We start from the raw sequence: 122,131 nt of genomic DNA on the forward strand, positions 1-122,131 counted from the left end.
GAAAGCAAAATGTGAAGGTGCAAGCGATTGCCTACTAGGGACCTTTGGGGGTTGTGTAAAAAACTCGCCAAGTTTTTCGGAGAATTATTTTCTTTACATAAAGCTATTTTTCACCAATGAAAATCTTGTAGAATGATAAAAAACCAGTAATAACTAATCCAACATTTTCCTAGAAAAAGAGCTATTTCCATACGTGGAAAGTAGATATGCCAGCTTGGTTAGCATTCATCCGCAGTATCCCAACCCAAAGAGAAGAGAGGAGCATTTGTCCTACATGCTCCAAATCGCAAGCGGCCTTAGTTAAAGCGAAATTCTTTTTTAAGTGGGTTATCAAATAGAGTTGATCGGAATGCATCGTGAGCGCCTCAAAGGAAAATAATACTTTACAATAAATGTTGAGCACAATACTTTTGAACTCAGAGTTTAAATAGAGATTTTAAATTCAAGGTGGATTCTATACATCAGAAACATTTTTTGCCTTCTTCACCCATTTCATGTGAACATCTATTATGCTTATATTAGCCAGGTTGTCGGGTGTTATTATTAGGTAAGCTTATATTACCCAGGTTTCCGGGTGTTATGATTGCAAATGCTTATATCATCCAGGTTACTGGGTGTAATGATTACGTGTGCTTATATAGTACTATTTTTAGTAAAAAGTATCAAAATATGTAATTAGTATTTGTCGCCACGAATAAAATAAATGTTTACAAGAAGTTGACATTTCGGTCAATGTTTACAACTTAAGAGAACTTGTAGACAGGTTTTTATAGTAAATTACAGGTCAAACTGTCAAAGTGGCAGTTTAAAAGTTACAAAACAGTTTTTTTGTTTACGCTACCCTGTTACGCTGCCCTGTTTTTCTGCACAAATTTTACATGCTTAATGAAACGTAGCTTATAATTAAAACTATGAAAACCCGAAGGAAAAAACTTAAACATATAAAAAACCAATTTCAGAAATGTTGAAATGGGAAATACGAAAGGCATAAACGCTTACGTATTGGGGTAATGGGGAACACTCCCCCCTCCCGATATTTCGGAGATTTTATTTTAATAAAAGCTTTTTTCTACTAATAAAAATCGTACAGAATAATACAAAATTAGCACTAAATAACTTCATACGCCATACTTACGTCAGTAAAAAGTGCTTTAAATTAAATGTAGGGTATTTCTCATTTTACTTAGAGAGTTTGATCATTACTGTCTTAACAAGAAGAGTTACAGAAGTTTTTGCTCTTACAGAGTTTTTTTGTTCTGCATTTAATTTTTGTTTTTGTATTTTCAACCAACTTCCTATATGGTGGGCTATACGGTGAACTACAAAGTGAACTATACGAACTATACGATACTATATGAATCATTCAGTACTCATCAATGGATGCTAAATAAATATAGAAAAATCAATGGCAACGAACCCCGTTGATGATGATGCACCGTTTGTATTAAAAGCATTATGGCTTTTTAACTTTTTCAAAATATTAGTTTCCCCAATGTTTCCTTTGATGAGCTTTTGCCAGCATTTTGGTTATTTCACTTTAGTCGTGTAAAAATCTCCCTCAGCCAAATCATTTGGTACATGAAACCTACTATTACGTAATACTTTTCATTTAATTCTCATTTTTAGATTTAAATAAATATGTCTCTTGGTGTTAAGCAATCAAAATGAGCAGTAGAATCAGCTAGAAAAAAAATGGACGTACAGTTTAACAACAACTACTAAACGCCTTCCCATAATGTCAGAAATTAAAAAGGACATTCATGAGAGTATGTGGAGAATGCCCTAAAAAGAGACATTGTCGATAGGTTTTTGGGACTGTCCGATGAACTCAAAGGACGAGCTGACAAAATAAAGTAGATTTCTAAGGAGTTGCTGAAGCTTCGGAAAAAGCTGACCTTTCCTTTTCTTTTTAAGCAACAAGTTATTGTTTGACAAACTTGTCAAGTTTAGCTTAGACAAGTTCATAAAAATGTTTGAAAAACATAGAAAGCGACCAAATGAAGAATTAAAAAAAAAATCTACCTCATCTTTTTTCACATTACAAAATCAATTGAAAACTGACTTTGCAGTGAAGACAAAGAACTTTACAAAAAACAAATTGAATCAGGAGGGATACACTACTGAGAAAGTGGCTTGCATGTCAACGATACCTTCCTTTAAAACAGAAAAGAAGCCTATCAGAACCGTCAACAAACCAAGTGCAAGAGCTCAGTAATGGTACTAATACTGAAGACAAGAGCAACACAAATTCAGATGTTGCAGAAGAGTCTTCTCCTCGGAAGAAAATCAAACAATAAAATCTGGAAAAGAAGGAAAGCATCAACTGTTCTTCAAAACTCAGTCACAAAATTGGTGTTGTTGCCAGACTCCAGAGATAGTTTAGACAAAAAGGGTCTAGACAAAACTCAGTTTATTGGTTGTCAACAGCACGTTCCTGACTTAGTTCTTAGCTACTTGTTGGATTCCTTGTTCCCAATATATTCACAGTCACCTAACATCAACTATAAGTTCATTCATCAAGGCGTTTTGTCACAACACTTATCAAAACGTCTTTATTCAATATCTTTTCAAATGAAACATCAATTTAGTTCTTTACAATTTAGTTCAATTATGAATTATTTAATTTATTTTGAAACGTTTTTCTGCTGAGAAATAATTCTCGAGTTATGCAGAGGCGTAAGGCTAAATCTTATGATACGATAATACGTCATCATGAGAAAATAAACGAAAAGTTATGTAAACACTTTTGAACTATTATCAAACATTTCGCAGTATCAAGTGCTTGAAATAATTCAAAGAATAATAAAACATTTGAGAGGTAAAAGATAGGGGTTTGGGGTGGGCAGCAATATCTTGTGTTTATCTATATTCTCAACAAATTAAAATTAAAGAAAAATAAAAAAAAAAATTTTAATTTTTTTAAAACAAAAAAAATTAAAGCCTTCTCTTGTACAATTAAAAATTGGTAACAGTTTGGCGGAGTAATTTTTTAGTTATCTTCTATTTTTAAAGTTCCATTCAAGGAATGCAAAAGGCAGTACAGATTACAGAAGATCTTCTTAGATCTGAAATCTTAGATTTGAGTTTTAAGGAGAATCTGTAAGCTTGCATTATCCCAACTTTACTCAAAATCTTTTGTCAAATTTTAACTACTGAACTTTAGCTCCAAAAAAACTACAAGCCAGTAAATGAACAAGAAAAAACAAGATGCCAAAGAGGCCAAAGTAAACCTTGTTAAATAGTGTTAATTGAATGCTCTATCCAATATAGCGCCTATTAAAGTTTATTTAGTAGCTGAAAAATCTTAAGTGACCACATCAGGGACTGAGAATTTAATTTACAATTTGTACTGCTAGAAAAAAAAAGCTTAAAACTCATTGAAACTAGAAAATAACTTTATAGACGGAGACTTTATAGATTGGTTGGAAACTTGATGAAGAGAAAAGAGTGCGGACCATGCGGACAGTTAATGTCTCATTAACCCAATAATACCCAAGAATTTAAACTTCCGGAAAACAGAGGAGAAAAGTTGAAATGGAAAAAGATCTTAAAAAAAAAAAAAAAAAAGGTGATGAGAAACTGGAAACTCCAAAGTAGCCAGAGGAAACCCTTAAAATAGCTATGTGATTAAGTGCTCTCAACTAGAAAGACTCTCCGTCTCATAGTAAATAGCGGTCTTCCATGAACTGAAGAGGATAAACCTAATTTACAAAAATCTGTTTGTGTTATTGTTCTTTATGAAAAAAGAAGACAAAAAATCAGAATTACAAAAAAAAATTACAAAAATCAGAAGTACAAAAAAGTTAAGTGACCAAAAAGTTGCAAGAGTTGCAAAAGTTAATATAAAAATACAATAGTTTTAAATCATATAGTTTTATATATCGAAGGTCTAGTCCTACCATAGGTGTGTTTACGAATACGCTAACTGTAACTATAACTTCAGGGTATCGGCCAAAATGGAGCGTTTAAAATACATTTTTTTGGTTGCTACCAATGCCAGCAATTTGGTGATTTGTTACATTGATTAGCGCGCACCCCTTCTCTCAAATCCTGCCACATTTGTGCCCCCCCTAACACTAACTCCTACATTTGTGCCCCCCCCCCCCCAACACGAAATCCTACATTTGCACTTGAAGAACATACAGTCGTTATTATTTCTAATACGCAAAATGCTAACTGACGATTTACTCAAAATTCCAAAATGACTTTCCATATATTGGTTTTATACATATATTTATTATTCTTTATTAGTTTTACTTTTCCTATTTATTATTCTTCTTTATTGCTTTATTGCCCAGTTATCAAATAACATGAAGTGGAACATATCTTCGTTTAAATCCTAAAAACAGTACAGCGCTTGAAGTCAAAAGACTTATAAAAACTGTCCTAATTTGATTGATTCGATCACAAAACGAGATTCAATCTCTTTAAGACGTGGTATGGCTTCTGTAAAAAATTTTCCATTAATATCCCATTCATGGGATATTAATGGAAAATTTTGTGCAGAAGCCATACCACGTCTTAAAGAGATTGTATTACTCCAAGGTCCAAATGAAGATTTTTTCCTTCGTCAGAATGACAAGCCCAGGGTGTTAAAAAAATTTTTATATATAATTATTTTTATAAAACGAGAAAAGATATCTTTTCATCTTTAAATGGATTGTTTCAGGTGCCGATTGGTCTGATGGCTAAAAACAAGCAGGCACCTTTGCTTGTAAATACGGAGTTTCAAGTGATTGTACGGCCTAAATTTTAATAAGTTTCTTAGTTAAACTTAAGAGAACTTGCTAAAAAAAAAGTGCATTTGTTAAACTAATTGTCATTGTGATTGTAGATGGTGGTCAGTAGGTTCTCTCAATGAAATGTAAACATATGCCATATTTAAATGTCTAACCTACGTAAATCTTTGATTTTAAAAAGTTAATTGTGGTAGTAATTCATCATTTCCTGAAGCATGATAATTTATTTTTGGCTGCAAATGTACCTGAAACAAGTATATTTAATTTGGTTGAAAGAAGAATGGACACCTTTAAGTCGTCAACTTTATGGAGCCATCCTTCCTCACGAACAATATGGAAGTCATCTCAACAAAGCTGATGTGACAACAGATGGTGATCTAGAAAAAGAAATTTTAAGCGTTAGAGTAAAAAACTGTCTGAAGTTTGGTCAAAATGTGTCAATCAAACAAATGTGTCAATCAAACAAATGTGTCAATCAACAAATGTGTCAATCAAACAAATGTGTCAATCAACAAATTTGTCAATTAAACAAATGTGTCAATCAACAAGTTTCCTGTTGTTGCAGAATATGCAGACTCAGAGAAGTTGGAAACTTTCTGTAGTTTTTTAGAAAACAAGGGCAGCAAATGGTGTGCATATCACGTGCGAACAAGTCAGTATTTCTTCTAATCGTAAAGTGTTAAAATTGGGGATGCTGTAAACCGAGAGGATCCTACATCACTGTCATTACTGTGATCGTTTTTTACCAACACTGATGCCTCTCTCAAAACTATCCCATCTCTTTTTGTTGGACAAGCTGTAAAGTTTGATGATATTGTCTCACTCCTGACAGTAGTATATAAGGTCCTATCCAATGACTTCTTCTGCCCATATGAGCAATCTCCTCTTCTGAATCACTGTTGCAAGAACTGATGCATGTCTTTTGTATCTAATGTGTTCGCTTAGTGTTGCATTGTGAGTCTGAGTTTATGGCAATCTGTTTGATTGAAGAAAATGGGGAACAACTTGGTTGGACTGAGGAGGTACCGTAAAAAAAAGTTAAATGTTTTCTATATTTAAGGCAGAAGTCACTAGGCTAGAAACACATTAAGATAAGTCATTATTAAAACGATTATTGACACTTGGCTAGAACTAAGAGAATCGGGCTAGAGATACACTGAGAATTGTCAATATATACCAATAAGAGAAAATATTATGTTTAATGCTGTTTACATACTAAGTTCAGCCAACAAATTAAAACTTTAACGTTAAATGTATGTTTAAACGGAAATTTGATGGGGTTGAGAGTAAAAAATTTGTGCCATTCTTTTAGGGGGGGGGGGGGGGTCGGAAAAAATGCCAAGGCATGTTACAAGGAAAGGAGGGAGGGAGAAGTCAGAAATGGTCAAAAATTGCTTAACGCAAAATATGGACAACCCCTAACTGCTAACGGTCGGATGACTGCTGAGGATCTAAATATATAACTATAAAAGCTGAGACTCTGGATTATACAAACCTAATTCGTGCATTTTTACCATTGTTTGTTAATTGTTGTTGAGGCTGTTGCTCAAATAATTTTTTTTCACCAAACATGGTCTCTGATGATTTTAGCCGTCTGATGCTGTAATTACCCAATATAATAGTTGCTGTTAATCACACGTTAAAGGTAGTTGACATAAATTACAGTGGTGGAAAAAATGATAAATACACTATCTAAACATTTTGAAAAATGCTTTTTATTCACAGCAATTGATGTTAACTGATATTAATTTTTATACTTTTGTAAACTTTATTGTTAAAAATCATATTCTTAAAAAAATTAAGAAGTTTTTTTCAATTTTTCTAAATGTTGTAAACAATTTTGTTTAAAGTAGGCGGAAATTTACTGGAAAAAAATAATAAATACAGAAATGGTTAATTTGATCGTATATTTGAAAAAGTCAAGAAAATTCAATGCTCAATGTTATAAAACAAATATTTAATAAAAATAATTAAAAACAATTAAGAACAAAAACAAACTTTTCTTTTTTTCTAAAAAAGGTTTATCAATCACTTAATATAATATTTTCAAAAATTGCCTAATATTTTGTTGCATGTTGATAAGTTTAGGGTGTCAGCTAATTCTTGTAACTTCACTTTGCACTTGCACCCGTAAAGACTTTTAGGCCTTTTTTGATGCTTTCAGGATTAACTGCCTCATTTGGATGTCCAGAACGTCCAACATCATCGGTGTCTCATTATTTTCATACACCCTCTGATTAAAAAATCCCTTTACAAATTAATTAACGTCACCACTTCGCGAAATCAGCTTTTATTAAAAACAACTTTAATATTTGAAACAAGTAGCGCCATCTTTTTAAAACCATGTTCTTGCATTGAAGCCATGAAACTGCTGTAAAGATGGAGCTAAAAATTTGAAACCAACTTTCAGTATCGCTATTCACAGTTAGTGCTCAGACTTGTTACTAGTTATTAAATCAATTGTATTTTTATTTTATTATATATACACGTTTGATATATTTTATATGGTTCTGGCGACAAGATCTTTTGAATCTTCTTTTAGATACCAAGTTTATATATTGTTATATTGTTATATTACGATTAATAATTGTAAACTAAAAATAAAAAAAAATTAAAAAAAAAAATTATCTTCAAAGTAGTGATGGCCGATTGTTCCTTTAGCATACATCGCAGCCAAAACTATAACTTTAAGGCTAATTTCAAAAAGAAATAACACCAACCCTTTCTAGGACCTTGCATAAATTATGAAACAAAATTTTATGATTATATATCCCTTTTATACCGTCAGTCGGATGATAACACATCTAAATTTTTGTATGATATTTATATCGCGTTTGTGTTTAGAAAACATTACATTTAAATTCTCATTATGTATACAAGTGAAACGCTTGTAATGTAATAATAATTATATAATAACTATAATAATTTAATAATTATTATATAAGAAAAATAATAATTATGATTCGATCTCAACTAATAACCTCATTATTAGTTGAGATCAAATTATTTACTGAGAGAACATTCTTAATTGAAGGTGGATTCGGTTCAATCATCTATGGAAAGAAAAACTGATAAAAAAATCTATACACTGTCATACTGATTATATTTCAGTAACTGGATCATCAGTAATTGAATCCTAATTCATTGTCAAGTGCATTTTTTGGAATATCAATCTTTTAAAAACTTCAACGGTGTGAATCCATAAGTCGAAATCCTTTGATCGAAATCGAAAAATTTCGATCGACCCGCCCATAGTGTCGAGGATTAGATTTCATACTAAATCATAATAAAAAACATGGTCAAAAAATAATTTTATACCATCTATATCACCATTGTATTCAACTCATTCTCCCCCCCCCCTCCCTCAGCGTAATAATCGATCTATAACTCTTACTTGTATATGTACGATGTTAGTATTATACAATCTAAGCATCAACGCGCTAACATTTAATGTTTAGGTGATTTAATTACTGTATATATATATAAGAATTACATCTACTGTTTGAATAACCTCCTTAACATCATGCAATGTGATTTTATATTTAAACGATAAACATTATTTACCTCCTTATTTAGTGTATGTATGTTGTTTTTAAGTTTTCAGAAAATAAAAAAAAAGATTTGGCATAGTCTATTACCCTCATCTATTGTGAGTGTCTCAAAATTTAAAGTAAATATCTCAAAATTTAACATAAATATCTTATTTAATTTAATGTTTTTTCTAAAACAAAAATACTTTAGAAAACGATGTAAGTAGTTTATCTAAAAATGTAAATATTTCAATTATATAATCTTTTTTTGTAATATTATTATAATATTATATTTATTGCAATAAATAAATTTTAGCTGTAAAAAATTGGTGTTTTTATCGACCTTGCCATATCACAAAAAATTTAATTTACCAAAAACATTTATAAATAAAAATAAATTTACATAGAAATAAAGAAATTTTTTTAATGTAAGGTTTGAAAAAGTCTGGGATTTGAAAGAAATTTTCACTGGAATTCCTACTAGTTTATTAGTAGGCCAGTGAAGCATACCATGTGCTGCATAGTTTGCCAGGGTTTTTCTCAAGAGCCGCAGCTCAACGTGAGAATAATAAAAATAGTAGAATTTCATTCCGCAAATCGTCGCTCGAAGTTGCTGCAAGGGTAAGAATTTTCTTATTTGTTAAAATATGTTCAGTAAGATTAAAGCTTTGTAATAGTTGTTTTTTGAGCAACATCAATTTCTAAATATTAAAGACTTTGTAATATTTCTTAAATCTCTTCTTATGTTTATCTGCTTTCATGTGTTTGCTGGAAGTTTTCTTCTTTTTTGACGCAGCTTGGAACAAAAAAAAAACAACAAAAGATATGCAAAGTTTACGAGGATCCTGATGTTAACCTGTTACAGATTATGACAAAGCAACTGAAAACATTGTTTAATGGAACATTTACAAATAACTTGCATAGGATATGAATGTAAAGAAAAATTTTCAACTGGCAAATCAACAAAATAGCAAAGTAAATAAAAAAAAAGCCGATTTGAAAACAGATTTGGGATTTTTTGAGATTAAAAAGAACTTCGATAATTATTCGCATTTTTTGCTTAAATTTAAACTGATGGGGATCTGTCAGAAAAGTTACACGTGTTTTCAAATAAACAAAACTGTTCTTTCTCCCCAGAAAGTAAGTCGCGTTTGCTCGAGCATGCTTTCTTATCAAAAAAAAAGCCGCGTTTGCTCGAGCATGCTTTCTTATCAAAAACAAAAGAAATTGATTACCTCTGTTGTACTCTTAATCGTGTGTTTATTTGCTGCAGTTTTTAGTGGAGCTTTGATGGTACACAGAGATCTGAGCACCTTCAATGTGGTTTCTAATAAAACGAGTCGCGTAAAAACCTCCCAAATTATTTCTAACTCGCACTTAAAAAACTTGTTTCAAAAAAAGAAGGTATCAAGTTTAGGAAATCCTTTTAATCCGGAAACTTGGGATAATAAAACAGCAAATTTAAAAAAGAAATACGTCATACTGTATTGGTCAAAAATACGCGGTCATGTTGCGAGGCTGCAGACAAAAAAAGAATACGAAAAAGATAAACATGTTTGGCCATATACTTACGTCGGGGAAAACTGTCCAGTGAAATGTGAGCTAACAAACAATCGAGAGCGTGCAAAAGAAGCAGATGCTTTTGTCGTTCATTCCCGACTCACGGATGTTTGGGACTTTCCGCCTTTTGAATATCTTGCTCCGTGGATTCTTCAGAATAATGAAAACCCCGTCTATACACCAGCAATAAGTGACCCGCGGATCATGAGCAAGTTTAATCTTCTCATTTCGTATAGACTCGATTCAGATTTTCCTTCGCCAATTTATCCGATGCCTACGCTAGCTGAGGCAATTCCCTTTAAACAAAGACTTGGAAACGTTTTAGCTGTTTTTTCAAAGTGCGAAGTAGTTCGAACTGAATACATGCGACAGCTAATGCAGTATACAGAGGTGCATTCATACGGCTCATGCTTAAAAAATAGAGACGGGCTAATCGGCTTATACGGTCAAGTGAACGGAAAGTATGTTTTTAAAGATTATAAACTTGTACTGACCAGGTTTTATAAGTTTTCTTTGGTCTTCATGAATCAAGATTGTGACTATTTTGTTGATGATCGTTTATACCACGCTTTGGATACGGGATCAGTGCCTGTATACATGGGTACAAATAAAATTGATGAATTTTTGCCCGGAAATCTTAAAAACTCCATTATAAAACTTTCTGATTTTAATTCACCAAGAGAACTTGCAGAATATTTAAACTTTCTGAGCAAAAACGAAACCGCGTATAATAAATACTTATTATGGAAGACAACAGGTATTGGAGATATCAGTAATACAACTATCGGCCGCTGGTGGAAACCTAAATACCCTTTGTTTTGTCAAGTGTGTATGCGTCTTGCACAAAGTGGGTTGCATTCCGGACTCGATCCAGATGTTTGCAAACCAAGAACTTATTTGGATTGGAAACTATACCCACCATATGAAAGCAGCCCTTTGTCAAAAACCACTTTTGCAACTAAAATATTTGGAAAATCACTGCTTTATTTTTGTATTGTTGGAGGAACGGTACTTTTTGTTTTAGTTTCATTTAAAGCCTTGAAATTTTCACGTAAAATGTTTCCCAAAAGATTATAGTTTATAGGCTGGATTTGGTTACTCCTATTCCATGTGTGCTAAATTTTCCTTAAAAAGTGAGACGTCTTCCGATTTCTCCAGCGTCAGCTAAAATTTTCTTAACACCGGAGTCTTTTGGTTGTATTGCATAAGTTTAGTAATAGGTTTTTTTCAAATTCATTTTTGATACAAATTTGTGTATATATATATAAATGTATTTAAATATTCTACTTGGAAATAATTTTTGTAACAACAAGTTTACTAAAATAAATCTTGCGCCCAAAAAACTTTAACTCTAAAATCCACTATAATAATTACACTATATAATTAACGGTATAATTAACGGTATAACTAACGGTATAATTAACGGTATAATTAACGGTAACTATCAAAGGCTTGATAATTAGAATGAGGAAAAGAAAAATTTAGTAGAACATAAAAATATCCTGAATGTGTATGCGATATACGAGTACATCTTGTCTGAGCTCTTGATGATTGAGGCATGAATTTAAAAACTTCTTATCAGAAATTTCCAAAAAAAAAAAAAAGGAAAAAAAAGAAGAGATCTGGGAAAAGAATAAGAAAAGCAATAAATCCGGGCCTGGCTTTTTTGCATATTTTAACTTATACTTGATCATGCTTTCTATTGCAAATTACTTAAAAGTGGCAATTTTATAATATGAATTGTTTTAAATAAACTATTTATTTTTAAGTATTCTGCATCCACCATGGATATAAATAATGCATTCTCGTAAAAACTTCTACTCATTTAGGAACAAACTTCGAATAGCAAAAGCTTGCGTTTTGCAGGTGTCATATTTGTGCATCGATTATTTTAAAAAAATTATATTTTTTAAAAAATTATCAATTTTAAATTATTTTAAAAAGTTGATCTAAATTAATATCATGAATGTATTTTAACAATATTTTTGTTCTAACAATTTGTTCCTAGATAAATCTAAAATTCTCAAATTTTTTTTTAGTTAAATGATTCTTTTTAAAAAAATCAATATGTAACATTAAAACGTTTACGTTTACATTTAACGCTACATTACAACGTTTCATTAAGGGTCACGAAACGAAACCGTCAAATTTACATCATCAATGCTCTTAAATTGAGTTAAACGTCACAAAGTGATTATATGCTAGAGACGTTGTTCACAATTTGCCAATTTAAATTCACGATTTAAAGTTGCTGCTTTCTTCTTTGCTGCTTTCTTCTGGTGAGCATGACATAAAGTGAAGAGAGTTTATGGCTTTTATCTTAAAACAGTGATTGTCGCTCGATTACAAAACTTCACAAAGTGATAAATTTATATAACGTTTGACAGCCTTTATAGTAACGCATCAAACAATAAGACGTCTTATCAAAGAGTATCTATTAAATCTTTCTAATGATGTGCGGTAACTTAAAAAACGAACGGTTCTTGTTTTACATTACTACGAAAATTGCTGTTAGTGGCATGTTCTTGGTGATCGAGATAGGTAGCTTCCAGAGATGAGGCAAACTTTAAATTTTTTGATTCACTTATTGGTGTGAAATAAGAATTTTTTACAAAAAGTTACAATGATTGTATCCCCCCCCTTCTTTTTGGGGGTAGATATCAACTTTACATGGTCATATGGTTTGCGCGTATTTCATATGGTTTGCGCGTTAAAACACTCTTTTACTAGAGAAACTTGTTTTACTTCGAATTAAAAATACTAAGTATTTTTATTTCAAAGTAAAACAAGTTTCATTACCATATGCCGATAGTTGTAAGTAACCATGGCTTTAAGCAGGTTTTGCGGATCTTTAAGGCTGCTGGATACTCTACATCTACTTTCCCAACTTTGTTTAAACTCAAAGCGAAATAGTTTAGAGGTCTGCTTAGATCAAAGACCCAATTCTTCATTTGGATTGCAGCTGGACATAAGTGACAGAAAGAGGGACAAAAAAGGACATGTTTTGTAAAGTAATGAACATTTTTATCAAACTGTTGTACCAATTCAATAACAAACTTAAAAAATGGGTAAATTCAGTTTTAAAGTTGTGGTCCTGTATGTGAAAGCAATGGAAGAGATACAGGATTGCTCTTTATAGGTAGATAATGGAATTGGTTCCGCATCACATTAATTATAGATATTTTGCATATGTGATTAAGTCTTGCATTTCTTATGGCCTTATTTTTTGGCCTATTTTTATGAATTTCTTAGGGCCTTATTTGTATTTGGCCTTATTTTGTGCTTCCTTAGTCTTCTCAGAATAGGCCCCAATGGGAAGATCCGAATGCTCAACTATTAGAAACCCATACTCCAAAAGCTTAGGAGGTGAGGGTGGCATGATGCACCAAGGATAGGTTTCCTTTTAATGTAACCTCTTTTTTTCTTACTTATACTGACCGTAAAAAATGATAAAAAATGTCTTCATACTTATGGCCCATAAATCCATTTCGGGCAATTTGGGGCGACTGAATAATTTTTTGGTTTCCATGACAAGATTCCCAAGGATGAGAAAATCATTTTAGATGGAAAGTGGTCGAACTCTGTGGAACTTTTGGTGGAAGATGGTGGAACTCTGTGGAACTTTTGAGCTATTATATTTTCAAAAATCATATTTATCGGAAAATTTACTTTTTCACCTGATTATTTAATTACTTATTTGACAAAAGCTTCAAAATTTTAAGCTTTTTGCTTTTGAAACAGATAAAAGAATGCCCAAATAAGGATTTATGATAAAAAAAAAAAATTGAATAAATCATCTAAATTAAAAAAATTGCAATGCTAAAAAGTATAAAAGTGCGCAAATTTTCGCACACTTTTTTTACTTTCTACCCTCTGGTAAAAATGTTTGGTCTGAAAAGAATACTAGATATGAGAGCCTCCCCAAAACTATTTTTTTTTCTCATCATTTGATATATTTGCTAATAAATAATAAAAAAAAAAAATTGATAAGAATGGTGGATTTAAAAAAAAAATACTTATGGCTGCTTTTTGAGCTTCGTAGTGCGCTCGTTAATCATATATTTAAACGGACTTCAAGTACTAAACGGGTTTTGTTCGTTGTCATAGTGAAAAGCAAGCTACGCCACGTGGTATTGAGTATAAAAGAGATTCAAAATAGTTGTCTTTTCTACATTAATGATCAACTTGCAGGCAGAAGCAATGATGAAAAATAGTAAAGAATGTATAAATTGTATTCTTGATTAAATTGGCACAGAGTTGAGTTAACATCTTCATATTTAATCCAGTTATTTATTTTACATACCAGCTATTCACGCATTTACGCACAGCTGTTTACCAAAACGTTAAGGTGGAAAACCCCTGAAAATTTTTTTTTGAGTAAATATCAATATTTTATAAATTTAACTTCATATACATAAAGTAAATAACAAAATTAAGTGAAAAAAACAAAAAAAAATTTTTTTTGGGTAAAATGGTAGCTGTAGCAGGTGCCAAATACACCAAAATATTGAAAGACCCCGGCCAATGTATCTAAAGATGTACACAACTTTAACAAAATCTTTTTTGCATACTTGTTCTAACAAGGTAGTTCTGTGATATGAACGAAGCATATTTTTCATAATAATTTTTAATAGGCTAATATATTGGACCGAAGTACATGTAAAAAATTTGACCGAATTTTATGACTTTGTTGACCTATTTAAGGACTGGATTAAATTTTTAAAAAAATCTGTCGCGTTTAAATCACAGCAAACAATCAAATAAATTCATATCTAAAATTTTAGCTTAACACCACTTTTAGTTATTAAGATATGCTGGCCGGCGTCTTAAAAACTCCTCATCTGAGAAAAACAGCTTTTAAAAATGCTGACATAAAAAATTTCAAAATAGTGTAAATAAATATGCAAATCTATATATAATGAAAAAGTTAAATCTTAAAATGCACCAGTTTGATATGGGTTTTGTTCTTTTTCAAGAGATTTGTCATATCGACTCTTCTTTTTTCCACGAATTACTTGTCTGCGTTTCTTTGCTCGTTCTGTGTTTTTGTATCTGGCTAAGTATAATCGCTTTTGATTAATTTTCCTACATCCTTCTAACAAATGCTTTCCAGGTCTTAAATTCATTTTTTCTAAAACTAAAACACTAGCTTGTCTACCAATGTTAAAATGGGCAACTGCATCAAAAGTGCCAAATTGAAGATTTGTAAGCGAGACATAATGGCCTTTAGGTATACGCTCCCATATTGTCATGTTAAAAGACTCATTGTTATTTTGGGTAAGGCCATGCAGACATTTTTTTAAAAGAATGTCACTACTTAATTCATCATAAATTGGCTTAAGTTTCCAAACAATTGATATTGGTAAGCCAGGACCAGGTCTGTATGTTGAGGTATGGTTTGCTTTGTCACGATTATACCGACACCAACTATCTGAACCTACTGGACAGTGAGGAAAATGTAAATTTTCATTTTTTGATGAAGCAACATGATAAAGTGTAGCTCTTACAGCAGATTTCATAGCATTTAAATTATTTTTGTTTTGACGAATTGCAATGCCATAAAAATTTTGAAGACGATCAATAGTTGCATCGGTCAATTTTCCATGACCACCAAGACCTTTTTCTTTTTTTTTTAAATTACGTAAACGTGTTCCTACTCTTTTTTGCACATGTCCAACACATTCAAGTTTATTTACAAGAACACCTTGATAAACATTTTTTACAGCATCATAACCTTTGCTATCTCCATCACCATAGAAATCAGTATATCGTAGATTATGTTTTTCAATAGATCTACTCCATATTCTGCGGGCTCCCTCTGGCTCCATTCCACCAGGTAGTCCTTGGTAGTTAAAAGTACATTTATGTCTATCATGCCATTTTTCATAGGCTAATGGGTTTTCTTTCTTTAGATGTTCTTTATGAAAACATGCTTTACATACCTATATTTTGAGAAAAACATATTAAAATCTGAAGTATGTAACATCAAATAGATTTTCATATTTTAGAAAATAGCAATCTTTCTAGTATGTAATATATCTATAATAATATGTAATATATATAATAATATGTAATATGTATATAATATAGTATGTAATATATATACATATATATATGTATTGTATATATATATATATATATATCAAGTTAGGTAGGCGTTTATATACACACACAAAAACGTATATATGCATATATGCAATATAATATATATGCATATATGCAAACCTAAAAACAAAAAACCAAATTGTATACTTAACTTGTTCATAGCTTCAACATCTATTACTTTGCCTGTTTCCATCGAAATAACAGAAACAACACCATTGTTTGAAGAATATCCTCGTCGCTGCCAAGTCCCATCACATGATACTGCAACATCAATAACATTGGGCACATGGTCTGGAATAGAATTTAAACTAAGATCACTCTTCAAGTCTTTTAGTTCTTTAGCAGCATCCATCATAGTGTCTTCAGCTACAGATTTTACTGCATTAGTTAGTTTAATAACAATTTTATTATAATTATTAGCAGTCATTGGTTTAGGCATGTCCATTAATGAGATAAATCTTGAGAATCCAGAATAGCCTTGACCACATGATCTCATAGCATAAACAGCCCTGGTATTATTATCAAAACTTTTTTGTATATTCAATGTTGAGGTGTAAAATTCTCTTGAATAATCACACACACAGCAGTTAACATTAAGAGAAGACGCTAGACCTTTTCTCTTGTTTTCATTTTCAGAGAGAAACAACTTAGATGACATACATTCTGGACATCTAAGGGTGGAAACTACAGAATTTAGTATTTCTAAATCTATAAAACGGTATCCAGTAGTTATATTACTAGATAACTTTGGTCTTGATGACGAAATTTTTTTTATTTTTCTAGCAGAAGCACATATTTCATCAGAATTAATAAAGTTAAAATCAACTGGTTTCTCCATATTTACATTTACATCTTCAACACTTCCAGGAACATTTATGTTCATATCTACAATATTTGATTCCATATTTACATCCATATCAACATTATTTACAACTAAGTTCTTTTTTACATTAAATATTTTTTTCCTTTTATTATTTTTCGTTCTTTGTTTAACTCTGCAAGCCTTAGCCATTGTAGAAGATTTATGATATATTTATGAGCTTTCCAGTAACTGTTTTTATACTAAAGTTGTTTTGAACAATGGAAAATACAATTTACTTGATAAGATATACTTTTCATATAAAAAAATAGGATTTTGGAATATTTTTTAGTTAAGATAAAAAATAATGCCGTTGCTATGGCGGTTGTTAAGGACGCTTAAAATACTAGGGTTCAATAAAATCTATTTTACTGAAGATCTATAGCGAATTTTCAAAAATGGTTTTCAGATTGTGAATCTCTGATAAATTTTGCACAAAACAAGAAAATAATATTTTTTTTCAAAAATTTCATATTTCTGAGGGGTTTTCCACCTTAAGTGAATAATGCATATAATTTATAGCCTTCTATAAAAGTTCTTGCTTTAAAGAGAGTATGATTGTTTTAATTCAAGTTCAATATAAAAGTTTTACTGTTAGTTTTAATAGCTCATAGCACAACTAATATGCAGTATTTGTAATATATTTTCAAATCATTAGCAAGTTGTTTTTTGTGGATAAAAACACGAAAATCTGAGAGAAGGTATTAGGAGCTAAATCTTGTTATATACTGCAATAAAATTGCTTACAGATGTGTTGTACATGTACATGTAAATCATATACGTTTATTCACATTTTAGAGACATTAAATATATGTGTGTGTATATATATATTTATATATTCTGATCACTTGTTATTAGTAGCAGAGTTAATTTAGTCTCAAAATGATTCTCTAGCGCACTGTAATTTGCTGACTCTTTGTTTGTTCTTCATGATAAAAACAAAGAGAATAACTATTGACATGTCTTTCACTTTGGCACACTAAAAGTGAAAGTGCCGTTGCCAAAGTGAAAGACATATATTAATGAATATTATCTTTGTCTCTGGCATCTTGTTCATATATGTCTTGCTTCAAATGTTTATCAAATGAGGTAATATTAATATTGCACTTGCCAGTACTGTCCTTTTGACACTTTAATAGAACGGGGATGATAATAGAAAATGGCCTGTTGGAAGAATGTTAACTAGAGATTCTTTCCAGGTTGAGCACTAAAGTAGCCGCACAGCAGTTTGAGCATAAAGTGAATATAACATCTCCTCACTTTCTAGCAGCTTCCAGCATGTTTAACAACAGGCTAAAATTAAATTGAAAGTGTTTTAGATTTAGTTAGAAGATGTCAAAATGGTAAAATGTTTGAGCAGAAGATTTTGAATTATAAAATTAACTATTAAAACAAATATTTGAACACAAACACTAAAATAAGAAAAATTCATAATTGAAAATAATTATGTATAATTCAGATAAAGATATCAGGTTTACTTACATTCCTTTTTTCAAAGTTTGTTCTTCTTGTTGCATTAAGTTGAAAGTTTACACAACTGTCCATAATGTAAATAAAACAAAATGTGAAACAATTAACTAACTGAATAATCTCTTTTAATTTTGAATGAATCCGCTAATATTTTTGCCTGCAAGTATTCGCAATTCGAAAAAAAGGTAATGATAGTAGAGCAAATTTGGGGTCATCGGGTTTACGCTAATTTTGTCAGATCCAAAAAAACTCTCCAGTTTTACGATTTTTCTAATTCCGATCGGAATGAGTTTGATAGCAGAATCTCCAGCTGTCCTTATCTCGCTCGATTTTGGATTCTTAATAACGATGTTCATATTCAGTCCCAAACAAAAATGATTCTTTTTTTTTATTGAATACTTTTCTACTTTACGCTCGTATCTCACTTTTGATTCTTTAAACACAGAAACTCTCGTTTTCAGAAATTTTACAAACCTTTCAACCATAAGAGCACAATCAACTAACGACACGACCTCTAGGTAAAGGGTAAAAAAAAAACAAGGTCATATTGATAATTGATGATTAATCACTCATCCGAATAATTTCCCTTGGACTTCAAACTGCACAGTAAGAATATAAATTGTACACAGTTCAAGACAAAGTTCATTATCAGCACTTTCAGTATTCTTGTCCACATCGATTTTTCGGTTTTCGTCAATGTTAACAAAATTTAAATATAAACTTTTGAGCCGTTAATTCAATCTGATTCTATAAATGCTATCAGAGTTTTTGACATTTTATCTGCTAAGCTCAAAGTTTACTGTTTTTCAAATTTATTTTTATTTCCGTGATGAATGATAAAAAGATTTTTATTTGAAAACACTTTTTTTCGTTCGAAAAATCTTAAATTTTTCAAAAGTTTTTACCGTTTAATTGACACTATAGAATAAAAAAAAATAAAATATTGAAAAGTCACAGTTTATATCAATTCTTTAATTCTCCATCAAAATATTGAAATTTAGCACTTTTCCAATTGGTATTTGCTTTCAATGCTTAAAAATTGAAGTAACAATTATCTTTTTAACAAATTTTTTGATAGCCTTTTCAACGATGTATATAATGGCTATGTTAAATTGAGCTATAGCATAAAGAAATAATAATTACTGCAACCCATTAAAAGAAGTTTTATCAATTATGTATTAAAAAACCGAACTTTAAGTAGCTGCTAACGTCAAGTCTGTCACATTTAAAATCTCATAAATTGAAAAAATCTTCTTAAGGGTGTGAGTAACAAAACCCACTATCAGACATATTTATAGTAAGTCCCTTTCTTGATTTTTGGCCGTGCGATATCCCATCGTGCACTGTAAAGCACTAAAGTATTTCTAAAAAGTTGCAATTCTAAGAAATTATTTCATATATTCACGGCATAAAGTTTCATAAATTTATAAAGGTATCAATTAAACATTTTTGCAACGGACCCAGTACTTCTCTCTTCCTAGAGCCTCCCAAACCCCTAAATCGGGGTTTGGGAGACTCTAGGCAAGAGAAGCACGATTTAATTTTTGACCATCAGTAAAATAATAAAAACCAAGATGCACTTTTTTTAATCGTGTGGGAATGGCACAATATCATATAAAATAGTTACCAAAAAAATTGGATAAACTACAGGAAATTAATACGGAAGGATAATAGTTTTCTGTTAAAAATTCGAGGGAAAAGTAAGAGAACCCATTTGATATTCTGAACACTTTCTTCGATTAGGTAAAAAGAGGCGATGAATAAACTATCAATCTTCAGCAATATGCGGAATAAGGTCCTGTAAAACGTACTCCCCTTGTCCTTCGCAAAAGCCTGGACAAACGTCAACAAAACATTGAAACGCTTTTAAAACTTTATCAACATAGCTGTTCGCAGTATTCAACTTTTTCTTGAACTCGTTGATTTGATTTTTATACAAAGAATTCTCTCTTTGTAATTCTTTATTAGTTTCCATTAGTTGAAACATCTTTCTCTCCCAACTTTCATTCAAACCGTCAACTTTAGATCTTAGTATTTCTTCGTAAGAAGCTTCCACGGTTTTTCGGATGCTTAATTGCTCACATAGCATTCTTTCAGTACTTAATTTCTCTTTTTGAAGTATTTCACTCCAGTCGTAGTTTACTTGGTTTAACAAGTTGTCGTATCGTTCTTGAACTCTCTTTAATCGCATGTTAGCAGCATCGGTTTGAACTTTAACACATTCCTCGATTGCTTCTTGTTTTTCCGCTTTAAACTTTTCCGTCATGGTAACTAATTCTTTATCAAACTTCTTTTTCTCGTCAGAAATTATTTTCATAAAAAAATCCGTAACAACTGCTTTGGTGAGATTTTCAACTCGAATAGCTTCGTGTTTTAGCGCATTTTTAAGATTTTCAACGCTTTCTTTTTTAACGCGATCTATTTCTTTGTCGTGTCTCTTTTTTTGTTCTTCTATGAGAACTTGATGATCCTTACTGATCTTCTCCAACAAACTTTTCTCGTGTTGCAATAAATCATCTTTGAAGTTTGCAGCCTTGCTCCTCTCGAAATTCTCTTCGATTCTTTTGCCAACAGTTAAAATTTGTTTGTGCGTAACTGATTGCACTTCAATTTCTTTAGTTAAATATCTAAACTTGTTAGCATTTATCTTTAATGAAGCCATAGCAAAGAAAAATTGTTGCCTTTTTTGTAGTGTTCGGCAAAATCAAATATACGTCAAACCTTTAAAGATTTGAATTTGAACTGTTCTTTGAGGGGATAGATTTGAATTTGATTTGACAAATATCTGGAGGATTTGGATTTGATTTTCAAATATTCACTTTGTTCTCAATTTTTGCGTTTGAAAAAAAAACGCCAAATTTTACAGGCCCGCAAACATATATATCACTTTATTCCGGGGTCTTTGCAGTGGTTTCCGGAATGGCGGTCGCCTTTCAATAACGGAAAAAAAAAAAAAAAAGAGTTTTTAATTAAAGTTTGTTAATATTAAAGAAAAAGTAAAGAGCATAGAGAAAGAAAAAAAGAAAAGAAATGTAAACAAAGTACAAGATTAAAAGAAAAAACGTAGAAAAAAATATATGTAAAAATCAAAAGAAAAAATTGCAAATACAATTTAACCACAATAAAAATGGAAAAAGTAAAACAATAACGAATCGAAAAACATTCATTGAAGGAAACAATCATTCGAAAAAAGAAAATAATAAAAAAATATAATAATGGCTTGCTTGAAAGCAAAGAATTTTTTTTTTTAATTTTATTAATTTTCTGTGCGTTTTTGTATATTGTCTTGTATGTTTGTCTATTGTTTGTATTTTCCGTCGTGTATTCAAATTCAAATTTATTTTAATATTCGTTATTCTTATTTTCATTAATTATTTTTCATTATAATAGTTGCTATATGTCATTGTTTACTTTTACGTTTTATCAGTTTTAACTGTTTGTAACTGTCTAACTTTGTTTATGTAGCTATTGTATTTATAAAGACAAGTGACTTATATATAATTATTATTATTGTTATCATTATTATTAATATTATTTTTATTATTTAAACCATTATTATTTTAATCATTTTCATTAGGTGTTTACTTAATATTAGTATATTTACAATTTGTAAACAACCTTGAAATGTATCTATTTCAGAAATATATATTACATTCCTAATTATGTCGGATAATCCAGAACCCGAATCTTTTTCTGTTACAAAAACCACCAAACGTTCACAATCAATTGTATGGGATCATTTCACAGTTGATGAACATGACAAAACCAAGGCCATATGCTAGCATTGTCCAAAGCACAAGAACAAGTATGCTTACAATAAAGGTGGGACAACAAATCTAATGAACCATTTAAATTCTCAACACAAAAGCAAATTACTTGGGGACAGAGAACCAAAGCAACGACGTTTAGATGACATGATAATGACACCAATCGTTTATTCTCCAGATCTATTCAATGAATACTTAGTTAGCTGGATTGTCAAGAATGATCAATCATTTAATGAGGTAGAGTCCAGCCACTTTCGTAAACTACTCACTCTACTGAAACCAAATTTGTCAATCATGAGTGCGCGCCAATTAAAAAGCCAGATAATGGACACTTACAACACCAAAAAACAATTGCTAAAGACCCTTTTTTTGAATCTTGACTCAAAGGTTTCATTCACCACTGACTGCTGGACATCACCCAACAACATTGCTTTTATGGGCATAACGGCTCATTACATTGACAAAGACTGGAACCTACATGCCAAAACTCTTGATTTCAAATCCTTGCCTGATTCCCATTCAGGTTCAAATTTATCTAATGCATTCTTGTCAGTTTTGATTGAATTCGGTCTTACAAGCAAAGGAATGGGCATTACCTTAGATAATGCTTCCAATAATAATTCATTTATGGATATTTTAAATTCCAAGTACGAAATTAAAACCACCTTTGAGCATATCCGGTGTTTTGCTCATGTGCTGAATTTGGGCGCGCAAGCAGGTTTGGATGTTTTGAAAGATGATCTTGTAAAACTTAGAACAGGAATTAAAAAAATCCGATCCAGTCCTCAATCATATTCTAGGTTCAAAGGTTTCCAGCAATCAAATTGCACCTTAAAACCAATACTTGATGTCCCTACAAGATGGAACTCAACAGCTGATATGCTTAAACGAGCAATGGAATTAAAAGTTGGTTTCATTGCGTATTTTTGCGATTTTGACTCAACTGCAAACAATCCAGACAGTTGTCTATCAATTTCAGCAGATGTTTGGAACAGGTTTGAAACAATTGTTTTGTATCTTGAACCATTCAAGGAATTTACCCAGCTCATTAGTGGTGATTCATATTCCACATTGTCTTTGGTGGTTCCTCTCTTCAATATTCTTTTGGATCACATTACTGAATGGATGACCACAAAAACCAACCCTGAAGATAATCTACACCGCTCTACAGTTGCAGCGCTCGCAAAAATGTCAAAATATTATAATTTGACTAGTGACTGCTTTACTATCTGCACTGTCCTGGACCCAAGATTTGGTATTGAATATTACAAAAATGATAAGGGCGCAAACAGCGAGTCGTATACAAAGATTATGGACACAGTCAATTGTGAATATCAAATCAATTATGCCCCAAGCAATGGTACAACTGCTACAAGCATTCAAAACGTTTCAAAATATACCCCGTTCAAATCGCGTGTTTCATCAAACCCATGTAATGAGTTTGAAAACTATTGTAATGATACAAGTAAGATAGATGGCGGCAATAATAGCAACATATTACTTTGGTGGAAATCTCGATCTGACAAATATCCAAACCTATCCAGAATGGCCAGAGATTACCTGGCCATTCCTGCTACATCTGTATCATCAGAAAGGCTCTTCTCATTAGGAAAAAATCTTATTACTGACAAAAGAAATCTTCTCTCTGCAGATACCATTCAAGCTTGCCAGTGCTTGAAGTCTTGGTTGGATTAAAAATAATAAAAGAAGCTGTAATGTGTGAAAAATAGTAACAAATGCTGCAATATGAATAAAATTTATAGATTCAGATAACTAAAATTAATAAATGAAATAAGTTAAATAACGTTCAAATATACATCAAATCTTGGAAAGATTTGAATTTGATCTAAATTCAAAATAGGAAGATTTGAATTTGGCCATTTCAAACATTTGACGCATATTTGATCAAACTATTTGAATTTGTGCCGAACACTACTTTTTTGCAAGTTGCTCATCCGAGGCCCTTACAGTGTACTGTACTTTACGAACTGCTCAACGTAGTGTAAACTATTTTAGTGTAAACTATCTTAGTGTAAACTATTTTTTGATTTTAAAGAGAAAGTTTAATTTACAATTTCATTCGATACTATTCAACAGAAATTCAAGGAGAAAAAAAGCAGAAAAAAGCAGAAAAAAAGCAGAAAAAAAGCAGAAAAAAAGCAGAAAAAAAAACGAGTCAGACACTTCCCTACATTTAAAACAGAACAGCTCCGCCTACTTGCACAAGTACTAATAGTGCTCAAGAACAATCAGGCTTGTTTGAGTCGAGAGAAAAAAAGGCCATGAATTTCATAATGAGAGCCAATCAAATTGAAAGGAAGTAAGCTATTTTAGCTGTAGTTACATTTATTTTTTTTTATCTACAATTTTTCCTTTTTCTGAAATTGATGAAATTAGAAATCGCGAATTTTCATTTCAGAGTTTTTTTTGTTTTGTTTTAGTGATGCAGTATTTTGTATAAAGTTTGTATATAGTTTGTATATTTTTGTATATACTTTATTAAAAGTGAGTATATGCTTAGTATGTATTTTGTATATATTTTGCAAAATAATTTTTAAAATGATTTAAGTAATATATTTTTTGTACGAATGCAGCGTTGAGTTGCTGGTCATTGATATTCCTTATTTTTTTGTTTTCCATTGTGTACATCTTTCATTATTGACTGAGACAGAGTGAGTAATTATTTTTTACGTTTTTAGTTTGCGTGGCTAGTTGTATAGTTCTTACTTCGGTCTAGAATTTTAATCAGAGTAATTTTCCATATGAAAACCGAAATCACCCACCCAACATAAGACGACTTAAAGAAGTATGTAATTTTATCTTTAACTCGTCTGGACGTCGTTTAAGTATAAAAATCACTAAACAATATGTACAAATCCTATTTCCGCTTGGCGATGCATAGTGCGCCGTTCGTCCATGCGCTAAAAGTTAGGCTAAAAAATGTCTGTGTGCTTCAACAACCTCCATATTTGTTTAAAATTTGACCGTGTCACTATTTCCAGTTCCCGAATCTGAAATCGAAGAATTGTACTTTTTTCAAGCTATAAGATTGACCACCACCTTTAGTAACAATTTGCAAATAACACAAGGTATCATTTATTTCCACCAAATACATACATGTAAAATATATACAAAACACATGCAAAATGCATGCGAAATATATACTAAGTATATAAAAAATATAGACAAATAATATACAAGATATATACAACAAATATAAAAGATAAATATACAAAGATATATAAAATATATAAAAGTTTGATGATGATGATGATGATGATGATGATGATGATGATGATGATGATGATGATGATGATGATGATGATGATGATGATGATGATGATGATAAATAGCGGAGCTATTCTGTTTGTTTACTTCCTTCCTTTTTTTGAAACTATAGGGAATAGTCTCTCACCTTTTTCTGCTCGTTTCGTCTCTTTCATAGAAGGTACTTTTCTTAACGCTTTAGTAAAGGAAAAGCATGAAAAAAATTTACCCCTAAAGCATTTAATGCTGAATCATCTTTCAAACTCTATTACTTTTTGGTTTGCATAGGAACTTTGCTTTCATCAAATTGTTGCTATCCAGAATATTTGGATCTGGAGAGTTAACCAGTTCTTTCCTTTTACCCTTTTTCTTTGGCTTAATTTTTTAATCATAACGTCCAGGAGTTGGCTACTCTAAATTTTTTCCGGATGATACCAGTGTTTCTTTTTGTTCGACCTTGATTTCTTTTCTGATTTTTTTTTTCACTTTTCTTCCGCTTGGTAGATAAACAAAATGCTGAATCTTCATATTGAACTTGAAGTAAAACAATCTTTGAAGTATGTTAATGAATAATCTCTTTGTTTTTATCATAAAAAAACAAAGAAAGAGTCAGCAATTTACAGTGCGCTAGAGAAAATCATTTTGAGGCTAAATTAACTCTGCTACTAATAACAAGTGATCAGAATATAGTAATAAAGTAATAGAGTTTGAAAGATGATTCAGCATTATACGCTTTAGGGGCAAATTTTTTTCATGCTTTTCTTTTACTAAAGCGTTAAGAAAAGTACCTTCTATGAAAGAGATCTAATATATAAAATTAGTGATGCTTGTTTTTTTCGCGTAACTTAATAAACTGCTACTAATAACAAGTGATCATAATATATAAATATACACACACACACACACACACACACACACACACACACACACACACACACACACACACACACACACACATATATATGCATTTAAATAAGCCACATCACCTCCTTTTAAACTTGTAGCCATAGTTGTTTTGCCTGCGCCATCTAATTCAATTATCATTATTTTAATGTCTCTAAAATGTGAATAAATGTAGGTGAATTACATGTACATGTACAACACATCTGGAAGCAACTTTATTGCAGAATTTAACAAGATTTAACTCCTAAAACCTTCTCTCAGATTTCCTTGTTTTTATCCACGAAAAGTAGCTTGCTAATGATTTGAAAATATATTACAAATGCTGCATATTAGTTATACTATGAGCTATCAAAACTTACAGTAAATTTTTTATATTGAACTTGAATTAAAACAATCATGCTCTCTTTGAAGCAAGAGCTGTTATAGAGGAATATAAATTATATGCATTATTCACTTTACTTTTTGATAAACAACTGAGTAAATAGCTGCAATGCAAATTATATAGTTAGATTAAGCATGAAGATAATAAAGCAGCTTTTTGCCTAGTTTATAAAGACATACAATTACACTAAACAACCAGTTTATACCTTCTTTACCATTTTTCATCAACCGCTTTTACTGCGAGTTGATCGTTAATGTAAAAAAGACAACCATTTTGAACTCTTTTTTTTTATTCAACACCACGTGACGCAGCTTGACACACACACACACACACACACACACATCTATATATATATACACTACCGTCCGTAAGTTTGGACGCACCTTACAAAAATAAACAAACGCGTTTTAACTCATAAATAAAATTAATTAAGACTGTCTACATTGGTCTCATCATAAAGTCCTGTGAGAACATAGTTAAATGAGATGTTTTTAAAAGAAATATATTCTTAGAATATTAAATTTGTTATTATTTACAAAATAAATTGAACAGAAACATTTTTAAGCGATATCCACTTGTATCGTAAAATAAATAAGTTTTTAAATAAGATAACTCTTTATTTTGTCTATTCTCATTATTAGTTAAACTTTTAAGCTGAGTGTGTTTTAAGATATTTTTTTTTTACTGTTTCAAAAAGTTAATAAATCTATAGTTTTTGAAAATTAATAATTTAATCGATTTGAACTATCAATTTTTGGTAAGAAAATTTTTTTAACTTTATTTCTCATTTTTTCAAATTAATTATTTTATTTTAGTATTGTTATAAGATTCGTTGTTTAAAATGGCAAAAAGAGGGCAGATAAATTTAGAAAAACGTATAGAAATTCGGACCCTTCATAATTTAGGCTTTTCTAATCGAGAAATTGGTCGACGCCTCAGCATTTCAGAGAGTTGTGTCCGTAAAACGATTAAAAGAAAAGTAGAAACAGGGTCTTTCTGCGATCTTTACGAGTAGGGAGACCTCGTTCTACTACGAAAAAAGAGGATAATTACACAGTAATTAATTCTTTACAAAATTGTAGACGCACAGCGCCAGATTTAGCAGCTGATTTTAATGAACATCATACCACAAAAATAAGTACAACGACGGTAAAAAGACGACTTCTTGAGGTAGAGCTTAGAGGTCGTGTGGCTGTTAAAAAACCACGTCTTACAACCGTCCACAAACAAAAAAGATTAGTCTGGGCCAAAGAACACAAGAATTGGACGGTAGAAGAGTGGAATCGAGTACTTTGGTCAGACGAATCAAAGTTTGAGATTTTTGTGAATAAACGCCGGTCATTTGTTCGTCGTCGAGTAGGAGAAAGAATGCTGGAGTAATGTACTATGTAAACAATTAAGCATGGAGATGGGAATATAATGGTTTGGGGTTGTTTTGGTGGTAGCGAAGTGGGATCAGTTGCCAAAATTGACGGGAAAATGATAAAAGAAGTCTATTTAAAGATTTTGAAAGAGCATATTTTAGTCTGTGGAACCGAATTAATTGGAGAACGATTCGTGTTCCGACAAGATAACGATCCTAAAAACACTGCTATAGTGGTTAAGCAATATTTAAATGAAAAGTGGTTAAGCAATATTTAAATGAAAAACATGAGGAAGGATTGTTTAAGGTCATGAGTTGGCCACCGCAGAGTCCTGATTGTAACCCAATTGAGTTATTATGGGATCATTTAGATCGAGAAGTCCGAAAAACTCCACCAAGGGGTAAAAATGATTTTTGGGAGGCAATCCAAAACATATGGAAAAATATTGATGAGGAATATTTAAAAAAATTGATTGATCGCATGCCACGTATCTGCCAAGCGATAGTCAAAACTAAAGGTGGCAATTTTGACGAAAAGATGATTTAAATAAAAGCATTTTATTTTAGTAATAATTTTTGATACTATTACATTTTTTTTTTCATTAAAACTAATAAAATAACATAAAATTATCGATTTGTTTTATTAAAGTCATCAATCAAAATTATTCTGACACATTGTTCTCTTAATATCTGTAGTTGCGATAGGTGCTTCCAAACTTATGGACAGGAGTGTGTATATAGATATATGTATACAGTACCATCATCTATAAAATGCTGAGATCACCAATATAGAGAACTAAAGTTCAATTACTCGCCAAAAAAAAGGATTCATCATTATAAAATGCGGATCGCGGCACTAACCTCACATCGAACCTCACATCGAACCTCACATCAAACCTCACATCGACGATTTTGGTGAACGATTCGTGTTCCAACAAGATAACGATCCTAAACACACTGCTAAAGTGGTTAAGCAATATTTAAATGAAAAACATGAGGAAGGATTGCCAAATTGAAAGCTTTCCAACGTCACGACTTATCAGCCAAAAATGACAGTTTAATTGAGGTCGGAGAAATGATTTCAATACTATTGACAATATTCGGCAATATTAAACCAACAAGAAAAGAAGCCATTATTGTTCCTCAATGCGTTGATTTGACATTAAACTGGTTGCTAAATGTTTTCGATAGGTGTGCTTCTTACCTATTTAATTTTAGGCGTTATAACTGTGTGTTACACATAGTTCAAAATTTTGATTGAAACTTTTTTTAGTGAACGTATCGACGAGTGTCACATCGAACCTTGATTGCTTTCAGTTTATTTATCAGCTATCCACGATGCTACGCAGACTAAAATCATGCGAACTTTTATTAAACAATAATGTATTTTTGACTTAAGCATTTACAATAATACTTATAAATTACATTTGACTATATACTCTTGATGAACTGAATTCATAAACATTGCCCATACAAAAACTTTACTTTCTTATATACTAATACTAATAATATCGATAATAAAATTGACATTAGATTTCGTCAATTTCGTTATTATATTATTGTTAGGTTTCTGCTTGGTTTATTTCTTACATAGTAACTCCTTGCCTTGTGTCAATAATCGTTTTAAAGTTTATAGCCGTGTCCCTATTCATTTTTAAGTCGCCATTCCTGAATTGGAATGAGCTTTTTCTCGGTATAATCCTGGCCTAATTCTCCAAGTTCTAGCCAAGTTTCAATCTTCGTTTTTACCTTTAATACATCTAAGCTTGTCTACCTATATTAAACACTGAGGTAACCAATATAGAAAAGTAAAATTCAATTTCTCGCAAAAATAACCAATAGAAAATGCAGTTGCGGTGCAAGCCTCGCGCCGAACTATAATAATTTACGGATTAATTATTTGCTTTCCACTATGCTACGCAGACTAAAGATGTGTACATTTTTACTAACAATCAATATACATATATGGATCAAACAATTACTCTACCTATAAATTATACATGACTCTTGATGAACTGGATTGTATTTAAGTAATACTATACTCATAAAATATACGTAAAAATGTATACATAAATCATATGTATGTAAAATATATATTTAAAAAAAGTTGAGCAGTTTTCACTGAACTTTATGTTAATGCTAGCGATTAGGGGATGATGGGGTAAAAGGGAGCCATGGGCCAGATGGGGTAAAAAGAAGGAAAAAAAAACTATTGTACTTCATTCCAATTAATAGTGAAGTGGTTAAGTTGACCTCGTCAACACCATTGTGTTTTTTCTTAGTTTATTAATTGCAGATCGAAACCCTTGGTTCATAAATGCATACAGAAAAGGATTAACTGCTGAGTTTGAATACGATAGAATGTTGCTAATGTTAAACGCAGACTCATTGTAACATTTCGGACAAAACGGCAGCAATACCATTTGTAAATTATACGGAAACCAAGTTACAATAACAGCCAAAATAATGGCTGCTATCATTTTTAAAGATTTCTTGTACCTGTGAAGCTGTTTTTGTCTCAAAAAGGTTTTTTCACATTTGAAACTTGTGATGGAGCCTACCTTACCAAGGTTCTCATTAAGTTCACCACCCTTTGAAATGTCATTTTCGCGAGGCGCCACTTTAACATGATGCTTTATTAAGAAGTAAATTTTACCATTAATAAAAATCACAACAGGAATTACAGCGAAATACCCCAATCCAACTGAAGCTATCAATAAATAAATCTTTACTTTGTAAAATTTCAAATTACCTACGTTTAGAAAATAACTGTAACACTGCTTTTCAACTAATGTTCTTCCAAACACGTATTTTAATACTATCCCTGATGTCCACAACAAAATAGATACAATCCACACGGATAATATATATAGCTTTACGCGTGATTTTCTTTTTTTTCCACGATATTTCAGTGGTCGTTTTATCGAATGATATCGATCGATACTGATTACTATAATATGATAAATTGATGCTTGACAACACGAAAAATCTATCATTAAGGTAAACTCGCATAGAATGTCATTAAAGGGCCAATAACCTAAAACAGTTTCCATCGCACTCATGTTTACGGGGAACAGTCCGACAATCAAATCTGCCACTGCGAGCGAAATCAACGGAGTGTTGGTAACAGTTTGAAGACTTTTATTTTGAAAATAAAGGTAGATGATGAGAAGGTTCCCTGACACAGCGAGCACGCTCACTAAGCACGTTAGCAAAACCACATCCATTTCATGATTAAAGTTTTTTTTCACCGGATTTACGACTGTTACACTTGAGTTTAAAAGGGTAGTGTTTTTTAAAGTTACGGCTGTCGAAAAAATGAAAATCTTCATAATATTTTGACTCATATTTCGGGCTAGAAGAAAAGATAAATAATGATATTTATAAATAAATACCCAAAGTAAAAAAGTTGAAAATCAATACTAATAGAAAATAGATGAAAGCTTAACTTAATTGACAATGACAACAGAATTTATTACAATTAACGACAACAGAATTTATTATAATTAGTAATAACAGAATTTATTATAGTTAGTAACAACAGAATTTATTATAATTAGTAACAACAGAATTTATTAAAATTGATAACAACAGAATTTAGAAGCAACATTTTTTAAATATTATTGAGTTTTGACAAAGTTAGTAGTTAAAAATAGGCAAATAAAATAAATTAGTTTTAGTATAAAAGTTAACAGCCATTAAAAAAAGTAATAAGCTAACAAAATAAATTAGTTTCAGTGTTGAAAATAACGGCAATTGAAAAATAAAAAATTAAGGAAATATGCATAAAACGAAGAACAGTTAGTTGTAGACGGTGAAAATCAATATTATTCACACGGTTGCTACCGCGGATGTCACAATCAAATTGTGAACTGTTTATACTGGGCTCAACACATCAAAACACTATGAAATAATAAATACTATGACTATATATAATTACATAAGGATAAACGTTAAAAGGTTCTAAGTAAGTTTACTTTTAATTCGCCACCGAGCGAAAGGAGGCGAATATTTTTAATGTGACGTAAAAATTTCTTTTTTTTTGCTTTGTCTCAAATGGAAAAAAGCAAAACAATAATTGTTCACAAGCAATAATAATTTAATAAAAATTAAATTATTAAATTATTAAAAGTTATAACAAAAATTCAAAAGCAATAATACTAAAAATTATTCAAAAGCAATAACTTTCAAAAGCAAAATTTGAATGAAAAATTTTTTGATTTCTCATTTTCTTTTTTTAGATGTTTCTAAAATTTGAAGTTTGATGTAATGAATTGGTCAACAACCTGCATTTCGTTTTGACGAGGGCTTCCTTTTTGTCGCAAAAGTATTGCACAAACAACGGGTTAAAGATTTTTGTTAACAATTATCAATTAAAATATCAAAAATATTTTATTTATAGTGACCGCGCATTCTTTAGGTAAAATAACCACTTCTGACTTGCGGGACCTGCGGGGCCTGCGGGATTTCTGATATTCATTGGAGTGCAATGTAGCGTAAATGAAAGCCTGGCCGGCGTACTCAATTACCATCACAAGACCAGCCAAGGCCAGAAAAATTGGCTTCGAGGTATATTAAGTTCTAAACCTCTGATTAATTCTGAGAAAACATAAATAAACATGAGAAGCTAAATAAACAAATATAAGCCATTTTGTTGTAACAATAGTTTCAAAGTGGTTACTATATAAAATAAGAACACGCGTGTAAATGCTGGATGCAGAAATGTCAAATTTTTTTGCGTCTGGATGTTTCCATTTTCCAGGTCCCTTTATTTACTCAATGTACTTTCTCGTGTTAAATTTTGTCACGCTCTTTTGCGTTCAAATACAATTGTATAACGTTATACATACATACATACATACATACATACATACATACATACATACATACATACATACATACATACATACATACATACATACATACATACATACATACATACATACATACATACATACATACATACATACATACATACATACATACATACATACATACATACATACATACATACTACTTCATTAATGTTTCTTTTTTCTCATTATAGTAACCAATTGATTAATATAAATGATGCTTTTTAAAAGAAAATATTACGTAATGTTTTATGGTACTCAATTAAGGATGCAAAGAGTTTTATAAATCTGCCACCCCATAAAAAATTAAGACGCCCTATCTGCCCCCATCTATCTACACCAGTGTTTTTTACTAATTCAATTTTTTGTTAATTTTTTGCTTTGTTGTAAAAAATGATATAAATGGCCCATCTGTTTTTTTCTTTACTTTGTAATTGTGATTTCAGTTTTATTTCATTCATTCGATTTTAATTCATCTAATAGATTAACAACAGCATGTGTTATTGCAACATGCAACATGCCACCATTTTTTTTTGTTTACTCTCTTAAATTTCTTTTTGCTTCAAAAAATAAATTGTCAAGCAACATCAAAGTATACAATTATAATAACATTTGTATACGATTATAATAACATTTTTTATTCATATATTTCAACTAAATAAACTTTTAGTCGACATAGTCGATTTTAAAAACGTATTATTCGATTTTAGTCGACTTTGAAAAATACATTAATCGATTTAGGCAACAGTGGAATAATTTCAAAGTCGTAACAGCACTAACATAAACAAATATATTCAAAATATATACAAAATATATACAAAATATATACAAAATATATTCAAAATATATACAAAATATATACAAAATATATACAAAATATATACAAAATATATACAAAATATATACAAAATATATACAAAATATATACAAAATATATACAAAATATATACAAAATATATACAAAATATATACAAAATATACACAAAATGTATACAAAATATATACAAAATATGTACAAAATATATACAAAATATATACAAAATATGTACAAAATATATACAATATATATACAAAATATATACAAAATATATACAAAATATATACAAAATATATACAAGATATAAAAACGTTCTTTCTAATATAATCTTCTGCATCAAGCCTGTGCCTAAAGCGGAATGTTTGCGTTCTATTACAATAGGAAATCAAATTATTAAAAATAAAAAAAGGTTATATGATTACAATTGATAATTGATGATGATAATGATGATGATGATGATGATGATGATGATGATGATGATGATGATGATGATGATGATAATGATGATGATGATGATGGTGATGATGATGATGATGATAATGATGATACTGATGATGGTACTGATGATGATATTGATGATGGTGATGATGATGAGGATGATGATGGTAATAATGATGAGGATGATGATGATGATGATGATGATGATGAGGATGATGAGGATGATGATGATGATGATGATGATGATGATGATGATGATGATGATGATGGTGATGATGATGATGATGATAATGATGATACTGATGATGGTACTGATGATGATATTGATGATGGTGATGATGATGAAGATGATGATGGTAATAATGATGATGATGAGGATGATGATGATGATGATGATGAGGAGGATGATGATGATGAGGATGATGATGATGAGGATGAATAGTGGAGTTATTCTGTTTTTCTTCTTCCTTTTCTTTTATTGAAACTGTAAGGAATAGTCTGTCTCACCTTTTTCTGCTCTTTTCGTCTCTTTCATAGAAGATACTTTTCTTAACTATTCAGTAGAAAGAAAAAGATGAAAAAAATTTGCACCTGAAGCATTTCATGCTGAATCTTCTTTCAAACTTTGGTGCACGAACTCTTTATTACTTTTTAGGTTGCTTAGGAACTTTGCCATTTATCAAACTGTTACTATCCAAAATATTTGGATCTAGAGAGTTAACCAGTTCTTATATTCAACACCAAGTGGCGTAGCTTGCTTTCACTATGACAACGAACAAAACCCATTTAGTTCTTAATAACCCGTTTAAATGCTTGATTAATGTGCGGACGAAAAATTGATCACACACATGATATACCTAATTTCATAATGGAGCGAACTTTCTTTTCAGCAAAGTTCTATTTAAAGTTTTTAAGTTATTGTAAAGATGATTTTGTAATGAACCTGATGCCTTATAAACTTTGGAAAATATATTTAACAGTTACGAAATGAAAATAGTTTTGCAAAACATTTTCTTTTTGGCCTACTTTCTGCCACTTATTTCAAATTCCAATCCGAAATGAAGAATTGGGTCTTTGATCTAAACAGACTTCTGAACTTCTTGTTTGTTTTGATTTTAAACACTTTTGAAAGAGTAGATACAAAGTATCCAGCAACCTTTATGATTTGCATGCCTACTTATTTAACGTTGGAAACTTGTTATGTTTGAATGTTTCGTTAAATTTTTGGCAAATAAAGTTTATTAACGTAATTTTTTTTTTTTTTTTGATTTTTCTGAAATCTTGATTAAATTGGCTTACAAAATAATAATAAAATATATTTCAAAAACTTATTTTTTTTCTGAAATAACTCGCCAACGTTTATTTTTCACAATAAATTCTTTTCTGCAGAAACTTATCCCTCTAGGGGAGGAGAGTATTCATCATATGATTCTAAAAATCTATCTGGCCAATTTGATTAATATATGTTTTCACTTTGACTTCTAATGAACAGAGATGAAAGCAAACTTTATACTTTATTATAATTTTTTTTAGGTCATTCAAACAATGTCTATATTAAAAACCAATTAATTTTTTAAAAAATTTACTACAGATTTTTTCCTTTAATTTGAAGAAAAATAAAGCAAAGCCAAAGAAAAAAAAGAATTAATGCAACAAAAAAAGAAAAATCAATGAGACAAAATGTGATTTGTTTACTGAGGCTCAACGTATCCTCGGTTGTTAAAGTACGAAATTACTTTGCAATATCCTTGAGTAGATCTACAAGACAGTTCATTAAAATGTTGTGATTCTACTGTCACTGTTATTTCTGTTCAAAATATTCTTTTTTTCTTTCATCACGCTTAACATAAAGTTTTCTTTTTCTTGCAATGAAGATTTTTTTTTGGCGTAAAGCTTCCTGAATTTTTGGTGTAGAGATTTTTTTTATTTTCTGAAGTCTGCTTAGCTCTTTTCAAATAGGAGTGTCTTTGAGTATTAGGGTGTTTGTGAGTGATGATGGGTGATGATGGGTAATGATCTGATGATGACAGATGTCCTTCAACATACTTTCTTGATTCAGCCTTTGGAAATAACTTAATTTTTTTAAGACTTGCTTGTATCACTGGAAAGCTACTCCCATGGTCAGTTATTTTTAAAAACTGAATACGCAATAAACTAGAAGGTGAACCTGATAGCAGATTATTCCACGACTTAAGACTATGGTTAGAAATAGTCATTGCAAATTCATATGCCAGTTTTTGTATTGTTTTGGTTGACAAAATGTAGTAAAGTTTTGAAGCCTTTAAAAGATAATCTAATAAAAATGTTTCATTTTGATTGCTAAAGAATTGGATTGCTACAGAGTTAGATTTGCCCTGAAAAGGAATGTAGGGAAATGTTCATCAAACCAAAATACCGTCAATTTGGGTTTGATCAACATTTCCTTACATACCTTTTCTGTACCATTAAATTTATTTCCCTTTCCTCAAATACACAATAAACTGTTTGGCCAATAAGAACTGCATCAAAAGCTACTCGCATTTCATTTTCATTAACTTAACCCCTAGTCGGGTAAAGTTAATGAAAATGAAATGCGAGTAGCTGTTGTAGCGCTCAGTTTTTGTTTTTTTATGATACACTATGCTAAACTGTAACAAAATAAAAAATCTCTGTTTAATTTTGTTATATTCATAAATTGTTTGTAGACTTTCGAAGAAACAGACTGGCTTTTGCAAGGAGGCATATAAGTTGGAAAAATAATGATTGGGGACAGGTCTTATTTACAGATGAGTCAAAGTTTGGCCTTCTAAGTTCTGATCGCCGCCCTAGAGTGTACAGAAGATCAAATGAAAAATATTTCGCATGTAACATTTGAGAAACCACTTTATATGAGGCGGCATATTGATGGTATGGGGCGGAATATCTTTAACAGCTCGCACAGAGCGTTTTTATTGTTGATCTTGGAAGTCTGACTTGTCAACGATGCATAGCAGAAATTTTAGAACCTTTTGTGGTACCTAACCACAAAAGGATAATGCTAAAACACATACGGCACATATCGTTACTGAATTTTTAAGTAATGTTAATTATATCTTGTTTTGGAGTGACCAGCTTGCAGTCCATATATGAACCCAATGGAGCATATTTGGGACATAATGGGACGCCATGTTAGAAACCAATATTCACCACCTAACAGCCTAGACGACCTCATAATGTTTAGCATGAACCATTTTGTATTACTATATAAAGTCTCATATCTACCAAAACGTTCTAGCTTAGCCTAAGACATTCAAAACTTTTTGGTGCTAAAAACCAACTAATCTGCTTTTCAATATAAATATTGCTTATTTTCCTTTCGTTGTGCATCTGCTTTTCCTGGAAAAACAAGCAACCACTTGAGCGAAATAAGATCTTCATACACGGAAGACAAAATTATGTGTATGGTGAGACTGGGAAGGCATCATCCGCTGGGAATCTCTTGATTGCAACAAAACAGTTAATGCGGAACTTAATGTTCAACAGATGCAAAGATTAAACAACGCTATCAAGCAAAAACAACCTGATAGACAATGTTAACACATTTTATCTGAAATTAATTGGCCCGGAAAAGAAAAACAAATTAAGCGATAACCAATGCATTATGTGAGTTGCAATGTTTATAGAATTTCAAACAGCACATACTAAATAAGTCAAGCAGATATGGCATCCAGGTATATGCCACAGCTGACAGCAAAAACTTTTGTTCGGTTTTTTTGAAGATTTGCTCCAGGATTGCTGATTCCTAACTAATTGTTGGATCGAACAAAAGTGTTACAACAGACAATTACTACACTTTGATTCCCTTAGCTTTGGAGCTGAGAGCTCGCAGTTTCACTTTGGTTAGCGCCTTGAAGAAGTACAAAGCTTGTATAGCTCCTAGCTTTCTGGCTAAAGACGATCATAGAACAGCTCAGTATGCTTTTGATTATGCTAAGCAACTTTAGATTGCTGTCGATTGCGCCAAAGAAGATCCAGAGAGTTGCGTCTCTGTCGACCATGAATAGCAAATAAGAAAAGTCTAAGAAACCTGAAAAGAAGAAATTAAATGCCTTCTACAACAACCAAAATGAAGGCTTTGATAATCACGATCAAATGTGCAGTTTGAACAGCATTGCAAAAAAAACGAATTGATGACCATTAGAAGAATTTTTATAAAAATGATTGACAGTGCTGCGGTCAATGAGTATGTTATTTTTTTAAATTGAAAATGTAACGAATTACGCATATAAGACATTGGACAAATGCAATAAGTTTTTGAAGGAAATCACAGTTGTACTGATCATTTCAGATGCGAGTCAGCGCTAAGAAGTGCATTAAACTCCGAAGAATATCAAACAAATCATGCCCAGCTATGGAATTTTGCAGGAATCATCAGACGTGACACCTAGTAGTGTAACAGGAAAGCGCAAACGGTGCTATGTTTATCCTCAATCGAAGAACAAAAAGATGAGATTAGTTTGCAATGACTGCAAGAAGTTAATTTGTGAAGAACACGGCACTGATGTGCAGTGAATGCAAGGGATAAATTTTCAACCAGATCATTAGTTGTCATTATATTTTAACTAAAATACACACAGTTGCAGTTATTGTGTATTTTTTAAAATTGATTTTGAATACTTTTAGTTATTAGTAAAGCATTTTAAGTAAAAATTTCAGTTTTTGTTTGATGATGACAAAAAATATCACTTTAAACAACGTTTTGATTTCATAACTGTGTTCTGAAATGATGACAGAATAAAACTTGATTCTTCGGAACATTCAACATGTTGATTTAATGCAATATGACGACTTTGAGCTTGGGCTCATATAGACTAGGGTTAGGACTATTGTAATTGTAATAAAAACAATAACAGTAACAATAATTATTGTTATTGTATTAACTTAATTTAGAAACAATACCAATACTTGTGATTTACAACTATTGTAATTCTGTAATACAATAACAATAAATATTGTATTGCAATTAATCTTTATAAAACAATAACAATATCTGAAAAAAAAGTGTATTGTAATGACCCACTACAATAACAATAAATATTGTATTGTAATTCGTCTTTGTAATACAATAACACTACATTGTTATTGTAATAAAAAAAATTATTTTATTGTCAAAATTAGATAAATGTTTTAATAGTCCAGTTGCCGACTATATACCCTTGTACCCTTGAAATAGGGTACAACTAATATTTAATAATTGATTCTATTTTACTGAAACATAATGGGAGGGGGGAAGGGGTGCCAGAATGGTAAATTGGGCAACTTTAAATAGTAAGGCTATCATCAGACAGGCAATATTTTGCGGCCATTTAGAGCTTAAAAATACATAACAAGATAGGTAATGCGAAATCTTAATATGATCCGAAGGTGATCAAGATTAATACTGATTGCGTATTATATTATATTTTGAAGATCAACACCGCATTTATTACTTTTTAATCAAAAAATATAAAATAATGTTTTTACCCTATTTATACAACTTTAATCGGTTAAAAATAGACTCAGGTGATTTAAGGCCAGTCCAAATTTTTATGGTAGTTCGTCCTACCTTCTACAACTCCTTTTTAAAAAAAACTGTTTTTGAAAATTTGTTGTCTAAACTGAATATTACTTAGCAAAAGTTAGGCTAAGTTGAAAAAAATATTATTGACAAAAATATGGTGGATGACGCATATTGTCCTTAAACTTAAAGATGAGTGTTTCAAAAAATAAGCGTTTAAATTGTTAAGCACAACTTTTCTAGTTATCTACAAGCTAAAAGACATTGATATTGAATTATATTGTTTTTTCATACTTTGATTCAGAAAGTAGGGTAGAAAATCCGACATTTAATAATTTCTTTCAACGACGTACAATGAAGTGTCGAGAACTCGGTAATACTTAGCGATTTTGTTTTGAAAGGCTTTTTGATGACCGCATAAACAGAATGGTTTCTGTCGGTGGAAGTTATTCGTAATAAACAAAATAGAGCGTGTGGTCACCATATATACATATAAATATACATATTTATATGTATATATAGTGTTAATACAATTTATTATTTTTAATTGGTATTTAGAATTAAATAAATTTGGTTAATAAGTTTGCTCATTTGTTTTTATAATTTTTTAAAAGGTACTTATTTTTATGTCTGCATTTAGAAATAAGTTCAGTTTTTTTTATTTAGTAAATTTTCTTGATCTAAATAAGTAATAATTTCAAACTTTTTTGTTAACAAAACATACATTTTTGAGATATGTTATTATAGGTAGGCGCAGTTTTTAGAATAGACCAGTTTAATTTAAAGTTAATATTTTTTTCTTTTAGTTGCCAAATATATTTTGACAGCATAGTCTCTTTTGAGTACTTTTCATGATTTTTTTAATTTTTTAATGTAGTTGATGGAACTTCCTGGTCAAAGAAATCAATTACTATTTTACAATGCTTACTATGTAACTAAAAAAAAATTACTTACAAGTATATTTTATAATTATATAGAAATGTGATTTATTTTACTATAGGAGGATGGATCCTGCTTAAATACAACACATTGAAATTTGACTGATAGCATGTTTAATTTGCATAGTAAAGATAAATAAAACTGGAGAAAATAAAGAAAAAGAAAATGTTTATTTAACAAGAATGAAAATATTGCGAGAAAGAAAAAGATCTAGATTGAAAATAAATAAATTAATAAAATCAGTAGTAGTCTTTAGTAGACTGTTGACACAACGAATTTAACCAATTTTTTTGGAAGAAATAGAAATAGATTTATCAAATTCTTTTGTAGTAAAATTATTATTCGAAATACATTATAAATCAATGAGAACAAATGCATGGTCATTAGTTGAATTAACAAGTAATTTACATAAATTTATTAAAAGCAGCTAAATAAGTTTAAAGATTATGGCAATTTTCGAATGTTTATATACATCAAAATGAATTGGAAAAACCTTTGAGATTGGTTTTAAAAACATCCTTTGTGATATTATTGGAGTAATAGTTTATATTCTAGTAATAAAGTTTTGTAATATAGGATATGATTTGTATTGATTATCATTATTTAATTTATCATAATTTTTTATTCATCTTGTTTTAACAATAATCATCCAGTCAATTGATTTATTATATATATATATATATATATATATATATATATATATATATATATATATATATATATATATATATATATATATATATATATATATATATATATATATATATATACTTACTGCCAGTTTCTCTTTTTTCAGAATCGTCAAGAAGTCTTTCTATTTTCTTGTTCTTTAAGAACATTGAGCACTTTCTATTTTTTATGTTCTGTTTTGAAGATTGAGCACTAATTTAGTGAAATACACTAACACAATTTACATCTAATTTAAAAAATCTATAGCAAATAATAAGTATTCAAGATTTGAATAATAAATAATGTGGTTTGTTATAAATCATTACATTATATACTAATTCATAACATGTTATGAACTCATATATATTCAAAAAATTAGAAAATTTTCTTGTCGGACTTTTTTAGTTACCGCTATATTATAAGCGTTTAGAAAAATCCCGCGGGATCTGAACGGCACAATTTTACGTCACCCTCAGATAAACGAAACAAACCCGAAATAGTCTAGTCAAAATAAGTCTAAAAAAGGGCTAACCTGGACAAAATTTGGATATAAATGAATTTGGTATCATTCGAAGCGTAATTTTATCTACTTTAATATATCCAAAATCCACCAAAATTCATTTTGGGCAAAAAAAGTTATAAATATTATTGTTGACCTCACTTTGTAGATTTTTTTAAAAAAATAAACTAAACCCGTACGTCTTGCTGTCAATAAATTGTCATAATTCAGCGAAAAATGACGCGATTCATATAATATTTTTTAAAAAATTTGGTTTACAAATTATAAAAATGTAAAAATTAATTACATAAAATGATGACACCATCATTTTTTACTTTAATACCAGCATAGCATGCTCAAAATGCACTAATTTTTCTTTTCAAATAATATATTTTATGTACTTGGTAAACTGTAGAGCTGAATTTTGACCATGACTATACCAATACTTCCTAGGAAGCTCATAAAGATTCCACATCTTTATGAGCTTCCTAGGAAGTATTGGTATGGTCATGGAGGGATCAGGGCTGAATAGATTACTGGAACTTATTTATGCAAACAACTCTGTCACGCATATAATGACTGGTAAAGCAGTAGCTAGAGCACTAAGAGCTCACTTCTTAGTTGAGTCTACCTTAATGAGTCTACTTTTTAAAAAAAGCGCCAAAGATGATGCTGATAGTTCTCTAGAAAATATGTATCAGGATCTGGTCTAAGGAAACATGGATTTGGAAGTGATAAACAATAGTAGTGAAGTTATAAGATTCACAAATCTTATTGAAAATTTAAAAACACAGCTTTCCCATTCATCCAGAACAGCAAAACTATGGTTGCAATATCTTGAATACATTAGCATTATCAAAATGTTCATCAGAGCAGAGAGAACTGGGAACTGGCACGAACATCTGGAAGCCACCAGGCTGATGCTTATTTATTTGCCGCAACAGGGCATATAAACTATGCCAAAAGTGCTCGGTTGTATCTACAATCTATGCACTCACTTAATTCAGAACATCCTTGACTTCACTGTAAATCAGGTTACCATTGTATTAGACGCACAGATCGATATTGGGCTGGTCTTTGGCCTGATTTAGTAATTGAACAGTGCATGATAAAATCAATGAAAAGCAATGGAGGCTTAACTAGAGGAAGGGGTATGTCAGAGTCTACAAGGAATCTTTGGGTCAGTAACTTGCACAAATGCGGAGCAATCCATGATTCCATGTTAACATTGACAAAGCATCGTTTTGAGAGCAGTCAGCAACATTGTGAATCTGGTGAGTCTCGGCGAAAAAGAGATACTAAAGATTTTAAAGCATTAAAGGAGCAGCTCGAGCTGTTTAACCCATTTGAATTTCAAGACTCAGGACTTCAATGTATATTTACTAGCCTATGTGTTGATAAGAATGATGAAATCAATTGTGATCAAGCAGAAAATGTGGGTTTAGAGATTCAAAACAGTCTTAATAATATTGCAGTCAATCAAGCAGCTATCAAGCATTCAAAGCAGGTCAAGACACTTGCCAAGTTGATGCCATCTGTTAAAGTTAATGGCGATGCAGTCCACATAGATCCTAATGTTTCGTTCCAAAGACTAATCATGCTAATTGAGAGGGTTGAAGATTTGACTGACTGCTTCGAATATGAATTAACACCGGAGCCCACATCTCTCTTCAAAGATGGATTAATGAGGAAACCAAACAAAGCAGAGCTTGGTAGAGAACTCATTAAGGATTCAACAATTTTAACAGTGAATAATGACACAACCTATATTCTTGACGGCGGAGCTTTGCTGCATCGAGTTTTTTGGAGTCTCCCAGCTACATATTCAGACATTATTGAACAATATTGTACATATATTACAAAAAAGTATGGTAATCATACTTTAATTATTTTTGATGGTTACAAATCATCCATCAAAGATCAAGAACATCAAAGGAGAGCAAGAAAGTCTATCAACATTGTATTCCAACCAAAAAACCAAGTGAACTGCAAACAATCTGAATTTCTGTCAAACAGCAATAACAAAACTGCTTTGATCAAAGCATTGGTAATAAAGCTAAGAGAAAAAGGTCATATAGTAGTGGAATGCGAAGGAGACGCTGACAGAACTATTGCTACAAAAGGAATTGTGCTTGTACAAAATGGAAAATGTGTGACTATCATAGCTGATGATACAGACATTCTTGTTATGCTGGTTCACATGTGGGATCAAACCATGTGTGAGATTTTTTTGCGCCGTTAAGCTAAAATAATTATGAAAAAAAAAATACGGAAACAATTATCATAAAGAATGTTACATAAAGTTTATCATATCACGTGAAAAAATGTTTGTTGTTTATCCATGCATGGAGTGGATGTGATACTACCTTTGCGCTTTTTAGTCAAGGAAAGATAGCTGTACTGAAGTTTATTGAATTGAATAGTGAGTTCGCTCAATCTTTATGTACAGTATTCCAAGATCCTTTTGCAACACAAGATCAGGTAGCTAATGTTGGAATACAAGTGGTTTTGAACATATATGGTATGCAAGACAATGATCATATTTTTTTTTATTGATTTATAATATTGTTTATTTTATAATTATACGTCCACATTGTTTTGCAGAGGTTTAATTTAGCTCAACTATTACTATAGGTGAAAAAAATAAACAAGTCTCGCTAGCACAACTAAGGAAACAAAAGTATATGAGAATGGTGGCAACTTCCAAAAAAGGAATTCAGCCAGAACGACTACCACCAACTGAAAGCGCGATCAAGTACCATTCGTTTCGAGTGTATTTACAAATTCAGCAATGGTTGGGAGTCAATATGGATGAAACAAAGTGGGGATAGAGAAGGAAAAAATGACGTTTTAGTACCTATAAAGACAGACAATGTAGGTTTACTGGAGCAGCAAAATAAACCACAAATGCCGATTTTACTTTCAAAACGGATTTCTTGAAAATACTCATTTTTCAATAAACAATCTAAGTTTAAACCAGCTCCCAAAAATAGTTTTAATAAACTTTTCAACTTAAGTATTTTTTTATTCAGGATCCTGCACCAATTCACATTCTTAACATTATAACTGCGGCGCTAATACTAAAACACCATGTGGAAAACAATGCCAATGTCGACGTCATGGAATAAATTGCATGACAGCCAGCGGACAGTGCCAAGGTTTGGAGTGCACAAATGCACCAAAAAATGACGTCAATATCGATGACAGCGAAAATGAATATGAAAGTAGTGAAGATGGAGATGGAAACATTTTTGAAAAAATGTTTTTTTTTATTTGACTTTTGATATTATTTCTAATTATATTAGTCGAGTGTAATAAGCACTAATATTTAAACCTTAAATGAAAAATTATTCAACAGTAGTTAAAAATATATTTATTATGAAAGAAAATATTTCAAAAATGCTTGTTTTTTTAAATAGTTATACTAATAAACAAGTTTTTTTTTATTTCAGTCTCAATATCAACTATATATCTAATAAATTTTTAAGTAAAGGTGTGTTAATATACTATAAGTATTAGCCTATGTAAAAAATATTGTAAAAAAACTGCTGACATCAGCATTTAAAAGATTTCTGAAGCACATTTCATTTTTTTAAATTTTAACACATTAGGCTATATCTGCGCAAAATTTCATAAAGACTAAGCAACTTTATAACAAGTTATTACAACTTATTGACAGTAGACACGACGGTTTTTTTTTGTATTTTCAATAAATTTGAATAAAAGTGAGGTGAGCTAAAATAATCATAACTTTTTTTGCCCAATATGGATTTTGGTGGATTTTGGATATGTTAAAGCAGATAAAATTACGCTTCGAATGATACCAAATTCATCTTTATCCAAATTTTGTCCAGGTTGGACCCTAATTTGACTAGACTAAGATTTACGGAGACTGGCCTTAAACTACATGAGGATAACTTGGTTTTTTAATGATCATCATAAATGTGCTATATATGGCGCACTCATGGTAATTTGTCACCACAACCACGCATAATTATAGGATCGGCATATCCAAGTTACAAAAATAATTTTAACGTAAATTTCTTCTGATCAAAATATGTAAAAAATAAAATTTGCAATATATTTCAAATCCGTAAATAAAAAATAGCAAAAATAATAGTAAGTTCGTCAGAGATGAATATAAATGCGTTAAAATACGTTAGCTTTTCTACTTTAATGTAAAGTAATGCACTACAAAAGATATTGTAATTGTTTTAATCAAAACTATACAATAATTATTGTAATTTTGATTCATTAAAACAAAACAATACAATAGTTATCGAATTTTATTGTTTTTGTCAGAAAAAAAAAACATTACGATACTTATTGTAATTGTTTTTTATCACAGCAGTACAATACTAAAATAAAATTTTTTCATTGTTTCTGTAATATTACAATACAGTATTATTGTTTAATTACACATTACAATACAATTTTATTGTATTGTAATGTGTAATTGTATTTAATTTTTACAGTTACAATTACAATAGCCCTAACCCTAATATAGACTCCGTGAAACCAAGGCAGTAATTTTTTTCACTATTCCAAAGCAAGGCTATTTCCAAAATACAACACATAGACTTTTTAAAGAAGTTTGTAATTGGTTTGCTGTTGCTCTTACATTTTATTTGCCACATAAGTAACAAAAAAGAGTCAAGCTGATTCCTTGCATGATCTAGTAGGTATTTTTTGTTTTTATTTTAAAAGTAGAAACGTGTGACATTTAAGTTAATAATTTATTTAATTTTTTTTGTAAGTGTCACATATCAGACTGGTTGTTTGTCAAAAGAATTCAATAAGGCTATGTAACTCCTAGCAAGAACGTTTTTAATATACATGTTATTTCTGTTATAAGGCCTTATCTCCTCTCTTATACTTCTTTCAACCTTCTACATCTATCACACATATAAGTAAAAAGTGGAGTTTTTTCATTTTACAAGAAATTCTATAGCCTTGATGTATGATATATACATACATATTATATAAAAAATAAGCCTATTGCATGCCCATGGAGAGTATATCTATTTAACTGTCATGCATAAAGTTTGTTAACATCTTCTGTATGCAAACTTATATGTTTATCATATTGAAAGAAACCTTTAGGCTTTACCATCAGCAGAGGTAACAAAGAATTTTGCATATTTAAGGCTTACTGCATAGAGAAAAAACTAAAGCTAATCAAAGAAAATTAATATGATTCTCTGATCTGACATCTTAAAATTACCCAGAAACCGTTCTAACTTTTCCAGTAACTTTGATAAAGAAAAATTGTTGAACAACTTTGCTCATACCCTTACAAGCAATTATATCAAATGAAAAAAAAAAAAATGAAAATAAAAGATGAAACGTTTTATGGTTAACATTGCTTCAAGATTTCTCTCATTTGATTGTCTAAACATTTTACCATGAAAGTCTTAAGGAATATAATTTAAATGCAAAGACCAATGCAGTCCTCTATCCCTACCAACATCTACAGCAAGGCAACCCAAAATAAATGATTAACAAATCCTTACAAAGGTATAATTCTGGCAGGGGATACTTTTTCCAGAAGTCTTTTTATTTTATTTTTTTAAAAAGGTCAGATAAAAAGATAGATTGATTATGTCTTCACAAGTTTATTGTTGCTTCTCAACTCTGTAAACTTTTGAAAAATCCAACCTAAGATCTCCATAGGTTCTCAGTTTTTTGACAGTTTTTTTGATACTCAATTTTTTTGACAGTTTTTTTGAAACTCAGTTTTTTAACAGTTTTTTGATGCTTTAATATATTAAAGTCTTCAATCTTCACAAACAGTTATACCTATTTTTAATTCTTCTACTTCTCAAGTACTTACGACAGACAAATCAATTAACTTCAAATCTGATAAACTTAAAAGGAATGCTGTTTATTCTGATCAATTCAAATATAACTTTCACATTTATTATAGTTTCCTAGATGTCAGGAATGTAGCGTAGTATGAATAATATAATAAATTTTCAAAATGGCATGAAGCTTTACTGGTGCTTATTCTGCTTTAAATGTTTTTTTTTCTGGAATTACATCAATAGATTAGCTTGCTATTGCTTTCTTTAATTGGTTGTTTACAATTTTAGTCCATTTTTAGCATTTATCTGAATTTCCTTTTTTTAAATATATTCCTTTCCTTTCAGGTCTACAATTTATGTTTGGGCTAAAAGAAATATAACATTAGTATTAATTATCCTGTCTGGTATTTTTAAGTAGAAGCTTGTGCAAATAATCTGTTATTGGTTAAACAGTTCTTGGAATATTACTCTTATATTGATTTGATAAGTACATGCAGGATATGGAACAAAAGAGAATAGGATAGGATTCATCATTTAAATCATATTTAGGATTTAGAATATTGCTTGATCTGGGTTTTAATCAACTCTAAATTATACTTTTAACTTTCATTTCATTTTAGAAGTTTTACGTTAATAAAAAAATGATGTTTAACTGATATTATTGTGTTAATTGATATTTTTGAATTTAAAACTTTGGTTGGTTTCTTCATTATGTCTACCAACATTTAGCAAAAAATAACTACAAAATTTTTTTTTTATATACCTACACATGTTCATCCACTTGTTTCCCCTCTATATGATGATAAAAGTTTTTGCATTTTGATAAAAAAAAAAATAGAAATAATGCATCTCACAAGAAAGAGTTTTTTGTTTCTACATTTTGACCGTGACCTTGACTGTTTTGATTATACTTATGTGTGTAAATAATATAAGGTACTACATTTTTATATTTGCTTATATTTGCAAATAATTGGATGTAATTTAAGGAACATAATCAAAACCAAATCAAAATATATAATCAAAAATGTAGATAAATTAATTTTTTTTTTTAAAACAAAGGTTTTTTAATTAAAGCTTTTTGTTTAGGACAAATGCTAATGCAGAATACAAACATAAAATACAAAAGTGTTAAAGAATACAAACTTGAAGAATTAGTATTTACAATTGATTGACCTTAAGATGTGTTAGTCACAAAAATTGATTGGTGGCAAAAGAAAAAGACAACAACAGTTGTACTAACAATGTAATAATTTTTTTCATTAGTTTGTTTCCTATATATCTTTATATTATCTATATGTCTTTTAAAGAATAACAGTTTCTATCTGAATGTCTCTTGTGGTATATTCTTTATTGATGTTTCTTGTAACTGTTGTTAAACTGGTTTTAAAAGATTTGAGTTTGTTTTTGCAATTCAAATCTTTATTCATCATTTTAGATGTTGAAATATAAGAACAATTATCCTCCTCTGAAGTAATGTCAGAAACTGAAGAGAGTAAGAAGCAATCAATCCTGAAGAATGCACAAGGATTTCAAGAGCACATACATTCAAAGTAAACAAATAATGTAACAAGAATATCCTCAAATTACTTCATTTGATGGACTACTTTCCTTTTACTTGATTTAGCTCCCAATCTCATATTAGAGGTTCATATATGTTTGATAAACCAAATTTTATTCAGGTTTATACACACCTTTTAAATGAGATGTTACAGTATTCTTTTTTTTTATATTATTGGCATTTTATGCTTACATTAATTCATCTAGTTATAGTCTTAGCTTGGTATGTAGCTATTCAACAGGTGACATATAAACAAAACACAATCAAAAAGATATGGGTAATATATCTAAGCTTACTGGGAAATTAATTCTATTGATTGATATATTTATAGTTCAATTAGTTTTCATATACTTTCTTAAATCTTGAGACCAATATTTTAAAACCAAGGCAGGTTTTTAAAAATAACAAAAGTTTTTTGAAGTCAAGACTTAAATCTTGAGAGGTCAAGACTTGAATCTTAAATCTTGAAGCCAGTTTTTCTCAAGAAAGAATTAAGTTTTAAAATGATCAAAGAAAGAAAATTATTAACATCCTCCAAAAAAAAATTGAACAAAGAAAGGAAAATGTTAACACTCCTCAAGCATAAGCTATTGTTTTTAATTTTTAGGCAAAATAGTCATGAAGTAAGTTTGGCTGGAAATGAATTTGATGAGATTGAAGGTTATCTATTTATAATAAATCTCATTGTCACCCACAACATCACTATCCTTGTTTCTTAGATTGTTTATTCTATTTTAGTGGAACGATTGCCAGAGGATGTATTCAAGACATTATCTGAAAAACTGACATATGACTGGTATAGAGTTGCTCACCTACTTTCAATTCATGAAACAGAACTTGAGCATTTAAAGGAAGATTTTTCGACAACATATGAACAAACATTTCAAATGATGAATACATGGAGAAAAGCCAATCCTCATAAAGTCTGGCATGAGATGAAATGCGCATTAATTAAAATTGGTAGAATGGACTTGGTCAATGAATGTGAGAGAAGTGGGTTTTTTTTAACATTTAATGATTTCTTGTAAACGAATTAAAGATTGATGCTTTATTGCATGCTATTAGAAAATCATACATTTACACATTGAGTCGCTCCATGCTAATTGGACAAATGAAATCACGTGGACCACCTCAAATTTGATGATAATTGTTGGTGTGGTATAAATAAATGAAGAAAGCAAGTCCTGAAAATTTTAGCTTAATATTTTATGTGGCTTTGAGAAACAGCTATTTAAAAGAAAGAGTCATCTTATGTGAAACCTACCCCCTTGAGCAAAAAAATTATTTCTTCACTTTTAGTGCTTAAGAACTTTTGAACAAATTGCTTAAATATTTTAAACTTTTCCAACCATGTAAGTATTTTCAAATTGAAAATCTGATTTTTAACATTTTTTTATAATGGCAGACTAAAGTTGAAATTTCCTAACTAAATCATAGATTTTTGTGATTTCGAAAGCCTCGTTCTTAAAAACTAGATTTCAAAATGCTACAAATCGAATTGAGAAAGTGTATTTAGCATGGTATGAGCAAAACGTCATCTACCGAGTTCATCGGTAGATGACGTTGCATCCCCTTTAACAAGCATGAAAAAAAGTTTAAAAAAAGTGAGGTAGTAACAATGGTATTGAGTTCTGACAAGTACTCTTGAGTGTGTCTCGGGAAAATAAAAGTTTGAGACTGTGAAAGTTGATGGTGTAAAGTAACATTTCCAAAAAAATAAGATTTCTTTTCATGGCTTTAATTTTGCTGTAGTAATAACTTTTTGTCTTTGAATGTTTAGCGTTACACATCTAGTTTTTAAAGTTTATGTAATTTTATTTTCTTTGGTAAAATTTACAAATTTAAAAAAATATTTTAATTAGCCACTTCTTTAAAACCACATAAGATACTGAGACTAAATTTTCAGGATTTGGTTATGTCATTGATACACTCTATCCCAATTAGTTTCATCGAAATCTGAGGTAACCCATGTGCAATGGAGTAATGTATAACAGAGTCATTCCATTTCAAATGGTCATGTGGTCACTATGGCACCTTGTGATATGATCATATGGAATGACTCTATTATATATTACTCTATCACATTTACTTTTAAAGGACAGTTTGAATTTTTTCTGAAATTTCAAGAAAACATTTTATATTTCTTAAGTATTTCAATTAAATAATTTCAGAGTTAATACCAAGGTATGCAACATTTGGAGTTCAGCGCCCATCAGTAATGTTCTTTGCACGGGAAAAGGAGCTTGTCGATATGCATGATTGTTTAAATGAGTTGCAAGTATCAGGAAAATCGTGTTTGGTTTTAGTAGGAATATCAGGGATTGGCAAAACACAACTTGCTCGAAGATACGTTTCAGTCTATCATAAATGTTATGACAATATAATATGGCTCGATGCAGCGTATGGTAAAATACATGCATCCATGATAAACCTATGCAACCAGCTGGGACTAATTACAGTAGATTCTAAGATGATTGCATTTAGTATTGAAACTATAGTAACTAAAATTCATAATTACTTTAGGAAAGGAAAAACGTTATACATTTTTGACAATGTAGATGATGGAACTGCTCAAAAATTTGAAATGTATGTTTCTAACTTACCAAACTCTTTCACTTTGGTGACATCTCAATACAGAGGTTGGAGTCCTAACGCTTCAAAAATGGATGTAAGTACTTTTTCTCCCCAAGATTCATTGTGCTTCATGAAGCAAAACCTCAAATCTAAAGATGACGAAGTATTAAAAGAAATAGCCAACAAGCTAAGGTGTCTCCCTCTCTCTCTTCATCAAGCTGTTCTCTATATAAACAATACATACGTCTCCTTAAAAGAGTATTTAGAATTATACCAATCCCATCCATTAGAAATTCTTAATGAATTTCTTCCAAAGGAAGCAGAGACTAAGTCAGGAGTTGCAGCGATTAACATAATTTTACACAAATTACAAATCAACGGTGAATATTTAACGTTAGACATTTTGAATTGTTTGTCATACTGTGACGGAAAATGTATTCTGAAACAATTTGTAAACGAGTTATTGAAATACCTGAAAGATAATGATCGCATCCAGAAAATCCATGCAATCACAGTTTTGATTAATTATTCTCTGATAGATCAAGAGTTTGACAGTCATAGTTCTGAATGTTACATGTTCTCAATGCATGAAATCACACAACTGGCATGTCAGATATTCCAAAAACAAAAAGAAACATCTGTGAAATATTTTGATATCATGGTTGGCTTTATGAAACAAGAACTATTAAATTTAAAACACCACATTGAGTTTGGACATCATTGGTACAAGCATCTTATTTATATGTTTTCAAAAAATGAAAGAAAAATGTCGGAAGAATTTAGCAATTTTTCCTCCCAAATATACTTTTTGTTAAGTTCAAAAGGTCTTTTTCATGATGCAGTTGATATACTGAGAAAGATTGAAGAAGTTCAAAGTAGCATTCACGGAAGGAATCATCTATCAGTTTTAGAAACAAAACATAATAGAGCGCTCTGCTTGCACACCATGGGTAAATACGATGAAGCTATTAAAATTTACTCTGAAGTTGAAGTAAAAAAAAAAGAATTGCTAGGAAACAATCATCCGTCAGTTTTGACTACAAAGAATAACAAAGCACTTTGCTTCGATAGCATGGGTAAATATGATGAAGCTATTCAAATTTACTCTGAAGTTGAAAAAATGCAGATTGATACTCTTGGAAGCAATCACCCATCAACATTGTCAACAAAGAATAACAGAGCACTTTGCATGCATAACATGGGTAAATATGAAGAAGCTGCTCAAATTTACTCTGAAATTGAAAAAGCAGAAATTGAAGTTCTGGGAAACAACCAACCATTAACTTTATCAATAAAAATCAATAGAGCAGCTTGGATGATGGAGATGGGTAAATACAATGAAGCGATTCAAATTTTTTCTGAAGTTGAAAATGTTCAAGCTGAAGTTCTGGGATGCAACCACACGTCGACTTTGACAACAAAAAGTAATCGAGCTGTCTGCATGGAAAAGATGGGCAATTATGATGAAGCTATTCAAATTTACTCTGAGGTTGAAAAATTAGAAACAGAAGTTCTAGGAAGCAATCACCCGTCGACTCTAGAAACAAAAAATAATAGAGCAGCCTGCTTGCAGATGATGGGTAAATATGATAAAGCGTTTCAAATTTTTTCTGAAGTTGAAAATACTCAAACTGATGTTCTGGGAAGCACTCACCCATCGACTTTGGAAACAAAGAATAATCGAGCAGTCTGCATGAATAACATGGGCAAATATGATGAAGCTATTCAAATTTACTCTGAGGTTGAAAAAATTCAAATACATGTTTTAGGAAGCAATCACTCGTCGACTTTGCGAACAAAGAATAACAGAGCTGTCTGCATGGAAAGCATGGGTAAGTATTATGAAGCTTATGAAATTTACTCTGAGATTGAAAAGTTGGAAACAGAAACTTTAGGAATCAATCACCCGTCTACTTTGATAACAAAGAATAACAAAGCGGTCTGCATTCAGATGATGGGTAAATACGAAGAAGCTATTCAAACATTCTCTGAAATTGAGAAAATAAAAAATAAAACTCTTGGAACTAATCATCCTTCGACATTACTAACAAAGAATAATATAGCAGTTTGCTTGGATAGTATTGGTAAATATGATGAAGCTATTCAAATTTACTCTGAAGTTGAAAAAATTCAAACTGAAGTTTTAGGAAGCAATCATCCGTCAACTTTGGAAACAAAGAATAATAGGGCAGCCTGCTTGGATAACATGGGTGAATATGATAAAGCTATTCAAATTTACTCTGAAGTTGAATGCATTCAAGCTGAAATTCTGGGTAGCAATCACCCGTCGAGTTTGTCAACAAAAAGTAATCGAGCAGTCTGCATGCATAACATGGGTAAATATGAAGAAGCTGCTCAAATTTACTCTGAAGTTGAAAAAGTTCAAATTGAAGTTCTTGGAAACAATCACCCATTGACTTTAGCAACAAAGAACAATCGAGCACTCTGTATTGACTTTAGCAACAAAGAACAATCGAGCACTCTGCATGCATAATATGGTTAAACATGACAAAGCTATTCAAATTTACCCTGAAATTTGAAAAGTTCAAACTGAAAAACGTAGAAGCAAAGAATAATCAGTTTAGAGGAATTATTAAGCAGCCTAAATGAATAATCGAGCAATCTGAATGAGTAAGATAAGGATATTTTATTCACTCTAAAGCTAACGAAATTGAAGTTCTGCAACCAACTTTGACAGAAAAGAAAAACAGAACACAGATTTTTTTAGTATAAAAAATGTGGAAGCAATCACTTATTAATTTTGGGAATATTAACTTTTTTAATTACTTAAATGGTTTTTATTTCCTACTTATTCTATTTTTTGCTTGGATAGTTGGGTATTCGATAATTTTTTTTTTGTTAGTACCGTAAACAAGACGTCCTCAGACTCGGATAACATGCAGTTGTAAATACTCTTGCAAAAGATTTTTTTCAAAATTTTGATTTTAGGCAACCCAAAGCTTGAAAAAAAAAAAAAGAACTTTGTAATAACCTAGCTTTGGACGCATAGGTGTTACGCTTACTCTTTGGTGCCTAATAGACGTCGTCCCCCCCCCCCCCTCTCCGCTAATTTATTTCTCAAAAATTTTCCACCCAGGGCATTCTTATTCCAACCTCCCCCCCCCCCCCCCCGGCTATTAAATTTTAGAAAAAACTCCATCCAAGACAATTTTTTATAAAAATTTTCTTTTTCACTACTTACTTACGTTACGTAATATCATTCATACAAAAAACTTCGTTTTAAAAAAAAGAACGTTCTATTTTCTTCTTTCTATCGTTACGTCATTCATTAAAAAAGAAATTTTCTTCTTTCTATCGTCACGTCATATCATTTACAGTACTTATTTACTTGTATACGTTGTAATATCAGAGGGTAAGAACGAAATGGCGACTACGAAAAGAATTTTTAAAAGGACAGAAAGAACCCAATATAGTAACGTAGAAAAAATGGAGCTTGGAAAAATTGTGGAAAAGTTCAAAGAAGAGTACGATGCCGAAGTGATAAAAAACAAAGGAAAGACGAAATACGATGCAAAAAGAAAACGACACGTGCCAATAAAACCGACAACTGGATATGTTGCAAAGTCTGTCCGTTTCTTTTATACTGATTTGGTCGATGCAAAAGGTGACGACCCTGAATTCGTAAAAAGAATTAAACTTGCATCCCGTTCATACAACGACCTAGAGCGTTTGCAAGATATTTCCTCTTGTCCACCGAAAAAATCGCGAGGAGCTGGTGCTGGTCGTAAAGTGAAGGCCCCAGAAGTATGAGTAGCATTATTCCACTGGTTCGTAGGCGTGAGAGAATCGTTGAAGGGACGTTTGCCGCGACGTTTGTTCAAGCTGAAAGCACAGCAACTTTACGGCGAATGGCTCATTCAAAACTCAGTTCCTGAACAAGAGAAACTCAAATTTAGTAATAAATGCATTAAATCCTGGGAAAATGAATACGGAGTCAGCTTAAGAAAGCCAAACAAACGCTATTCAATCAAGAAAGAAGATCTTCTGATAAGACTTCTGTGATTATCTCCAAAATGTCTGGGCAGTTCGAAAGTTCTTTATCGAGAAATATGGGGTTGATCCTCCTATTATAAATGGGGACCAAATGCCCCTCCACAGAAATGAAAGTTTACAGGAGAAGACAATGTCGTTTAAAGGTGAAGAGACATTTGTTAAGGAAAATCATAATCTTTCCAGGGAGCGCGTTACTGTATTCACACAGGTTTCAAGCGTTTCAAACATTAAATTGCAGCCTGAATTCGTCTTCAAAGGTAAAGGAGTTATAGCAAAGGTAGAAGTCAATAATGTCAATTATCAGTGGTCCCCAAGTGGATCTTATCGATTAGAGCACATGATCAAAACGATAAATAATCTCCCGAATCGTTTCAATCCCTTTACACAAAAGAATTTTACAATTTACGTCCTGGATGATTACGCTGTCAACCTAATGCCAGAAGTTAGAAAAGCTCTTTATCAACGCGGCTACATTCTAATTGTGATGGGCGGAGGTATCACTGGTTTCATTCAAGCAAATGATACCGATCTACATCGCCGTCTGAAGGCATTATACAGACACGAAGAAATGGATTTGATGTTGAAAATGCTGGAAGTGGATAAAAACAAAGTCCCTTCACCGAAACGCGAAGATATGGTCAAAATGCTTTTGTCTGCTTGGAGAGACGTTCCAGATGATTTTGCTGAGGTATTCAAAAAACTGTTCGTTACCAGTTCATTGGATGGATCGGAAGATCACCTGGTCTCAGACAAACTGTTTGCGCTGATCGGCAGCGACATGCAGACATTTCGAACAGAATCAGCTGTGTCAGTAAACCTGCAGTCGGTTATCAAGAACCTGATTCCACCGAAAGGTATTTGGAGAAACCACGAGGGTTTGGAATTGTTGGATTATATTGAGGACGATCGTTACTTATTAGAAGACGAAAATGGAAATGAAACTGATGGCACAAGTGACGAAAGTGGAAGTGGTAGCGAATAGAACAATGCTGAAACACAGCCTGATTTAACACCAACTGTGGCGGTTGAAGCTACAGCCAATCCTTCCAATACCATTCCATCACTGATAAATGTTTCAGATGATCCATTGATTAATAAGGACGCAGCGTTTTTAGCTGCACTGCAGAAGGTGTTTGAGGAAAATGAAACTAATATTATTTTCAAGCCACATCTAAAAAAAATGAAATCAGCTTTTTACGAGGCTCGAAAAAGCGTCAAGAAACGAATAAAAGAGGCTCATGATAATACCGATGTTGAGCAAGAGGACGAGGGTAACATATTTGATATTTTACAAAATATGGAAAGAGAGAAACTTATTTGAACTGGACTTCTGTTGATATTTCTTCTTTGGACTTTAGTACTTCTTTATTATATATTTACTTGTTTTCAGACACTAATATATATGTTAATAATTAAGTTTTAGTGATATTTTTAACCCCCCCCCCCCCCGCTTATTCCAACCCCCCCTTCTATTAGGCACCAAAGAGTACATATAAGGTGTGAACGTATTAGAATTGTTTGGATTTAAGACATTACAAATGTTCAAACTTTAATTCTATCTGAATGAAGGCAAGCGGAAAAAATCGATTGGGCGCACTTCCTGCATTTAAAAAAAGGAAACAAAATCAAAAATCTTTTTACTACAATTCAGTTGGAAAAAGTAGCAAAAATAATTTTGGATATTAAAATCAACTTTAAACTGCAGATTGTTCCCTTACGGTCCGCATATTTAGTGTTATTGATTATTGATCACTTAAAATTTAGAATGAATAAAGACTACAGTTGTCCACTTTTTTCAAAAACTTCAATTAATCTTTGATTTTAATCATTTTTAAACATCTCAATAGTGCCAGGTAACAGCGTATTTGCTAGGATAATGTCAGAAATAATGGGAAAGCGCCAGTACATGATAAAAGGGACGCAAACGCGAAAATCTGTGGAGTTTAAAACATGAATTTTCCCCTATAGTTTTCAAATTGTTTTCTTTATTACAAATGGTCTGTTACAGTTTGCAACAAATGATCCGATCATCAATTTTAAAAGGCGGACTCTGACAGAAAATCTGCAACAAACAAAAAATCTTATTCCAGAAGACTGTTTTTAAAGGCACATGTTTTGAATTTTTTCGAGCAAAAATGAAAGTTGTGTTGCAAAAAAAGGTCCATGAATATTTTCTTCTGCAACTGTTCTTTGAATTCGTTGACTTAGAGAAGTTCCATTCTGAATATAAAGAAATAAATTAAAAAGTGGCAAAATATAAGGCATACAAATATACTTTTGGATTAATATTACCTAGCACTAACAATTATTTAAATACTTTGTAGTTTTTAAATAATTGTTAGTGCTAAATTTTTGAATGAACTAAAACAAAAAATTGTCAAATTTGTATATTTTTATATAGTGAAATATAACAAATGAATGCTATGTTTAATCATTTTTACTATATCATAATTAAAAATAAAGCTGTTTCTTTTTACTACTGTATTACATATAAAATTGTATATAATGTGGTTCAATAACCCTGCCCTAAGCTATAATTAGTGTATCTATGCATATAGAGTATATTGTTAAAGATATAATATAGGTACCTAACTTTTAAAACAAAAAATAACAAGTTTTGATTTAATAATAAATGTAAAATTAAATAATTTTATTTGTATATTTAGATAAAAATGATTATATACAAATCAGTAGAGGAATTTGTTTTAAAGCAAGAAGCCTTACTAAAAACTGAACAATCAGCTGAAGTTGAAGAGAAAGCAACTCTTTACTTAAATAAAAGTCCAAAAGAACTTGAGAAGTTAGGACTATGCATTAGATATCTTCATGTTGAACAGCAAATGACAGGTCTTTATGGAAGATTCTTAGTGGTATTTTCAGTTTCAAAATTTAAAGTTGCTGCTAAAGCTTTAGATCAACAAACCAATAGAAGTGAAGGTTTTAAACTAAAAGCTCACCAGCTCTTTCCAGGTTACATAGTTTTTTAAACCTTTAAAGTTTAATATCAAGCTTTTTAAAGGCTTGTTTAAACTGCAACATTAATCTCCTAAATCATCCTTAGTTTTCTTCCTTCTATTTTTTTTTTGCAATAGCATTTTTTTATGCTTAGTTTCAGAGTAAAATGTGTATTTTATAACATATATATATAGGTTTTGAATATAACAGTTTTATACTTTTATACTTAGGAGATATTGTGGGTGCTTATGGAAATAAATCAAGTAATCAAGAAGCCATAAGCACTGGGACTGTTTTATTTGTGCAGGAAAACTCAACTACAGTAGCATTCAATGAAGAATTTGATACTTCAGTTGTACCAGTTTACAGGCTTTTAAAACTTACTAATGATGTTACATACAGAAGGATTAAAAAGTAAGTTCTGTAATAAATTTCAAAATTTATATGGAGCTGATAATTACTAATTATCTTAATAGAAGTATCAATCATTAATCCTATGAGGCAAAATTAAGTTACATTTAATTTTACATTACATACATTATTTCTTGAATATAATGGCGCAAGATAATATGAGACTAGTACATACTATAAAAGAGAAATGTACTCAGTTTCTCAGTATACTAATGTAACTGAGTTAAAATATAGAAAGCTAGTTTTATAAATAAATGCTAGAAAAGCGTTTTGATAAAAAAAAATTAATAATAAATCTCAAAAAGGATTTCCATTAGGAATTTAAACTGGCAATAAGCTTAACATCAGGTAATCTCAGGATCATCAGGTAATCACTAAGAATTATTTAGGTAATCACTAAGTGTTAACCAGGCAATCGTTAGAAATAAGTTAGGGAATCAATAAGAATTATTTAGGTAATCACTAAGAATTTTATGATAATGATAATGATACCAATTTCTTTTGAAAATTATTGGAGCTGAGTAAGAAATCGGATATTCATCTAAAGATAATTTCATGGAATTCTATCCCAGTAATTACATTTTGATACCAAAATTTAAAAAACAGTTATTTTTTTACTTAAAATTTTTGTAAATATTCAAATAGTTTTGCAATATATGCTAATTTTTTGTTTGAACTTTTAAACTAATTCTTAATAAACTATAAGTATTTATTGCATATAAATTGCTACAACTTTATTTACTGTAATAATTACTGACAATGACATTCTAATGTGAATATATCTTCAAATTAGGACCCTTGAGTTGCTTCCAAGACTTCCACTATCTTCACCTTGTCATCATTTAGTGACCTTGATGTTTCCTTGCTCCTCTGCTACAAATGACCGTCTTGGTTGCTTAAATAAGCAACTCAATTTTTTTGACAATAACTTAGACATATCACAACAAGAAGCAGTTAAGTTTGTTTTGCATACACAGAATTTGATTTCAGTTATTCATGGTCCTCCTGGTAATAAGCTAAATTATTATTTTTTTCTGTCCTACAAACTTTTCTAGATATTTTTAAGTGTGCTATCCTTTGCAATATCAATAGTTTTATAAATTGTAGTATTTTAGAAACTCTATTCTTAAATTTAAATCTTCTGTCTTTTACTGCCAAATTCAAACTAAAAACCTCCTCTTCATTATCAACTTATCATTGCCCATCCTATCTTTTACTAACTGTAACCTAATTTTAATTTCTACTTATAATATGATAGCTGCTCTGTTTTAGTCATTATTAATGTGTGATTTGTATGAAGTTTTTAACATTTTTAACAAGGAACTGGTAAAACAACAACTGTAGTAGAAGTTATAAGACAATCAGTAAAGCAGTATAATTCAAAGGTTCGTTCTGGAATTTTCCTTTTTTTAAATTGGTTTGAGCTTCTTTATTATTTGATTGTTTTATAGAAATATTTTATATTTATTATATGAATGTTATATTTGGGATACTATTTTATATGGTCATAGATAGAAATAAGTTGGTATAGTATTACAATGCTATTAGAGAAAGCAAGTTTAGTAAGATTATTACATGCAGTTGTGTTTCAAATCATTTCTTTTTTTGTCAAAATGCTATATATACCAGTGTATTAGTAGACCCAGTTTATATATAAAATAACTACATATAGGAATTCTCTTTTGAATTTGATATTAAAAGGAGTTTATTTGGAATACAGGTCAACTTAGTCTATAATAAGAGGTCACTTTTTGGCGCCTTCTCAATGCTTTAAGCCTGACATACACATCTGTATGTAAAGTACATAGTTTTTTTTAAAAAAGAAACTTCTACATATGTTTTTTTTTTCATAACTTATTAAAAATTTTTGATGTAAAAAAATATTATTTATAGTTGCTTTTTGTTTTTAATTCTTTTTTTTTTTTTTTTTTTTTTTTTTTTTTTTTTTTTTTTTTTTTTTTTTTAAAATCGGTACCACACAACTACTTTTTGTAGTTATTTAAAATACTTTATAGATATTGGTATGTGCACCTTCAAATATTGCTGTTGATAATTTAGTTGAAAGACTTTCCAAGACTGATATTAAGGTTTAAATAAATTTGCCATTTTAATACTTGACCATTTCATAGTTCTTCCAAGTTTAAAAATACCATCAAGGTATTTGTTAACTTTTCAGGTTGTTAGGTTGGGTCACCCAGCTCGTGCTTTAAATGAAGTCCAAAAATTTACATTAGATGCAGTGTTGTTAGTGCAGGACTCAAGTGATATTATAAAAAGTGTGCGTCAAGATATTTCTGCTGTAGCAGTAAGTATAATTTTTAATTTATTGTCACAAGGTTGTTAGATGCTCAGTGTAACTGTAACATCTGGATAAATTCATTGTTACATTCAGTATGATGTTTGTGCTATAATTTGTTTTTCATTAAATATATTTCATAACCATTTTTCGTATAATAAAAATAAAAAACTTTTAAATGTAAAAAACCAAAAAACTTAGATTGAGTAGATTAAATATCACTAAGGGGCAACATCAGTTTCTTTTTTTATTTTAAGTTTATGATAGTATGATAAACTATATCATAATATGCATGTCTTATTACTATATCATAATAAACATGTGATACTTGTGATGGCAAAAATGTTTAGCGCAAGTTTAGCAAGGGGAGAAACAAAACAGAAACGTATGCCATGCAGAAAGAAATGAAGGAGCTGAAAAAAGAATTAAAAGAGCGTGAAACAAAAGCAATCAAAGAAGTTCTAAAAAATGCTGATGTGGTGTTAGCTACAATTACAAGTGCTTCTGGGGATGGCCCTTTGAAAAATTTACCTGCTAACTATTTTGATTTGGTAATCATTGATGAAGCTGCACAAGCTACAGAGGCCTCTTGTTGGATACCCCTTCTTTTTACAAAAAGGTTGGTATTCTGATTGCTTTTCAAGTATTTTACACACGAAGTTGTTTTTCATTTTCATTTTATGTGTACTTTGTGCACTTTTTAAACTTGGTAAATGTTACTTAGGGGATGTGATGGGGTTTAATTTAAGGAACTACTTTTTGATTGGTTACCTCTGTGCAAGTTGACCGTTAGACTACAGAAATTGACCAGTTAAGATGAAAATTTATTCACACAATCATTACATACTGACAAAAATTTCATAGCAAAGAGCTTGAAAACTCCTAAGAACATTAACTTTTAAAAAAGCTATTCAAAACAAAAAAATGTTTATTAAAATGTTTGTCATTTGACAATCAGTGATGAAGATGATATGGTGTTTGTTTTTTTACTTCTTACCAAAGGTTGTATAGAAGTGAAAGGGTTGAGTCTTCATTAACCCATGAGGTGGTTCTTAAAGATTATTATTACTTGCTAAGAATAGCTCTTTAATTTTGGTTGTTCTTTATTTTTAGGAAAAGATTAATAATGTTTGATAAGACAATAAAAAAACTAGAAATAAGGTTAAAAAATCAAAATCTTTGAATTAAGCTAGGTCAGCTAATAAAAAATAGTAATGCTGAAGATCATTTTTTAAATAGAACTAAAACAACAACCAACATTTATCAACCATTCTTTTGCAGTAAACAAAGTTATTATATAATGATATTTTGCAGTAGCATGTTATAACATAATGATAAGATTGCGTGTCAGATAAATTTTGGATTTATTGATATTATATTTTAGATGTATTTTAGCTGGTGATCATAAGCAACTTCCTCCAACAATAATATCTGATCAAGCTGCAAAAGATGGTCTTTCAACAACATTGCTTGAGAGAGCAGTTAGTGGATTAGGTGAAAATGCAGTATGCATGTTAACAGTGCAATATCGGTAATTTTCATAATTTTTTTCTAATTTAAAAAAAGCTCTATTTAGAATTTTTTTTATTAATAAAAAGTATAAATATTTAAACAATATATAAATAAATAATATATAAGTTATATATAGATATATGTAATATGTTAATATTATTTAATTGTACATACATTGTTAGAGCTGTCAGGATACAGAGGACAAGCTGGATATCTGCCCAGGGCCCCAAGCTAAACAGGTCCCAAACTTTTGAGCATATTATTGTATTAAAATGACTGAACAATACTCATGCAGTTGCACTCCTTTCCAATGGGGCCCTGTGCAGGTGTTTTCTTTTTCACACTCTGATTCGGTACAATATTTTATACCAAATTAGTCATGTGAGCATGAGCCTCTAGAAAAAAGGACCAGAAGAACACCAATTTCTTGAGTGTAGCCAACCAGGTAATATAAGTCGTGCTAGATGGCTCACTAAAGATAGCCAAGTCTTGTGTTTGTATATATCACAAGAAGACATTTCAGCAACTTGTTCTACCAATATTTCTATACCATTCACAAGCTGTTGAACAAATAATTAAAGATGCTAAACCATCGAGCTCAAAAATCTATGGATATAAAAGTCTATGGATCTTGACATACCATGGTTTTGTTGGGTAAAAGCTAAGCTTGAACTGCCTGAAGTGGATACCAAGACTCATTTCAAATAACAAGTGCATCTTCTTTATTATTTGAGTGTCTGAACAGTGTTCTTAGCTAATTTCTATTGGAGAAAGGTTTTGATAGGTGCATTGACTGTCATAAATGTTTATGTAATCTTTAGCTTCTTAGGCTTCTGTAACAGTAACACTTTTCAACAACAGTAGCAGTTTCTATGACTAAAATTTGGCAAGTGTTAAAGTTTCATAGAAAAAAATTATTTTTTTTGAGTCAAGTAACAACTTTTTAACAGTGTTTCATTAATGTAACAAACATTTCAATTAAAATTTGACCCACCCTAACATATATATGCAAGTAAAACTTTAAAAATAAATGCAATAGCAATTTTTGCTTTTTCTTTATTGGGCTTAAAGTCCTCAAAGATTTATTTGAAGGTGGTGAGCTTTGTTACATTAAAGTTCATTAGACGGTTTTTTAAAAAATGTCCTATTAACAGATATAGTCTTTTTTCTAATATTTTATTTTGCTAACAAACTTTGTTTTCATAGTGTTTGGAATAATGTAGTGCTCTAAAAAAAATTTATAATGGTTGAAAAATAGTGCTTGTATTTTTAATTTATAGCAATTGAAGTAGTATATTTTTGTCTTTAAAACAAAAATTGCCATACGAATTTTAAATCTTAACATGTAATAATTCTCATTCTATAATGCTGATCAAAAGATTGGCACAGTTTTATTTTAATTATTTTAATTACTTTAATTATGCAATATTTTTCTTTATAGAATGAACTTAATGATAATGAATTGGCCATCTTTAATGCTGTATAATAACAAATTAACTGCTGCTGAGAGTGTGAAATCCCATTTGTTATGTCATCTTCCAAATGTTCAAAATACAGCTGACACAAGCACTCCTCTTGTTCTTGTGGATACAGCAGGTTTTTATATAATTGATAAGTATTGTTTTTATCTGTTTCTTCAACCATCATCACCATCATCATCATTAAGATCATGATCAATGTTCTAATAAGATTCCTTTTTTTTAAATCTTGAAAAAAATCAAAATCAAAACATCTTCAATTTTAAATTTACTATTCAGTTTTTTGAATAAAAACAAAAACTAAGATCTACACTGAAATCATTGAAATCATTTTAAATAGAATAAATGTAATAATGGTGTGAGAATTTTATTAAAGAATGTTTATCCTAAGTTTTAGATAATTTGTCTACCATTAGCATTTTATTAAGTTTCTTTTTCATTAATGTTGAAATAGTTTTTGAAAATTGATTTTATGTTTTATCTTATCAAAAGTGTAATGAAGCATGGTTGCGATTTAATGTTGTGTAATTTTTTAGTAAGATTTTTACTTCTGTATACAGGCTGTTACTTTTATGAGCTTGATCATGAAGAAGAACAGTCAAAAGGGAATCCAAATGAAGTTGAAATAGTAAGAGAACATGTGGAAAATCTTTTGCTTGCTGGTGTTCAAGCAAAAGATATTGGTGTTATTACTCCGTATAATTTACAGGTTAAACTCTTTTTAAATTTATAACATTATTTGTGAACTATTTGTTTTAAAAAAACATCCAAAAACCTTAAAGATGTAGAGAACATTAATAACAAAATTATTGTAAAAAAACAAAAATATTTCTAATTTTAGTTTTATTGTTCCTGTACTAAATTTGTGCTGAATGGTGATTTTTCTTTGTATATTGTAAAGAGAAATGGTTTTTGTAATACAGCTTTTGTTTAGGTTGAGTTATTGCGTCAAAGCATATATCCAATCAGCTCTCAAGTAGAGATCAGTTCAGTAGATGGTTTTCAAGGGAGAGAGAAAGAAGCAATTTTAATTTCAATGGTCAGATCTAATGATAATGGTGTGAATTTCTTTTCAAAAGTTGGTTCATTTACAGCTGCTTTTATTTGTCCACTTCTTTTCTGCTTTTGTACAAAAGTTTTGTTCAAAGTTTTTTTTGATTTTATTTGTCTAATTCATTATTATCAAATTTGATTTTAATTACTATACTTACACTTACTTCATAGGTGAAGTTGGATTCCTATCTGAGGACCGCCGTATTAATGTTGCAATTACTCGTGCTCGACGTCATTTGTTTGTTGTATGTGATACGCAAACTGTATCACATCATAAATTTCTTGCTTCATTCTGTGAGTACATGAACAAAAATGCAGATGTGCGTTTTGCCAAGCAATCATGTAGCAACATGGAATCAGTTGTGACTGCAACTGAGCAGTTTGAGTTATCATTTGAGCAACAATATAAAAATGCTCCTTCTCTGAAAATGCTTCCAACTCTGAAAGAACATAAACAAAATTCTCCTGTTTCTTCTTTCAATGAAGAGCAGGGTCATAAAAAACCACTTTCATGTTCTGAAAGTTTATTTACTGAGAATGAATCTAATGTGAGTGTTAAAACTATTCATGACAAGGTAATCGATGTGCAAAGTGAAGTTTGCGCTGTGGCCACAAAAAAATTGTTAGATGAGAACTCTATAAATATTATCATTAAAGAGTTTATTGAAAGTACAAACAGAGAATTTTCATTCCCAGAAACTCTTACTGGTTCTGAAAGAGCATTAGTGCATGAAATAGCAGAGAGGTTCTTGTTAGAACATCAAAGTTTAGGCAAAGGTCTACAAAGAAAAATTACAATCAAAAAAAGGATACCTGGTATTATTTTTTTTCTAATGATTTTTTAATATATTATTTCAAAAATTATTTTCAAATATAAAATTAGTTGTATAAGGAAAAGTTAATATTATATTTATATTAATATTAATATTTTAGTTTATATTTTTTAAAAGTTAGTATTAGAATTTACATTCCTACTAATATATATTTTTCCTCGTATAGCAAAGTCTGACGAACCAGTAAAACCAGTAAAACCAGTTCAATTGACGACATTATTGTGTGAAACTTGTTTATCTACAGTACCAAAAGAAAATTACCAGTTGCATCAGTTGAGATGCCAAAAGTCATTGATTTCCCAAAGTAATGTTACATTGTCACATAAGATAAATGACCATAACGATGTTAAACAGAAATACCGTGAGTCAAAACCTCAAAAAAAGGAGAAAAAAACAAAAACTCCAGATGCTGTGTCGGAGGATTTTGATTTGTTAGTTGATTCTTTTGCACAGATAAATTCTTGTTGCAATTTTTTAAAATGCAAAGAAAGCATCAAGTTGCTTGGTCAGCATTGTCGTTTTTGTAACAAAACATTTTGCTTTTCTCACCATCAAGCTGAGGTTCATGGTTGTGGCACAGCGGCAAAGTTACAAGCTCGGCAAGATATGCATAAAGTTCATTCACATTTAAATGATATTAAAAAGACTCAACTCACAAATAGCTTGAAGAAGAAAGTTACAGAAATGGAAAAGTTAAGAACCAAAAAAAAAAATGACAAGAATTAAATTGAAATAAAATATTGAGTTTTAAATTTTTTTTAAGTATTTATTTTTAACTATTTAATATTTTATTGTTTAATGATGATGATAATTATCTTCAGTAAAAAATGAACTTAAACAGAATAAACAAATTTTTTTCAATGTATAGAATACTTTATATATTTATTTTATTGCTTGAAATAATTCTTATTTATAGTTTCAAAGTTAAACTCCTTGAAACTTTTTAAAATCTTTTTTTTTTAGTTTAATGTCTGTAAAGTTTTATAAGGTAGTTGCAAGTATTTACAGGCGCCTGGATGAATTGAGTTGTCCTCTCCTTCAAAATGTGAATGAGCAGTCTTTAGCAGATTTTTTATTTCACCCAAGTGACTCGAGGCTTGAGTTGCTAAAGTGGGTTGTCTGTGCTTTTGATCCAGCCTTTGAAGATTACTTAGAAAAGTCAAAATATCTAGAAAATTTACAGCAGAAGTTATTAACAGTTCTAAATATAATTTCTGTATGTAATATTGATGATATAGAAATAGTGTCTGGTAAAGCATCTCAAAAAAAACAGATTGGGTTCTGGGACAATTTAATTGATATTCTGTATACATCACAATTTGGATATTCTTTTCGAAACACTCCAAATGATAATGGTTACTCATCAAAGTCTCATCAACCTTTAGAGTTAACAGATAGTTTCACACAGACATGTAGATTTATTGATACTCTGATGCATGAACATAAACTAAAGGAATTGTTTTCAGCTGATGTGCATTTGTCTTCACCAGAAGTCAAGAATAATCCAGAGTGTGACACGCAATCAGTACCCAGTTTAGCAATGCTCATTGAGGCTACTGAAAAAATGAAAGAAGATCTTGTCATGAAAACAGAAGAGCTTGAGTCTCTCATAAACAACCTCAATTTCAAAGAGCTTGAGCAGTTTAATGTGGAAAACTATTGCCACAAATTTGATTTGTCATTAAAGTTGTTATTACAGATGGTAGATTTGTTTGTCTACAGTTTTGAGACTGATTTTGAAACTTGGCATAAGCAACCAAAAACCCCATCGTTAAATATTGGGCCAAACATAAAATCATTAACAGACCTAACAAGGCATTACCATTCCATTCATGGTAATTTGGCAAATTTGAAGACAAATTCGAATTATTTTTCTGACATTTTAAAAGAAAGGCAAAAATGGAATGATGAAAATCTTCTGAAACCAAGTGATCTTAAAAAGTTAAGAGAAGAAGTAAATATTTTAAGGAAGTCAATATCAAGGAGACATCTCAAAACATAAAATTAAATGTTCTAAAATCTCTTTACCATTAAAATAACAAATTAGTTTATTATTATAGTTTTTTAAGATATTGATGGTGAAAGTTTTTCTTTTTTTTCTTCATTATGATCTCAAAGTTTCATAATTAATTATAATTTATTTCATGTTACAATATTAGCTCACAGAAATTTTAATTGACATTTTTATTTGTTGGAATTTCAAAGAAATACTTTTTAAAGATTGTTTTTCCTATCCTGGTCCAGTCTTTTTTATGTCAAATGTTAGCTCCAGTGCCTTTTAAGTTAATTTCTAGTTATAATTTAAAATATTTGGTTTATTATCAATTTGGTTTATTGGTACTTTTTATATTTCTTATTAATCTCTTTAAATGTAAATATAATAGTGTCTAATAAAAAAAGTATAATAATCATGTAAATAAAATTTATTATAATTAAGTTTATGCAAATTTTTGAAAGAATTCATCGCTGTTGAGCATTTGATTAGCAGTACATGTTGGGCATTTTGGTTGTAACTTTTTTGCATTGTTTACATCAAAGTAAGAAGTAAAAATGACCAAAAAAATGGTAAGATTTAAAAAGTAATAACTTGTATTAGTTGTGTGTCTGTGTATATATATGGTCCAATTTCATAGAGCAAACTCTCATGTGCTTTTAAGCAACACATACCCTCTAATATTATTACACATCATTCGCAATTTCAGCTGGATTTAATAATACTGCCATCAGATGATTGAAACTTAGATGAATTTGTTACAATAGCTTGAGCTGGATTGCAATTCAATTATCAGATGTTGGATACCGCAGTATTTAATGTTGATGTGAATTTTTAAAAATGAATTTCATGAGGATCACAAAAAAATCTTTTTTTAATCTGGCGGCAGCACTAAATATGATTCAATCTTGATGACATTCGGTGTGTGGAGTTCTTTTACAACCTAAAACACAATTAGAGGGTATTTACTAAAAAAGGTTTTTTGGGGCCAGTTGAATATATATATTTATGGATGTATAATTGGTATTACTTACAATTCTTTGAATATACAGCCTTGTAATTTTATCTTCTATAATTTGGCAAATATAATTACCAGATATAAACAGTGATTTTTTGTTATGATTTAGTGGTATGCAAATTATTAGATATTTTTCCTAGTTATAGAAGTGTTAAAAGTAACATAAAATTGTCGACCATAAATAGATTTATAAATATAGAAATAGAATAATTGACATTTATTCTTCATTTATATACTGAATACACAAATAATTTTTTGCAGAATCAATGAGATTTTTTGTTTGTTTATTTTTTTTTTTTATAAAATTGTCACAGAATGCATCCCATTAATTCCTACAATAATTGTTATGAAATTTACGTTGATTTTTTGCTTCAAGTTGTTTGACATTCAAAGTGCTGTATATTTTATTATTTTATATGTTTTGTCATTCATTATGTAAAGCATTTTTTTGTGTGATTTCTTTGGTTGAACTTTTAGTACCAGTTAACTTAATTCTTTTTATTATTTATCTTTTTTTTTTTTTTTTTTTTTGACAGGTTTTGCGTTGTCAGTTTGATGGTGGCCAAAAGAAGCCATTAGATGGTCTAACTTCTACTTCTACTATTGGGGATCTACAAGAAGCTATTTACAAGCTTACTACTATCCCACAGTCTACACAAAAAGGTTCAAGATTTTGTTTTTGATTATAAATTTTAATGATAATAAAATTAAAAAGTTAATTATTTGATTAATTAATAAATTTTATTGATAATAATATTAATTAGTTAAATAGTTTTTTGATTAATAGTTATAGTAAATAATAAAGATAATTGGAGTTCTTTTTGTTTTTATTATTGTTATTATTACATGTTATTATTGTTGTAATTACAATATTAATAATATTATCAGAATTTTAATAATTGATATTAAAATTGATAGTAAAACTTTCTGGCTTAATTGATCCTTATCAATCGTCATGATCCAAAATGGTTACTTGCTGATTAATCCTTATTTCTCTTTTTTCTTTTGAAATGTAAATTACAATCACTAAAAATTGATAAAGAAAGTTTGTAGGAAAGTTAACTCAGATTTCTGCAATGACTGATCATTGTATGCATTATGAATAAGAAGCAAAGTTCGAATTATCTAGTAGCATATTATAATAAAATTTGGTTTATTTACATAATTAAGCTGTTTATTTTAAATTGTTAAAAAAATGCTTTTATGATAATAATTTCAATTCAAAAGTAAATGCTACCTGTCCCATTACATATTCTAAACTATACATGTTGTACGCTTGAATTTACTTTTAATATAGCATTATTTTATTTAGTAATGTGTGGCTACCCTCCCAAAACAATTGATTTTTCAAATCCAGGCACTTTGTTAGAATCCTCAATCATTCAATCTGGTGATGTGTTGATTGTTGAAGGTCAAAAAGATTCAAAAACTTTTCCAGCAGCAAAAAGCAAACTTGTTAGAAAGTAAAACTTTTTTCATTTCTCTTCACCATGACCCGTTTCACTTCACTATGACCCATTTCACTTCAATATGACCCATTTCACTATGACCCATTTCACTTGATTATGACCCATTTCACTTCACCATGACCCATTTCACTTCACTATGACCCATTTCACTTCAATATGACCCATTTCACTTCACTATGACCCATTTCACTTCAATATGACCCATTTCACTTCACTATGACCCATTTCACTTCACTATGACCCATTTCACTTCACTATGACCCATTTAATTTCTGCTTTCATCCTTTTTTTTTTCAAACTTTATAGAGTCGTTCCAGCTGACAATTCCTGCCTTTTCGCTAGTTTAAGGTAAGCTGGTAATTTTTCTTGTCTTAGCTGGTGATTTTGTAAAGACACGTCTGATTTTTTTATTATTGCAAATTACAATTTAGTTTATGCTAAAAATATTTTTGGCTTGTACTCTGCAACTTTTATCTGAAACTTTTTAATATCATTTGGTTATCTTTTTACCTATGTACACCCTTTTTATAGTTTTGTGCTGTTCAACTCAGAAATATATGCAGACGATTTAAGACTTATAGCAGCGGAGTGTATCGCTGCTGACCCACTAACATATAATGAAGCATTCCTTGGAAAATCTAATTATGATTATTGCCAGTGGTTAAAGCAGAAAGACCATTGGGGAGGTGAAATATTATTCTGCTAAATACTCTTGTTAAAAAGTTTAACCATAAATAAATTACAAAAGCATTCTCTGGCCTTAAAAAAATTGAAAATCTTTGTTTGAAGATTGAACAATGGAAATCGCTACCGCAATTCTCTTAAGATGTTATAGTTATAGCAAACTTGATAAGCAATTTCGATATCAAAATTTTGTGAACTATACCTCTGACTTACTCAGTATGATAAGTTCACTTACAATAAACCAATTTCACTAATTAAATCATTCTCATTTTAGGGGCAATCGAAATAAATGTTTTATCCGATCACAATGAAATCGAGATAAATGTTGCTGACATTCAGTCAGGAAGAATGGACATTTATGGTAAGATATCGAGTCAATAACCAGTTCTTAAAGTAAGCGCTGTTTTATTTAAAGCACGTTTTGAATTTTTATATTCAGACTAATCCTTTGATATCTATTTTTATTTACCTCTGTATACAAGAGAGCGGTTTTTACTTGCCACTCTTTACAAGAGGGGTGGTTTTTTAAGTATAAGTGTGAATGTCTAATAGTTTTTAAAAATAATTATCTTACAAATCTGCTTGCTTAAATCGATTGCAGACCCAAGACTAGATCTAGATTATATTATTAGTAACTTAACTAAATTATAGGCGAGAACAAACACTACCTCAAACGCGTGTTTCTTTTGTACGATGGAATTCACTATGATCCGATAGCGTTAGAGGAGAATGGAGTTATCACTAAAACCGTGTTTCACACATCAGATGTAAACACACAATTTGAAGCTCTTGCGCTCGCAGAAGTTGCGAAGAACGTATGTCTATCGTTTTTTATGTTTTAACGTACATATCGCTTAGATTTATTCAAAAACAAAATCAACGTAATTAACGTATCTATACGCTACGTATCGTATCTTTTGCATGTTTTTAGCGTAACGCAATGCATCTTTTGCATATTTTTATTATATTAGTTAATAATACTTTTACTATATATATATATTCGTTTGTAATAGAATGTAAATAGGTCTTTTGCAATGCCAGTATTAGAAATGAATTGGTAAGCTTCCTCTTTAGAATCGTCAGTACACAGATCTAGCAGGTTTTACGTTACGCTGTTTGGTTTGCTACACCCCACTTATTGGTCAATCTCAAGCGCAGCACCATGCCAAAGAGACTGGCCACATGAACTTTGGGGAAGTCTAAAAAATATGTCCGGTTTGAGGATGTTACAGTATGTACTTTTCAGTAATACAGTTTTTTTTTTTTTTTTTTTTTTTTTTTTTTCAGCCTTTTTAATTTTTTTTGTACTCCCGTGTTTGACAAATGTCCTATAATTTAGCTATAATTTAGCTATGCGTTTTGGTTCATTCCAGCACTGGTATTTAACAGGCACTTGTTGTTACTTTACTCTGAAGCAAAAGCCAACATGTTTTGCTGAACCTCAGTTATGCGCTCTTTTGAAGATATTAGCTAATAGTCCGTGCGTGTGCAAATATTTAAATAAAAATATTTGGTTAAAATGTACCTCTTTATTTATAATACTGCATCAGATTAATTATTAGTTCACAATTGTAATAATTTAAATGTTCAGTTATTTTCTTGCGATCTTTTTGTTGTTTTTGATTGTTGGTTGAAAAAATTTCCTTAAAAAACATCCACTTCGATTCATTTTTATGATCTTAGCAACTGCTTTTAGGTTCATATACTTTTATAACTTATGATGGGCGGTCTGGATGAGTTTCAAGTTAAAATGTTTTTAGTTTCGAAAACCTGACTATGTTATACGCAAAAAAGAGTTGCAGAAGATCTTGTAGACAATTACGTCTTCGTTCAAATTTCAAGCCACTTTTGGAAAGATACAAAACACTTTTGGAAAGATACAAAAGAGAACTTTTTGACTAAGACTATTCTAAGAAATCTCTTGTGTTGTTGATTACAACAGCCAAAGTCAAAACATAGAAAAGAAAAAAAAAAAAAATTGTTTTTGGTAAAAAAAAAAAAAGAAAGTAGTCTTACGGAGTCATTCTGTAATCGTAGAGAAAATACAATTTATAAAGTAATTTTGTCGTTTTTTTTAAAAGTTCTTAAGATAACAATTATTGTACATATGTTCCGGAATATCATTTTAATGAACTTTTTTCAGAAGATGCATTAAGACTTGTAAAATGCAGAAGAATAACGTTTGTCGTGTGGAAATAGTGAAAAACTTCAAACGGACGTAAACTCTCACGGACGTTTATCGGAATGAACTTCAACTATTTGCAGGCTTTTTAGTATTTACCCTTCAAAAGAATTCTTTTACTAATACATTTTATTATTATGTGTTTATATTATCAAACTGTAACCTTACAAATTAATCGGGGCAACTTCTGAAATAATGAGCAGAAAATATTACAAGATCACAAAATATTTTTGAGCTTACTTGACCAACTTTGTTTACACAGACTGCGTTTTTTCTTTCGTATTTATTTGTTGTCTACGGTTCATAACCTTTTATTCCGGCCAGCTTACAAACTGATTCTAACTTCTTAATGTTTAAATTTATTTCCAGCTGGTTACTCAGGATGACAAGTTTGTTTGATTGGCATGCACACATTCACAACATTCATTATTTTTTGCCAAGAGAATAAACCCTTAAAAGATTAGGAGATCGCCCCCGTTTCTTACCCAACTTCCACTATCGTGTTTCGCAAATTAGACTAATTAAAAAACTCATCTTGCGTCACACTTCCACAATTAACATGGCTTAACAAAAATATTTTTCTGATATTTGGAGTAAAACTTTAACATGCCATTGAATTAAGCAAAAAATTAGTATTACGTATATGCTAAATTTAGTTACTAAACAATCTAATGTTTAGAAGCAACTTTTTACACTTTTTCGACATCAACATTACACTTTTATCCTACAAACAAGTATAGAAACTCTAGTTATATACTTAACTGTAAATAACATGTGACGCCTAAAAATCCGGACAAACTTTTTAGCTTTAACATATATTTCTAATGATGTTTTGTAATTTTTTAATCCTATCTATTTTGTTACAAATTTGATCTTCTACAATATAACAGTCTTTATTTTTTCAGAACTCAATTAGCCATGTTTAAAAGCTTGAATAATCAAGAAGTACTACGAAACGAGTGTACACTTTTTTAGGTTTGCATGGAAAATGTCCCAAAATCGGCTATATACAATATACTAAAACGAATGGAGAACAATAAAGGATCAGAACGAAAGGTTGGAAGTGGTCGGACTGCATGAAAAATGCCTAAGATACAGATAAAACGCGTAGAAAAGTCAATTGATAAGAAGGATGGTGTTTCACAGCGTAGCTTTGCCAAGAGATTTGATGTTTTCCAGCAGTATACATCCAAAATACGTTCAAAAGAAAAGGCAAACATGAGCCAAAATTATTAGTTTGGATGGACTTGTTTGTTACAACACAGTTATTGCAACAGCATTAACAAATATTTAATAAATAGCCTGAACTTAACTAAATTCAGTTCCGTTCCGTAGTGTGTGCCATCAAAGCTGTACACACCATTGTTCATCTCAAAAGTATTAAAAAAGCTTATATTATTTCCTTGACAAAACTGCTCCATAACATTATTATACTTCTTCACGTGTAGTGACGATTGGGTTCGCAAAAAATAAGCTGGCTTCATATCGGTTGCCGGTGGAGAGGCTACCCAAATTAAAGTTGCAAACTTGTTTTTTTTTACTACATTTAACAAAGGTTTGAGGTATTTCTCAATAATTCTGGATGAGTCGAAACTTTCGTGCAGACCGATTCCTGCAACCAGTAATGGGTTGGATTCAAGAATAATACTTTCTATGTCTGTAATTCCATTTTGTAGATAATTAATATTATACAATTCTTTAAATTGAGATTTCGGTTTTTGTTTGCTATATTGGCAATATTTTTGGTTATTTTTAATGTCAGTCCATTGGCTTGCAAATGACACTCGACACAAATATTTCTCCATATACTGAAGTTCTCCTTTGCATTCTGAAAAAACCTGCTGATCGAGCGTAGAAACTAACGTGCCATATAGTCTGTCATCTGTCAAGTGCATTAACAGACCACCAAAAAACTGTCTCATAAGAGAATCACCAATAAATGTTATATTTGAAAATTTTTCATATAAGAAATCACAAGTAGTATTTCTGTTAAAGTTTTCTATGCGACAAAAACGCTCTTTCCAAATATACATTGCGGCATGTTTCAGCGACGTGTTGTAGTTTGTGCAGCCTATTTCGCAATTGCAAAACGTGTCATTACCACCGCATTTTTGTAGGATTAAATTACAACAAGGATTTTGGCTGAGTTTTCGACATTGAGAAGCAAAACTAAAAAAAAAATGGGAGAGTTTCCAAAAAAATTTCAAAGTGAAAATAAATCAACGTTATTTTACCCAAGTAAACTTGTAATAAGTCATTTTTCAAAATGATACTTTGATTAAATGGCACTGAAACCGAGCAGTGAAATAAATTATTTGATTAAAATAATTTGATTAAAACTGAAACTGAGCAGTGAAATATTTCTTTCTTGATGAGTAAGCAAACAATGGAAAAAAAAGAGAGCAGATAATAACTATAATACACATACGGTATATAACATTCATATGATATAATAATAAATATTTATATGTAATACACATATGATATATAATAAATAACTCACAAATTATACTTTGGTTTCAAAAAAAAAAAATGAGGCGCGTTAAGATTTTGTTAAACATCCTAAAAGAGTAAGCATATTTGATAAAGAAATATTCTTTTTTTTTTACATAACAAAACAATTTATATATATTTTCTGTCTGACCTGTAGTTTTAGTGACTATCTTTGAATCAAAATGCTGAGTAAGCAAAAACTTTTTTACTGTTTTTTCACTCTTGAGAAAAACTAACTTTGTTCATTTTCTTCCACTGAAAACGTTGACGTTCATACTTTTTATCACAGCAGCTAGTATTATGTAGCAGTACATAGGCGCCGAGTCCGCGGGGGCAAAAGGGGCAGTGGCCCCCCTGGAAATTTATACTAACAATATATTATCACGGGTTATCATGAGGGCGAGAGTATCTATTCGCCCCCATAATAATCCGTGATTATATATCATTAGTATAAATTTCTGGGGGAGGGGGGGGCACTGCCCCTGTTGCCCCGTGAACTCGGCGCCTATGTAGCAGTATATTGGTACTGCTGCAGTAGAAGAGATTCTTAACCTTTAAAAATAAACTCCCTCCCAAACCTCTTGTAAAAATCTTTCCCAAATTTCCGAACTGCTTTTGGTATAAAAAGAAGGGTGAAATCAGAACGCCAATTTTCAGAATTTCAAAAATTGTTTTGCATTAAGGCGTCTTTTTCTTTTCTCTTTTATTCTGGATTCCTCTTTTATTTTCCCTACTATTTCTTTTAGAACTTAGTAAATCTGGCTTTGAACTTAGAAAATATTACTTCGAACTTAGTAATTTTGCTTTGAACTTAGCGTTTTTCCAAAAAGCTATTTTCACTTTTGATCCCCTTTGATCTCCCAGAAAAACTAGATTTTCATATTGGCTTTCTCATCCTTGCTGCAATCTTTCAGTACGTCCTTGCTGCAACCTTTCAGTGCTCACTCACTTCATTACTTCTTAACACTTAATAACTGCTCACTACTTCAGTACTTGTTCACCTAAAGAGTATATTCAAAGAACTTATCTAACTTATCCTCCGTCTTTGTAAATGCTTTAGTACCAACCTGATGCTTAGTGTCTTCCAGTTTCTTTCTTTCAGCGTTTTCAGCTGAACCATTATTTTTTGTTCTAAATAAATTTTTTTTATTTGTCTTGATGAAGATCCACTAATCTCTCTCTATACTTTTTAAGCCACAAAAAATTGATATATCTAGTTACAATCATTACAAAAATAGCGATTAAATATCTAATTGCTTAATGTTGGATGAGGAAAGCTCTGCATGCTACAAAAATGTAATTTTGATCCACTTTCTTTGGTACAGCTTGAATTAATGCATACATGACTTTTTTTGATGGTCTTTAACGACAGATGACAGATATTAAAAGATTGATGAGGGATCAAAACTTTACTTCCAATGATCAGCTGTGGACATTACGCATAGTTAACACTAGAAGCCCCAGATTTTTTACATACCTAGAAACCCCAAAGTGGATTAATTGATCCAACTTAATATTTATGTGCATTTAGACTTATTTTCTTGTTTAAATGTATAAAACTAACAGTTAAAACTGTTAATTTTGATGTAAGTTATATAAAGCATATAAATTTCTTTTAAACCCTACATATATATACATAGGTTTTACGCCCAAATTACGGCGCGTTTTACTCTAAGTAGAAGCTTAGTAGCATGTTTTGCCTAAATCTGAATTACCAGTATATTTACACAAATTATTTAAACCGAAAAAAAAATGAAATAAAATGCAAATATTAGCGAATGAAATAAAATATTGTTTCCGCATAATTGGTATAAATATGCTGCCACCACAAGTACACTAATATTACTGCTTTACAGTATGAAACCTACTACTATATCGACCTGTAGAAAAATATTATAAAAGCTATTAATATTATAATGAAACACTTAAGTTCAGCAAACGCTGATGGTGCTTCATCATCAAAAACCTCTGTTGCAGCATACAACGTCCAAAACGTGTGTCGGCGCAACAGTGTTCATATAACAAGAACTCTCGGAAATTGACAGTGGTGATGAATCAGATTCAACAAAAGAAAATGAGGAGGCAGATGTTGTTGAAGATAATCTTTCTGATGACGATGAAAATAATACTTTTGTTTACAATTCAGAAAGTAGTGATGACGTAGAAGAAAATTCATGCGGTGGGAGTAATGATTTAACTGTTAAAACTCGTAGAGATGATGTAAAATGGACTATTGATTGTAACAGGAAGATTTCAAACTCAGAATGTGTTTACTGCCAAAAGTAGAACAACTTCTTATTGTCGTAATGTTTTGACACCTATTGATGCATTTAAGACTAATTATGGATGAAGGGTTTGCACGCTTTATCAAAAAATGTACTGTTTTATCTGCCAATTTATCAAATGAAGAATGGAATTTAAGCGACATTGAACTTGGTGCTTTCATAGACCTAATATGTCTTCGCGGATGCATGAACGCAAGAAACTTTCCAGTTAAATTCCTATGGTCTGAAAAATATGGCAACAAAGCTTTTATAGAAACTATGCCGCGTTCTCGATTTGAAGACATCATGAAAAACATTAGATTTGATATACGTTCAAAACGTAGAGAGCTCCTCCAAAGTGATAAATTTGTTCTTATGTCATGGGTGCTGACAAGATTTGTAGAAAACAGCCAAAAATGCTATATACTTGATGAATCTTTAACAATTGATGAGCAGTTGTTCCCAACTAAAGCTCGATGTCGCTTTACATAGTACATGCCTAATAAACCGGACAAGTTTGGAATCTAATTCTGGATTTTAGCTGATCTAAAGACTAAATATTTTCTCAGTATCAAACCGTATCTAGGTAAAGATGAAAACCGTGTAGAAAATTTGGGTACTCATGTGGTCATGTTACTAATGGAACCTTATTTAGGCCGCGGCTATAATGTTTTTTTACTAGTGTCGATCTTGCAACAAAACTTTTGCAAAAGAAAACGTCAATTGTTGGAACAGTTAAACATAGTAGAAAAAAAATTCCAGCATTACATCCACTTCCACTTTACGATTCGACTTTCTACATAAATGGCTCATTGAACTTGATTGTCTACCAGGCAAAGAAGAAGAAAACTGTAATTTTATTATCAACACTTCATAGAGGGGCGACTAAGCAAATTGATGGGAAGAAGAAACCAGAGGGAATACTTTATTACAATGCAAATAAATGTGGAGTTAATATGTTAGATTCAATGTGTTGACAAATGTCAACAAAATCTGGGTGCCGACGCTGGTCGCTAGCTGTTTTCTTCAATATTTTGGACTCGACTGGTGTAAACGCTTGGATCATTTTCAAAAAAGTTACCAACAAAAAATTTCCAGACCAAAGTTTCTTTACACTTTATCTGGACAGTTAAGAGAAGCAAATATTACTCACCGAAAATCCCTTGTTGCTGCCAACAGTAATACTACAATAGCTACCAACAGTAATACACAATTATCAACTCATTTGAGATGCCAGATAAAAACAAACTGCAAACGTAATCTGACATCAACAGTATGTGCAAATTGTAAGAAACCTGTTTGTGGAAAGTACTTGTCAAATGTATGCAAACATTGCAAATAACCTTAATTATTTGACTAAAATTATTATGTATATGTACGTTTTCTATAAGGTGGATCAATTGATCCAGCTTGGGTTATTAGGTATAAATATTTATAGCCGCATCTCTGAACGTGTTTTTTATGCAGTTTTTCCGCTTTTCAGTAAACAATATCTAAATAATAAAAGTCCTTAAATATCATTTTATCAACATTAAAATTTTAGCTTCAGCAAAGAAGCCCCAAGGTGGATCAATTGATCCACCTTGGGGCTTCTAGTATTAAAAACATTTCTCAAGTAAACGACAGAGCCAAGCGCATTAGTAGTTATTAATTATTATAAGCGCATTATTAATCCAAGATTTTGTAAGGTTCTACTTGAAATGAGAATATAACAATTGTTTAACGGAGAAGCCGAAAAGTTCTTCCTAAATCCCTTTAAATAAAAACGTCACAACAACTTAAGTTTCAATTTCAAGCAGTGATATGTCGTAATAATTTTATTGTTGTGACATATTTCTTTTAATTTCTGCGGAATTCTGGTTTAAAAAAGGCCTCAAATCAAAAAAAATATACAAATTTTACATGTAAAAAAAAAGATTTTTAATCGTTACATAGGCCTTATAAGCAGAGCAGCTTACAAGACCCATTTAACGATTAAAAATCTTTTGAAAAGGAGCAGCTCCTCAGCCTACCTTCCACGCCCTGCTTTACAAGTTTAACAACCAAATTTCAATTAAATTTATTAACACCATTTTTTATTTGGTCTTTTACTTTTGGTTTCCATATGAGATTTGCCTCAATATATAAAGTCTTACATCAGTCTCACGTTTGTCTTTTCTAAAAACATAACACAATGATTTATGAAAGCAAAAGTCTAAGTATACTAAACATACTCTTGTAGAATGTAAACTGATATTAGAGGTGGTGGTTGGGGAAAATTTCTTGTTAGCTTTTTTAAACTAAACATCCTTTCAACTGAAAATTTAAAAGCACTCCAATCAGTCTTTTTCTATACTTTCGACCGATAACTGCCTAGATATGGAGAAGGTCTCATTGGGTTCTTGGATTGTATCCTTAAAAATTTTGCCACCTGTCGTTGAAGATCAGCTTGAGTAGGATTTTTTTTAATAGCCTATTAAAAATGTTAAAGGATTAATGTGCACTGGATAGTAAAGGTTGCTAGGAAGGTATTTGCAATTTTACTACCATAAACATCTATTGTGTTTACTCTAATGCTTAAAGCTCTAAAACTTGTATTTGCTTTAAAATATGATATATTCTATCCAATTAAAAAAAAGGAAACTTTTGATGGTAGTGGTTACTTCATCAGTCGCGATGCAATACTTTTTCCGCTGGCATTAATGCGCGCTTTGTGTCAGTGATTATATATCTGACATCAGCGCTAAAATTTGCGCTAAAATTCTTTTTTACTGTTGATATTACTTTCAGTGCCTGCATCGGTGTCAGGGTTCAAAAGTGTTGATGTGCTGAAACATTTTTTTTTTTTTTTTTTTTTTTTAGATATTTTCATAATATAAAGCATATTGCCTATTTACGTCGTAGAATGGTCCACAGAACTCGTCGTTACGTAAGTTTTCTTCATTAAGTAAATCTTTTTTTGGTGAAAACATTTTATGCAAACGTTCTATTTCCAAGCGATCACTTTCTGAGATACCAGGACGCAGAAGCCAGTCTCCTTGCATCACACATTTTTCTGTTTTGCAAACACAGCGATTTTCTAATGACTTTCCTCTACCGACACGTGGTTTAAATTTATCTATTTCAATTTTAAAAATGTTAGATTTTGAAGAGAGCATTAACAAACAAAGAATGATCATTATTGCGCTTAACATGATTATCATTTTAACGTATCGCATTGCTGTAGTAGAATATAGATTCTTAGTTGAAGAATTTGTCATTGCGGCACTGGAAAAATTCGTCCTAAAAATTAGAATTTAAACTAAAGGATAAAATGCTAAGATTCTATATCGTATTTGAATAAGTTATTTACATAATGACGGTGAAACATTTGAAACAGAAATAAAAGCTACCGAAATATTATAGCATATATATTATATTATAGCATAATAATAAATATTATAGCATATATATTTTATATCTATTTCATATAAAAACTTTTTTAAAAATATTTCTCCTAAGATTTTTGAATCAAATGTTTTTTTTTTATTTTAACATTATCATTTAACATTGTCATTGGTTCAATTAAATTATGAAATACAAGCTGCTCCATTTTGAAGAAAAAAAACATTCCGCTATCAAACTTGTAAAGACACTTTTAAATATACAATAAATCAGATGAATATCATAAAGAACTGGAATTGAACAGTTTCTTTTTAGGTCATAGCAATTAAGGTAATACATTTTTTATGAACGGATGTCTTCTTCTATTCTTTGGCCAAGGCAATACAAACGATTTGTTTACGCAATTCAGCGGAAAGCCCTTTCAAGTTGGTAAATTGAAATTAGTTGCAAGCCTTTTAAAGTGAATTTTGGATAGGCTTTTTGTTAAATCTGATACTTTTCAGAAAGAATTTTCCATTAAGAACGAAAGATCAAAATGAGGAGTATCAGTGAATTAACATTTGTTTATGTGAGTTATGAAAATGCTTCAAGAGGACTGGTATATAAAAATGCTTCAAGAGGACTGGTACATAAAAATGCTTCAAGAGGACTGGTACATAAAATAACAATTGGAGCTCAGCAAAACATTTTCAAAGTTTTTTTTTTAAATCTTTAAACGCTTCACTTGTACAAAGAGAAAACCTTTTACAAGAACGAAAAATCATTCAACCAATCAATTCAATTTTGTCATTCAACCAATCAATTCAATTTTGTCATTCAACCAATCAATTCAATTTTGTCATTCAACCAATCAATTCAATTTTGTCATTCAACCAATCAATTCAATTTTGTCATTCGACGGTTAAGATTTAAGTCAAAGAACTGTTTATAATTGTAATGGTCTCCTAAGCTATTGAAAATTTGTGAAAGAGTTAAAATTCTTCTAAAGCTAATATTTAGAGTTGCCACCTCTTCTTTATTGCGATAGTGGGTACATCACATTTATTTAATTTATTTGCTTATTGTTTCCAATATCATAGAAGACAAAATATAACATAGAAGTCAAGATTTTTGCAAAATGACTTGTAGAGAATCGGTCGAATATTAGGAAGATTTGTTCTATTTGATAAGATATAAAAGAAGATTGTAAAAAGAATCAACCAAATAGAAAAAAGAATTATTAGAGACATCAAAATCTTAGAAGAAGATATTAATATTTTAGAGTCAAAGCAGAAAATCAAATAGAATTTAATCGTGTTTTGTTTTATATTTGATGCAATGCTTAACATCTAGAACGTTTTGCATTCTAGTATTATTGGCATTATGGTGCTTTTATGAAATTAAGTGTGAGAATAACTCTTCGTGCTATTACTCAACTTTTTTATTCGTAGAATGGCTATTTATGTACAGTAGAGTGTCCCAAACAATCAGTTTGGGACAACCTACTGTACATAAACATATAATTTATATGACTAAAGGGTTTGGGACCAAACAATCAGTAAGAAAAGGTTTCAGGCTAAAAGTAAAATTTTCGTTTTCTCTTGTTTTCATAACATAAAGCCAAAGAAATTCTTCTTCTTTTTTTTGTTTTACAATTTAAGTCTAAATATTTTTTTAAAAATGGGTCCAGCAGTTAGCAAATTTAATGCATAAATATTCTTTTACTGAGTCTAAAACGTCATTTGAGCAATCAAAATTAAATTCTGCTATAGGTTTTTCATCAATATGATAACATTAATAAAAGATGAGGTTTAGCTCATTAGTAAACACATAGTGAAATATCACTTCCATAAAATGTTTGCATTCAAAGTAAATGAAAGAAACTATGAAATTCATTTGTATTTATAACCCATTATACTACAAACTTAATCATACCTTGTTACATGCTTACGTCACATGCTTACGTCAGACGATTTAATAACTTGAATATGTAAATTTTTTATTGCATCAAGATAAAAGTGAACACGAAATTGTGAGATTTATTTCCAATGCGCAACCAACAATTAATTCTGTCATCAAATCCTTTGATGACAACTGGTGTACTAAAAAAAGCAAGAGTTTCAAGGTCTGTCATTCTCATTTATGTGTGTTAACTTAGCTTTTTGTTCGAGAAAAAACAAATTTAGGTCTGGTATACACAGAGGTTTTCGATGGAGTTTATATTAGGCGACTAAGTCATCCATGGAATTTTCTTAATCCTATTATTTTCATCCAACTTTGAATCGTCTAGGCAGTGTGACAAGGTGGTTCGTCTTCTATAAATTAGGAGTCGTGTTTAATTGCTATACGAATTGAGTATATTGGAAGAAGTCCTGCATGTAACATGGAAACATATTAAGCTGAATTATAATATCTTGGCACTCCACTAGCTCAGACCGACCATCGCTCTATATTATTACATATTACCATGGTGTCTATTCTACTTTGTCATGTTTGTGTATGTGTTAACGTTGTTCTCTACTAACATTAGAAAAGTCGAAATATATGACAATTGTAAATGAAAAAATAGTTGTTAAACGCAGCTGATGTAACAGTAGTTTATAATATTAGTTTTTTTTAAATGTTTTATTATTTTAAAGCAATTTTTGTAAATATCTTTTTTATTATTTAAATTTTTCTTTTAAAATTTTGTTAAAGGTGCAACTAATTATCAATTTTTGTCTACTTCGTTGTACTTCGTTGCACTTCATTGTACTGCGTACATTTACTGCATTGTTTACACTATCGGAAGTTTTGTTTTTCAATAAACCGCCTCACATTTAACAAAGTTAGGTTAAACAGAAAACTTCCAGTTAAGTTGCATTTTTATCTTTTTTTCTTCATGGCTGAGAATGTAAAAATTTCGGAATCGAAATGGAAATGAAATTAAAAAATTATATTTTGAGCTTAATATTTTGTCTCGATTAGTCATCATTTCAAATGTTATTCCAGTTTTCTAAAACCTGGCAACATTTAAATGAAGGAAACAATTCAATGCGCAAATTGTGCAAAATTAATTTCTATTTTATGAAAATAGTAAATTTCACATTAATTTGTTTAATATGATGTAACCGACTGATGTGACACAATCGTATTCTTATTTACTGCCATTTTTAAAATATAGAAGAAACTTAAAGAAATAAGCTAAATAGTTTTTTCAACCAGAGATTTATGGCCTCAGAAGGACGATCCTGACTTTCTACCATGACTGATTAAAACATTTCATTTGGGCAGCTTTCAAGGATATTTTTTATTTATTTAAAGGTAACGCTTTTTTTTTTTTTTGGTTTTCATATGTTAACGTGTTAACAACAAACTTTTTAATTCGTTATTTTTGGAAGGTTCACATAAATTATGTGCACTTTTCATGTAATTATGTAATTCATAAATTATGTGCACATTACATGCGCACTTTCCTTTTTAAAAAAAATTTCTCCATTAGAAGAGTGGTGTGGAACAAAAAGACCAATTGGACAATTTGAGCACTACTCTGGTTTATAATCACAGATTCAACTTTGTAAAAGTATATTATTTATTTTTAATCAACCTTCTATTGCACTTCTATCAGCAGATAAATGTCGTTTATAGTAAATAGTTTCTGAATGTTTTTTTTTTGAGGTTGCTTCAGTGTGTTTAACTATACTTTCTTTTGCTAAAACATTTTTTTGATTTGTTACTGTTTCATGATGACACCGACCTCTGTTTTTTAAATGTGAAATGTGGAGGATCAAGAAAACGACTTGCAGTTTTCAGATCAGTTCTAAACAGTAAACATAAAATGGTGAAAATTTTTTTTTTTCCTTTTTAAGCTTTTCTAACATAAGTAAATAATTCAACTAAGAGTTATGTGTTTCTATATTTGTGAATGGTTTTCTATATTTGTGAATGTACTGTAAATGACTTTTACGAAGTAGCCCCCCAAATGTAATCCCCCGTCATATTTTCGTTGAGAACGACGTTCAAAGTCGGATATATCTTGATGAAAGCGCTCGCCTCCCTTCTCAGAGTTCCCATGTTGTTTTTAAACTTATCGAGACAAGTAATTGCCCTTTGAGTAACATTCTGCATCGCAGTTTGGCATAATTTTTTAGGAGAATCTGAACCAACTTCACATAGTTTCCAGCCTCCTTATGACTCAGGAAGTCATGATTAACTGCAACAAAACTATTCCTAGCCACTCAATCCCTCCATTACTGATGAAGCATTCAAAATAGGACAATAATTCAACAAATAAAACTTAGAAAAGAAATTTAAAATACTTAGTCGATAAATTAAAAGCATAATATTTGATAAAAAATTACTATAAACAACCTTAGTTTTCATCAAAACAGAGGGTTATTAAAACTCAAAGTTTTAAACGGTTGGAGCTGGAAAGAAGAGGACAAAATAAAAGAGAATTAAAAAGAAGGCGAAAAGAGGAAAGTGGAGGAAAAGAAGTGGGAAAGACATCCTACTTATAAAAGACTTAGAGATGAAAGATGCACTACCTGGTATTATATACATACATACATACATACATACATACATACATACATACATACATACATACATACATACATACATACATACATACATACATACATACATACATACATACATACATACATACATACATACATACATACATACATACATACATACATACATACATACATACATACATACATACATACATACATACATACATACATACATACATACATACATACATACATACATACATACATACATACATACATACATACATACATACATACATACATACATACATACATACATACATACATACATACATACATACATACATACATACATACATACATACATACATACATACATATAAAAGATACAGCGAAACATGACAACTTTGTTGGTAATTAAAGTTTCATACCGGCGTACCGGCAACCATCAGCCAAAATACATAATGAAAAAAAAATGTTACAAAAAGAAAACATTAAAGAAAACGAAAAAACCGTTAAAAATGTCGTTAAAAAAGAATTGTTCTTATTAATGGCTTCAAATTAGTACGCTGGTAAGAAACTTTAAGTACCAATAAAGTTGTCATCCTTCGCTGTATCTTCAATATAATTGCTCTTGCCAGCAGGCTATTGAACACTTTTGAGTGGAGAAGTCTTTTACTAATCACAAATATATATATACATTTGCTCCAAACAAGTCGAGCACTCTATGAAAAATTTTTCATTCTCACGATGGAGAAAGTAAACTTTGAATACTCAATGAAAAATATTCCCATTCCATCAGAAAAAAGTTATGAAATTAAGCAAATGGAGAAAATTGAATTAGGCATAAAAAGAATGCGGCTTTTTGCTATAAGAACAAAAGCCAAAATCAAAAAGAACAAAAAGAAGAAGAATGGCATGGTCTCAAAATATTCAAATGTCCACCACAGGGGCGTGTACAGGAATTTTCTTGGGTAAGTCGCAATTTTAACCCCTCCCCAAAAATGTTAAGTTTTAGCATCCCCCCTTCCTCATTGACAAACACATATATGAGGTAAGACGGCTTAGCAATCGCCCAATATTTTATCGCACATGATGCTAACCATTATCAAGCATCATCGCTTCGCACGCTATCTATTTTAGAAGAAAATGATGATAACCATAGTCAGCACCAACGCTTAACAATTACACACGACCTATTCTTATATCAAAAAAATATTACTTGTTTTATAGACAAACATCCAAATATTATATTTGGATGTTTGACTTTAAAACAAGTAATATTTTTTTCCAATCTTTCTTTCCAATGGACTAACTCCGATTAACATTTTGTTTGGAGAGTTATTTGAACTTGAGAGTTGGTCGACATTTTAAGCGAATAATTAAACTGTCTAAAATTTATGTTTAAGAAGCGTTTAATAAATACATACCAAACAGGGTGTATGTACTTAGGGAAGTCCGAATTTAATTTTTAATATTTTAAACCCTTTCTTACTTTTTATATTGTTCAAAATGCAAGTAATTAAAAAGATACACAGCTTTGTATAAAATAATTGGGGATGTCCATTGATATATTTTAATATATGCTTGTTGTTAACTATAGTGTTCTCCTACTGATGATAAATATCAATAGAATTTGACTAAAACTTTACTCAGGGTGTAATTAGAAAAAGAAGTCCGGAATATGTTCCCTAAAAAAATAATTACTTTAACTTTTCTTAAATTAATAAAAGAAAATATTTAAAAAATGAAGTACTCTATAACTTAATAAAAAAAGGTATGTCCATTCAAGTTTCTTACTAATTTATTTAAATCAAAAATTAAAACAACCTCCGTTTAAGTATATAAATCTTTTTTTTTTTTAATAAACTTTAGACCGTTCTCGATTTGACAAGTACTATAATAAAATACTGAACTGTAAATCTAATTGTTAGCCCGGATTAATAACTTCTTACCATCCGTTCAAACAATTAACCTTGTATACTTTGCTTAATTATTGCTTTAGTTTGCTATAATCATTCGCTCTGTTTGCTTCTATTTACCGACGCATCATATTTATTCAGCAAAATAACGAAGTTGTGAAATATATATATATATATATATATATATATATATATATATATATATATATATATATATATATATATATATATATATATATATATATATATATATATATATATATATACAGACTTTGGGTATGTCCAGCGACGTAGCAGACATCCCCTAGACACGCCCCTGCACCACAAGTGAAAGAAAAGAGGTTGCTTTTGAAAACGAACCAGTTAAAGTAGTGAGAAACATTAAATTTAGAAAGGTACGCAGTAAAATTCCAACAAAAACATAAAAAGGGACATAAAAAACATGAGGAGTTCGATGCTTACAATGACACATGCAGACAAGTCATCTAATTTGTACAGATTAAAGAAAGACGAGTACAAAATGTTGATCACCATTGCAACAAGTTATAAAAAGGTTAATAGCAATGTTAAGAACAGAATAAATGCCGAAGGTAAGGAAATCATGAAAGGCACAGCCGAATTATGCAAGATGCATATCAATGGCAAAACTAGCGCTTTTATAACACTTAAAGATCACAAAAAGAATTTGGTAAATAACCCTAGCGTACGGTTAATAAATCCTGCAAAAGAAGAGTTGGGAAAAATTAGCAACTCTATCTTATACAAAATAAACAACAATATATGGGGAACGTTGAATCTAAATCAATGGAAAAACACGCAGAACGTAATAGATTGGTTTAAAAGCATTCCGAATAAGAAGCTGCAGAAATTCGTCGTTTTTGATATTAACGATTTTTATCCAACAATCAGTGAAGAACTGTTGAGAATAGTGATGTCCTTTGCTGAGAAATAAGTTTGTATTACGTCTGAAGAAAAAAGAATAGTATACCACTGTAGAAAAGCTCTTCTGTTTCATAGAAATGAGACATGGATGAAAAAAAAGATGCGGTCTATTTGATGTAACAATGGGGGTATTTGACGAGGCTGAAGCTTGCGAATTAGTGGGGCTATTTCTGTTGGATAAACTATCATCCGTTTATAATAAAAATTTCATAGGTATTTACACAGACGATGATTTGGCGGTTTTTGAAAATCTAAGTGGCCCAGAATTAGAAAGAGTTAAGAAAACAATTACAAAAATGTTTAAAGAATATGGATTAAATATTACCATTAAATGCAACCTTAATTTTCGTTTAACTACCTAGATATTACTTTGAACCTAAACGATTCTACTTACCAACCCTATAGCAAGCCAGGGAATCAAATAAACTATATTCATAAGGAATCAAACCATGCTCCGAATATTATTAAGCAAATACCCATTTCATTGGAACGCAGATTATCAAGTCTTTCATCCAGTAAGAAAATATTCAGCAAAGCGATTAAGTGTTATGAGGAAGCATTAAATAAGCAGGATATAGCTATAAATTAAAATATAATAATACTCCTAATAATACAAGAAAGAGATATAAAATGTCATAACAAAAGTTGGCAAATCATTTCTTGATTTGGTAGACAAACATTTTCCATCTAAGCATATTTTGAACAAGATATTCAATAGAAACACTTTGAAAGTTAGTTACAGCTGCATGGTGAATTTAAAATCTATAATAAACTGGCAACTTTGCCTATCAGAAAACATACTTTACAAAGCTATTATTTCTTAAATTACGTTAAGCAAATCACATTAATTCGTTTAATACTGTAAGATACAAAAACGATACCGAACTATCCAAGGAAGTGTGGCGCATAAAAGAAAAAAACGGAAAACCATTAATTAAATGGAGTATCATCAGGAAATGCCAACCTTATCAACCAAAAACAAGAAGACGCGCCCTATGTTTAAATGAAAAAACTAAAATTGCCATCTATAGAGGCGCAAATTTATTAAATAAAAAACAAGAGCTGGCAAGTAAGTGTAGGCATAAGAATAAGTAAATGCTTGCGTTATTTGACAGTAATGACTAATTTGAAGCAATTAATAAGAACAATTCTTTTTTAACGACATTTTTAACGGTTTTTCGTTTTCTTTAATGTTTTCTTTTTGTAACGTTTTTTTTTCATTATGTATTTTGGCTGATGATTACCGGTACGCCGGTATGAAGCTTTAAGAACCAACAAAGTTGTCATCCTTCGCTGTAATTACTCTTGCCAACTTCACTCAAAAGTGTTCAGGCTATTGAACACTTTTGAGTGGAGAAGTCTTTTACTAATCACAAATATATATATATATATATATATATATATATATATATATATATATATATATATATATATATATATATATATATATATATATATATATATATATATATATATATATATATATATATATATATATATATATTATAGAATGTACTTTTTTAAAACACAAAAAAGTTTTTTACCTTTTTTATCTTACAAAAAAGAAAATAGGGTAGCAATAAGAAATAATAGCAGCAAAAAATGTACTTAAAATCAGGCGAACAATATTTTACTACCAACCTTTCAAACATTGACTCATAAGGTCGGAGTACGAAATTCCCAAAGTGGCATTATGCAGCAAAACACTTAATTGTTACATGTAGGTGTTGTAAAAAATACATCCTGTATATTAGATAATAAAGTTACCTTTAAGTTCTTCTTTTGATGTTGAAAGCTCAATTATACTAATGTTTTCGATTTGTGTCTATATGCACGTTTACTATTCATAGATTTATTATTAAAAAATTGACTTCATCAATTTAGTGTGAGGAAGGTCAACTAAAATAAAAACAGCGATCGATAAAAAAAAACGTACAGAAGATGACTCATCAGCTCTTCATATAAATAAGTGATAAAGCGTTAGAAGAAAAGTTAAATACAGCTGGGAAAAGATGTAAACGCGAAGACTCATCAACCTGCCGCATAAATAAAAGATGAATAGGTATCGCAACCGAAAAACTAACAAAAACTATAAAAACTCGAAAAAATAAAAGAGAGACGGATTAAGAGGGATTAGAGGGACGGATGAGTATGGTCTTCTCTTTGGAAGGAGGAAAGAAAAAAGGAGACAAAGTTTTAAAGAGAAAGTTTGAAGAAAGTTTTAAGAAAAATTTTAAGAAGAGAGAATTTGGTGATAAGAAAAATACTTTGATGAACAACCAGTTTTATGAGCAGTTTAATAAGCAGTTAAATAAAAGAAGGCTTTAATATTGATTAAAGGAGAATAACCAGAATTTTCAAATAAAGAAGAGATATATGTAACAAAAAGAAGATATATAGATGAGTTATTTATATAAACAGTATTGATCACTACAAGAAGCGTTAGAGAATATTATTTGTAGTAATTAAACATTATGAGTAAAAGAGTGCTAACCATTACACATTAATAAAACACTTATTCTGTTTTGTTATATAACAAAATAAACTGAGGACAGCAAACAGAACCTAGCCCGTTAACGAATAAACCTTGCCCGTTCCTAACCAAGCAATCCACAGACCTCGCCCTTTCCTAACCAAGCAATCTCCATACCACTCACCTTGTTCCCTACCTCCATATACCTTTCCACACAACACTAGACCCAAATCTCCCTAATCCCTTCAACAACTAACACTTAACAAATGTTAAATAATTATTAATCATAAAAAACGCCGCCCTCCTACTGGAGTTTCCCTACCGAGATTTATGTATTCACTCATTTCTTTATAAATCAGTGAACTTTAATTATTAATCATTTTCGAACAAGTATAATAATTATTTTGCAACGGAATCGAAAAAAAAAAAGACATTTTACAAGAAATCATTTTTATTTAAGAAGAAGAAAAAGAAAAGTAATTTTTCAAACAAGTAAAATTACATTTTTAATAAACATTTAACGCAGTTTTAATCAACATCAGAAATGGCAAGTTATTCAGGTGCACCTCATACCGATGATAATCCTAATGTTTTACCATTATTTTATACAAAAACACCGTCTGTACCAAACTGTGTTACACCCAACAATGATGCTTCACCATTAGAAAATCAAGACTCTTTAAGATATGGAGACAATAATATGCATGATGAGTATATCGATAAAATCATAAGTGAAAAGAGAATGGACGAAGTTTTCAGACGATTATTAAACTCCACAGAGTAAGTTTTTCTAACCAATTGAGAGTAGCACGCTCAATTGGTTAGAAAAACTTACAAGCTCACTCAGACCAACGATCGATAAATCAAGCTTCCCGCAGATTAATGGAGGATCAGATGATTACATTAAAGAATATTTTCTTCAGTTTAAGAAAACAGCTACCTTTAACAAGTGGGACAACAACGAACAACTTAACGCTTTTCCACTCTGCTTTAACAAATCTGTTTCGATATCTTATAAATCCCTTCCAAAGCAAACAAAACAAGTTTTACAACTATTACAACAAGCTTTTCAAAATGGGTATGAACCACCAGAACGCGTTTGGATTAAGAAAAACCAACTTTATGGATTAAAAGAAGGAGAAAAATGTCTTGAACATTTCATAGCAAATTTAGAGAAGCTTTCGGAAGAATTTAAAGTTTCTGAAGGAACCAAGAGAGATTTTTTTATTCAAGGAGTTAATTCTAATTTAAAGAGAAAACTTCTTTTAAGCCAATCAGAGACATATACACAAGCAGTCAGAATCGTTAGAGTGAATAATCCAGTTAACATCATTGCGACACATAGTCGACAATGTAATAAAGACCATGAAAAAATTACAAAACCAGTCGGCTAAACCTAACATTGTATATTTTGCTGAGAATGATGCACCACCAGTGGCTGCCTATAATGCAACACCTGCGAATTTAGCTAACCCCGCAAATGCGACTAGAGAAGTAGCAATGTTCAAAGACGGGAACAGAAAGTTAAAAAACGTCTATAGAGACAAATGAATAATCAGGATCATAACCCAATTCCAGTAAACCAACCAATCTGCTAGATATGCAATAAGACCGGACATTTTGCAAGACAATGCAAACAGGACCCTAGAATTCCACAAAATAACAACTCACTGTATCACTTACAGAAAAAACTCAACAACCGCGATGGAGAAACAATAGAAGCTGAACACCACAGAGTTTCGATAATCAGAACAGAAACATGGATAATAAATACCCTCAACCCAATTCGAATAACCATAATTGGAGATCTACTACCTCAAATAATTCACAAAGAACTTGTAAAGATAATTACTTAAGATCAAGAAGACAAAGTAACAACTGGAATCGATCAAAATACACGAACAAGCTCCCATAAAAATCAAAGAAATGATATGCCAGTTCGTATCCTGGGCGTAGATAGTATAGCCAAATATCAAGAGAATTGTTGCCAATATAATGACAACTCACCTTTGGAATATGATGATGTAGAAGATTACCATTGAGATAACTCCTATGATTACAGACATAACCCCTACACAAACAATCAGATATCATCTCTTGATAAAAGATACTTGTATGAAACTGATACCGATTATTACGATAATACATCAGCAAGAGATTATACGTCTTATGGGATGGATGCTTCACATTTCAACACCCCAAATGATGAAGATAACCTTATGCAACAGGAAATTAGAGAATTACGTAAACAGATCACCCATGAGATGAACTGTCAACAAGATCAGTTTCAATATTTGTTACAAAATATTACTGAGCGAAATTCGACTCTACAAGAGAAAAAGGAAATGAACAAGAAAGATTTTGATCAGCCTAACGCAACAATTTATGAACCCCAAAATATGAAAGACATCAAATGTGAAGATCCAGAATTTTTCAAAAATGAAACAAGTTCATTAAGTTCCCATGACATTGAAAGTAACGTAGAAATTGATCAAAATAACAACAACGACGACAACGACGACAACAACGATACCGATATAAATGACGATGACAATCAAACGAATTTTTATGTGAAATGTTTAAACTTAGTTAATTGAGTTTTGGATTTCACCTTTTTAAAAAGTTTTTTGAACTATATGATTACGAAGATTGTATTTAATTGATTATATACGATTTATTTTAATGTTCATTATATAGCAATTTGAGATTTAATTTGTTTGTTGAAGCACCGCAAGAACTCCTCTACTGAAAGTAAACGAACCAATAACGAGAATTTAGTCTAACATTCCTTAATATGCCACACAAACTGATTCTAAGACCTTAATTCCATAATATTCCATGCAAAAGCTTAAGTCTTCCTACCTTAATTTGAAAATCAAGGGACGATTTTCTTCGAAAAACGGAGCTATGCGAGTTGGGAGAATTAGATTAAAAATAACGATCAGAAAAGACGCACAAAAAAATGATTCGTCCACTCTTCATGCAAATTAATGATAAAGAAAAACAGCGATTGGAAAAGACGCTTACAAGATGACTCGTCCACTTTTCATATAAATAAATGATAAAGCAAAAAGAATTAAGTTAAAAACAACATCTGAGAAAAGAGTACACACGGAGACTTTTTCAACCTCTCATATCAATAAACGATAAAGCGGAAAGAAGAAAAGAAACAACTGGGAAAAGACGTAAACGCGAAAACTCGTAAACGATAAAGCAAAAAGAAGAAAAGTTAAAAACAACGATCGGGAAAAGACTTATATGCGATGATTCATCAATATATCACGTAAGAAAAGACGTATACAAAAAGATTCATCAACCTGCCATAAATAAATGAATAGGCATCGCAACTGAAAAACAAGCAAAACTATAAAAGCTCAAAAAAAAAAAAAGAGTTTGACGGTTAGAAGAAGAAGAGGAAGACGTAAATCTGAAAGAGAAGTAAATTAGAGTCTTAGGAAAATTAAAAAAAAATTTTAAGAAGAATTTTAAAGAGAGAGAATTTTTGTGATTGAAAAATACTTTGATGAACAAATAGTTTAATGAGCAGTTTAATAAGCAGTTAAATAAAAAAAAATTTTAATATTAATTAAAGAAGATTTAATTAAAGAAGAGACATTAGTAATAAAAAGAAGATATATAGAAGAGTAATTGATATAAGCAGTATTGAACACTGCCGGAAACCCTAAGAGAATATTATTTGTATTTTATAAATATAATGAATATAAGAGTGCTAACTATTACACATTAATAGAACGTTTATTGAGTTTTGTTGTTCAACAGAATATACTGAGGATGGCAAACAGAACCTTAGCTATTTAACGAATAAACCTTGCCCATAACTAACCAAACTATCCCCAAACCTCGCCCTTTTCCAACCAAGTAGTCCCCAAGACCATTAACCCGATCCCAACCTTCCATTAACCTTTCCACACAACTCTAAACCCAAACCCCCCTTACCCTTTCACTACAAAAAAACAATACAACACAACAAAAAACATTAAATAAATAATTTCAATTAATCATTAAAATCGCCGCCCTCACAATAGTTATGAATAAAAGACTCCCATGTATTTTTATATCAGATCATCCAGCCATAATCAAAATCATAGTCATGAAACATTATTGAAAAAATATTCTTAATTTTTAACTTTTGATTAATTGAAGTAAATTTGAGTTACTTTTTTGTATTTGTTGAGAGTAAATGATTTGCACACAACATTTAAATCCACCATTTTAAATTTGTGATGGTATTTTTAAAATATGACCTGTTAGGGCTTCACTTTTCATTGATTTTAATGTCTTGAATTTGATTATAAAACTAGGACTCCTGAGTATAAAGATGTGAACTTAAATTAAACTTCATAACAGAGAAAATATTTTTTTTTTGCACTGTAAATGTTAAAAAAAACTTATTTACCATACAATTTTTTAAATGTTTGCTTAAATGATACCATTATAAAAAAGATATTTTAATTTAACAACTTATATGGTTACATAATTATTATAATTAAAGAATTGCTTAAACATTTTTCTCTTTCAATATTATCACATTCACGTATCTTTTCAGGGTGTCAGGACATTTTAAAATTAATTTTTTCTTTTGCCTTTTCGTTATCCAAATTAAGCTGATGAGTGGGCCTAATCTATTCACGACATAAATGCCATGACACTAAGACTTACCGTTACAGAAAGGGCTCGCCACAACGGACTGAGTTCTTTGTTGGCAAGATGTATGTAACGCTGATAGAACCTCAGAAAATGCGTATGCCACCAGTTTCATCAAGTTAAATCTCATCAAACAATTACTGACGCTCTTGAAAAAGAGTCCGCACCTTCTAAGTATCCTCTAAGATCTTTTCCTGAGGCTATCAAATGCAAAGGTTAGAAGCTATAATCTTCATCGGACCAAGATCATAAAGATCATATAATGTGACAAGTTTGCCAAGCTCCTGAACTGGAGGTAGAGACTGGCTAGAAATAGTGTTGTTACAGCTATACATGGCTTCCTGGGTCATAATCAACAAAAATATGATGGAGAATAACATTTGGGGGCTATTTCGTAAAAGTGACTTACAGTACATTCACCAATATAGAAAATCTATTCATTTCTGAAGCCTTTTAAGTAATTTCTTACAGTCTATTTAAAATACAATTGTTGTTTCTTACCAGACCGAATGAACAACAATAAAAATTTTTCTTATTGTCTCAATAAAATTTTCTTTGTACTGCGGTCATAAAATCAAAGTTTGCGCTCAAAGTAGTCGTTGAAATATAACACCTTGAATACAAGGACAAAAAACGTGTTACATAGTGTAATTACTTCTTTGGCGTGAGCGAGAAATTTAACGACTGGGTATACAGCCTAAACTTTACCCAGAGCTAAAACTTAGCCGGAGGAAAATACGGTGAAAAAAAGTTGCTGGTCAACAAGTTTGAGATTTCTATGATTTTTATGAAAAAAAACATCAATCAAATTAGGGTATTTTAGTTGTTATTTTTAAAACACCAAAGTTTCTTCATGGGTTTTTCATGGAAATGTCATGACCCGTGGTGATTTAAACACCAATTGAAAAACCATATTTTTTTTTTTTTATAGTTTTTTCATGGATAAGCCGTGATTCATGGATTTCCTTGGTGACCAAATATCATATCGAAATACCATGCTTTGTTTTCACGGTTTTTTCATCAAATCCTTTGGGTTTTTTGAAACCCCATTGTACTTTAATCGGCATATAATACCATGCAAGCCCATGACGCATGATTTTTATCACGCAAAGTGCAAATTCAGGTATTATTTAGTTTTCTTGATTTTTTGAGTGCTAACAGGAAATGAGATCAATAGAATTAAACTCGTCTTAAAGTTAAAAAAAATATTACAAATACTGCATAACATACTGCATAACATACTACATAACATACTGCATAACATACTACATAACATACTGCATAACATACTGCATAACATACTCCATAACATACTGCATAACATACTGCATAACATACTCCATAACATACTGCATAACATACTGCATAACATACTACATAACATACTGCATAACATACTGCATAACATACTCCATAACATACTGCATAACATACTGCATAACATACTACATAACATACTACATAACATACTGCATAACATACTGAAGGATTTTCTCTGTCTTAAAGTAAAATTCATTTAGCAAATCTTTTTTTTTTTCGCAAATGTTTAAATATGGCTGCAATTTTTTCGCAAATGTTTAAATATGGCTGCAATTTTTTCGCAAATATTTAAATATGGCTGCAATTGATTTGTCTGATATTAACAAAAGTGAAGAAGAATCGTTTATTAAAATTTTATGCGTACTGTCAACACTTTTTCAAAAAAGTCAAATTCTTGATGTTGAAATAAAGAAAAAGTGGGCGTTACTCGACCCTCTCCCACCATCACCCCCACCACTAACCCTATTTTTATGGTTGATTTTGATTGAGAATTTTATGCTGATTAAGATATAAAAACATAGGCTCAAAATTAATATGAAACGCTCTAATATGAAGTTGAAAGTACAAAAATAGACAAACAAACCGCTAATATTCGCCATCATGAATAAGAACTACTTTTGTCTAAAAGTTATCTTTTAAAGGTATTAACAACCTGGTTTTTATTCATTATAATAAAGATTTCAAATAATAGAACTTTATGGGAACTCAATCACTTTTAACTTATGGTGCCAATTTGTTTTAACTAAATTCTTACTTTGTTGTCAAACCAGTTCCGCATCTTCTAAATGGGTTATATCTATAATTCTAAATTTTAGAAAATGGGTTGTATCCACGCCAGGTGATGCACTTTTTTATCCGATTATTTAGATTAGTAGGTTATTACACACATTCTAAATTTAATTTTTATAAGCACGCCGTCTAGAACTAGACTTCATTAAAATATTTAGAACGACCATTTTAAAGGAAAATAGAAAATTCAACAAATTGTTGAACTTTGTATTCAAATCTACTTATGTATTAAAATCCGATTAAAGCTACCATTGTACAAGTTAAAATTCTTTTTAAAAAAGGAAGTTTACAACTTGATAGACTAAGAATAATTTTATATTTAGTTTCAAATTAGGAAGGAAATTGTTTTGTATTCTGGTAATTGCATTTTTTATAATCTGGAAAGAGTTATATTTATGATGCCCAGATGTTTTTTTTTTTGTTAAAACCAATTCTCTTTTGATTTTCCTTATTTTCTGGTTGTCTTAAACTTGAGATTTAGGTTTAGTTTGATGGTAATGTAAGATTGGAGGTCAGCAGGACAGCGTAAAAGTTAAAATCAATTGTCTTTTCAAAACATGGTCTGTTTTTAGCAGGTGGCTTATTTTCTTCATGGGATTTTTCCTAAAAACTATAAATTGTATAGAAATTATCAAGCCTTTCAGTCCCCTAGTACTCAGTTCTAATTTTGGTAAAGTTCTTTTTTAAAAGGATCTCGTTCCGTTCCCCGTTCATTTTGTAAAATAAGAACTCGTTCCAATTCCTCTTTCTACGCTCAAAAAAGGAACTCGCTCCATGTTCCTCAAAAATTAGAGCTCGTTCCTACTTCGTTCCTTTTTTTAAACTTTTTTTACATAGAAATGGTTTTGCTGATACCACATTTATGATAAAATGAGAGCAAATTTATTGTTTCTTTATGAGAGCGAGTATTTTTTTAACGTGTTCTATTTGATCATTACTTTTAGAAAGTTTTTTTAATATTTTGGTGTCCTGCCGGCCAAGTCTGCCTCTGCATGTACTTTAATTTCAGCTCGGAAGTACGAGCATTACAAAAATGTTATTGGAAAATAAAATTTAGAAAACAAGTAAAAAGTATGAAGAAAAAAAAATTTTTAAACAACTTTTTTTTGTTTCAATATAACTAATTTTTCAAATAGAGAGTCACCCAATTTATGCCTTTTTTCAGTCATCACATTAGACCCTGTCGAAAATAGCCACTCAACGTTTTCCTAAAGGGCCAGACAAAACACAATTTGCATATATATAATATTGCTATTTATTCCTTTGAATACAAAATATGATTCCATCCCACTTCGAGGTAAATATTTACCTGAGGGAAAAAGAAAACATTACATAGTGTTAAGTATGATAAATATTTTAATTGCATAGACTTATGACTTTAGTTAAGGACGTTCATTAATAAACTTACTTTATAAGTAATAAACTTAAGTCAACCGAATATAAAATGGATAAAAAGTAACAGCCTTTTGTTTTTGAACTGTCAAAATCAAAAGGCTATTACATCAAAGAGCAAAGTTGTAAATTTTCATGAAAGTATTAGTTTTCATTCACGTTCCTCCAAAAAAAGAGTTCGTTCTCTTTCCTCGTTCCGTTATTTTAAAGGGAACCAATTCCAAGCTTCATCTCTCCAAACTAGAACTCGTTCCAGGAATCCGTTCCTTTTGGAACGCGTTCTTCCAAACACTAGTCCTCTCAATCAAGTCTTGGATAAGTTTGATGTAGTGCTTGGTGCTGTCAGACTCACTTAAAGAAAGGGTAAAAGACTGAAGCTTCTGCGTTTTTTTCAAGTTTCCATGCATTTTTCACAATCCACCAAGTTCTTTTTTTGTGATCTCCAGCATAAAAACAAAAGTTAGGACTGCTCTTTAACAACTTCTCCAGGGCTGACATAAAGCAATGATAATAATCTGAATTATTATCAGGATCTTTCAACTCCAGGGTATCATATCTTTACTAGTTCTTTTCTATTGGAGAACTTCTTGAATTCACATATTATTTCTAGTTGAAAAAAAAATCAGTTAAAATCCTCTTCTTTTTCCTCTAAACTTTTACTGGAGGCAAAAAATTTTTACCAGACTCTGTCTGGTTGTCACTATCTAAGCTTGATAACTATGACTCTATTCACGTGGGTCTGCCTAGGGGTCTCTGCTATTTTTTTAATCTTCACTCTTGCCAGTAAACATTTTCTTTAAAATTTTAGTCACCTTTTCCATCTTGAACTTATCTCTCTTTATGCATTGTTTCACGAATTTTATAACTTCCTTCTTGGTCTCATCATCTCTTTCTGTCACTTTTTATTAAGTTAAAGGTGTTTATCTTGTGAATGGAGAACAGGATATTCCATTAAAAAATTGTTCATCTTCTTCTTGTAGTAGCCCTAAGATAAATTCAGTATTTTAAGCTTTTTTTAGGGTGTGGTACTTCTTGATCATCTAGGTGAATCTGGTCTCGATGGTCTGCTCTTGACAGTCTGCCTAGTTGCTTTTGCCCGAGGTCTATATCTTATCCCAAGCAATCTCAGATTAAAGACCGATCCGATAAGAGAGTGTAACAATGAGCTTCTCCAAGCTCCGCCGTCTGCATTTAGTCTTACGAAGGGGCATCAATGGGGTGAAGAAAAGGTCTATAGATCTGGTAACACCTGGAAAAGGGGATAAAAATCCGATGAAGCCTGACACAGGAGATAAATAGACTGATAGCGGTGTTAAAAAGCCAGATATCGAGCTACCCACAGCAAAGTCATCAAACGAATACCAGGCAGAACTCAACTCCTTAATCATGGGGGGGTTAGGTGGCTGCCTTGTTGGGTCACTCTATTTGGTACGTCGCGCATTGAATCAGCAAAAATATATTGTCCATCGTCGTGCGCAGCTCTATAGGTCGCATGTCTTGAATACGAGTATAGCTTTTGTGAGTACAACTGGAGTTTTATCAGCATCATGGAGTTTAAAGTTTATCTGGTCTATAGAAGTATTAGGCACCATTTGAATTCTATGTGACAAAGGGGGCTGTGTTATCGAGATAGGCAACATCGAGAACCGTACTACCCCTACCCTGGAAATTTGAACCACTTGAATCAACAGCGTCACACAAGACTAGAAATATCATATTTCCTGGAAGTGCTGCTAAAATTCAGAACAGTCTTATCTTCGAGCATTGAGAGGTAATTATTGGCGAGGCTAGCGTGAAAGTGGCGCCGAGCGATGGACTGTTGTTATAGACGGTGAATACCTGATGGTTTCTCATGGCTTGGATGATATAATGTTGGGCAACACTGTTCTAATGGGAGAAGAATAACATCAATCATATAAAGCTAACACACAATGTCCGAGAGAGACTCTATCCAACGTTGCCCAACATCATGAGCGCGCCTTCCGTAGCACCATCCGCATCATCCTTAATCTCAGAGTCGACACTGACAGCACTATCGGCTATGGATAGGTCTGCCCTGAGTAAAAAAAGAGAAGCTCTCTGAGAGTTATCGACTACTTTTGAAAAGAAGAAATAATACCGCCAAAACGCTAACAGTCTGGGTAGCTATCTCTTATAAGGTTGGTATACTACCGGTGTCATCGCGGCTAGTCTCGCAACGTCTGGAATTGGCTCAATCGCTGGGAGTACGCTTTTATGTGTCGGGGCAACATGCAGCATCCTATCGAGCCTGTTTAGCATCATTGCGTTATCTGTACGCGTCGGCCGAGCTGGAAGATGGGCGTCACCGTGCTACCAACCCTATCTGGTCTATAATAACACTCACTATTGATTTTGTCATGAGACAGTCAGTCCCTAATAGTCCTACTGATGGATCGCCTAGATGCTTCGTCCGTGAAGAGCTATCTATCATTTTGGATGGGATTGAGTTACCACCAGATAGACTAGTGACGCAACGCGTAGTGTTTATATGCCAGGGTCCTGTCACCGCCCGGCTCTATCCAAGCCATGCTAGCGCAATAGGACCCAGAGCGTTGACTTAAGGATAGCGTGGAAGGTTTACCAAGCCAGAGATCTCAGCCCTTAACCACTAGATCTAGAATGGAATACACTCACAAATCTGTGAAATAACTTTAGATGCGACCACTGATATAGGAGTGGTCGTGGAGGCTGTTATGGAGGTTGAAGGTTAGGTTAAGTGGGAGAGCTTCGCTCCATCCCAGGAGCAAATGGTGTGACAACATCATCTGTCATTTTTGCCGAGTTAAAAAACATACCTAATCTGTTGCCTACAATTGATATATAAGATATTGTCTTCAATATGTTAAATATAGTTAATGGGGCACATTGAACTTTAACTATGCAGGGCTCTTTGCCCAGAGGATTAAAATACCTCATATTAGATTTTATATATTACTATGGTTTTATACAGTTAGAATGTTTTTACTTTATTAGTATATTAGAATGTTTTTGTTTAAAAGCTACAAAGTTAAATGAATGGCCTGTATTTACGATTATAATGAACAAACGTTATGTTTGTATAGGAACAAACAATTGCTTTTAGCATTCCATTTTTTTAAATCTATTTTTGTTATAAACTACTATTATGTAAAGTACTTATTAAAAAACAAAACTAAAAAAACAGATAGAGTTGCTATACAAAACGAATTAATGAAAGCAGCTGTTTAACAAATTTTAGAAGGACCAGTTTTCAGACCTTTTTTTTTTCAGAAAAGATTCTTCAATTCTGCATGTGATAATCAGGTCACAAACCAAGACCTATGATAATTTACCATATTTTAATAGTTCGAGAGCCATACACAAAACCTATAACTATACCATATAATATAAAGAAAGGATTTCGGGTAGCTGGCATTGAGCCATTAAATCTTGAAATTTATGAAGATGATGAACATTTACCATCATTAGTTACGGACTGTACTGCTTCAGATACAGTTACCACCTTTCCTGTCAAAAACATGGAACCTGAAATAACTATAATGCATGTTTGCATTGCACCTATACCCTTCCTTGAAGTTTTGAAACCTTACTCAAAAGCCTCTGCCAGGAAAAATAACCTTAAAAGTAGGCAACTAAAAACAAGGATCTTGACTGATACTCCAGTCAGAAACGAAATTTGTTCGTCCAAAGAAAAGAAAACTCTAAACAAACTAAACAACGAAAGAAAGTCGCCACAAAAGAAAAGAAATAGAGGGAAACTAAGAATTACTTGCTTAGCAATAAAAAGTAATGTAAAACTAAAGCTGTTTCACACCTTTACATTGACAAATGATAACAGTAAACTTAAGTGATAATTAAGTGATAAATTCATGATAATGAAAAACATAGCTGCGCCCAGTGGAAAATAAAGGTTGTGTTTCGGACCAAAAATCAATAACTTTTTTTCTTACTAAAAATAAAGAATTGAAATTTTGCACAAATGTAAAGTAGTATATGACGCTTCTAATGGAATACTTTTCATAAGAATTTTTTATAATACGAAATTAAAAACAAATAAATAAAAAATCAAAAGCTTCAAAAATAGAATTTTTTTTTTTTTTACACTTAACATAATACTTAACAAATGTATGAAAATACATTAAAATTATTGGAAACGACGAAAAATTTCCTATTAATTATAGACATGTTTAAAATAGTATCTTAACAACAATATTTAAATAGTTGTTTTTATGAAATAATGCAAAGGTATATTAAAGCTACCATATCATAACTACATAGAGACTTTCAGTTCCTGAAATCAGTTCGTTGACTTTCAAAAGCTGCAGAGTATCTTCATCAATTTCTTGCACATTTTTGTTATACGGTTTTCTAATGCTGGTGATGTACGGATCGGAAGTGTACAGAAGAGTTTGAAATACATCCTCATTTGTAACTGATTGAGAACTTTTTCTGGCATAATAAAGGCGAAATTTTTTAAAATTCTTATTACGGGATTCTTGCGCATCTTCTGAAAGTTAACCTATAGGAAGTACTGCAAAGTGCTTTATAATATTTTCTCCGTAAAGTAAGATTTTGTGGACTGAAGATGGCATATAGTACCAACTATAATTGGTCACATAAATTCGGGCATTTTCTACAGCATAACTACCAAAACTTTCAGAATTTATTATAACACTTGAGGATCATGTAAATTATTATAACACTTGAGGATCATATAACGCTTGCAGAATCATGTAAAATTGCTTAATCAAATTTTTATCCACTCCAGTGATTTCAGCTGAGCAGCTTGATTGTAAAAAAATCTTCTACTAGTGTTACCATTATTGGTATTACCACTTACTTGTCTTGGTTTGTCAATGATCAATCTTAGCTCCTCACGAAAACGTTTCTGCACCAAGATCTTCTTCTCTCTCTCACTTGTGGCTGCTCATGTTTGCCAATGATCAACACTCCTTACGAAAACTTTAGGAGTGTTGATCATTGGCAAACCAAGATCTTCTTATCTTGCTTCAACCGTTTCTTTTCTTTGCTTGTGGCTGCCCATGTTTGGAAAGAAAGCTTGCAAGAAATATGTAATATCATTTTCATAAACGAATCTAGCCATGTAATGTAGACAATCCGTACTGATTCGAATTTTCATTTAGGTCTAGAAGCCACTTTAGTCAAATAGTTCATTTGCCGTGGAGTAGCTCCACATATTGTAGAGGTAGACCCAGAATGCGTATCCGTTAATGCCAGAGCCACTTTTCTATCTATCATTGTTAGAAAAAGTTCATATTTTACTTGTACACTTTTACCATTTTTATAAATTAGAGACGGCCGCAAAGAGTTTGTGGCTCTTTATTTTATCTGTAATGGCTTTAGTTTTCTCGGGAGTCGCTTTTCAAAATTCTTTGCATATAGGTCGACAAAAACAAACAGATGAAAGTGCTGGATTTTGCCAAACAAATGCGCCAGTTACTTTATCAATTAATTTAATATGCATCAAAGAACTAATAAACAAATTTGCATCAGAAATAAGTTCAGATTCCTCTGGAAGTTTCTGCTTGTATTGGTTTGGCCAGAGGAACCATCACAGCTCCATTTTCTATATAAAAGTAAATGTCTGAGTTTAATACTGTACAAGGAAACTATGGTCAAAATTCTAGCTACAGTGTGATCCAATAAATCTTGCTGTTCCAGAATTTTCGCATTTGTGTTCGTAATTTCTATTGCAGAAGATAGTGGAATACAGGTCTGTTAAATTTCTTGAAATTTATAATATGGTGGGAATATGGAACATTTTTGTTCATTTGTTACCTTCCTCATGCACAAATATTGTGCTTTTGTTAAATCTAAATCAATAAACACGCTGAGTACTTTTTCATCCGTTAGCATATTTTTCTGGCTTGCGTTTTCCAAAAAACTAAATGATTCCACAAGTTTTGCTTCTGCTTCTTCTCCTATTGAACGCAATGCCTGAAAACATGTATTAAAGATGCGCTCAAATCCATATTCCTAACGTGGTACTTTTTCATTTTTTTGCTGGATTCTGACAAATCTCTATAAGACACACACGGTTTTTCCCGTTTTTCAAAAGAAGTACATGGCATAGAGTCGGTTATCACCTCTTCTGAGTTAGGTAAAGATACACAACATTCAGAATCCAACCAATCACTATTCTAAGATAAAAAAACTTCCTTTTTCTGTGACGCCTGTATCCATCGTTTATTAAACGACGAAATAATGTGCCTTTGAATATCACTAATGATGAAGCACATGTTGTCCTCAGAAAGTTGATAATTTTCTTATAAAACTGTTGACAGTTCCTCCAACTGTCCTTCCTCCATCAAATATAGGAAAGCAATAATTTACGTTTCGAACACTTAAAAGTTGTCATTTTAACAAGTCACTAAAGTAACGTACGTAATATTCAATAGTCAAACGTGTCGGTTTAATTTCCACTGTGAACTTGTTTTACTGATATGTTTCAACTCTTTATATATTGGCATTGTGCATTCACCACAAAATGAGTACAAAAATAAAAGAATGCCATGCTATTAATAAAAATTGATAATAAATTAAAAAACATATACCAAGCTATTGACATAAATGAACAAAATTTGAAACGAAGATAAAAAGCAGTTTTCTGGTTTTTTTTACTTTTATCATTTTTTTCCAGATAATTTTGGAAACCGCACGTCATTCTGCAACTCATTCTTATACATGGTTTTAATAAGTACCTAGGCTACAATACTATATTAAATGTAAAGCGTGGGGAAGCGTGGGTAACAGCCAAAAGTCTCAGTGAACTTGAAGAATATATATATTTTTTCATTTACTTTATTGTTCAAATAATTACCTCCTAATTATTACCATATAATTAAAAGTGTATATTTCCTTAAAATCTCCATAAGATGAGCGTTTCAAAAATGTATAATACTTTATAATTACTCGTAGAAAGTTTTATAGAAAATTAACTTTTAAACTGATGAAGCGAACTGGTTTGAATTGAACATCCACAGAAATCCACAGAACATCCACAGAACATTCACTGTAGGGCTACAAAAATTTTGTTTTTACATAAAACTATGTGAAGTTCCTGCATTATAGTAATTATTGACTATTAAACTATTAAATAAAATTGAAATCTAATCTCAGTAGCGACATTAGTAAAAAAAAACATTTATGATATGCTGTTGTTCTGCCATTTTCTACAAATGCTGCGCCGCTAAAGACAGGAAAAAAAAAAAAAGTTTGTACAGCATTAAAATGCGGACTTCTTCATGTACGGAAACACAACCTCAGACATTTAATGAGAGCCTTATAAATTATTTTGTTGCTTGTTTCCATTTTAATCTAAACAGTTTAGTTTTTGCAAGAAAGTTAAAGAACTGGTTTTTATTTCAAATCTGATTTTGCCCAGATTTAAGAATATTTCCCAAAATCCACTTTTAATTCGAATTTCGAGTCAAACTATTTTCACACATGTAGATAAGTTTTTCAAAGCTAAGCTTTTTTAATTTTAAATAAATCCTATGGTAATTATAATGTTTAATCTTACTAATTTGTTTTAAAGAATTTATGCTGTTTTGTTTCTTAATTTTTGATAAAATTTAGGTTCTTTTAATCAAAACCAGGTGCCAGCCAATAAAAAACTTTGATATTACCTACACTAGCAATAGAATTTGTTGTAAGAGTTATCACACCTAAGGAATTCAATTATGCTTTTTTATTAAATCTGCATTCTTCTAACTTACTGACTTAAAATTTGATGATAATATATTTGATCAGCGCAAATTATGTAGAGAAGAAATTATGTAGAGAAAGACATGATTGCAATCAAGTTGTTATGTTCAAGAAAGTATTTAGTTTTATATCAGAATTTACAGCTAGAGATTCAAGATATTAAACTCATAGAGTCCTGCTCTTGGTGAGATCAACTGGTCGATTGAAAGGCCAAACAGCTGATCAAGTCTATTGTTTAAATAATACTATTGCTCACACATTATGAAAAGCTTTTTTAATTGCCTGTTAGGAGAACCAAATTGAAAGGAAACTGCACAGCAATGAGCACTTACTCCATCAAAGTGAACTGCTGCCTTATCAGTTCTTAAATTGTTGATGGTTCAATCTAAAAGTCCAAACTGTTTTAGTGATCTTTTTGGCCACTTAACAAATAATCTTTACAACAAGTTTATTTTAAATACCTTGAATATAAGTGGAGGAATTAGAAGTAGAAAAATGTAAAACAAAAGACTCAATAAAATTTGTCAGATTAATTCAATTAATTCAATGGCTGATCAGAGTTTAAAAATTAAATGTTAACTTACATTGGAGAGATAATCCTCTCATGACTATAAAGATGTATGAGGTGCTATATGTATTTTGTATCTTTAAAAGATTTTGAACCTATTTTAGCTTCACTTTTGTGTATAAATTTTTCTAAATTAACACCAAGCTGCACTCATTTTTTTGCCCTTGCATTTAACAGCCATTCTGTTTGCTACTTCTCTCGAGTACTGATTGATACAATTAGCTATTGCTCAGGAATGGCTGTGCAAAGTATCATTTTTAGAGTAATAACTGTTTGAAAAATCTTTCTTAAAACTTTTTTTAGTTTGATTAAAAGTTTATAACCAGATTTTACTTTTTGTTTTAAGCAATAAAGTAGCAATGTATATATGTATGTATGTATATATGTATGTATGTATGTAGGTATGTATGTATGTATGCATGTATGTATGTATCTATGTATCTATGTATGTATCTATGTATAAATGTATATATCTATGTATCTATGTATCTATGTATATATGTATTTATATACTTACATTTTAGAATACCTACATACATAAATATATATATTTGTAAAAGTCAGATTAAGTGATGGCTATGATTCTGCAGAATGTATTAAAAGCTGGAAGACACAAATACTGCAACTTTTTAGCTAACTATTTGGCAGATGTGAAGCATACTTCACCTGTTGTAATGAATTTTAAAGCATCATATTCCTCATCATGCAAACTCTATTCAAAGTTGTCCTTAGTTGAAAATCATCCACAAAATAAAAATGATCAGTCAAACAACAACAATGATAAAGAAACAAGAAGGAGATCTTTTGCCATAATGGTTGGTTCACTGGTTGGAGCAATTTCTTTCTCCTACGTATTTTACCAAAAAAATTATGCTAAAGCAAAATCTGAAGAAGTTAAAGAAGAAAATGATGCTAATGTTTCCAAAGACAGCAAAGAGTTGGTAGTAAAGAGTGGGTTTAAAGAGCGTAAGGTATCAGCAGAGTAACTAATATATTAGTAATATCAAATTGAATTTTGTAAATTATGTTATTGGGTTGGTTTGGAAGAATGATTATTTCCTGTAATTAAATGCCACTGTATATTTAATCTTGATCTTACTTAATAAAAACCGCCATAAATTTTTGTAGTTTTCTTGGAATTTATTAAGTAATTTTTTTTTATAGAGGCAAAAGTTACACATAATCAGTTACCTTAAATCCTGCTTTTTTACTTGTTTAAATTTTTGTTTGTTTGTTTTCTTTAAAAAATTTTATTTTAATATTCAATTGTTGCTGTAAGAATGTAAGTAACTTCATTTATAGATAATTGAATATGAAAACAGAATTCGACAGTACAGTACTCCTGATAAGATATTCCGTTATTTTGCAACTCTTCAAGATGCAAGTTCTGGTGATATTTTCATGACACCTGAAGATTTTGTGAGATCCCTTACACCAAATGCACTTCAGCCACATGGTAGCTTAATTAATGTTTTTTTATTTAAAAAAGTCCATTTTATAGAGTATTGTAAGCAGTTGGTATATGTTTTTAATTTCATATTTATCTTCTATTTTCATTTTGCTAAAAAGTATAAACGTAACTCTATTGCAGTTATAAATTTTTAGAAAAGTCAGATACAGCAATAATTTATTTATTTTTTATCATATGGATGGTGGTAAATATAAAGATATATATTTTTTTAGGTCTTGGTTTGGATCAGTTTAAACAAGTGGATGTTAAGGTATATTCTATACAGCACAGATGATATCCTAGTTTCTTGTTTTCCCCAGAAAAACCATACAAAGTATTTGCCAATACCTTGTTTGGGAGCTGAGTTTGCAAGTTTTAGCTCTCTGAAAGTTCAAACCACCATTGAGCTATTAGAGGATTTAAAGCTAGTTAATATTGCTTTAGGCAGTTAAACCACTTATTACTATATATTTAATACTGTATTAGACCAAATTTGTAGTAGAATATAATTTTCTCATAGTGTTTAATGCTTGTGAATTTTCAAATATATCTTTCTTTAATACATAAACATGAAATTAAGTCTGAATATTATAAAAATAATTCATTATGTAAAACCTTCATAGCTGAATATGTCAAATGTTTTTTGTTGAATGCGTGAAATAATTTAACTATTTCAAAACTTGATAAGAGTAACAGAAGAGATTTGTCTTTGAGTTTGCAGAACCTGTAAAATTTCATTTTAAACAGTGATATGTATTAAGTAGTAAAAGTTGCACTTTGCCAACCCCCTACTTCAGAACCAGAATATATTTGAAAATCAATTTGGTCTTGCTTTTTCAAAATTTATTTTTGCAGATCAAAAATTTGTTTTAGAATGTATTGGTTTACATGTTTTATTTTTTAACTTATTATTTTTGATTATGTTTTAATGATATAAAAGTTTAATTTAAAAGTTTTTTTTAGAACCTGCCAGCATATGAAAGTGAACATTTTGGGAAAAGTAGTGTCTTCTTATATATTGGGGATAAGGGACTGATTAATTTTTCAGACTATGTTTTCCTGGTTGCTGTACTCGGAAGTAAGTATTACTGCTCTTTTGATGTAATTAATGCAAGGTGTTTGAAAACTGAGGGGTTGTATAATGTTAATAGTAGTGCAATGTAAATGTAGACCTACCAGGTTTCATTTTTTACTGTGGGTTTATAATAAACTTACTTGATAACCAGAATTATTTTTTAATTATATTTATTTGAGAACAATATTTTTTGATAACTATTTTTTCTTTAAAGCATCCACACGACACATTAACCTTGCTTTCAGGATGTTTGATTTAAATGGAGATGGAGAGGTGACAGTGGAGGAATTTCAAAAGGTTAGAAAAAAATAGCAGCATGTTAAAAAATATTCTGCTTAAGTATGGGTCTTGCTCAAAATTTCATTCAACATATTTTCTTTGTTAGTATATTTTATTCTATATTATTATTTATCATTATTATTATTTAGTAAGTAAACTGTAAGTTACCATAATTTACTTAAAGTAATTTTTACACATTCTTGAATGATTCAGTTGTAAAGTAGTATTGTTTATGTTGTCAGGTTCGCTCATTATTCCTCAACATGAGTACATCAGGAAGCCGACATAGAGACCGTAAAACAACAGGAAGTGTACTTCATGATAGTGTAAGCTCTGGATTAACTGCGTATTTTTTTGGAGTTGATGGCTTAAAAAAGTTAACAGTAGAAGAGTTTGTTGCTTTTAAAATGAAGCTGCAACAAGAAGTCATGTTATTAGAGGTTTTTTTTTTTGAGTTTTTTTTTTAGCATTTTTTTTTTTCGTTATTTTTATTATTCATAATTTTCAAATAATACATATGCTTATAAATTGTCTGTAAATGTATACATTTATATAAACATGAATATTACCCTATAAAATTTCATTTTCTACCCAATTTTTTTTTTTTTAAGTACTGAGTCGTGATGGTTTATAACTCACAATTAATATACTAAATATACTAAACTTCCTAAATAATTCTTATACACTAAACTTCCTAAATTTTTTTTTGAAAAAAAAGGGTAAAAAAAATTTCAAAAAAAGCTTGTTAAAATCTTTACAACAAATTAATTCAACATTTTCAACTCTGAAGTTTTCTTTGTTATAATTTTTATAACTATTATGATATGGTTTATAACTTTCATGATTTACGGCATTTTTTGATTATCGCATGATGATTTTATTTTTTGATTATCACATGATGATTTCATTTTTTCTACCTTTATGGTCATGAAGAAAAAATTACTTTACTTTCATATCAATCACTTGCATTATTATAAATATTTTTAATGAAGAGCTAGTTTTGATTTTTTTTTTCATTTTTTGTTTGTTTCTATTTTCAAATAAATGTGTTTCTTTCAGTTTCATATATTTGGCTCAAAAGATGGAGTTATTTCTGAGCATCAGTTTACAGAGATGTTGTTAACATATGCTTACTTTGATAATGCCAAACATTTTAAGATTTTGAAGAGAATAAAAAACTTGTATGGAGAGGGTACTGGAAAGGTAGTATCTCAATGTTTATGTATTTATCAAAAAAAGAAGTTCCTATGGTTACCATAAATAATAATTTTTTTTCTCTGATTTTCAAACTTTCTTTGATTTTCAAATTTTATTATTTATAATGACAAAATTTTTGTATCACTACAAAAAGGAAGAAAGAATGTTTTTAAAGTTTTAATAAAAGTAAAAGGGAAGAAAAAGTTTTAAATCTATTTTAAAAATTTCTCTAAGGTTTTAGTTAACCAGAATTTATAAAAAACATATTTCTCTGCAAAGTTCTAATTGATTCTTGATGATTTTGTGTTCAGAATGAAGGTCTATTGTTTCAAGATTATTTGGACTTCTTTCAATTCTTGCTGAATCTAAGAGATGTAGAGATGGCGCTTAGTTTTCATACTGTTGCTGGAGAAACAATAAATAAAGGTTTTGGATTTACCTTATTTTTAAACTTCTACCCTATTTTTAAACTTTAAAAAATTATGCATAATTATTTTTCAGAGCCTGTTGTGTTGCAGACATTTTTATACTTTATTGTAATTGTAATTATTTTTCTTTTAAAAATAGGTAATTTCATTTTTATATGCTAGTTTTGCTGTATTTAAATTCAAAAGATTTATGATATTATTTTTTTAAAAGAGTTTTGTATTTGCAGAGTTCTTTTTTTTTTTTTCTCAGCTTCAGAATTTTTTTCTAATATTGCTAAATCTTAAATTTATCATAATAAATAGACTAAAATAAAAAAGTTATAAAATTTATTGATAAAGGAACTCTATCCATAAAATATTTTACTAATTAGATAACTTTCAAATGCATTTTAAAAGTTTTTTCTACGTCGCTCTTTAAAGTAGAAAAAAGTTTTCAATAATGTATGAAAATTCTTTCTGGTTTATTTAATTCTGCATTTTTTTTTTTTTTTTTTTTTTCAAGTAAAGTTGCAGCAATTTTGTTTTTCTTTTTAAAATTTTTTTTAATACTTTTTATAGAAACTTTCAAACAAGTTGCAAAATTAGTTGCTGGTGTTGAACTTCGTGATCACTTAATTGATGTGGTCTTTTCAATATTTGATGAAAATGGTAAGTTTATTTCAGGTATGCGCATCCTTCAAGTAATGATTTTATTTCAATTTTATAAATACTATTCCTTTCCTTTTTAGAGGATAATCACTTGAGCAACAAAGAGTTTGTGGCTGTCATGAAAGATAAAATATTCAGAGGGCTGAACAAAGTAGGTTTCATATCCCATAAAACTGTTGCTTAGTAAGTGCAGAATCTCATGTGTGAAAGATCTCATAACTTTTTAAAGTATTTCTTTCTTAGTTTTACAATCATGTAAAAGTTTTTTTTTTATATGGATATCATATTTATGTGATTCTATCATATTATTGTAAAAGAAGCTTAACTAAAATTTAAAATTTTTGTCTTTACAGCCTAAAGATACTGGTTTTACAAGGTTTTTGTCTGCAATCTTGAAATGTGCGAAGACAAGTATTGGTGACTCATTGGTTAGAGAATGATTTATGAAGATGATGATGATGATGAAGATGCTGAATTAAGGAAATAACAAGTAAATTCATATGATCTAAAAGTGGCTCGGTAGTTTAAAGTCAGAAGCTACTCATGAAGTGATTGGTGCTCCGATCACCTGCTGCCAAAATGTCATCTAAGTTGTTGTTTTTTTTAAAATGAATCTAATGAACACGACTATATTTATTCTCGGATTCCTTCTTTTCTTCATCAAAAAATTTTTTTTAAACTTTAAACTTGTTTTATATTCTTTTTTATTTGTTGATTAAATGTATGACATTGTTTCTATTAATACAAGGTATTTATTGATGTGTATATATATATATATATGTTTTTGACTTATATATCATTATTTTTATGTTTATGTATTTTTGGTTTTTGTTTCAAAAGAACTTTGTAATGTTATAACAAATCACTTGATTGAAATTACAGCATTTCAAACAATATGATTTTTTCTGATGCATGCCATGTATTTTTTTCCTCTTCATAATATTTTGTGTAAGTCAAGCATCATTGTAAAATGTTTAAAACCAAAGAAAGTCTTCACTCAGCTGTTTCCAAAGTGGCTGTAATAAATTAACAATATAATTCAATTAAAATCTATCTATTATGCAGCATAGTTCGTTTTTGTTTTTTTTGTATGTTCTTTCTAAATAAGTTTAATTTTCAAGAATTTAAAATTAATGTTATTTAATAAAATTTCAAATTTACTTTTTATGTACATTTGTTTTACTTTTGTAAATTATTATTGTTTCTCTCCACAAGCTCAAATAACAGCAACTGTGAATGTATAATTTAAAAAATGTTGGTTGGACTTGCAGATCTTTTCAATAAGCAGTTTACAAAAATTATTTTCCCAAGAGAGCAAGAAAAGCATGGTTACTTGTACTGCTCTTGTCATAGTAAAAATGAAGAAAAATGTCAGCCAAAAAAGTGCTCCAAAAAAAAAAAACCTAAAAAGAAACAACAAAATAAATTAGAAACACAAAAAGTTGCATCAAGAAATCAGAATAAAAGTAAGTGTCTTGCTGTAGACCAGTTTCAATCACATGAAATACCAGATCCAGAGCTTTCATCACTCTTAGAAAATGCAACAAGGATTTATAAGAGGCCTGGCTCAACTCTCCAGAAAAAAGCTACAAATAGCATTCCAGTTTCAAAACCAGACTTTAATAACAAATCAGGGTGCGTAGACCTTCTAAGTAATCTTCTAGGAGCTTCTCCAATTGATTCAAAATTGCAGTTGAAGCAGAGTAATCATGATTCAGAAACAGCTATTGAAATTTCAAACAAGAGTATAGAGGTAGTTAAAAATAGTATTCAAATGAGTAATATAAATCAACATCCAAAATTAGGCAGATCAAATTCACTATTGATTGAAAAACCTTCTAATCCCTATAAAAATGAAACTGATGAGAAAGCTGAACTTAAAAAAAGAAAGACTCCAGATGAAAATCTTTCCAATCCCTATAAACATGAAACTGATGAGAAAGCTGAATTTAAAAAAAGAAAAACTTCAGATGAAAATCTTTCCGATCCCTATAAATATGAAATTCATGAGAAAGTTGAATTTAAAAAAAGAAAAACTTCAGATGAGAAATTGCAAGGCATTGAATTAACAAAAGAAGAAACTTTGCCTAAAGTAAAAGCATTACCAAAAGTTAACAACTTGCCAAAAAATTTATCGCCAGAAAGAGCCATCAACACAGAACTAACTAAAAAAACCATTTTTACACTTAATGAATCAATTTTGCAAACGAAATCTTTCTCAAACGAAAAAGAATATTTAAGTTCTGAGCCCAAATTAATTAGTCAAGAGGATCCAAACTGCAAACCATCATTTGATAATCATTCCTCATCAGATGATGATTTGTGTATTAAGGGAGTAGATAATGCACCGCTAAAATTACTTAGTCAAGAGGATCCAAACTGCAGACTATCATTAGATGATCATTCTTCCTCAGATGATGATTTGTGTATTGAGGGAGTAGATAATGCACCGCTAAATACTCGACTGATGCACTTTTTAAACAAGTGCAATTCTGTAGAAGAGACCTGTTTAGTTCCAAATAATTTGGATCAAAATGAAAATTTAGAAATGTTATCAACAGCATCGATGTTTCATAGAGTAGCAAATGCTACTCATCAAGATATCTCTAGTGAAAAATTGTGTGAAATCGTAAACAATGAATCATCATTAAATACAAACATGAAGAGTTTTCCAAATCAACTTTTTTTATTTCAGAACTGCAGTTATAAACAGAAAAGAGCAGTTGGCTTCAAATATCCAGTAACTGAAAAAATTGACCATGGCTCTTGTTTGAACAAATTTGATAATTTAAAAGAAGATCTTAACAAAAGACTGTCTGCAAAAGCTAAAGATGGCTGTTTTCCCCCAGGAACTGAAAAAGAAGACTTTATTATTCATGAAACTGAAAGTAATGAATGTATGCCACCAGGAACTAAGTATCTACCCTTTAGTACTAATAGTGTGTATTGCCTACCTCCAGGAACTGAGACTGATGATTGTCTTCCTCCAGGAACTGAGACTAATGACTGTCTTCCTCCAGGAACTGAGAATGATGACTGTTTACCTCCAGGAACTGAGAATGATGACTGTCTTCCTCCAGGAACTGAGAATGATGACTGTTTACCTCCAGGAACTGAGAATAATGACTGTCTTCCTCCAGGAACTGAGAATGATTACTGTTTACCTCCAGGAACTGAGAATAATGACTGTTTACCACCGAGAACTGAGAATGATGACTCTCTACCTCCAGGAACTGAGGGAGAAGAAATTTCGTTTATGAAAATTGAAGCCTCACACAAAAAAAAAAGAGTTGGAGAAGAAAAAATATCTAGAATGTCACACTTGTTTGATAACTCTGCTATTAAAAATGATTTTATAACTAATGAGGCTTCTAACTTAAAAAGTGATGAATGGTCAAGGAATTTCAATGAACTTTCTGTACAAAGTTTTTCACCCTTTTTTTCTCCTAAAGACAAGTCTTCGAATTTTTCTGGTTTGCCACATGTAAATTCTTTTATGTCTCAATTGAAAAGTCAGTTCATTTACCCTACATCTTCTCAAATGGAAGGTCAGCCAAATTATCCTCCAATAGACTTCAATGATCCTTTTCATAAAGAAAACTTTAAAAATTTTTTGTCTGAGCATAATATGCAGCATCTTGAACAGCTTTTAACTTCTAAAAATCCACAATCTATGGATAGATACCCGCTGCCATCTATAGATAAGCACCCATCCCCATTCATGAGTAATCCACAATCTATGAATAGATACCCACTGCCATCTATAGATAAGCACCCATCCCCATTCATGAATAATCCACAATCTATGGATAGATACCCACTGCCATCTATAGATAAGCACCCATCCCCATTCATGAATAATCCACAATCTATGGATAGATACCCGTTGCCATCTATAGATAAGCACCCATCCCCATTCATGAATAAGAATCCACCATCTATGGATAGATACCCGCTGCCATCTACAGATAAGCACCCATCCCCATTCATGAATAAGAATCCACCATCTATGGATAGATACCCGCTGCCATCTACAGATAAGCACCCATCCCCATTCATGAATAAGAATCCACCATCATATATGAGTAGAAGGAAACCTTTCGAAAATGACGTGCAACCTGAAATTTTGCAATCAACAGATGAAATCTCAAAGCACACAAGAACATTTCAAACACAGGTAGTACTAAAAAAGTCGTGTTAAATTATGAAAATAATACTAGTTTGAAAAATTACTAAATATATATAAACTTAAAAAATTAAAACATTTAGTGATTTTTTTTGATTAGCGGAATCCAAGTCACAAAAAGACATCATCCCTTATGTGTGCTTCTGTTCTAGAAATGACCAATACCGTAAGTAGTGTGTTTGTCATCGTGTTTTTTATAAACATTAAATTGATACAAAACTCGTTTTAATTATGAGTCAGGGGTCAGTTTTTATCGAAATTTGTGCGCATGTTTGTAGTTTTTTGTAGATTATTCGAATAAGCAGACAGCATTCTTATTTGGCGGTTGGTTAACTTTAAGAAAGGGTTTAGATGTAAAGGTTAAGGTGGCTTTTTAAGGTTGCGATGATAGTTGCAATAATTGAACTTTTTTTTTTTTAAAATAGTTGAAAAGTTGCTATTGATCAAATCATATTAAGTTTATCAACTCAGTTTCCATCGTTTTTACTGTTTTATTATTTCTTTTATTATTGACAGTTTTATTTTTGTAAAATTTGAAAAAGCATTTTCTTATCATTTAGAAAAAATGCTACGGTAAGATGCTTTGTGAATCTTCTAATATACGTCTCCACCTCTTGTGTTTAAAGAATATTTCTACAAATCGATACAAAAATAAATGTATTAAATTGTGTGTGCATGGATTTACATCATTGTTTGTAAAGACTTTTTTTCCTTTGTGGATTGTTTTTCAGATGTAAACAAAATCAGAGAAAAAAATCAGAGAAAAAAATCAGAGAAGCAACGAGCTGCTTCACGGGCTTACCTAGAAAGCAGAAAAGTTGAGATGAAGCGAGAAGCTGAAAAGAAACGTCACGATGCTTCCCTTCCGTGCCCTTTTTTTAAAAAGAAAGGATTTTGTGACTTTGTAAGATAAAGTATTTGGATATATATTCTAATTTTACAAAAGTTTTGATAGAACATATTTAAAGGAACGATTTTTATTATTCCTATTATAAGTTTGAAATTCGATAGGTACGAGTTTATTCAATAAACTCGTACCGAATCAGATATTCGGAAATTGTATTATACTGCAATATTGTCGCTTTAGGGGGATCAGTGTCGTTTTTCGCACAATGTGGAAGTTGAACAAATAATAGTTTTATGTAAATTTTACGCCGTTGACGCTTGTCGCAAAGGAAAAAATTGCATTTTTATGCATGGTTAGTTGGTAATATTTTATATTTTTGTTCCCCATAATGCTCCAGTCTTACGGGTTTTTTTTTTGTTTTTTTTACTTACCATTTCAGAGAAATGGCCCTGTCGTTTCTATCACGTGTTCAAGTCTTGTAATCAAGGTAGTTCTTGCAAGTATTCCCACGAACAAATGACTCCTGAGGTCCAAAAAGCTTTTGAAGAGTTCGAATCGAGCGTAAGTCAAACATTGATTTTCTTACTTCGCCTTAGGTTCTCTAAACAAACGACGGATGTTCACTAATTTAGTTTAAAACAGCAGTTCTTTAACTTTTGATGTTTCGTTTTTGTTTGTTTTTTTTTTTTTTTTTCAAATTTAACATGAATTAAATTCCCTTGTAGCAAGAAGACACACGCAGTGCTGATAACACTGTTATTCCCAGTTCTTCTCCTACAGTTTCAGACCTAGAGAAAAAAAACGAAGTACCGGGTCCAACCCTTTCAAAAAAGTATTCTTTTTAGTTACTGATAGATCTATATATATATATATATAAATATATATATATATATATATATATATATATATATATATATATATATATATATATATATATATATATATATATATATATATATATATATATATATATATATATATATATATTTATGTATGTATGTATGTATGTATGTATGTATGTATGTATGTATGTATGTATGTATGTATGTATGTATGTATGTATGTATGTATTTATGTAGCAGCATAAGCATATAATAGTTATACATACATACATACATACATACATACATACATACATACATACATACATACATACATACATACATACATACATACATACATACATACATACATACATACATACATACATACATACATACATACATATTTTCTTTCACTATCTTGAAAGAGCTATACGATAATTTCTAAAAATTTCTAGACTTGAAGAGGAGAATCAAGCTTCTGTATCTGTGGAACAAAAAACTAATGAAGGTTTCATCTTTCCGACGTTTTACTACGAACTTTCTTAAATTATAAAAATAATCCTAACGAGAAAAACTTTCAGAACAATAAGAAACAATACAACGTCTTTTTTATAACATAAATTGCACGTAATTCGTTAAGTTATATTTAGCTAGAAGATCGCGACGCCATCTTGAGTTTATTTATAACCTTTACCTGACTCACAATTTCTTTATTGCAATCACCGCACAAGTTTTCGAAATTTAAAAATTACAAGCTTGTGAATACAAACGTTGATTTTTTTCGTCTGTTTTACAATTAACACAAAAAGTTCTTCAAGTATTTCACTTTACCAATATCACAATATGCCTCCCCATGCCTCCCCGTGCGTTGTGATTTGTCCTCCCTTTAAATCCTCCATCCTAATAGTGTTTGATTGTTGACTTAAACTCTTGATCATTGTTCAAAAAAATAGAATAATTCTTTTAGAATTGCTTTCATACTTTTTGAATTAATACTGCGATTGCGATTGCAAAACCAATATTCAAAACCATTGAAATTTCTTTTAAAAATTTCACTAATTCTAATTCTAGGACAGAATCAAAGAAGACAAGCATAGCAAACCAAACTGCAATAATCACTTTATTCCATAAGAGAATTGCAAAGAAATTATGATTCAACAAATTGACTTAGTTGAACTTTATGATTGTTGAAGTTTGAAGACATTTGAACATACTGGAAAATTATCTGCATCCTCCTCATTCATTTAATGCAGGGGTGGCCACAACTTTTTTGATAAGGGCCAAAGTTAGCTTTTCAACTGTTAAATGGGGCCGGAGATTTTTAATAATATAGTTTTTTAAAAATATTGATTTGCAAAGGAATAACACTCAAACACACATATTTACTAGCTAACAACATGCTGGTCACAAGGCTATTAGGTATAATACAAATTATAGTTTATTGGTAACCACGAACCTGCCTTTTTTTCACAATATTTTTAATGTCAATAGGCAACTGACTGGTTGCGATTCTTAATGTATTCTGCAAGTTAGTATCTGTCAGTACAGATCTTGTTTTGGATTTTGCAAATTTCATACGAGAAAAAACACTTTCACACAAACAAGACACCCATCATTTTTGCATTGTAAACTTAGTTGGTGTACTTATTTTGGTCAAGATTTTTGTAAAATAACAATAAATTTTGTTTATTATATGATTCTCTCAAAGCATCGCTGCATTGAAGATCAATTAACTCCATTTGGAATTTATCTGGTACAGTTTCAATATCAGCAGAGAATGGCACTGTGAACAACTGGATTTTGTCTGCATGATTCTTAACATCTGCAAACCTTTTTGAAAATCTTGTTTTCAATTCAGCAATACAGGTAACAAATTTTGCTGTGTTTCCAGGATTCACCTCACCCAAAGTTGGAAAATGACTGAAATTTCCAGTTCTTAACTGCTGCTCCCACAAAGTTAATTTCAACTGAAAAGCTAGAATAAGGTTGTACATTTTTCCAATTAATTGATCTTTTCCTTGGAGTTCTTTGTTAAGTATATTGTAATGTTGGGTCAAGTCTACTAGATTTGCAAATTTTTCAATAAACTCTTTTTCTTCTAGCTCTTGTGGATAATCTTTGTTATTAATTTTGAAAAAATCCAACATATTTTGTCTGAAATCATAAGTTCTTTTCAGTATATTACCTCTAGAAAGCCATCTCACCTCAATATAATAAAGCAGACCACCATATTCAGAGCCATTTTCAGCAAGAAAAGCCTCAAATTGCCTACTTCGTAATGCACTGGACTTAATGCTGTTTATTGCTTTAACTACTACAGACATTACATTTTCCACATCCATAGTCTTTGCTGTTAAATTTTGCTGATGAATAATACAATTAATGACAAGTTGTTTTCTGCCATTTCATTTTCCAGTCTGAAAACAACACCCATTTTTTTTCCAATCATTGAGCTGCCACCATCTGATGTAATTGAAATTAATCTGTTGTAAGTCAAGTTGAACTTTTTAAAAACTTTCTTCATGGCAAGAAAAATGTTTTCTCCTGTTGTTTTGCCTTGGATAGGATAGATGTCAAGTAGCTCTTCAGTAAAAAGAAAATCATTATCAATACCACAAATAAAAATAGCTAATTGAGCAGTTTGTGATATATCAGTTGATTCATCAACAGCTATTGAATAATACTGAAATGCTCTTTTTTTTTTCAGTCAATGACAAACTCAGATCATCAGCAATATCACATGTTCTTCGTGTAATTGTTTGTCTTGAGAGGGAGATATTATTTAAAATTTTCAATTTTTCAGGACAAATATTTTTGAACACAAGTTCAAGAGATTCCTTGATAATTTCCCCATCACTGAATGGTTTACAATTTTTAGCTAAAAGAAGACTCACTTCATAACTTGCAATAGCAGTATTTTCTGTTTCAGTGTTGCCCCTTTTTAACAAATCTTGTTGTTCAAATAACTTGTTTTTCAATTTAATTGATTTTTCTTTCCGCACCTCGTTGACAAACTGATTATAAGTTTTTGAATGTTTTGTATCATAGTACCTCCTTAAATTATATTCTTTGCACACTGCAACCGATTCATTACATATTAAACATACTAGCACTGAATTGCATTCAACAAAAAAGTATTTAGTTTGCCATTCATCATTAAATAAACAACATTCCTTGTCGATTTTTCATTGTTTTGATTTTGAAGATGCCATTTACAATTAAAAAACGCAAATGGTAATTGCCGGCTGTGCCGGAAATTAATCTTGCGATTAATTGCTGGCAGGATTTTTT

The 122,131-nt window shown here is 30.6% G+C and overlaps 11 protein-coding genes and 3 pseudogenes across 28 annotated transcripts; 9 read left to right on the forward strand and 5 right to left on the reverse strand.

Moving 5' to 3' along the window:
- Window positions 1-8,813: 8,813 nt before the first annotated feature.
- LOC145186257 (uncharacterized) lies at window positions 8,814-11,135 on the forward strand. Its single transcript, XM_090070945.1, has 2 exons — window positions 8,814-8,890; window positions 9,066-11,135. The coding sequence occupies exon 2, from the start codon at window positions 9,197-9,199 to the stop codon at window positions 10,904-10,906; it is 1,710 nt and encodes a 569-aa protein (XP_089927071.1). The 5' UTR covers window positions 8,814-8,890; window positions 9,066-9,196; the 3' UTR covers window positions 10,907-11,135.
- A 3,566-nt stretch (window positions 11,136-14,701) lies between these two features.
- LOC149880327 (uncharacterized) lies at window positions 14,702-17,057 on the reverse strand. Its single transcript, XM_090070024.1, has 2 exons — window positions 16,055-17,057; window positions 14,702-15,746 (listed from the first exon to the last, which is right to left on the reverse strand). Exons 1-2 carry the CDS (start codon window positions 16,944-16,946, stop codon window positions 14,764-14,766), a joined length of 1,875 nt encoding a protein of 624 aa, XP_089926150.1. The 5' UTR covers window positions 16,947-17,057; the 3' UTR covers window positions 14,702-14,763.
- A 2,974-nt stretch (window positions 17,058-20,031) lies between these two features.
- On the reverse strand, window positions 20,032-20,926 carry LOC149880328 (uncharacterized). Its single transcript, XM_090070025.1, has one exon. It carries the CDS (start codon window positions 20,923-20,925, stop codon window positions 20,032-20,034), a length of 894 nt encoding a protein of 297 aa, XP_089926151.1. The 5' UTR covers window position 20,926.
- Window positions 20,927-29,970: 9,044 nt separating this feature from the next.
- On the reverse strand, window positions 29,971-31,327 carry LOC149880329 (5-hydroxytryptamine receptor 1B-like). Its single transcript, XM_090070451.1, has one exon. The coding sequence runs from the start codon at window positions 31,290-31,292 to the stop codon at window positions 30,189-30,191; it is 1,104 nt and encodes a 367-aa protein (XP_089926577.1). The 5' UTR covers window positions 31,293-31,327; the 3' UTR covers window positions 29,971-30,188.
- A 10,821-nt stretch (window positions 31,328-42,148) lies between these two features.
- On the forward strand, window positions 42,149-44,045 carry LOC149880330 (uncharacterized; annotated as a pseudogene).
- Window positions 44,046-44,359: 314 nt separating this feature from the next.
- LOC149880331 (uncharacterized) lies at window positions 44,360-44,952 on the forward strand (annotated as a pseudogene).
- An 871-nt stretch (window positions 44,953-45,823) lies between these two features.
- LOC145186601 (uncharacterized) lies at window positions 45,824-54,397 on the forward strand. 3 transcript variants are annotated; one of them, XM_090070463.1, is made up of 6 exons: window positions 45,824-46,353; window positions 48,566-48,722; window positions 48,915-49,029; window positions 49,645-49,697; window positions 49,776-50,030; window positions 51,209-54,397. In XM_090070463.1, exons 3-6 carry the CDS (start codon window positions 48,953-48,955, stop codon window positions 54,103-54,105), a joined length of 3,282 nt encoding a protein of 1,093 aa, XP_089926589.1. In that variant the 5' UTR covers window positions 45,824-46,353; window positions 48,566-48,722; window positions 48,915-48,952; the 3' UTR covers window positions 54,106-54,397. The 3 variants fall into 3 exon arrangements, with proteins under 3 accessions (XP_089926589.1, XP_089926590.1, XP_089926591.1); XM_090070464.1 differs by lacking the exon at window positions 45,824-46,353 and having other exon boundaries at window positions 48,554-48,722; XM_090070465.1 differs by lacking the exons at window positions 45,824-46,353; window positions 48,566-48,722; window positions 48,915-49,029; window positions 49,645-49,697; window positions 49,776-50,030 and adding exons at window positions 50,103-50,389; window positions 50,900-50,998.
- Window positions 54,398-58,280: 3,883 nt separating this feature from the next.
- On the forward strand, window positions 58,281-66,915 carry LOC145186487 (DNA-binding protein SMUBP-2-like). Of its 4 annotated transcripts, none has more exons than XM_090070073.1 (13): window positions 58,281-58,595; window positions 58,811-58,994; window positions 59,785-59,999; window positions 60,312-60,376; window positions 61,007-61,078; window positions 61,168-61,296; window positions 61,638-61,906; window positions 62,672-62,818; window positions 64,241-64,395; window positions 64,838-64,986; window positions 65,212-65,335; window positions 65,502-66,146; window positions 66,330-66,915. In XM_090070073.1, exons 1-13 carry the CDS (start codon window positions 58,298-58,300, stop codon window positions 66,887-66,889), a joined length of 3,012 nt encoding a protein of 1,003 aa, XP_089926199.1. In that variant the 5' UTR covers window positions 58,281-58,297; the 3' UTR covers window positions 66,890-66,915. The 4 variants fall into 4 exon arrangements, with proteins under 4 accessions (XP_089926199.1, XP_089926202.1, XP_089926200.1 ...); XM_090070076.1 differs by having other exon boundaries at window positions 62,683-62,818; XM_090070074.1 differs by lacking the exon at window positions 59,785-59,999.
- Window positions 66,916-67,056: 141 nt separating this feature from the next.
- Window positions 67,057-68,382, forward strand: LOC145186488 (HAUS augmin-like complex subunit 7). Its single transcript, XM_080062602.2, has one exon. The coding sequence runs from the start codon at window positions 67,131-67,133 to the stop codon at window positions 68,163-68,165; it is 1,035 nt and encodes a 344-aa protein (XP_079918728.2). The 5' UTR covers window positions 67,057-67,130; the 3' UTR covers window positions 68,166-68,382.
- LOC145186489 (ubiquitin thioesterase OTU1-like) lies at window positions 68,325-75,216 on the forward strand. Of its 5 annotated transcripts, none has more exons than XM_090070087.1 (9): window positions 68,524-68,728; window positions 69,711-69,837; window positions 70,487-70,637; window positions 70,950-70,991; window positions 71,175-71,329; window positions 71,602-71,688; window positions 71,979-72,142; window positions 72,402-72,572; window positions 74,415-75,216. In XM_090070087.1, exons 1-8 carry the CDS (start codon window positions 68,714-68,716, stop codon window positions 72,528-72,530), a joined length of 870 nt encoding a protein of 289 aa, XP_089926213.1. In that variant the 5' UTR covers window positions 68,524-68,713; the 3' UTR covers window positions 72,531-72,572; window positions 74,415-75,216. The 5 variants fall into 5 exon arrangements, with proteins under 5 accessions (XP_089926210.1, XP_089926213.1, XP_089926214.1 ...); XM_090070088.1 differs by lacking the exon at window positions 74,415-75,216 and adding an exon at window positions 73,471-74,391; XM_090070086.1 differs by lacking the exon at window positions 74,415-75,216 and adding an exon at window positions 72,667-72,932 and having other exon boundaries at window positions 72,402-72,558.
- Window positions 74,309-90,907, reverse strand: LOC145186259 (uncharacterized). 7 transcript variants are annotated; one of them, XR_016446132.1, is made up of 4 exons: window positions 90,739-90,907; window positions 81,135-81,527; window positions 80,279-80,423; window positions 79,442-79,561 (listed from the first exon to the last, which is right to left on the reverse strand). XR_016446132.1 is itself a non-coding variant. In XM_090070077.1 (3 exons), the coding sequence occupies exons 2-3, from the start codon at window positions 81,503-81,505 to the stop codon at window positions 74,775-74,777; spliced, it is 1,275 nt and encodes a 424-aa protein (XP_089926203.1). In that variant the 5' UTR covers window positions 81,506-81,527; window positions 90,739-90,907; the 3' UTR covers window positions 74,309-74,774. The 7 variants fall into 7 exon arrangements, 6 of the variants coding, with proteins under 6 accessions (XP_089926203.1, XP_089926206.1, XP_089926207.1 ...); XM_090070077.1 differs by lacking the exons at window positions 79,442-79,561; window positions 80,279-80,423 and adding an exon at window positions 74,309-75,678; XM_090070080.1 differs by lacking the exons at window positions 79,442-79,561; window positions 90,739-90,907 and adding an exon at window positions 74,309-75,678.
- A 16,272-nt stretch (window positions 90,908-107,179) lies between these two features.
- On the forward strand, window positions 107,180-113,877 carry LOC145186258 (calcium uptake protein 1, mitochondrial-like). The gene is made up of 11 exons (XM_090070155.1): window positions 107,180-108,877; window positions 109,209-109,362; window positions 109,590-109,627; window positions 110,320-110,434; window positions 110,646-110,728; window positions 110,953-111,150; window positions 111,770-111,913; window positions 112,219-112,333; window positions 112,894-112,983; window positions 113,064-113,134; window positions 113,337-113,877. The coding sequence occupies exons 1-11, from the start codon at window positions 108,479-108,481 to the stop codon at window positions 113,421-113,423; spliced, it is 1,494 nt and encodes a 497-aa protein (XP_089926281.1). The 5' UTR covers window positions 107,180-108,478; the 3' UTR covers window positions 113,424-113,877.
- Window positions 113,878-114,176: 299 nt separating this feature from the next.
- Window positions 114,177-119,436, forward strand: LOC145186738 (uncharacterized). 3 transcript variants are annotated; one of them, XM_090070152.1, is made up of 8 exons: window positions 114,177-117,160; window positions 117,270-117,335; window positions 117,730-117,742; window positions 117,901-118,073; window positions 118,257-118,368; window positions 118,456-118,577; window positions 118,742-118,848; window positions 119,296-119,436. In XM_090070152.1, exons 1-8 carry the CDS (start codon window positions 114,236-114,238, stop codon window positions 119,384-119,386), a joined length of 3,609 nt encoding a protein of 1,202 aa, XP_089926278.1. In that variant the 5' UTR covers window positions 114,177-114,235; the 3' UTR covers window positions 119,387-119,436. The 3 variants fall into 3 exon arrangements, with proteins under 3 accessions (XP_089926278.1, XP_089926279.1, XP_089926280.1); XM_090070153.1 differs by lacking the exon at window positions 117,730-117,742 and having other exon boundaries at window positions 117,270-117,342; XM_090070154.1 differs by lacking the exons at window positions 117,730-117,742; window positions 118,257-118,368; window positions 118,456-118,577; window positions 118,742-118,848; window positions 119,296-119,436 and having other exon boundaries at window positions 117,901-118,037.
- A 1,035-nt stretch (window positions 119,437-120,471) lies between these two features.
- LOC149880332 (general transcription factor II-I repeat domain-containing protein 2 pseudogene) lies at window positions 120,472-121,182 on the reverse strand (annotated as a pseudogene).
- Window positions 121,183-122,131: the final 949 nt, after the last annotated feature.

Source organism: Hydra viridissima, unplaced genomic scaffold, assembly GCF_058129835.1.
Source record: "Hydra viridissima isolate aposymbiotic clone 2 unplaced genomic scaffold, HvirCarnegie_v1 scaffold_13, whole genome shotgun sequence".
Taxonomy (NCBI): Eukaryota; Metazoa; Cnidaria; class Hydrozoa; order Anthoathecata; family Hydridae; genus Hydra; species Hydra viridissima.

What these genes read in the sequence shown, in the direction of transcription:
- LOC149880329 (XM_090070451.1), bottom strand. Translation starts at nt 31,292, where the DNA reads ATGAGTCAAAATATTATGAAGATTTTCATTTTTTCGACAGCCGTAACT.
- LOC145186601 (XM_090070463.1), top strand. Translation starts at nt 48,953, where the DNA reads ATGTCAGAAACTGAAGAGAGTAAGAAGCAATCAATCCTGAAGAATGCA. An exon ending in TGAATTTGATGAGATTGAAG is followed by an intron (nt 49,698 to 49,775) that starts GTTATCTATTTA and finishes ATTCTATTTTAG; the next exon opens with TGGAACGATTGCCAGAGGAT. An exon ending in GGTCAATGAATGTGAGAGAA is followed by an intron (nt 50,031 to 51,208) that starts GTGGGTTTTTTT and finishes AAATAATTTCAG; the next exon opens with AGTTAATACCAAGGTATGCA.
- LOC149880328 (XM_090070025.1), bottom strand. Translation starts at nt 20,925, where the DNA reads ATGGCTTCATTAAAGATAAATGCTAACAAGTTTAGATATTTAACTAAA.
- LOC145186487 (XM_090070073.1), top strand. Translation starts at nt 58,298, where the DNA reads ATGATTATATACAAATCAGTAGAGGAATTTGTTTTAAAGCAAGAAGCC. An exon ending in AAGATATTTCTGCTGTAGCA is followed by an intron (nt 61,297 to 61,637) that starts GTAAGTATAATT and finishes AAAAATGTTTAG; the next exon opens with CGCAAGTTTAGCAAGGGGAG. An exon ending in AATCAAAAAAAGGATACCTG is followed by an intron (nt 66,147 to 66,329) that starts GTATTATTTTTT and finishes TTCCTCGTATAG; the next exon opens with CAAAGTCTGACGAACCAGTA.
- LOC145186488 (XM_080062602.2), top strand. Translation starts at nt 67,131, where the DNA reads ATGTCTGTAAAGTTTTATAAGGTAGTTGCAAGTATTTACAGGCGCCTG.
- LOC145186738 (XM_090070152.1), top strand. Translation starts at nt 114,236, where the DNA reads ATGTTGGTTGGACTTGCAGATCTTTTCAATAAGCAGTTTACAAAAATT. An exon ending in AGAAAGGATTTTGTGACTTT is followed by an intron (nt 118,074 to 118,256) that starts GTAAGATAAAGT and finishes TTGTCGCTTTAG; the next exon opens with GGGGATCAGTGTCGTTTTTC. An exon ending in GGTCCAACCCTTTCAAAAAA is followed by an intron (nt 118,849 to 119,295) that starts GTATTCTTTTTA and finishes AAAAATTTCTAG; the next exon opens with ACTTGAAGAGGAGAATCAAG.
- LOC145186489 (XM_090070084.1), top strand. An exon ending in AGGAAGAATGGACATTTATG is followed by an intron (nt 71,689 to 71,978) that starts GTAAGATATCGA and finishes ACTAAATTATAG; the next exon opens with GCGAGAACAAACACTACCTC. An exon ending in TCGCAGAAGTTGCGAAGAAC is followed by an intron (nt 72,143 to 72,401) that starts GTATGTCTATCG and finishes CTTCCTCTTTAG; the next exon opens with AATCGTCAGTACACAGATCT.
- LOC145186259 (XM_090070077.1), bottom strand. Translation starts at nt 81,505, where the DNA reads ATGACAAATTCTTCAACTAAGAATCTATATTCTACTACAGCAATGCGA. An exon ending in CCATTCTACGACGTAAATAG is followed by an intron (nt 75,679 to 81,134) that starts GCAATATGCTTT and finishes TTTTTTTTTTAG; the next exon opens with TTTTGCTTCTCAATGTCGAA.
- LOC145186257 (XM_090070945.1), top strand. Translation starts at nt 9,197, where the DNA reads ATGAATGTAAAGAAAAATTTTCAACTGGCAAATCAACAAAATAGCAAA.
- LOC149880327 (XM_090070024.1), bottom strand. Translation starts at nt 16,946, where the DNA reads ATGGCTAAGGCTTGCAGAGTTAAACAAAGAACGAAAAATAATAAAAGG. An exon ending in ATTTGGTTTTTTGTTTTTAG is followed by an intron (nt 15,747 to 16,054) that starts GTTTGCATATAT and finishes GTTTTCATAAAG; the next exon opens with AACATCTAAAGAAAGAAAAC.
- LOC145186258 (XM_090070155.1), top strand. Translation starts at nt 108,479, where the DNA reads ATGGCTATGATTCTGCAGAATGTATTAAAAGCTGGAAGACACAAATAC. An exon ending in TTAAACAAGTGGATGTTAAG is followed by an intron (nt 109,628 to 110,319) that starts GTATATTCTATA and finishes AGTTTTTTTTAG; the next exon opens with AACCTGCCAGCATATGAAAG. An exon ending in CAGTGGAGGAATTTCAAAAG is followed by an intron (nt 110,729 to 110,952) that starts GTTAGAAAAAAA and finishes TTATGTTGTCAG; the next exon opens with GTTCGCTCATTATTCCTCAA.